The 133,846-nt window shown below is 39.2% G+C and overlaps 3 protein-coding genes across 4 annotated transcripts; 2 read left to right on the top strand and 1 right to left on the bottom strand.

The window, feature by feature from the left end:
* Positions 1-8,491: 8,491 nt before the first annotated feature.
* LOC137047044 (E3 ubiquitin-protein ligase TRIM35-like) lies at positions 8,492-13,325 on the top strand. The gene is made up of 5 exons (XM_067424576.1): positions 8,492-8,951; positions 10,529-10,624; positions 10,709-10,939; positions 12,483-12,505; positions 12,596-13,325. The coding sequence occupies exons 1-5, from the start codon at positions 8,550-8,552 to the stop codon at positions 13,323-13,325; spliced, it is 1,482 nt and encodes a 493-aa protein (XP_067280677.1). The 5' UTR covers positions 8,492-8,549.
* Positions 13,326-25,833: 12,508 nt separating this feature from the next.
* wdr91 (WD repeat domain 91) lies at positions 25,834-46,409 on the bottom strand. The gene is made up of 16 exons (XM_067423598.1): positions 46,287-46,409; positions 45,914-46,049; positions 44,408-44,587; positions 42,649-42,855; positions 41,687-41,770; positions 40,471-40,577; positions 39,793-39,955; positions 38,799-38,954; positions 36,120-36,298; positions 35,328-35,478; positions 34,446-34,540; positions 33,722-33,881; positions 33,528-33,636; positions 32,616-32,728; positions 31,527-31,724; positions 25,834-26,409 (listed from the first exon to the last, which is right to left on the bottom strand). The coding sequence occupies exons 2-16, from the start codon at positions 46,034-46,036 to the stop codon at positions 26,245-26,247; spliced, it is 2,190 nt and encodes a 729-aa protein (XP_067279699.1). The 5' UTR covers positions 46,037-46,049; positions 46,287-46,409; the 3' UTR covers positions 25,834-26,244.
* A 5,302-nt stretch (positions 46,410-51,711) lies between these two features.
* rab27b (RAB27B, member RAS oncogene family) lies at positions 51,712-129,930 on the top strand. Of its 2 annotated transcripts, none has more exons than XM_067423467.1 (6): positions 51,712-51,974; positions 114,559-114,730; positions 118,515-118,600; positions 121,079-121,182; positions 121,481-121,604; positions 125,363-129,930. In XM_067423467.1, coding segments are annotated over exons 1-6 (675 nt in total). In that variant the 5' UTR covers positions 51,712-51,972; the 3' UTR covers positions 125,550-129,930. The 2 variants fall into 2 exon arrangements, with proteins under 2 accessions (XP_067279568.1, XP_067279569.1); XM_067423468.1 differs by lacking the exon at positions 51,712-51,974 and adding an exon at positions 91,463-91,605.
* Positions 129,931-133,846: the final 3,916 nt, after the last annotated feature.

Raw genomic sequence — 133,846 nt, 5'->3', positions numbered from 1 at the left:
CGTGTAGTTAGGACACGGTGTGAGATCTAAAATGACAAATGGGAACTATATATATATATATATATATATGATAAGAAGGGTCTATGGGCCTAATGTTGTATAAGGCAAATCTGCAGGACTGGACCATTGTAGTAATATGGTCTGTGAAGCTTAACTGATCATGGATCACAACTCCAAGAGTCCAGGCTGTCCTGGAAGGAGTTATGGTGGATGAATCTAACTAAATGGAGAAGTTATGATGAAGGGCTGGGTTGGCCAAGACCAGAAGCAGTTCTGTCTGCACAGTTGAGTTGAAGGATGCATTTGTTCTTCCAGCAAGATATTTCTCGATTTTTTTTATAAGTGTGAACTCTTGAAACAAAGTTCCTCGCTTCCGGGTCATATTCTTACATATGCGTCGTGGTGCTTCGTGAGTTTACTTCAGAGGCCTAGATGGAAGACAAGGACTTGTCAAATAAAGATTTTTATTTTTATTTTGCGCTCAAGAACTCTTCTGGTGTCTTCATAAATGATTGTCGAGCCGCTGTAGTGAGATGGGCTTTGTAACGACGTCTTTAGTGCCTTTATGGGTCTTGAGAGAGGAAATGACACTGGTGTCAATGAAGGCCTTTCTGAGCCATCGGATTTCAACACTAATATCTTCATCTGTGTGTGAAGATGAACGGAGGTCTGACGGGTGAGGAATTAATGACTGAATTTTACTTTTGGGGTAAACTAACCCTTTAAAATACTTCTCTAAGCAAGCCATAGCAATATATACTTAGAATTTCAGAAATGTCCAATTATTGGTTCCACACCACCTTCCTTTTAACACTGTGAAGTTCTCTCCATTTATCCATTCACTTCTTTTGCCTTAATTGCACCGCAAATGCACGCATGGTGATGTACGTCATAGAGGAATAAGCAGATGATTTCTTGTAACTTGCTTTTGTTACATCAGTTTCATTTTCAAGGAAATTAGGAAATGTTGCTTTTGTTTTCAAAGTAAAAGAAAACTGGTTCAAATAAATTCTTACATGTCCGCAGTCCGGTTAATATGATATATTCTGTCATTCATTTGCATATTTATGAACTCATTTACTTATGTTTATCAGTGGTCAGTGAGCAGAGAATGAAAGATAAGCGATTGCATTGAACTTGGTTCTGATAGCACAATAATAAATAGCACTGACATTATTTATATTTCCGTTTTAGAAACTAAAATCCAACACCGATGTCATTCAAAAGAACTGAGTTGAGTTAATCAATTGAAAGTAACACAGAAACATTTAGGCACTGTTTGCAATGGACAAATGAGGATTGATTCATGTTTAAGGTCCTGATATAAACGATTTATTTTCATCCCACACCTATACCTGCCATGTCAAGAATGAGGAGAAACCAGCTTTCCACAGCTTTGATAGGATCATGCAGGCATGAATAAGTTCCCTGAATGATGAGCACTGAGGTTATGTAAGGCAGGGGTTTTCAAATCATTCCTGGAGCCTCCCCAGCACTGCACATTTCGGATATCTCCCTTATTAGACACACCCAGCTCAGGTCATGGAGTACTAAACTAATCAGCTGATGAGTTAATACAGCTGTGTTAAATAAGACACTCGTCCAACATATGCAGCCCCCTAAGAAATGCATCTCAATAGATGTTTACTTGCACTACTTTTCCAATCCGATTTCAGATTCTTAAAGGGTTAGGCTTCTGTATAGTAAAAGGTGCTGCATATGTTGGACGAGTGTCTTATTTAACACAGCTGTATTAACTCATCAGCTGATTAGTTTAGTACTCCATGACCTGAGTTGGGTGTGTCTAATAAGGGAGATATCCAAAATGTGCAGTGCTGGGGAGGCTCCAGGAATGATTTGAAAACCCCTGATGTAAGGGATTGTGCTGTTGTTCTTGGTAAAGTAATGTTGAAACTGCATATGAGCACCGAAACTGCCCTCCTTAAAGGACAAAGGACCTTTTGCTCATATAGAATACAGGGGAAGTCCACTATTTTTATTCTGCTCGATCTAAAAACTGTTTTTGATAAAATCCAAACCCAGTATTATTTTAGGCCCCATTTACACTGCATGGTGCAAGTGACCCAATTCTGATTTTTTTCCTCTCGTGTGGTTGAGATCGGATATGACGTGAACGTGTAAGCAGTAAAAAAAACCGCATTAATTCCGATAGCCTCAGATCGCATTCAGGCCTCATGTGGTAATAAATCCGGTGAAAAGAGGCAAAAGACATCAACTCAGGTGGACATGAACTCCGATCACATGACACAAGGGCTCTCCTCTTTTTTCTCCGCCTTACAAGAGCAATGTTTTGCTGACCTTTAAAGATGCGGAAAGCAAAGCATTGAATAATCTGCATCCATTGCATATCGCGCCACTTTACTTCCTTTTATGGGTCAGAGCGTCTTGGGCTGTTTCGCCAGTTTATAGTGTAAATGCACATATCGGAAACGAGTCGCTTTTAAAAGATGATGTAAGTGGCTCGTCAAAAAAATCAGATATAGTCACCAAATCAGAAATGTGCTTCAAGACCTGCAGTCTAAATGCGGCCATAGATCGTCTACAGGAGGTTGTGCTTAGCGTTATGGTCTTGGGCTGGTTCTATTTGTTTCCCTCCAGTTTCAGTTTTAAAAAATGGTAATCATTCATCACCTTCAGTTCCTCTGGGTCCATATTAAGTCCTATCTTTTTTTCTCTGTATATATTACCTTTGGGGTCTATTTTCGGGAAATATGAGATCACATGCCACTGTTATGCCGATGACATTCAATCGTTCCACTACATCCACTTGATATGTCCCGTTCAAACATTGCTAAGTGTCTGGATGAGGTAAAATTGTGGATGGTTAACAATTTCCTTTACTTAAATGAGAGCAAAACTGATGTCGTTTTTTGCCCTCTTCGCTCTTCACCGCTTATCTCTAGCTACCTTGGGCCACACTCTAGAAATGTTCACACATGCACAAAAAATCTGGGTGTGTTTCTTGACTCAAGAGCTGAATTGTGCCAAACAAGTTAGTGCAGTGGTGAAAACTAGTTTCTATTATTTAAGATAAAATGAAACCTATGCTCTCAGATCTAGAGACGATCATCAATGATCATCCTTTTATATCATCCAGACTGGACTATTGTAATGCTGTCTATTTAAGACTCTCTCAGTCATTGGTGAATCGATTGCAGCCAGTTTAAAATACCACTTCTAGACTATTACCTGGTTTAGGAAAGAGGGACAGAATCTCCCAGATCTCTTCAATGGTTCATATCAGATTTCAAACCAACTTCAAGGCCATGTTGATCATATCTAACATTTTAAATGGTCTTGCGCCCTCTTATTTGTCAGATCTTATTATTCCGCACCGGCCAGTAAAGAATCTGAGACTGATAAATTATTTCTCCATGTACCACGATCCCAACTCAAGTTAAAAGGCGATAGTCGGTCCTAGGTTATGGAATAACTTACCACTTGCCATCCAATCTATCCCTACTTTGAAAACTTTTAAAACCGCTTTGAAGAAGCACTTTTATAGCTTGGCGTTTAAGACTGACCCAAGAGAGAACTAAATATGAATTGTACGTTGTGGTGTTTTTCCTTTGTTTTATTGATTACTTTGTAGGCTACAGCCTTTTGGGCTGCATCTGAGGCGGTAGAAATGTGCTCTATAAAAAATAAAATAAAATAAACATCTAGAATAAAAAATGGGGTCTTATCGTCAATAAAGATTTTTTTGTTTTGTTATTATAATTAGTATTTATTTACTAAAGTCAGGTGGTCTCTAAAATATCCAACTGTGAATCTTGTTTTTGCTATATGTGTGTGTGTTTTAGATCATTGTCTTGTTGGAAGACAAATCTCTGTCCCAGTCTCAGGTCTTTTGCAGACTCCATCAGGTTTTCTTTCACAATGGTCCTGTATTTGGCTCCATCCATCTTCCCATCAATTTTAACCATCTTCCCTGTCCCTGCTGAAGAAAAGCAGGCTCACACCATGATGCTGCCGCCACCATGTTTGACAGTGGGGATGGTGTGTGCTCAGGGTGATGATCTGTATTGCTTTTACGCCAAACATAACGTTTTGAATTGTTGCCAAAAAGTTCAATTTTGGTTTCATCTGACCAGAGCACCTTCTTCCACATGTTTGGTGTGTCTCCCAGGTGGCTTGTGGCAAACTTTAAACTACACTTTTTATGGATATCTTTAAGAAAGGGCTTTCTTCTTGCCACTCTTCCAGAAAGGCCAGATTTGTGCAGTATACGACTGATTGTTGTCCTATGGACAGAGTCTCCCACCTCAGCTGTAGATCTCTGCAGTTCCTCCAGAGTGATCCTGAGCCTCTTGGCTGATCTCTGATCAGTCTTCTCCTTGTGTGAGCTGAAAGTTTAGAGGGACGGCCAGGTCTTGGTAGATTTGCAGTGGTCTGATACTCCTTCCATTTCAATATTATCGCTTGCACAGTGCTCCTTGGGATGTTTAAAGCTTGGGAAATCTTTTTGTATCCAAATCCGGCTTTAAACTTTAAACTGTATTTTGCGTACGTGAGTTTTTGTTGTAGATGGCTATTGCTGCGCGTTTAGCTAGAATGCCATACAAAACCAACCCATTGGGCCACTGAATCTGCATTAACGACAACAGTTGGGGCAACAGCCTTAGTCCTAATGGGTTATCATAGCTATCAAAATCCAGTGTTCTGTATTTTGCGTACGTGAGTTTTTGTTGTAGATGTCTATAAAAAAAAAAAATTGTGTACTGTGCTAATTAATTGAGATTTCTTAAAGCTCTTACAGGTTGTTGGCCTTGTCTGTTTCGTTGCTTCTATTGCTCTCCCCTTTTTTTGTAAGTCGCTTTGGATAAAAGCGTCTGCTAAATGATTAAATGTTAATGTAAACTTCTCCACAACAGTATCTTGGACCTGCCTGGTGTGTTCCTTGTTCTTCATGATGCTCTCTGCGCTTTAAACGGACCTCTGAGACTTTCACAGTGCAGGTGCATTTATACGGAGACTTGATTACACACAGGTGGATTCTATTGATCATCATTTGTCATTTAGGTCAACACTGGATCATTCAGAGATCCTCAGTGAACTTCTGGAGTTTTTGATTAGTTAAAAAAGTTTGAAATATCCAATAAATTTCGTTCCACTTCATGATTGTGTCCCACTGGTTGTTGATTCTTCACAAAAAAATTACTGTTTTATATCTATGTTTGAAGCCTGAAATGTGGCAAAAGGTTGCAAAGTTCAAGGGGGCCGAATAATTTCGCATGGCACTGTATATATATATAAAATAATGTGCATAAAAAAACGTATGCGCTTGTTTCAGTCGGAAAATGTTTCTATTCAATACGAAAACATGCGCATAAACTACTACGGAAAAGCATTTACTGAATAAATTCCCTGATGTGCATTAAAAAAAATCATGTGACTTTTTTTTGACGATGTAACAGCATAACTGTACTAACCAGCTGACAAATCTTGTTTACAAAGCATCTGAAATGCTGCTTTGGTCATTCAGAAGTCTGTTGTCAAAGATGCTGTGTATTTCCCTCCTAGAACGGTCTTACATCACTGCGTTCCCAAACAGCAGCATCTGCTCTGAAAGGAAGACAATTCGTTTATTGAGACGCAAATAATTTATTATATATGAAAATGAATATATATGGTGGCTTCTCGTATGTTTCTTAGTGATTTTTTTTTTTTTTAGCAGTAGTTTATCAGGAAGTGACGACTATGTTCTCTTCAGCTGACTGGATGGAGATAGTGCTTCATTTACAAATGTTTTAATATTGATAACAAACACATTGATGTCTTAAGACACGAAATGATCGGTTTTTTGTCAGCAACACAACATTATTTTAATTTGTTTTACCTCAAATACAACACTATGTCCAACAGCCGCAAACGGGGTGAGGTCAAATTACACGATATGGCGAAGAGATATGCACGAGACATCACTTCCACTGCTTGTATCCCATTGAGTTATGCCATATCGTGTAATTTGACCTCACCCAGCGGACGTGATGGCGCGGAGATGTTTCTAAGTAAAGCATACGCTTTAAAAGTGTGGTTTAATTCAATGTTCTATTTTTTGAGTAAAATGTATTGCAATGGAAACTTCAACTAAGTAGAAATTACTCAACCTCTTACTGGCCAAGTTAAAATTACTTGTTTTCTTAGTCAATTTTACTTAACTTAGTTAAGTAGAGTTTACTTAATTTTTATTTTGCAAGTTTTTGCACGCATATTTTTTTAAAGCTACACTGTGTAACTTTTTTTACTTTATTCTTAGCTAAAACACTTAGTTCTTTCAAAAATATATGTGCTCATTAATGTATATTTACTTCTTTCAAGTAATAAAGTATTCTCGTAAGTTTATAATATGCCATTGAAAATACATACGGGTGAGGGGTTCAAATCAAGCTGGTAATCTAGCGCTCGGAAAGCGCTCCACCCATAGGGGCGGCCAATGCTAACCAAGCCATCACCTGCTGTTAGCATCCCATTGACTCCCATTCATTTTTGAGTCACTTTGACAGTGAATAACTTTACATCTGAGGCGTTTAAAGACTCCATTTGTCCATTGTTTATTTCTATAGAAACACGACAATGCATAAAAGGCTCCATTTACCTTGTATCTTACACTATCGCCCCGTAGAAGCTGTTTTGGTAAAAATAGGCTAACGATTGCGTCATAACCAACGCGACTCGGTCGCACAGTTGAGAAATTACCGTATAGACCTGAGGAGACGCTCGCAGGCAATCTTTTACTGTCTATGAGACAGCCGGGGGGACGTGGAGACATAAAGTCTGATAAAGTCAAGGGGGAAGAATGGGGAGAAGCCCATAGTGAGCCAAAAGCAACGGGAGAACATATTTAAACAACGTGATTCAGCGTTCACTTTCCACAACTACTAGAAGACTTACAGCTGTCAGACAGGAGGCTCACGTCACATCTACGTCGTCAAGCTCAGTCTGAGCCGGCGCAGTTCGCTCAGCCATCAGGAAGTGAGCGCTCCTATACTGACCTCACATTCCGCCGCTGACGTCAATGGGAACGCTCTGTCCATTTCTTTTACTGTCTATGGTTCGAATTAGGGCTGCACGTTTTCAAGTTTTTCATTAACCGAGGCCCTTAGCGGTTAATACTCGGTTAACCATAGTGTGCGTCAGGGTTATTTTTAGTTTATTAATTTGACGACCGCCATCTCCGTAGTGAACACGCCTATAGAGAGAAATGCACATCATGGATTACATAATCAGAGAGTAGCCTATTTCTTTTTGTTTTAAATTGTTTAAAGACATTTCAAGCTTTCTTAAGATATATTTCATGTCTGTGAGGCGTACGGTGAGTTTCGTTAAATTAGGATGAGATGCGCTCCAGTTCACGAGCAATGCGAGTGGCCGCGAGGGCGCCGTCATGATTAGGGACTGTAGTAAAATATGCAGCCGAGAATGATTCACACAGCGTGTGAATTCATTGTGGACTCGTCCCTTCAGCTCTGGCCATCTTGCTTTCAGTCCGCGATTAGCTTTTTTGTTTTCTTCATTACAGTTAAAGTAACGTCTGCTTTTCTCTAGTCATTCACAAGTTTCTCAATTCAAACTTTCTTTCTTCTGATCCGTTATGCACAGAGCGCGCGGCTCCCGCTCTGCTTCTGCCCTAATGCGACTTTTAGTCCTGTGCGACTTGTTATTTTCCTCTTCATGACGCATTGTTTGACTGATGCGACACATACTCCGGAGCGACTTATAGCCTGAAATATGCGGTAAGCACTGCATTGCAATACTTGCATTTTGCCCCGTCACTCTCATTTTTAAAGTGCTCCCACGCTTTCTTTGCCCACTTCATTGCCCGCTTAGAAAGCTGGTCATGACTTCTTCTTGTGGATATTACAAATGCAAAGGAGCGCTCTGGCGGTCTCTAGGGGTGAAAAATATATTACAACTAAATTCAAAGCACGTTATTGACGCCACTTAACCGAGCAAAATGTTTCACTCGGTTAAGCAATTTTTAACGGTTAATCAGTTAATCGGTTAACCATGGACACCCCTAGTTCGAATGCCGGTCGCCATGTTGCCCCTCCATCTTGAAAGTACATTAGCCAAAGAGGGACATACCCGTAATATCAAGCTTTCGCGTTTTAACATTCGATGGCACCGTGTCAAATGTAAAGAGGGGGATTGCCATGTTAATCTTGGACTAAATCGGCCACCGTAGGAGTTAAAACGAAATCAGAATTGAGAGGAACAGAAACATATTATTCTCTGGATGGTCATACAGTCACACAGTGTAGCTTTAAGTATATTTCACATATGAATTTAAGTAAATCTTACTTATTGTTTTTTTTTTTCATTGTACCGAACCAAATGAACAAATCTGTTTGTAGAATGAAGTTCCTCCCACTTTATATAGAACAAGACACACCTGCTAATCTGCTATTCTAGTTCATATATTACCTGAAGCGCAGCTTTGTATGCTCACTTTCCCTGCTGTGGATGTGAAGCTTAACCTGGTTAACCTAAAGTTAAACTTTGGAGATTGCTTTTTGACCTGCAAAATGGCATCTGAAGGTATTTCTGAGGAGGACTTCACTTGTCCTGTGTGCTTGGACTTCTTTATAAATCCTGTTGTTCTGCCCTGTAGTCACAGCATCTGTTCAGAGTGCATTCAGACGTTTTGGGAAAGTAAAGGAACGAATGAATGCCCCATTTGCAGAGAAATATCTCGAATTAATGATCCTCCTGTAAACTTGGCTTTGAGGAACCTGTGCGAGACTTTCCAAGTAGAGAGAAAGCAGAGATCTTCATCTGAAGCTGAAACCGTCTGCAGTGTTCACAGAGAGAAGCTCAAACTCTTCTGTCTGGATGATCAACAGCCCGTGTGTGTGGTGTGTCGAGACTCCAAAACACACACCGACCACAGATTCTGTCCCCTAGAGGAAGCAGTGCACATCAATAAGGTCAGATAAATGATGTTCAAAACATTTTATTAATAATGTTCTCAATGACAGATTTAACATTTAAACTGTATTTTTTGAGGATTATATGTCCTGAAACCAAAGAGCAATACATTTGCTCATTGTCTTTAAATATTTCACTGCCTAAATCAGATCTATGAATATGATCAAAACATTATTTTACTGAATTGTGAAACTGATATTTCTGCTATTATCAGATTGTGTTCCAGGGAGTGTTTGCATGAAGTATTCAGTTTTGTTTTCCTGGACTATAAGTTTGTAGCTCATTGATTCCTTTCTGTATCTCATGGTTTCTTAGGATGTTTTCATTCATTGCCATAGAGTAACCATACGCTTCAGTCATTCTTGGTCCGTTCTTGTTGATGTTTACCTGGTTGTTTAACTCCTGTGGTTTCCTGTTCATGTTTGCCATTTTTGGCTTAAAGGATTAGTTCATTTCCAAATGAAAATGTCCTGATAATTTACTCACCCTCCATCTCATCCAAGATATTCATGTTTCTTTCTTTAGACAACAAGAAATGCAGAGGAAAACATTTCAGGGTTTTTCTCCACATAATGGACCTCAATGGTTCACATGCAGTTTCAGAGGAAGAGCTCCAGAGACTCAGAAGATCCCAGACGAGGAATAGGGTCTTATCTAGACAAACCATCGGCCATTATCCAAAAAAATATAAACATTTATATACTTTTTAACCACAAATTGCTTGACTTCGGTGTTGTGCTTTTGCATGACGTATGACACCATCACTTCGGAAAGGGTACGCCAGTGACGTAGGTGGATGATCCGACCCAGCGTTAAAACGAACACCCTTTAAAAATTAAAGGTAAAACAACAATGCCAGATCATTTTGAGACTGGAGGAGAACATGAGATGGAGTTTTTCGGCACTGGGGCGGTACTTCCACCTACATCACACGTGACCTTTCCGACATGATGACGGCATATATTGTGAAGAAGCACAACACCGAAGTCGCTCATTTTGTGGTTAAAAAGTATATAAATGTTTCTTTTTTGTTTTGTTTTAGAAAATGGCAAATGGTTTGTCTAGATAAGACCCCATTCCTCATCTGGGATCATGCAGAGCCTCTGAAGCCATTCCTTTTAAAACTGCCTTGATTTGGTCCTTCAACCGTTGGTCCCTATTGAAGTCCATTATGTGGAGAAAAATCCAGGAATGTTTTCTGTAAACTTAATTTCTTTTTGACTGAAGAAAGAAAGACATGAATATCTTGGATGAGATGGGGGTGAGATATCAGGAAATTTTCTGAAAATATCAGAATTTTAATTTTGAAGTGAACTGATCCTTTGAGTTGGGAATAAAAGTGACTGCAGTGATTATATCCTGCCTCAACTCTCGTCGCTGCAACCAGTTTACATGACATTAAAATTGCATGAGTCAATTAGGCATTGAACAGGTGTCACAGGTTTTAATTCATTTTGACCCCTCCCTCCAAAAATACTCCCTCAATGAGCTATGCTATCTTTAGTATGTCAGATGAAATAATCAAGCAATCAATAATACAGAAAAGTGAGACACTATTTTTGTTGTTCTTTTTCAGGAGAAACTGAGAGATTCACTGCAACGCTTAAAGGAGAAATTGGGAGCATTTGATAATTTCAAACTGACTTTGGACCAAACTGCTGATCTTATTAAGGTTTGAAATAAACATGATTTAGGCTCTAAATCTAGATTTTATATAGATCTAGTTTGGCCCTTATATCTTTCTGTTAATTTTCAGAATGAAACTCAAGATACAGAGGAGAAGATCAACAAGGAGGTCGAGGAACTTCACGAGATTCTGCGCAATGAAGAAGCGACCAGAATAACAGCGCTGAGAGAGGAAGAGAAGCAGAAGTGTCAGATGATAATGGAGAAGACTGTGAAGACAACCAAACAGATTGTATCTCTCACATGGAAAATCAGAGACATCGAGGTGCAGATGAAGGCTGAAGATGATTCATTCCTGAAGGTGTCAGTTTCAAGATTCATTATTCTTAAATGGAAACACAGGAATGTCCATATTAGAGATTAAAGGACAACTCCGGCGAATTTTTAAGTTTATCTTGATCGTTTTATCTTTATGAGTACAGTCTATAGAAGAAGAAAAAAAAACGAACCGTATTGGTGCTTGCAACACAGAGTTATTACAGTGAATGCCCAGAGCCGCCCTCAGCTAAAACGGCAGCTTTGGGGACATACACGTAAAGGGTGTCTTTGTGCCTCTTAACAGACACAAAATGCAATTTAAATGTCTGTCCAACATGAACAGATCCCTCACAACGAGATGCGTTTAGCCACTTAGCCATTGGTTAAATTCACCTGTTTTAGACGGCTAGCTGTGTCTCGCTGAAGTCCGGCAGTAGACGGAAAAACAGTCCAGTGGGGAAGAGCGTCGTGTGTATGAAGAGGATCTGCTCATCGGCTCAACGGTTCTCAGTATTGAACGTGTCTGAGAGTTTTCGATTCTGTCCTGCTGATCCGATGAGGACCGCTGCTCGTTCAGTTACTCGCACATGCTCAGTATCAGCGGCTCGTGAGTTCATCAGATCTCTCAGCAAAACATGACTCAGTTCAGTGAACGGTCGGAGTTACAACATATAATTCAAGACATCAGTTTATTTATATTCGGAGGGAACGTCACTCGTGTCAGAAAGTGAGTAACTAAAATAACGTGTGTGGTCAGCGGTGATTTGAGACGCGAACCGTTTAGAACGATTCAGTCTGATTTGGTGAACTGGTTCGCCCGGTTCACTAAAAAGAACCGGTTCAAAAGAACGATTCGTTTGTGACCGGACATCACTAGAGTGATGATCTCATCGGGCTCACGAGTGAAGAAGAAATGGTTCGCGTTTGTGCCTTTCCGAATTGTATAAATGTGCAGCGAACACTTGACTAACTTACCAAGACACAACACAGCCGGGCCGGTTGAAGAAAAATGCCATTCCGTGGTTAAAGACGGGTGCAGCCACTGTGGAGGTAATGTAAACTTTATTTATCCTTCCATTGGGGCACACCCGGCTTGAGGAAAGATGTGCAGTATTAAAAATCAATTTAAAATAATCTTGCTTTACACACACATCACGCTCTTCCCAACTGGACAAGAGGCATTTCCTCCTTTTTTCCGGCTACCGCTGCGTTCCCACGGGACTTCAGCGAGACACAGCTAGCCGTCTAAAACAGGTGAATTTAACCAATGGCTAAGTGGCTAAACGCATCTCGTTGTCATGTGAGGGACCTGTTCATGTTGGACAGACATTTTAATTGCATTTTTTTTGTCTGTTAAGAGGCACAAAGAAACCCGTTACGTCTCTGCCCCCAAAGCTGCCGTTTTAGCTGAGGGGGGCTCTGGGCATTAATAGCTCCGTGTTGCAAGCACCAATCCGGTTCGGTTTTTTTTCTATAGACTGTACTCACAAAGATATAACGATCAAGATAAACTTAAACATTCGCCGGAGTTGTCCTTTAAAACTACAATTGGTTTTGCTGAATAATGTTTTTTTCTGTATTTACAGAACTTCAAGACCACATTGCAAAGGTTTGTTGTCTTTTTCTTCTTAACTCTGGGGTTCTGAACGATCAGCATTTCTGACTTCTCAATGTTTTTTTGTTGTTGTTTTTTTTACAGTGCCGAAAATAGCCCACCGGATCCAGGGAATATTTCAGAATTGCTGATCGATGGCCCAAAACACATGAGGGACCTAAAGCTGACTGTGTTACAGAAGATTGAGAGTACCAGCGGGGACCTCAGTGTCAGGGGGGCCCTCGGCTCTAGAAGGGACCACAGGGGGGGGCATAATTACAGGGGGGGCCGTAATAATAGGGGGGGCCACAGTTCCAGAGGGGGGCAACAGTTCCAGGGGGGCCCCGAGTTCCAGGGTGGGCAAGAGTTTCAGGGGAACAGTCAAAGTTTTGAGGGATCATATAGGTCCAGGGGGACCCATAATCACAGGGGTGCCCAGAGATCCAGTGGGGGGCCGCAATTCCAGGGGGGCCCCGAGTTCCAGGGTGGGCAAGAGTTTCAGGGGAACAGTCAAAGTTTTGAGGGATCATATAGGTCCAGGGGGACCCATAATCACAGGGGTGCCCAGAGATCCAGAGGAGGCCCGCAATTCCAGGGGGGGCCCGAGTTCCAGGGTGGGCAAGAGTTTCAGGGGAACAGTCAAAGTTTTGAGGGATCATATAGGTCCAGGGGGACCCATAATCACAGGGGTGCCCAGAGATCCAGAGGAGGCCCGCAATTCCAGGGGGGGCCCGAGTTCCAGGGGGACGGCCAAAGTTTTGGGGGATCATATAGGTCCAGGGGGGGCTATAATTATAGGGGGGCCCAGAATCCCAGAGGGGGGTCACAAATCTAGGGGAGGCCAGTGTTCCAGTTCCAGACACAGTAGAGACCATAAACCCCTGAACCTTAAACAATTCATATAAGTACAAATATGTAACAGTAAAATATGTTCTAATAATAATAAATGGCCTACATTTAAATATTTTTTGAAACAATTTAAACTCAGATTTAACAAACAATTACCAAGAAACAATAAGTATTATTGACTTAAATGTGAAATTTTGATTAAAAACAAACAAACATGCAAAACATATTCAAATAAACTTCAAAAAAGCTTTAATTTATTTTGTACCTCATATACTGCATTTATTGACATTAATTTGTCAATAAATGTACTCAATCCCCCCAAACCTACAAATTTAAGAAATTCTATCTAGTCTAGTCCCAGATTAAACTGCACACGATATTTCAGATTTTTGGTGTAATGGCGCATCATTGCATTGCCTTTAAATGACCCGTCATACCCGGGTTACTCTCGATTTCCAGTTTTACTTCCATGGAAACACCAAAGATGCTTTAATACATTATGTGTTTTATTAGACAGGTGAGCAGTTTGGATACATTTATCAACAGAAAATCAAATGTTAAATATTGTTAAGTATCATGTAACATTTTAACAACTTTCAAAACACTCAAACGTATTTTAGTATGACTAGTTTGACCAAGTAAAGTGACCTGTATGAGTAGTAATTCAGCACTTTCAGTTGTTTCATTAGAATAAAATAATGTTAATTTAAGAGATCAAACGTAAACGTAGCAAAGGTCACGTTCAGGGAAGAAGGAGGCGAACATTAAACATAACTTTAATCATAAAATAAACATAATCAATGAAAGGAGCATTAACTGAAGGTCGCTTCAAAACAATGACAAAGGTGTAGCTTGATGAGGCCGTGAATGAGTGTGGAATCATGGGAGTTGTCATCTTCACCTCCACAGCCGATGGAAAGTAATCCGACATGACTCGGGCATGTATGAGCTAATGTATTAAAGATTAATAGCGTTACTATGGTATGAAGCCGAGAGCCTATAGGACATTTGGCATTTTATCCTTTTATTCTGCTTATATGCCGCAGTTGGTGAAACTTACATACTGTGCCTTAATATATACGTTTCATTTAAAAAAAGTTTTTTATCAACTTTGAATCAGTGATGGTTTGTTGTCTTATATGCCAACAGCTAAAACATATTTTGTATGTACTAGCAGTTTATACTATTTTATGAATTAACAAATCAAATAAGTAAAAATATGTAACATTACACATACAATATGTTATAAAAAATTTGGTGTAGAAAATATTTTTACTCAGAAATTGCTAGTAAATTTCACAAACAGAAAAAACAAAGTAGTAACATTGAATTAAATTAAATGTAATTTCTAAATTTTGTAGGTTTTTTATTTTTTACTTTGTACCTTATAGTATATTCTGCACTCATTGAAGTTTATTTTTTTTGATAAAAAAAAAACTACAAAATTTAGAAATTACATTTATTCAAGGCCACAGACATAAAATACGTTCCGATATTAAGCAAATACTGCTGAAGCTAGAAATAAGTTAGACTTTTTTTATTACCTTATCAGTTCTTTGAATCCTTGTTGTTTTTTAATAATAAATAATAATAATAATAATAATACATTTTATTTGTAGCACACTCTATATTAAACAAAATCTCAAAGTGCTAAAGTTTATATTATTTTTACAGCACTTACGTATTATTACATGGCTACTTGCCACAGAAGATAGTGAAGTGGAAATATTTTATTAGCTCAATAAACGCAACGCTTCCACAAAGAAAAACTGTTCAAGCCTAGTGGAACAGACAAGTTCAAACAAGATGGTCATATTAACTCAACATGAAACATCTTGTGACACATATAAGTAAAACGGCTTCACAAACAAGAACAAATGTAGGGCGGGGCTTGATTTTGTCAGTGGGGAATTGGGGAATGGTTTGCTATTGGTGGAACTCATGTGAGTGACAGGTTGCCCCGCCCTCCTCATCAGAGAAGAGAAATGATGTCACTGCAAGAGGGAGGGGAAGTTTGTACTGCAATATTCCATAAAAACATATTAAGAATAGTCTATTTTGATTTCATGGTGACTTTAAGTGATAATGCACATTTGTATCACTTTTACCACATAATTAATGATGGGGCATCAAATATTCTTTATTATTTTATAATCTGTTCTTATAATCTTATAAAGTGTTGTTCTAGCAACAAGATGAACAGTTTAACAATATTACGGTGTGACAGTCGAAAACGGAGGCACACAATTCATGTGGTATATTATGAATTATTATTTTTTTAAACTTATTCAATGTGACAATAATCAAGCTGATTTGGATGTTTTGTACAACATTGTTCTCTGTTATGAGAAGCATAATTAATTATAAATGAGATTGATATTTATCATCTTTTTGTCGTTTTTAATTATCTTGATCTGTTAAAATAATCAAGCTCATTGTAATTTGGGTATTGTGTATTATTTACAACATTGTTCTCTGTAACTTATGAAACAATAATCAAATAGGCTATTTTTATTATGAATGTAGGGTTAGGGTTCTGTCATAAATTATGTTTAATTTGGCTTTTATCCTTCATATTATATGTTAACAATAAAGAAACGACAAGCAAGTTCCTTTTTTCACACACTGGCTGTCTCTTTATTCTTCTTTTGAACAAGTTGCAAAAATATATAAATAATATAAGTAAACATCTAAATAGCAAATTTATAGACTATATTCTGATTTTAATGTATCAGTAAATGTGTACACAATCATCTTATTGTTTTTCACAGTAAAGTCATCATCCCTCTATTATTATATCTTGTACTGACAATCATTGGGTTTTTATGCGCATTAAAATAATGTCTGCTGCACATCTAAACCCTGTCATTCACCTCCGACAAGACCCGCCCACTGAGGCTAGTAGACCTGAGTGACAGGTAAACTGGCCAACCATCGATAAGAAGTCATATTTGAGCCAGCCAATGAGATTACATCTTCTGGATTTAATTATCTCGATTTCCTGAGTTCGTTGATTACTTGACTAGTTCCTTTGACAATTGAGATTAATTTAAATTCTTCAAGAAAAAGGAATTAAAACACCCTCAGTGATCACCTCAACAGCAAGGTATTGTAACTTGTTTGCATTCCACTCGCCATCTGTCAAATTAGATTATTTCTTACTGAACTGCCACTGTTAAACAACTTTATTTTTTTCAAAATGTTTAATTGATGTGTCTGATTTGCGTAATTGCTTAATTATTTGCTTTATTTTGCCAATGAAAATAGTTTTAAACAAGCCATGTTGTGTGTCTACAGCAACGCGTGTGTTTCTTTACTGAATGAATCAGCCGTTTTGGAAGAATGGATTGAATAAATGATTTACTCGTTAATAATTTGAACAGTGCTAGATAGATTACTTAAAAATTTGTAGTGGAAAAAAATTGTAGTTAATGTAGTCAATAGGTCTACATTGCAGATAATTTATTTAAATCTGCCAACAAACGCAACTGACTCTCACGCCACACATCTTTTTTTCTCACGCAGTGAAAAATCGCGAGCCAGGCGAAGTTTTCAATCCACTTTTTCCACTGTTTTCTCCATTTTACCGTATTTATTTTCACATAGCCTAGTTATAACAAACAGAATACAAAAAAAAAAAAAAAACACTTTGGGGAATATTATTTTTTATTATTTATTATTATTATCCAGAGAAAACATGTAACATACAACAAAGAAAAAAATAATAAACACATTCAAAAAGATAAAATAAAATGGACAAAAAATGTGTACAACCCTTTGATAAATTAATTTTAAAAAAGTATATTCATTATGAATATAATAAGTCTTTCTTGCTTTTTTTGATTCACAATGTTCTCCAAACTGGTGCAATAGTCCTTACTCTCCTGAAGAAAAATTGGCTTGAATCTTGACCATTTCTTCTTGTGTATATGACATTTTCCCCAAATAATAAAAAGTTGTACAATAAAGGTGAAATTATTATTATTATTATTATCATTATTATAACATTCATTGGAATAGCACATAGGCCAACATATATCAAATTTATTAAATTAAAAACTTTGGGGAATAATATCATTTATCATGAGAATTACATGACACTGAATAAAGGAAAATATCTGCAAACAGATAATGTTTTTATGACTTTTTTTGTTCTCAGATATTTTAATTTAAAAGAGGCATTTTTCAAGTTCTTTCACAAAAATAAGAAAGAGAGGTTTCGCATTTAGATTTATGAATGTAGAGTTTAGCGAGTAACAATATTTTTTTAGATTGATCATAATCAGCAAAGCCCTTCCAATACATCACACATTCTTTATACATTTCAATCCTAATAAATCCTAATACATCTGTCCAAAACATTTAAAGGGACAATGCCAAAAAAGTTGGCACAGAAAGAGCAACTGAAGGGAATATCCTTTTTGAACTTTTTAGGTAGTGATTTTTTGCAGCGTAACACTTATGAATTATTTTAAAAGAAATCTCTTTTACTTTATTGGTTACTAAATAGATGTGGAAGCATCCACACTTTTCCCCAACAGATATTGATCCTAAAATATTATGATCCCTGCATTATTCCAGGAAGTGTTCACACACAGATGGTAATGTAACAACATCCTGCTCGAATAGTGAACGGACTTCTCTATTATTATTTTAATATTGTGAAGCAAAACCCAGTTTGCCAACAGAAGTATTGACTAACTCAGAGAGACTGGAAGAAGAGAACCAAGTGACAATCGGTGGCATATTGGCGGCCGATGCTGATATACATCTGTGACAGGCATATCGATAAATATACTGATAGATCATTCGGGCTCTAGTCATTTTTCAATTTTGTTGTTACATAATGAACAGAAGAAAATCCAGACCACCAAACTGAGAAAAAACATAATTGGGAATAAAGTTCCATAAAGACCCTTGGTACTTTCTAAACTATTTCAACTAGTTAATTTTAAAGTACTAAAATCTAGAATATCAAGACCACCCTTTTGACTAATATTCATTATGACACATTTTCTAATATAATGAATTGAGTTTTGCCTCCAAAAAATGAAAGAGTATCTTTACAGAGCTTTGATTCCAGATGAACGGATTGAGCAGCATAAGTCTTGAGAAGCCTTCAGCCTTTTGTAAGATGTTTCCTGCCTCTCAAAGAAAGATCTATTTATAGCCACTGGTGGTTATATCTCTTCTCAATTTTATCCATAAGTGGTTAAAGAAAACAAACCAAAAAAAGTGAATACTATGGAAAAAACAAATGTAATTCCGTGTAGATGGTGATTTACAGCGATTTAATCTTTTTCAAGAATTGAGGAATTCTGTTCGCCTTTTTCGAACTAATTAACTCTCCATAGACAGTAAAAGAAATGGACAGAGCGTTCCCATTGACGTCAACGGCGGAAAGTGAGGTCAGTAAAGGAGCACTCACTTCCTGATGGCGGAGCGAACTGCGCCGGCTCAGACTGAGCTTGACGACGTAGATGTGACGTGAGCCTCCTGTCGGACAGCTGTAGGTCTTCTAGTAGTTGTGGAAAGTGAAATCTGAATCACGTTGTTTAATTTTTTTCCCCGTAGCTTTTGGCTCACTATGGGCTTCTCCCCATTCTTCCCCCTTGACTTTATCAGACTTTGTCTCCACGTCCCCCCGACTGTCTCATAGACAGTAAAGATTGCCTGCGAGCGTCTCCTCAGGTCTATACGGTAATTTCTCAACTGTGCGACAGTTGCGTTGGTTATGACGCAATCGTTAGCCTATTTTTACAAAAACAGCTTCTGCAGGGCGATAGTGTAAGATACAAGGTAACGGAGCCTTTTATGCATTGTCGTTGTAGCAAGTTCGATATAGTAAGGAAGGAAGAGGACACGGGGGTCGGCAGGACTGTTGATGCTCTTTATTTTCAAACTCAAATCACAACGTGCACACTTTAGCGTGTGTCTGTCTCTCATATGCTCAGTCTCAGTTTCACTTCCGGGTCACGCACTTCCGGGTTCCGGATAACTCAGTGGGTCGCATCAACAGTCCGACTCTCTCTCTCCCTGGTCTCCGGTTCCGCTGGTGTTTTATCCCGTCTCCGCGCTCATTACTAGAACAAGAGACAGGTGTTATTAATCTGCGTCCAACCCACTCACTTAGCGCTCGTCCCGCGGCCCTCTCTCCCGCTGCAGACCTCGCTGAACCACGCCCCCCTTGCCACATACCCCCACCGCCCGACTCAGGTCGGGGAGCCGTCCGGCCTGCAGCCCCCCCCCCCCATTTCTGGAGAGGAAATCGGCCACAGCCATCTGAGCACCCGGCCTGTGGACCACCTTGAACTTAAACGGCTGAAGAGCCAGATACCAACGGGTGATCCGCGCGTTGGTATCCTTCATGCGGTGGAGCCATTGGAGAGGAGCGTGGTCCGAACAGAGAGTGAACTCCCGCCCCAGGAGGTAATAGCGGAGAGTGAGAACGGCCCATCTGATGGCCAAACACTCCTTTTCTATGGTGCTGTACTTAGCTTCCCTCTTGGAGAGCTTACGGCTAATGTACAGCACCGGCCGCTCTCCCCCCTCCACCTCCTGGGCCAGGACTGCGCCCAGCCCCCTGTCTGACGCGTCAGTCTGCAACAAGAAAGGGAGAGAAAAGTCAGGGGAGTGTAAAAGCGGCCCGCCACATAGAGCAGCCTTTACTTGGGTAAAAGCCTGTTGACACGGCTCCGTCCACTGGACCGTATCTGGTAGCCCCTTTCTAGTAAGATCAGTCAAAGGGCTGGTGAGGTCCGAATAATTTGGTATAAACCGTCTATAATATCCCGCCAGCCCCAAGAACTGTCTTACCTCCTTTTTGGTCTTGGGCCTCGGACAGGTTGCAATTGCGGCAGTCTTATCAATTTGGGGACGCACCTGTCCATTACCCAAGTGGAAGCCCAGATACCTTACTTCCACCCGCCCAATCGCACACTTCTTCGGATTGGCCGTGAGCCCCGCTCTCCTCAGCGACCTCAGGACCGCCCTCACATGCTGCATATGCCGCTGCCAATCGTGACTATAAATCACTATGTCATCCAGGTACGCAGCAGCATATGCAGCATGGGGACGCAAAATCCTATCCATGAGCCGCTGGAAGGTTGCGGGCGCCCCGAACAAGCCGAAAGGAAGCGTGACAAATTGGTGTAATCCAAACGGCGTGGTGAAAGCTGTTTTTTCTTTGGACAATGGAGACAAGGGGATCTGCCAATAGCCCTTTGTTAAGTCCAGTGTCGAATAAAATCGAGCCGTGCCTAACCGATCAAGCAATTCGTCAACCCGTGGCATTGGATACGCGTCGAATTTCGACACAGCGTTCACCTTGCGGTAGTCCACACAGAACCTGACCGAGCCGTCTGTTTTGGGGACCAAAACTATCGGGCTCGCCCAGTCACTGTTGGACTCCTCGATTACTCCCATGTCGAGCATTGCGCCTAATTCATCCTGAACTACTTTTTTCTTGTGTTCAGGCAAGCGATACGGCCGGCTGCGAACTACCACGCCCGGCTCGGTCTCGATATGGTGCTGAATCAAGTCGGTATGTCCCGGTAGGGGCGAGAACACGTCAGCGAATTCCGCCTGCAATTTCGATAAATCAGCGAGTTGTAACGGTGAGAGGTGATCTCCCCCAGGGGCCAACGCGACTGATTGCGCTTTAATGCTCGCCTCTGGCCCGAGATCATCCTCTCCCCCGATCACCGTTGCCAACAACACCGATTCCACCTCATTCCATTTTTTTAGCAGATTGAGGTGGTATATTTGACGTGCCCCGTTCCTATCGGATCGTATCACTTCATAATCGAGCTCTCCAATCTGCCGTGCGACCTCAAACGGCCCCTGCCACTTTGACATTAATTTTGAGCTCGACGTTGGGAGTAGAACGAGCACTTTCTCTCCCGGTGTGAATTTGCGTAGTTTAGTACCCCTGTTATATGACTGGCTCTGGCGGTCCTGGGCTTGCAACAAATTCTCCCTAGATAGCCGCCCCAATGTGTGGAGTTTTGTTCGCAAGTCCATGACGTACTGGATTTCGTTTTTGGCCACCGAAGGCCCCTCCTCCCAAGTTTCTCGTAGGACGTCCAGCACCCCCCGTGGCTGTCGACCGTAGAGAAGCTCGAAGGGGGAAAACCCCGTGGAGGCTTGCGGGACCTCGCGCACAGCAAATAAGAGGGGTTCTAACCACCGATCCCAATTTTTGGCGTCTTCCTGTACGAATTTACGGATCATGGATTTAAGAGTGCGATTAAATCGCTCGACCAAGCCGTCTGTTTGTGGGTGATAGACGCTGGTTCGAATGGATTTAATGCCCAATAATCCGTACAATTCGCTTAACGTGCGTGACATAAACGCCGTGCCTTGATCAGTGAGGATTTCTTTCGGAATCCCCACCCGGGAGATTAAACGAAACAGTGCGTCCGCAACACTCTTCGCCGAGATGTTGCGGAGAGCCACTGCTTCCGGATATCGCGTTGCGTAGTCCACGATAACTAGCGCAAAACGATGTCCGTGTGCGGATCGCTCTAATGGCCCGATGAGGTCCATCGCAATTCTCTCGAAGGGGACCTGCATTAATGGAAGGGGGCGCAATGGCGCTTTTGGGGCGGCCAGTGGATTCACCAACTGACATTCCGGACAAGACGCGCACCACCTGCGCACATTGTCATGAATGCCTGGCCAAAAAAATCGGGTCATTAAGCGATTCAGCGTGGCCGCCTGTCCCAGGTGGCCCGCCATTGGGTTAGAATGAGCCGCCTGGAAAAGCATTTCCCGGCGGCTCTTTGGTACTAACAGCTGGGTTGTATCTAGCTTTGTCTGAGTGTCTTGGGTCACTCGATACAACCGATCCTTAATTATGGCAAAATATGGATACGAGACAGGCAAGGCAGGTTGGAGAGACTGGCCGTCAATTGATCGGACCTGTTGGAAGGCATTTTTGAGGGTCTCATCTTGTGACTGCTCCAGCGGAAAGTCATCGCGGTCCGAGAGAATCAGTCTCTCGATCCCGCTCGGTTCCGCTGCAGCTGTCCTCAAGGGTCCCGTCTCAGTCTCCCCAACCTGCACTCGCACCGCCCCCCTCCTCGCCTTCTTCTCCCAAGCGGCATCCGCGCATAACGACCCCAATAACGCCGAAAAGGCGGGCCAATTTGTCCCCAGAATTAGCGGATGCCGGAGGTGTGGACTAACCGCCACCTCTACACTATGCTTTTTCCCCCGAAATTGTATCGTGACCGGGACAACCGGGTATTCCACCACATCCCCGTGCACACACCGCACCTTAACCACGCGGCTTGTATCCAATGCCCCAGGCTGCATCAGGCTTTGATGGATCGAGGTTTGGTTACATCCTGAATCCACCAAGGCCTGATATGTACCCCCCTTGATACTCACAGGAATTTGGTACTCTCCTGCCTGATCGGGGGTGGTCCGCTGGACGTCCGGGATCCGGATCATTGTTCCGATGTCCATCATCGGACATCGGTCCACAAAATGATCCGGATCGCCGCACCGCCAGCAGGCCAGCCCAGGCCTACCCGCCGCCCCGGCGGCGGGGAGTGGGTTGGAGGATGAGCGCGGAAAGGGGGCGGAACCGGAGCCATTTTCACTACCAGCCCCCGGCGGCCCCGCCCCCCTGGGCGGGACCCGCGAACTCCCAGACGGTCCAAGGCCCATCCCACCCCGGCCTCTGGGGGGGACGCGAGGAGGGCCTGGAGGGCGGGACCTGGGGAGAGGGACAGGTCGAGAGAGAGAGAGAGAGAGGGGGGAGAGAGAGAGGGAGAAGTTAGTGGGGGTTCGCCGACCCCCGGGCACGCCACCAGGTGGTCCTCCGCCAAGTTGATGGCCGTCTCCAGCGACGTGGGCCGGTGGCACTGGACCCACTCGGCGGCCTTCCTGGGGAGCCGAGTGATAAACTGCTCCAGCACCACCAGATCGACAACATGGTCCACGTCGCTGCCGCCGGCCAGAAGCCATCTGCGGCACTCGTCCCGGAGCTGTTGGGCCAATGCGAAGGGTCGACCGGACTCACCCCACTCCAGGGAGCGGAAACGCTGGCGGTGTTGTTCTGGGGTCCGGCCGACCCGCTGAAGTATGGCCCTCTTCAGGTCGTCGTAGTCCAGGAGGTTCGCGACCGGTAGTTGTTGCGCGGCCGCCTGGGCTTCGCCGGATAGAAGGGGGATGAGGCGCACCGGCCACTATGCCCGGGGCCACCCGCAGGCCTCCGCGGCCTTCTGGAATAGATCCACGAAGGCCTCCGGGTCGTCTTCCGGCCCCATCTTCTGGAGGGGCACGTGAACCGGTGCGCTGGCCCGCCCAGCGGCCTCGGCGCGAACCTCCCGGTCCATCCAGCTCCGGAACCGCTCGCGGTCCTCTTGCTGGCCTTGGACGATTGCCTCGAAGCGGCGCTCCTGTTCGGTCCGCAGGTCCAGCAATGCTTTATGGTGTTCCTGGTGGAGGACCGCAAGGGAGTTGATGATATCCGCAAATGGCGAGGCGGAGGGCGTTGTCATGGCGGCGGCGCTGTCCTGCTTCCTTCCCGGGTTTCGGCACCAGTGTAGCAAGTTCGATATAGTAAGGAAGGAAGAGGACACGGGGGTCGGCAGGACTGTTGATGCTCTTTATTTTCAAACTCAAATCACAACGTGCACACTTCAGCGTGTGTCTGTCTCTCATATGCTCAGTCTCAGTTTCACTTCCGGGTCACGCACTTCCGGGTTCCGGATAACTCAGTGGGTCGCATCAACAGTCCGACTCTCTCTCTCCCTGGTCTCCGGTTCCGCTGGTGTTTTATCCCGTCTCCGCGCTCATTACTAGAACAAGAGACAGGTGTTATTAATCTGCGTCCAACCCACTCACTTACCGCTCGTCCCGCGGCCCTCTCTCCCGCTGCAGACCTCGCTGAACCACGCCCCCCTTGCCACAGTCGTGTTTCTTTATAAATAAACAATGGACAAATGGAGTCTTTAAACGCCTCAGATGTAAAGTTATTCACTGTTAAAGTGACTCAAAAATGAATGGGAGTCAATAAGAAGCTAACAGCAGGTGATGGCTTGGTTAGCAATGGCCGCCCCTAGGGGTGGAACGCTCTCCGAGTGCTAGATTACCAGCTTGTAACTCTCATCTAATTGATACGGTAGACCAGTCAATCGCAATCCTTCCCCGGGAGAGTCTGTCAGGAGCCTTCTCATCGGATGTTTCGTTGTGCCGATAACATCAGCATTAGAAGAAGCGGTCTTAACGGACTTCATTGTTTTCTTCTTCGATGCAGATGATTTATTCGGGGTCACCGGAAATTCCTCCACATCCAGAACCAGCTTTAACTGTAGTCGTGACCACTGCTGTGTTCATGGTGTTGCTAGCACCATGCTAGCCGCCCCCGAAATGTTGTTATTATTATTATTATAAAAAACGCATTATATTAATAATATAATAATAGAGTTGTTAATTTTAACCTTTAATAATAATAACCAGTTGTCAGGGTTCCCTGTATGTTTACAGCATGAGTTGAGAGCTTTATTTTTCCTTGAGAGAAATGAATATGTAGCTACTGTACCTGATATTTATCCAAATCAATCGACATTGGTCGGAATCAGATGGCAAGCTTATGAATAGTAATCATGAAATTTGTGTAAGCATTAATAAAACAGTAGCCTGTACCATGTAAACATTGCACTGTCACTAAACTTGATGAAGTTCTTTGTAGTTACCAAATATTTTGACCATCACAATACACAATTCCCCTTCCCTTCAATGATTCTCACTCCAGGCTAAACTCAAAGGTTTGCAGACATGAGTTAAGGAAATGTAATCCGACTACTTTTAGATTACTATTACATGTAATCAGTTACTATCCTGCTCTGTTTTTTAAGGCTTAGTTTCCCAGTATTACATTTTAACATATTTCTATATTCCAAATTGTAGTTAATACTTTAATCTCATAACTTTGTAAATGTATATACGCGTAGACAAAAGTATATATAAGAGAAATTGAGAGATTTTGACTGGTTATGCTGAACCTGTGCTGTTATACTTTACTTCATCTCACTTTGTGTGTGGTCATGCCTTTTTGTTGATGAATATGATAATCTATAGGCAGCTTCCAATCAATAACAGCTTGTGTGGCTCTATTGTAGATTTTAATGTGTTTCAATGGTCATTGAGTTGATTACATCTTATATTAGTGAGCGGTTTTAAGGATGATTGAATGTTTTCAGTTTTACTCAGTGTGACCTTTTATTTTAATAAGCACCAGTGAAAAATGTACCTCTTTCAAAATAAAAAGACACTCTTTGCTACATTAACATTTAAAGACATTTAAATATCTACCTCGTGCACCTGGATATCCACTGACCTGTAAAAATACAAATGCTACTTCGTTTTCCATTTATAATTCAACCGAGCTCCTCAAAACAACACTTTTAATGACATGATTTTGTTAATTGATCATATTTATTTGAAAGTACAGGATACAGATGCAAAAAAAAAAAAATGTATGAACGTCATTCAAATACTTTATTACTTGGTTAAGTTGCATTTTGAGGTCCCAGCAGTAAGAAACAAACAGCATCTTAGAAGAACAGAAACATGAATGTGAAGCTAATGCCCTTCCTCACTGACCTGACGGAGTCATATTTGTTCATTGTTTGTTTGTTCGTTCTCAAGTAACAACATTTCTCCGCATATGCTCAGACATCACTAACATCACAGAAACATAAATGCATAAATTCTCTGGATCTATAAGGGACTATTTAACGTCCATTCTGTGCAAGTGTAAATTCATCATTTTTGAATCAGTAACATAGCTCTGATGCTCTAGTGGTGACTGGCATCATGTAAGTAAAACTTTAGCTGAAGTTTTGCTTCATCCTCATCTTCCTCTGATCCGCTGTGCTTGATTCCTGCGGTCAGGGTTTCTGAGCGAGCAGCGTGCTGAGTTTGATCTTGCCGTCCATAGACGCGGTGAGACACGTGCCGCAATCCATCGCCGAGCACCAATCAACCGTCACGACCGGAGCCTTGTGACCGCCGAGAGACAAGACGCTCTCCAGACCCGCGTCTGCCTTGCTTAACTACACGAAGAGAAAAGATGGGTTACATTTACTAGATTTCATTACTTAAACTTTTAAGATAAAAACAAATGAAACAAACTAATTCAAAATATAATACTATATCAATGCGTCAGACTCATAATAGGCCTGGGTATCGGTACTGATGTGTTGATTTGATCAGATCTCAAAATGGATTCAATACGAACACCATGGTGCTCTCGTGAATGTGCTTTATACAACCCCAAATCAGAAAAAGTTGGGACAGTTTGGAAAACGCAAATAAAAAAAGAAAGTAGTGATTTCTAAATTTACTTTGACTTGCATTTCATTGCAGACAATATGAACACAAAATATTTCATGTTTTGTCTGGTCAACTTCATGTCATTTATAAATATGCATCCTTTCCTGTCATTCAGACCTGCAACACATTTCAAAAAAAGTTGGGACAGGAGCAATTTAGGGCTAGTAATGAGGTAAAAGGGTTAAATAATGATGTGATTTGAAACAGGTGATGTCAACAGGTGATTGAAATTATGATTTGGTACAAAAGCAGCATCCAAGAAAGATCTAATCCTTTAGGAGCAAAGATGGGCCGAGGATCGCCAGTTTGCCAACAAATACGTGAGAAAATTATTGAAATGTTTAAAAACAATGTTCCTCAAAGAAAGATAGGAAGAGATTTGGATATTTCACATTCAACAGTGCATAACATAATTACAAGATTCAAGGAATCTGGAGGAATTTCAGTGCGTAAAGGACAAGGCCGCAAGCCTAAGCTGAACAACCGTGATCTCCGATCCCTCAGGCGGCACTGCATCAAGAATCGTCATTCATCTATAAGCGATATCACCACATGGGCTCAGGACTACTTTGGCAAACCTTTGTCAAGTACCACAATATGTAGTTACATCCACAAATGCCAGTTAAAACTGTACTGTGCCAAAAGGAAGCCTTATGTTAACAGTGTCCAGAAGCGCCGTCGACTTCTCTGGGCTCGGAGGCATCTGGGATGGACCATCACACAGTGGAAATGTGTACTGTGGTCAGATGAATCAGTATTTCAGGTATTTTTTGGGAGGAATGGACGCCGTGTGCTCCGGACCAAAGAAGAAAAGGATCATCCAGACTGTTACCAGCAACAAGTCCAAAAGCCAGGGTCTGTCATGGTATGGGGTTGTGTCAGTGCCCTTGGCAAAGGTAACTTGCACTTCTGTGAAGGCACCATTAATGCTGAAAAGTACATAGAGATTTTGGAGCATAATATGCTGCCTTCAAGAAGATATCTTTTCCAGGGACGTCCATGCATATTTCAACAAGACAATGCAAAACCACATTCTGCACACATTACAAAGTCCTGGCTGCGGAGGAAGAGGGTACGGGTACTTGACTGGCCTGCCTGCAGTCCCGACCTGTCTCCAATAGAGAATGTGTGGAGCATTTTGAAGCGCAAAATGTGACAACGAAGACCCCGTGCTGTTGCCCACCTTAAGACTTGTTTGCAGGAAGAATGGGACAAAATTACACCTGAAACACTTCATCACTTGGTGTCTTCAGTCCCTAAACGTCTTTTAAGTGTTGTGAAAAGGAATGCCAACATTACAAAGTGGTAAATGCTTCACCGTCCCAACTTTTTTTGAAATGTGTTGCAGGTCTGAATGACAGGAAAGGATGCATATTTACAAATGACATGAAGTTGACCAGACAAAACATGAAATATTTTGTGTTCATATTGTCTGCAATGAAATACAAGTCAAAGTAATTTTAGAAATCACTTCTTTTGTATTTTATTTGCACAATCCATACTGTCCCAACTTTTTCTGATTTGGGGTTGTACAATGATGGACATATGATCAACAGTAACGTAATCCAAAGAGCGCTGGGGTTGAATTTGTTTACTAAATGGAGAGCTTGTTCGTCTATGCATTCACCTTCACTATTTCTCTCAAAATTGATGATCGTGTTGGTTAGTACTCCGTGTATCCTTAAATTATTTTTACAACACCGGCAAAGATTATTTACACTCATCATCTTCTACTTCTTCCAGCATGTGTTCAGTTGAGTTCTGTTGACAACTATGCGTCACTCAACATACGTCGTCACTCACTCTGTTGCTCAGATTGACTGTAGATTTATTAAATTGAGGTCTTTCCTGGTTCCGTTGAAACACGCCCCATGATCACAGCTCAATTGAGCAGTATCAGACTCAGAATCTCAGTATGACAACGTCAGACTATCATTTTCCAACACCCCTAGAGTTAAACAGTTGTTACAGTTTTCGAATCCATTCAGCCGATCTCTTGAGTCTGGCGGTAGCACTTCTAGCACAGATAACTGAATCTGATTAGACCGTTAGCATCTTGCTAAAAAAAAAATGACCAAAGAATGTCAATATTTTTTCTATTTAAAACTCAACTCTTCTGTAGTTACATATACCCCTTTTCAACCAAGGCAGTGCTGGTGCTGGTTCAGAGCCAGAGCCTAGTTTCAAATCGGTTCTTTGTCTCTCCACAGCGAAAGCTCCAGCTCCAAACCAAGAAAAGTTGTTCTCAGGTAGCACTAAAACATTTCTGGGCTAGAAGTAAGACCAACAAGAAAAACTTGAGATCTGCCATTTTTGAAATAGCAGCTAATGGAGCTAACAGCTGCTCGATTGTAATCTCCGTCTATACAAATCACGGCGAGCCACATGAATGCGTTGGATTCACAGTGTTTTGATGCCGATTTTGGTTCGTAAAGCCATGTCAATTAATGGTAATGCAACGTTTGTCATTGTTGATGGAAGGCTTGTTCCAGATGCTGTGCGAGAGCATACGACTCCTTATGGTTTTGAATCACTCATGCTGTATTTTGATATCATACGCAGATTGGTCTGCGCAGCACAGATGCATCTCGAACAAGCCTGGTGTGTTTGTGTTAGCGCTAGCGTTGCTGAGAAAGATGAAACCTATAGACCATTTCAGAATGTTTGTAAACAATCGCCTCAAGATACTTCCGGGTGGCAGAACGCGAGCGGCTTCTACTGACAAACTGAAGAGATCAGCCGGCTACTGTAAATAGTAACATAGTTAAGAACATTGCTGTTGTTTAAAGTTGAAACTATGACGAAAACGTGTTGTGTTTGGGGTTGCGCCATCAGATATACAGGAAAAGGTGTAGGATTTTATCGATTTCATTCAGAAAGAAGTAAATATATGCAGCAAAACCTGTGGGTGAGGAGGCTAAAGCGAGTGGACGTCGTCAAAAGTGGCGCTACAGAGAAGTATTCTCAAAATGGTCCATCTACAAAATCATAGCAGAGCATAATTATCTTCAGCTGGGGAATTTCGAGACTAATATTAGTAAACTTTAGATCTCTTTTAACCCCTTACGATTCAAAGATCATACGGCCTCAGATTACTATTGTTCAACATTCACTGCTCATCACACATTATCTGGACAAACTCAGTATCATCAGAAAGATTAAAGACTCCAGCTTTGATATTTGAACACTGTTTATGATAAAACTGGGTTGCAGTGACATTCAATTCTTAATTTATGTCAGGACTGCATTATTATCGACCCGTTATGAATGATATTTTGAATAGATTATCAGACGCACTTTATTCTCTCGTCTTCACTGGCTCATTTGTGTTCACAGAGATCGCAAAGAACAGCTTTCAGTTTAGCTCTTAGTTTAAAAGTCCTCATATTTGGAGAAATATTGACATATCACGTTTGCAAAATATTTCGTCATACAGAATACCATTTCTATTCATTTCTCACGGAATTATTCGATATAAAAGAGTTAAAACATGCGCAGACCTCTCTCCTACTGTCTCGGACATTTCCTCATTCTGGCTCGAACGGGCCTATTCTAAATTTCTACGCGTGAACTAAGAAGCTAATAAACACACGATAACTATGGAATAAGGTTTTTGTGTAATTGTTCATGTGATTTCGTCTATTTTATATCAATAATGGATGTTTACATGACTGCTAACAGGTGTAGTGATTAGTTCCATATAAAATTATAAATATAACATATTTTAACATCGGGAGTTTGTGAGATATTGCAGATGCCACGAGTCATTAAAGTGGATCATTGCATCAAATCAGCTGGGAAACAGCATGACTGCACCGCGAGCCGGCCGCAATCACACAAGGTTTCGTGTTAAACACAGACACCGGAACTTTCAATGTTGCTGCTATAGCTTCAGATACAAAAAATAAAGAAAAAATGTGTGCAAAGGATTTGTTGAAAAGCAGAGAACAGGGAAATAGACTATCTACGATGGCCTAACATATTGTAATTCAAACAGCAACAGTCACTAAAATAACTACTCAATGGTAGGCTGAAGCTCATTTAAAAATTGTGGTATTAGACTAGCACTACATCTACTAGACCAAGGTTAGGCATTTCATGTATTGCTATCTCCTGAATTAATTAATCGGTCCCTTAATAATCATGTTAACTATGTCTGAATACTAGCGTTGCCATAGGAACGCTTCGGCTTTTGCCACCCGGAAGAACGTTTATTACTGTTGTGACGTCATGGTGAATTGTCGTATACAGTGTTGTAAGACCTGGCTCTGTGGTGGCTCTAGCCATAGACCGTAAAAAAATATGTACGACTCGACATCATCCGTTTCCGCTTGGCAGATTTGAAGCTTTTAGGCGGCCTGCACGGCGCGGACATCTTGGGACCGAGTCTGCGCAGTAGAGCGCAGGAAGTAGAGCAGGAAGTACAGCTGCGATATCAAAAGCCCGCCCACACTCTGGCAGATGCAGAACAATTAATTATGTCATAGAGACTCGAGGGTGGGCTCTTTTGACTCGGCCTATCAAGCCGGTTCATTCTGGTGGAAAAGGGGTAATTGTGTACTAAGACCAACAGAAAATGAAAAGTTGCTGTTTTCTAGGCTGATATGGCTAGGAACTATACTCTCATTCCTTTGTAATAATCAGGAAACTTTGCTGCCGTACCATGGGTGCAGCGGCGTAATGATATTACACAGCGGCGGAAAAAATTCAGGTGCTGGAATTAAAAACAATGATTTGTAAAAATGTCCAGCCCTAATTGAAAATGACAGAGACGGCAAAAAAGAAATAACCTAATAACAAAACGGAGCCAATTCCTGGTTGGTAAATGTACGTTTACCTGGTAGATATTTCCTCCATTACTGGAGCAGGTGAGAACATGTTGGCCCTCAGAGTCGAAAGCGAAGAGACGGCCGCGGGGAACCTGAACCTGTTTATATCCGCTGTAACCCGACAGGACAAACGGCCCCACGGCTTCCTGGGATAGCGAGTACTCCGACTGTTTCACGCCACAGCGGTGGATATTCCACTGAACAAACTGACAACAAACACAACATGATGTGTAAATACAACAGTCTCAGATGGACAGTTTTTAATTGTTGAATTGAATCAGAGAACTGATTCACTGTAATTAATCGAACTCTAAAGGTGCGTCACATTTATCATTGCTTGTTGAATTTGCAGAAAGCTGACCTTAGAAAGCTGACAGAAAGCTGCTGACCTTAGACAATAGACCTTTTTTGCCCATAAAATGTCGCTAATGTGACTGAACCTGACCTCTAACACCATTTTTACTGCTGAAAGACGTTAAAACAGGGATCCCCAAACTTTTTTGTCAGCTAAATCCCTGAGACATAAAATATCAGGGGAAACTTAAATATTTTAAGTAAAGATGCATCAATCATTTACAGCCATCAGCATATCGGCTATAGCATGAAAAAGGCCGGTATAGCAAATCAATAGTTTAATAATATTTAATGCGTGAAGCCACTGAGTTGTATTATGTCTTTCTCTTTAATAAAGAAATATTAAAAGTTCTATAATGCATAAAATATGAGCAAGAATAGCCTCTGAATGTTAAATGAATCCAATCCATATTTAATTAAAATTATAAGATGATGCAGTAATAAACTAGCTAGTAATTTTTTTTGGACTTTGCTAATTTAAAACATGCTTATTTTTTTCTTAAATGACAAAAGTTCAAATACGAATATCGGTATCAGAATCAGCCAATAGTTGTTCGTTGGTAAGCTATATTGCATTTATCGTGCAGCCCCATTTAGCTTATTTATTTAAATTTGACAATAAATATAATTAGTTATTAGCTTTTTATCAGCTCGCAAACCCCCGTTTTGGAAACCCAGCATTAAACATCAGTGTGTGTGGCTCATTAGTGTTTGTGACATTGATCAGCGATTATTCCCGTCACCTTCCCGTCCTCTCCGATACTGAAGACCGTGTTCTCATCGTAGCTGAACTCCACGCTGTACACTTCTCCATCATGAGCCTTCCAGCTCAACGCGCTCTCATAGCGCTGCATGTCTGCAGAGAAACATTCAACATGCTAATTCATTAAATGAGAGCCACTCGGTGTTAAGAAGGTAATTAACATTCAGTAATATTGATTTAACGGCATCAGGAATGACACTATCAGATATGAACAGAAGCTGAATTGAGCTGATGACACTAACTTTGCAGCATCGCCAATGTTATTGAACTGCCTTTAAATCAACCTTGAGCTGAATTATGACTCTAAATGTCTTCTGTAGAGCAGTTTTACAGCAAAAATTAAATATGATTCATCATAATTAAACCCAATCATTCAGATCACAGAATTTGGCATTTCAGAGCAACCAAACCAACATTTGAGATGCTGCAATGTCATTGTTCCACTGGTTAGTCCAGCTAGCCAATCACAGCCTCAGCTGAGGCAAAGTCATGTGATTTTCTTGTTGCGCATCGAGGGATTTATTCAGTAAATTTGTTTCCATCATAGTTCATGTGCATGTTTTCTTATCGGATAAAGTATCTGCTTCACTTGAGAGCACAAATTTGTTTTATGCGCATTTTTAGAGTTTATCCGCATCTCGCCTTTTACATCCAGCATTTTTTTTAATGCAATATCCCAAATATATCCCATAACAGTAGGTGAATGGAAACATAACTACTGTTATTGATCTTAATTTAATCAATATTTAACTGATCTGGGCTGAATAATGCCACTATTGTCTTCTTTTCAGCTGAAATCACCTGTTCATCACTGTGAAGCTGCTTCTGTATTGTATAAAGCGCTATAGAAATAAACAGAGAAAATAAATTGTCACCATGGTAGCCTTCTTACCGAACAGTCGTATGATCCCGTCCGCCGCTCCGGTCACCAGCAGGTTTCCGTTGTGGTTAAACGCAGTGCAGTTTATGGCGACCGGTCCCGGCTCCAGCGAAAACTGCAGCTGAATGCAATAACCGCAAGATAAATGTCATTAAAACCAGTGTGCGGTCGTTAGATTTAGGTGTTGGTGATGTTTGGCTTCAGACCTGCTGTTTGACTGTTTTGGTGTCCCACAGCAGCAGATGTCCGGATACGGGAGCGGACCCTCGTGCATCGCCCTCCATCATGACCGCAGAATGAGCCGCCTGAGCCGCCGCGGAGCAAACGAACGACGTCCCGCTGGGACTGCAGGCCAGTGACAGGATCCTGAACACACACACATGGAATAAGAAATTAAGATTTAAATCCTGGTGCATTATGGGCAATCTTCTCAAATCTTCCTAAATCCCAAGATTCAATCTTTTAGACCATGTTGTTTTCAGTTGATGCATGAAGAAATCTACACTAAACATTGTTTGTCGCGCCTCCCATCCAATACATCGCAATAATTGATACTTTTTATTTATATCAAAGGATCAACTTTCAAATTCTGAAATTATATAACAAATAGCAAGTAATAAATTCAGTTTTTAAGTTCAAGCGGCTCGTGAACCGATCATTTCTTCCGCTTTACTACTAGTTATAGCACCAAATTAGCATGAATGAACATCAGAAGGAATACTGAAAGATAATGAACAACTTATTGAAATGAATCATATCTCATATAATCATGTGCCTTTGGCTTGGTTTGCTCAGTTGGGGAGTAATTTGTACAGTAATCTAATTACACTATTGAAGATGCAATTAGTAACTAGTAATTAATTACTTTTTTAGAGTAACTTACCCAACACTGGTGTCAATGCCCAGCACTAGTGATCTGTGTAGACTCACCGTGGGTGGACGGCGTCTATTGACATCTCGTACAAACTCTTCTTGGCGTCCGTGTCGTAAAGCCTCACCGTGCCCACGCCGCTCCCGAGCAACAGCTGCAGGAGTAAAACACCACATAAACCAAGAAAACCAACCAAATACTGTTTTTAGCAACATGTACAGCTTAAAAAAAACAAGCACTGTTAATGTATATGCCATAGGGCTGTCACTTTTTTTCAATATTCGAATATGCATTCGAACATGACGTGAAATATCCGTAATCAAACTATAAATAAACTATCCGGTTTTTAAAGAGCCCTGTAGCTCATTTTTACAGTCTATGATTAGACTGTTTGTTTTTTATTTTATTGTTTGCCATCTCATACAATAGAGGGCGCTCTATACGTATTGTAGCGTAGGCCCATGACCAAATCAAGTGAATAATAGCCAGTCTGTTTTGAAAATGGAAGATAACGGCCAGCCTGAGTGGACAATTATGACCCCAACCCATCTTAAAAGTAGTGTCTGGAAGCATTTGGGGTTCTACACCGTAGATGGTAAAGTAACCGTTAAAGATGTAGGGGGGAGGTAGTTTGCCAAATTTGCAACAAACGGTTTACTTACACGTACAAATACCTGTGTGTGCCAGGCACGTATGTGCACTCCGAATGAGTGTTCTCCACCGCGGGGAACATCATCAATAAAAAGAGCCGCAGATATTGTAGATATTTGAATATATTCAAATACATTGCTTGATATTTGATATCCATTCGATTTTTCTAAAAAATGACAGCCCAGTTAGCCTCATAGCATAATTGCCCAGATCATATTGAACAAAAAATTACTTAGGCAATTATGCTATGAGGCTAACTGGGCTTATTCGTGAACAGTGCTGTGATTTACCAGTCTGTCAGGTTTGGCCGCCCACTCCAGAGAGAGCAGTGGAGACTTGGACATGATCGTGGCTTTGGTTTGCATGATGGGATTGAAGGCCCAAACTTTCACCACACCGTCCACATCCAGACTGGCCACCTTTCTGCCCGAGCTGTCCACCCTAAAAAAGCGCAAACACAAATGATGATGCCAATAAGAGCTCATATGATGAAACCCAAAATTTACCATAAGCTTTTTAACATGTGACCACCTACATTTACGTATCAACACCGTAGAGAGATTAGCCAATCGCAACAGAGCTCATTTACATACAGTAATCCTACAGCCAGTGTAATAAGAGGATAATTATTATGAGAAAGTATATTATGACTGTTTTCAAACTCTTGATGTTGTGTTTGTTCTCTACTAGAGCAGCTTTTCCTGCTTGAATGTTGATTATTTCCTCATGTTCTCCATTGTTGCGGCTCCTCTCTTCCCAGTCTGTCAGTAACGCTCTGTTTAGTTCTGTCTCTATGAAGCCCCTCCTTTCTGAAACGCACACTGTGCTCTGATTGGTCGGCTGGAGCGGTGTGTTATGATTGTTCAAGTGTTTGGAAATGTCCCGCCCCTTACTAACTAACTCAACCAGGCCCGCCCCTTTATTATGCATATTAATTATATAAATGAGGACTATTGTGATGTGTCGGTTCCAACTCAAGACTACAATGGAGGCGTTTCAGGAGTTCAGAAACACTGACACTGATATAGAGAAGAACATGTATAAAAGCAGAATAGGTCTTCTTTAATGTTGATTGTCCACACCTGCAGTGCATGATGGACGAGTGATGTTCTCCATACTCTTCCTGACTCAGCTTGATAAAGGGCTGCTCCACTCCTGCTCCGCCCACTTCACAGACTCGCGTCTGATTGGTGGAGTCCGTTTGGTCAGGAAAAGCTTCGGTTTGAGTGTCTGGATCCGAATCGGATTTCTTCTCTGAACTCTGTGGAAATCAAAAATACACACGGAGAAACATGAGGGATAATGGATCATGCCGGGATTTTCGACTTGTTTTCCAAATTTAAATAATAGCACTTCAATAATAATAATAAAGTTTATTTTATATAGCGCCTTTAAATTCAACTTCTCAAAGCATTTTACAAGACACAATGTAAAAAAGATATAATAAAAAAATACAAAAAAGATATAATAAAAAAATACAAAACCCCAAAATGCTATGACTAAAAACCCCAAAATACTAAATTAGATGACAAAAATACAATATACACAAAACTATAAAATCACATATAAGCAAGTCTAAAAAAGTGAGTTTTAAAGGGTAAGCTCACCCAAAAAAGAAAATGATTTCATTAATGAGTAAATGCCCTAAGACCTCCGTTCATCTTCACACACAGTTTAAGATATTTTAGATTTAGTCTGAGAGCGTATGCAAGTGTATGCACACTATACTGTCCATGTCCAGAAAGGGAATAAAAACATCATCAGAGTAGTCCATATGAGACATCAGTGGGTTAATTAGAGTCTCTTGAAGCATCGGAAATACATTTGGGTCCAAAAAGATTCAAACGGTTAATGAATCAGTGAAACGTTCAATGCTTCGGGTCAGCAATGTCACATGATTTCAGCAGTTTGACGCGAACTGTCCGAACAGTCCGAACTGCTGAAATCACGTGACATTGGCGACCCGAATCATTGATCGATTCACTGATTCATTAACTGTTTGAATCTTTTTGGAGGAACGTGGAAGAGAAGACAATGCTGAATAAAGTCGTAGTTTTTGTTATTTTTGGACCCAAATGTATTTCCGATGCTTCAAGAGACTCTAATTAACCCACTGATGTCTCATATGGACTACTGTGATGATGTTTTTATTCCCTTTCTGGACATGGACAGTATAGTGTGCATACACTTGCATACGCTCTCGGACTAAATCTAAAATATCTTAAACTGTGTGTGAAGATGAACGGAGGTCTTACGGGTGTGGAACGACATTAGGGGGAGGAGTTAATGACAGACATTTCATTTTTGGGTAAACTAACCTTTTAGGAAAAGATTTAAAAACAACAACAGATTCTGCAAGTCTTATCTCATATGGAAGCGAGTTTCAGAGTTTTGGAGCAAGGGAAGAAAAAGCCCGGTCACCCAGAGAACGCAAGCGAGTCGAGGGAACAGTTAGAAGGCCAGAGTGGTTCCAACATTAGATGAACTTAAAATGAAAAATACTTCTAAAGCATTTATTAATCTTAGTTAAAGCAGCACTTGGCAACTTTTGCTCTCGGGGTCCCCCTACAATTGGGAAAAAATAATGTGCTCAACTACTGTCGTAAGATCTGTCATCCTACAGCAGGGGATGCCATCGCGCGTGCATTTGTTGACATGACAGCCCTGATAGCCCTGAGCTAATGCGCGGGTCGTCTCATAACCCGCGGATTCCGTATGTCTATTTAATGGTCGCCGGTGCGCGGCGGGTTGTAAAAATATATACAGTGGTGCGGGGCGGGCCAAATAACTTCATAAAAGCGTCCCGCGGGTTGGTGCAGCACTAACAGTTCCCCTGAACACTGCAGGAGGAGTTCACATGCAGGTGTTCTTCTGGCGGCGCGTGTGAAATGTCTTCATCCCAGGTGCAGTCAGTGGCACATGTTTCTGCATGTCATATGAATATAATTTCATGGGTTTTATTTTTTTCAAACGCCAAATAATCACGATGCTCACGTTTACAAGCCAGCGTCATTATAGTAGTCTATTGGTTAGCGTTTTACAGAATCTATATGATCCTTCAGTTCAATGTTTGAGTGGTCGGTAATCACCGTAACAAGCAGGACAGCATCGGTCGGGCACGCCTCCTTCAGCTCACGCCGACGAGCAAACGCTGGTCACATGTTGATCCTCGTCCTGCCTTTAATCACATCACTTTTTCCGTTTCCTCGTATTGCTTTCCTCCAACAAAACCTTTTCTTTCTTATTTGTCTCTGCTGCTTCGGACATGACTATATTATACGACGAACAAAGTTGGGCTCGCACGTCCGAATGTAAGGAAGTGTGTGTGTTGGTGGAAGTGACGTATATGCCGTAAAGCAGTCGAATTTTGCAGTTCTTTTTGTTCTCTGGTTACTACCCGAAACCCGAAGTTTAAAAGTACGATTAAAAACGATACAGACCCCGTCAGGCTATGGCAGACGTGTCATTCAACCTATTGTAAGTCGATGTATCATCACAAGAGTCTTGAAAATATATTATGTAGGTTGAAAAGTTACCTAATGCTGCTTTAATGTTAACAAATGGAACCAGAAATATGAACATTGGATATTGGTTCAAAAATCTTTTCTCCCCATTAGAATTAATTCAAGACACTACAGGCAAAAAAACCCCCACAAAATATGTCAAAGTCTTGAATTTTTGACCATGTGTCTGCAAAGGCAGAAAGCCATGAACACGAGAGCGAGAGACAGAACGATCTTTGTTCGGATGTTTTCTCGGACCTGCGCTGGGAGTTTGGAGAGCAGCTCTTTTCTCTCTTTCTCGTGGTCATGCACTCTTCTGTGTCGGGGATGACCCGTGGCCAAATCCACCGTCACGGCAGAAACCGTGGCCGTCTTCACGTCTTTCGCCGAAGGCGAATCTTTTGCTTTCGCGGACTGAAAAATCACAGACAGAAAGACCTTCAGATTAGCAGAAAGACAGAAAAATGTTTAGAGAAACTACAAAAAAAACGTAAGAATAAAGAAAAAAGTAAATAAACATAACAATAAGTAAATAAAACAAATAATAAATACATCTAGCTCCAATCTTCATTACTAGAAACCTGTTTTCCTTCATCTAAACGTGGATGTCCCAGAGTTATAGTTAAAACTGAAAACAGTATAAAAATGTATTTTATTTCCGCTAGTTACCAAAGAAACATTTGTAACACAACACAATAAGATCTCATTAATTAATGCATTAACTAACATACAGTAAACTAGCAATGCACAATACATTTGTTACAGTATTAATATTTGTGAATATTAGTTCATTATTAGTTTATAATAAAACTGTTCATTGCTAGTTCAGGTCCATTAAATAACATGAACAGATACTTTTGATTTCAATCATGTATTCGTAACATGTATCATGTTTACGAATGGAAACTTATTTTAAAGTGTTACTAAAATAACTAAAACTGTAATTTAAAGCACTGTGCTCTGATTGGTCGGCTGGAGCGGTGTGTTGTGATTGGTCAAGTGTTTGGAAATACCCCGCCCCTTACTAACTAACTCAACCAGGCCCACCCCTTTATTATGCATATTAATTATATAAATGAGGACTATTGTGATGTGTTGGTTCAAACTCAAGACTACAATGGAGGCGTTTCAGGAGTTCAGAAACACTGACACTGATATAGAGAAGAACTGTTGAGCATTACACGCTAAAGACAGATGAACATGTGAAGAGTTTAATAGTATCTCAATGATAGTACAATAACACTGGATGTACCTGTGTGACGGCGTCCTTCCGGCCCAGCGAGGCCTGTGTGGGCGAGGACTGTGACCCCGGGGCCGTTTTCCCAGGCGTCCGTCTGGCCTGAGGGAGGAAGGTGGAGAAGAAGTTTCTGGACGGGGTGGTCATGTTCACGTTCCTCTGACTGTACACGAGATCACTGAGAAAACAAATGAAACATCGCTCACGTGTCTGAAAACACACACACACACACACTACCTGATTTTCCCGCTCACTTCCCTTTCTCCGTTTTCCCCTTTTCCAGTTTGAACAGCTTTTTTACTTTAGAAAAAGAGGCTTTTTGTCAAGAATCGTAGTTTGAAATGATTTAATCTTCACAGAGAGCTCAAAGCGCATTCAGAAACAGGAACAGAAACTTTTACATTTGTGCAGATAGCTTTCGTGTGCTTCACATGTATGCTGGAGTAGCAAAAAAGTGTCTTTTACATGATTTTTCCTAAATCAGATGTACCGAACCCGTATCACAGTGATGCACAGAAATGATCACAGACACAATCAACACTATTGTGAGGAAGTAACATTTCAAGTGCATGTTTATTCACTAAGCAGACGCTCCTCAGTCTCATTATCTTCAGTTCGTACTGGTAAAATCTCTATAATGTGAAGCGGTTGGATAAAAACAAACGGACGGCTGCAGTCCTACAGTCTCCTCACAGCTCAGTGTCGCCCAGGCGGTCCATGTGCTGGACGTACGGCGGGAGTTTGTGATGCACCATCTCCTCGTCTTTCTTTAGTCGGGATTCTCCTTGAAGGGCAAATAACTGGAACGAAGGGAGATTTTTGATTACTGACAGCCAGACAGACGCACCTTAACAAAATCACTTCCCTTCTACGAGATTAAAGCAGTCACAGATCAAAAAATAAGCATGAATCAAAACTTTAAAGGGGGTAGTTCACCCTAAAATTAAAATAGTCCTCATTTACTCACCCTGGTGTTGTTCTAATGCCTTAAAAATATAATTTGTATATAGGCTCCGCCCTCTTCTGGAAAGGGGGCGGGGAGCAGAAGCTCATTTGCATTTAAAGACACATGCATGACATTTTATGTTTTTTCTTCCACTTTAAAAATGGGCCTTAATACATGCTATAATTAACAAAGCCAAACCAAAAACACTTAAGTCCTGGACTAAATTTGTTACAAAACAATCCCATATAATAACTCAATAGGCCACCTGTACTGATTTTATCTGAATAAAATCAAGGAGGAGCCGGGAGAGTCCTGGAGCTGTGCTGGTGGTGTTACTCCATCATTCTGTGTTACTTTTGCATCCTTTTTTAAAAGCTAGATGCTGGTTGCTGTTCATTGCCATTACATGGACAAATGGGAGTGGGACAAATTCTCCTTCCATTATCTGAAAAAGGGCCAACGGCATTCAAAGAATACCAGAGTAGGCAAATGAGGAGTTTGCTTTCATTTTAGGGTGATTTATCCCTCTTAACTGCCCTCTTTCATTGATTGGCTAGAGGAGCTGTCAATCTAGAACTAGTGGACCAATGGTGATGCTTAAGAACGTCCTCATTTACATACAATTTGGATAAGCAAGCAGAAATAAGCGAAAGGTAAAACGACATGAGAGAGAGCACAAAACTAAAGGAAAACATTATTTTGAAACATGTCAGTTTTGTGCAATATCATTTTAAATAAGTTTTGATGCATGCTTTTTTTTTTAAACAAGCTTTTACTTTTTTTTTTTGCAAAACAGCATGGCATACTGTGATACTTTTGGTGGAAAACTAATCCCATACCCTTCTGCTATTGTAAGTTCATCCCTGCACACGTTTGAGTGTTTTGTGTAGTATTGTACTGAAGTTTGCATATCTCACATGCATCAGGCATTACTGACAACCTCAGCTAGTAAAGAGATCTCACCATCTGTCTGAACTGCTCGTTCTCCTCCTGAAGACCCGTGATTTTCTGTACTTCACTGTCGAAGTTCAAGAGCGCAGGCAGAGGTGAAGCTGTTAAGGAGCACTATCATATATATCAATACACACTAAATAATAATTTTCTAAGCATCAAAGCCACATTAAAGGGTTAGTTCACCAAAAAATGTAAATTGTGTCATTAATTCCTCCTGTGGTTGGACAGCCGTCAGACCTCCGTTCATCTTCACACACAGATGAAGATATTAGTGTTGAAATCCGATGGCTCAGAAAGGCCTTCATTGACACCAATGTCATTTCCTCTCTCAAGACCCATAAAGCACTAAAGACGTTGATAGATCATTTTATGAAGACACATCAAGAGTTTGTGCACAAAAAAACCCCAAAACTAGATAACGACTTATATAGTAATGGGCCGATTCCAAAACTAATTAATCATAAATAATTCGTTTAATGATTCGGATCGCCAAAGTCACGTGATTTCGGCAGTTTGACCATGAATCATGAATCGATTCACTGATTCATAACGGTTCGAAACTTTGTTTTGAAACCGGCCCATCACTATATGTCATTATTTGATTTTTTTTTGTGCACAAAAACTCGTGTCTTCATAAAATGATTTTTATGTAGAGCCGCTGTAGTGAGATGGGCTTTGTAACGACGTCTTTAGTGCCTTTATGGGTCTTGAGAGAGGAAATGACATTGGTGTCAATGAAGAACTTTCTGAGCCATCGGATTTCAACACTAATATCTTCATCTGTGTGTGAAGATGAACGGAGGTCTGACGGCTGTCCAACCACAGGAGGAATTAATGACACATTTTTTGGGTGAACTAACTGTTTAAGGCCATTAACACAGCTGAAGGACAATAATAATGCCCCCATCCCATATTAAACGGTTGTTACAGTGACCGCATCGGTTGCCGGGCGACAGCAGTGTTTGGATATGCATGCACTGGAAGAGAACGCTGAGGAAGTTGTGCAGGGACACCAGGAAGGTGTCGGCCCACTGGCGGGAAAAATACGGAGAAAAGGTGGGATTCTGTTCCGGTGCGGGAATGAACGGCAGAGCGAACCATTCCCGCCACTCCGGCTGACCCTGCAGCTCCAGCGCCTGCCTCTGGAAAAACTCCTGCGTCTTCTCTGGGTTCCTCGACTGAGAATAAAAGAGACAAGATATGAGTGTCCCTAGGCCTGTCACGATAACTACTTTCTGTTTCGCGATATCGTCCCAGAAATAATTGCGATAAACGATATTATTGTCATTTTATGCCACGGAATATATAATCCTACTATAACAGCATAATAATGCAAGGAGACCTATACACTTTCAACTGACAACCTTTTAATTCTTAAGATCATAGAAATTAAGGGTAAAAATATATATCATCCTAAATTAAAAAATTGAATAAATAGTAAATAAACGTTTTCCCTTTAACACTCGTCATTCTGCGTTGACATGTATATGTGCTCCGGAACGGGGGATTGTGACTTTGAAATCGAGTCCTGTTGGGATTATTCTTCCAAACTGTCAGTAGTGTTCAGGAAAACACTTTAACGCCTTAAACTGCACCTTTTTTTCCACCTGTCGATAACCGCTCTGTGTGTGAAGGAACTGCCCGAGAAACACTTTTGGAAAACATACAAGATGACGCACAATCCAGTAAAATGTTGGTGACATTCATTATCATGTAAACATAACGGGCGATATATTGAAAAATAAAAAAATAATTGAGGTCATGTACATATATTGCGCGATATATCGATTATTGTGACAGGCCTAAGTGTCCCACCGTAAACTACAGACCGAACAAAACCTTTTTATTTATTCATTATGATTTATTATTAGTTATTGTTGAATATTATTATTATTATATATGTATTATTATTCATATTAAGTATATATTATTTAATTTTGTAATTATATTGTTTATATTAAGTATATATATTATATTTATAACATTTTTTATTACTTATCAGTACAAATACATCAGCAGCATAAATTACTACTTTGAAATAAGTTTATTTAATTTATATTACTAATCTTATTATTATTGAATTAGTAGCATTTAATTGTTTAACATTATTATTATTTATATTGAGTATATATTTATGAATATTATATCCAGATATATATTAATATTTTTATTACTGATCCGTACAAATTCATCATCAGCATAAATTAAATGTACTACCTTAAAATATAGCTTTTTATTATTAAACATTTAAATAATAGCAGTTTTATGATTATGTAACATTTAGTTATATTGGGTATATAATTATATATTAATGATATTTTTAATAATTAGCATAAACTACATTTTGTACAACATTGAAACATTCTTGAATATCTTAATGTAATTATTTATTATAATTATTATTTAATTTACTATTTATTTTAAGTACATATTTAATACCATTTCTTTTGTCATTGTTTTTATTAATTACTATTTATATAATGTTATATAATATATTATATTTATGGTCATTAATATGTCAATGATAATTTTAATTAAAGATCAGTATAAATTAATTATCAGCATAAATTAAATTGAATACTACCTTCAAGCTTATTACACTAAACAAAATTAGAGTAAATGTATGGAATTGTTATGAAAATGGCACAAAATGTATTCCCCCCTTTCATGCAAAATACATTTGATAATGTTGCTCTTTAGTTTTGTGGCTGAAGTGTGTTTGTGGCGCACCTGAACGCTGTGTATGACGTAGAAGCGGTAGAGGCTGGTCCTCAGTTTGCTGACGGTGGGTCTGTAGACGTCCTCCAGTCTGGAGAAGAGCCTGCGGTCCAGATACGCCCAATACTCCTTCAGACCCGTCAGGTCATAGTTCTGAATCAGAAGCTGGAACTGATCGATGATCTTATCAACCTGTGACACACACACACACACATCAACAGAGCCTCTGAACAACATGCACATCTGACTCGTGCATGTTCGTGCACACTCATATTTGCATGCACATGACCTTCAGATGTGATGAACCTTCAGATACACAAAGCCAGGCAATGGCCAACAATATGTTGTATGGGTCAAAATTATCATTTTTTTTCTTTTATGCCAAAATCATTAGGATATTAAGATGGATGTTCCATGAAGATATTTTGTAAATTTCCTACAGTAAATATATAAAATATGTATTATGAGTAGTAATATGCTTTTCTAAGGACTTCATTTGGGCAACTTTAAAGGAGATTCTCTCAATGTTTTTTTTTTTTTTTTGCACCCTCAGATTTCAATTTTAAAATAGTTGTATCTCCGCCAAATATTGTCCCATCATAACAAACCATCCATCAATGGAAAGCTTATCTATTCAACTTATGGAGGCGTGACGTACCATCACAGAGAGGCATGAAATCCTCTTTTTCATTCACCGTTCCCGGTTGGTGGAACGATCTTCCGTCCAAAAGACAGGTAAAAACTCATCTCTTCCATCAGCACTTAATCTTATCATTAAAAAAATCTTCCTCTTCCTCCTTTATTTTTCTCTTTTCCCTCCCTTTTCAGTTTTTTCTTCTCAGAGTAATCTAAATCTTTGTATTTAGGGCATTTTTTGCATTTCTTCGCCTCTTCATGACAGATCGCTTCCTGTACTCCTCAGTTGTAAGTCGCTGTGGATAAAAGCGTCTGCTAAATGCAAACATGTAAATGTAAACTTGATGGTGTCTAAATCTCCCCACATGACTGATTTTGTGGTCCAGGGTCACATATGATGTTTAGTAATAACCTGTTAAAGATATTATACTGCCCTCTATACAACACTTGTGCACATAAGATCAGGTTAATGCATGAGCCAGTATGCACGAGGAGATGAACACACACACACGTTTGTTTCACTATATTAGTGAGGACATTACATAGACTTCCATTGATTTTATATCAGGTTAGTGATATTTTCTATCCCCTGACCCTACCCCTAAACCTACCCATTCCAGAAACGTGCAAAAAATTTGATTTAAATAAAAACTTGTTTTGGCCGATTAATAAGCCTTTTTAACTAGTGAGGACCAGTCAAATGTCCTCACTAGTGAGTTGTTTTTAAATTGTACTATATAAGAGAGCAGAGGACATTTGTGCCCTCACAACAAGTATTGCCAAACAAGGAACACACACACACACACACACACACACACACACACACACACACACACACACACACACACACACACACACACACACACACACACACTCACTCACTCTAAAGCCTTTCTCCTTGTCTGCTTTGATCTCTGAGTCCAGATGTTTGAGTGTGCTGGTGAAACCTCGATAGATCAGATACTCTCGCACCAGATCATCTGTTCTCTCCACCGCTGCGGCCATTTCACATAGTACCCTATTCCCAAAGCATACAAACACACATCATGCATTTAATACATACATAGACAGCATTCTGCATCAAATATGTGTCAGAATAACGGTGATTCTTGAGTGCATATCAAAGTTGAGGGTGTTAGAGATGCATGACACGAACAGTTTACTTCATCAGTAGATATACAGTCATTTATGTACAAATAATTGCACCAAAAATGCTTTTAGTAGAAACGGCGACGAAAACAAATCAAGCTTCTACCTGATTAATATATGAGTTTGATGCGTTTCTTCCTGTTTTCAGCTTCTGCTCGTCATGTGATTGGGAGTGTCACGTGATGGCCCCGGATGACGTCATTTGCCAGGCGTGCAGTTCTTCACGCTCACCGCAGGAGGGCGCTGCCATTACATGCAGTAAGTAACAATAAAACAAACGAAAACTCTTTATTCAATCTACACATTAGTAAAGTCATTAGACATTTTGTTTGTAATTCCCATTGCCATTTTCTGAAATAAAAAAGTTATAGCCTGTAATACCTACGTAGTATCTTAGTTATTGCTCCTACAGACAGCAATGAGCTCCATTACATCTCGAGAAGTATTAAAAAGCAACAAACAAAACACTTTTCAACACTCCTGGAGGTGTTTAACTTAATGCAGATGGGCATCAGATCTGAGGCATGTTTGTTTGTATGAGGCTGATTTTTATGGTGCTCATTACACCGTTACGGTTGAATAATCGAACACAATTCCTGTGTAAGCGATGGGAAGAGGAGGTCCAGTGACAGACTATATTTACTCCTGAATTCAATTTAGGAGAATCTGGTTTCCTGTTCGCCATGCAATGACATTATTCTGATGAAAATGCTCATGGACATGCATCATACATTGGTAAACACTTCCAAGTTAACAATAGTTTAAGAATTAACTCTTAAAAGGTTCTTTATTTTAAGAGTTATGGGACCCTCTGTGGTCCCATGAAGAACCTTTAACATCCATGGAAACTTTCCATTGCACCCTTTTGTGCATGAATTATGACAACCTCAGTCAGAATTGTTCAATTATTGGAAATGCAATTAAGTGTGTTCCTGTTTGCCCAGCAAGTGTAGAAGAACTTCAAGTTGAACGTTGCGCATGTTTGATATGAGAGCATAAGGACGTGATTCCGTTAAAGATCTGGTGGAGGTACACATGCTCAAAAAAAGAGTACAAAATTGTACATTTTGAGGTACAATTGGCCGGTGGTACCCTTAAGGGTACATTTTTGTGGCTCTATGTGTCAGTGGTAAACAAGTTCGGTCCTAGAGAGCTGATGTCCCACAGAGCTAAGCTCCAACCCTACGAAACCACCACAGCATAAAACGCCCATGGCTCCCAGCATGCATTGCAGAATTAAGGATGTCACCATCGTATCTTGATATCTGAGTGCATCTAATCCCCCCAGAATACATTTTAAAAATCAGTATTCAGGTTATCTGATCAGTGGCAAGAAAGTATTGTTGGTGATTAGGTTAGTCAAACTTTTTTCTTCATGACAATTTTCGTTTATGGTTTCTTTTGATTAAGTGTTTCATTAATACTGTATCAAAAACAACTCACAAACTCACATAAAAAGCCAAGAGTCAAACTGCCCAACTAAATGAAACACTGATCACCATAATGGTGAGCAAACATTTTCAATAAAACATCAACATCTAAACCTCGCTGTTAATTCTCCATAAGAGCTTCCATAGATGTCTTTCAGGGTTGGTGCCAAACTCTGCAGGACAGCGACTCTGGTATAAAACAATGGTATAATTGTACCCTAAGGACCAATTGTGTACCTTTAAATGTACAGTTATACGTTTTTCTGAGAGTGCAGCTTTGTGGAAACCCAAATCAGAAAGCGCTCATGTTCGCGCCAGAGTATGTTGATTTGCCATTATCATCTGATAGTTCTGTTCAAAATGGACAATTTTCCTCCTCTCTGACAAAAACTGAGACTGAAATCTACCATTGATCTGTTAATGTTTTTAGACTATGGATAAACTAGCGATCAGGTGTTTTCAATCTCATCTGAAATGAGCAGTGTTGGGGATGATGTGCAGTATGTAATCAGATTACTTTTTGATGTAACGAGTAAAGCATTACAAGTTACGTTATTACAACCACCTGGCTCTAAGAGAAACAACATTACATAAAATAAACATTTAATCAGAGATCTAAATAATAATACAAACATTAACAAAAGAAAAAAAAATCCAGGACTGAAGAGAAAAAGGTGAACAGCATCGCTCCTTTCTCCATCTTCATCTCCATCTCCATCTCCATCTCCATCTCCTTCTCCTTCGTTTTTATCCCTCACTCAACCACACGAAACACTCCACACTGTTCGCTCTGGAAGAGACCAAAGCAACGCATTACATAGTCAGATTACCTTTGATTTTACAGGTAAAGCAACCATTAAGGTGCATTACTCGTAACATCAAAAGAGTAATCTGATTACACAATGCACATTACTTGTAATGCATTATTTTACTCGTAACATCAAAAAAATAATCATATTATGTAAAGTAATGCATTACAAGTAACTTGCATTATGTAATCAGATACATTTTTTATGTTGTGAGTCTTGAAATGGATTACAAGTAACATACATTACGGAATCAGATTACTGTTTATTGTTGTGAGTCTTATAATGGATTACAAGTAACTTGCTCTACGTAATCAGATTACTTTTTTATGTTGTGTCTTGTTATGGATTACAAGTAATTTACATTACGTAATCAGCTTACTTTTTTATGTTGTGAGTCTTGTTATGGATTACAAGTAATTTACAACATAAAAAAGTAATCTGATTACGTAATGTAAATTACTTGTAATCCATAACAAGACATAACATCAAAAATTAATCTGATTATGTAGAGCAAGTTACTTGTGATCCATAACAAGACTCACAACATAAAAAAGTAATCTGATTACATAATGTGAGTCTTGTTATGGATCACAAGTAACTTGCTCTACGTAATCAGATTAATTTTTGATGTTATGTCTTGTTATGGATTACAAGTAACTTTCATTATGTAATCAGATTACTTTTTGATGTTATGAGTTGTGTAATGAATTACAAGTAACTTTCATTATGTAATCAGATTACTTTTTGATGTTATGAGTTGTGTAATGAATTACAAGAAACGTTCATTATGTAATCAGATTACTTTTTTATGTTGTGAGTCTTGGAATGGATTGCAAGTAACTGTCGTTATGTAATCAGATTACTTTTTGATGTTATGTCTTGTTATGGATTACAAGTAACTTTCATTATGTAATCAGATTACTTTTTGATGTTATGAGTTGTGTAATGAATTACAAGAAACTTTCATTATGTAATCAGATTACTTTTTTATGTTGTGAGTCTTGGAATGGATTACAAGTAACTGTCGTTATGTAATCAGATTACTTTTTTATGTTGTGAGTCTTGGAATGGATTACAAGTAACTGTCGTTATGTAATCAGATTACTTTTTGATGTTATGAGTCTTGTAATGGATTACAAGTAACGTGCATTACTAACGTGCATTGGATAATCAGATCACAAGTAACTTGCTCTACGTAATCAGATTAATTTTTGATGTTAAGTTTTGTTATGGATTACAAGTAACTTTCATTATGTAATCAGATTACTTTTTGATGTTATGAGTCTTGTAATGGATTATAAGTAACTTGCATTATGTAATCAGATTACTTTGTGATGTTAGGAGTCTTGTAATGGATTACAAGTAACTTTCATTATGTAATCAGATTAATTTTTGATGTTATGTCTTGTTATGGATTACAACTAACTTTCATTATGTAATCAGATTACTTTTTGATGTTTGGAGTTTTGTTATGGATTACAAGTAACTTTCATTATGTAATCAGATTACTTTTTGATGTTATGAGTTGTGTAATGAATTACAAGAAACTTTCATTATGTAATCAGATTACTTTTTTATGTTGTGAGTCTTGGAATGGATTACAAGTAACTGTCGTTATGTAATCAGATTACTTTTTGATGTTATGAGTCTTGGAATGGATTACAAGTAACTTGCATTACTAACGTGCATTGGATAATCAGATTTTTTTCCTGATGTTCTGAGTAAAGCAACACATTAAAAGTAACCTCAAAATTACATTCTAATAACACATTTATGCACAGCCAAAAAAGTTAGTGCAGATGAAGTATTTTCAAGAACAACAGTCACAGAAATATAAATTGTAGTTGCAGTGTAGCTAGTGATGCATCATGTCTAATTTAATGGACAGATGATTATTTAAAATTTAACAACGATATGACTCCTTAGATGTTATTTGATGGTACACCTTTTTTTTTTTTTTTTCTTTTTTTACCTGCAAATGTCTCCAAGGATATAATGGATTGATGTTCTGGAGCAATTTGGCATTTCATGGCTATCGGCCAGTCAAAATCCCATATACAAAGGCTTGCCACTTGATGGCAGAGCATAGGATAATGCACTAGAGTCACTGTAGTAGTTAATATGTAACTGTGTCATCAAAACCCATGCATACGCAAGAAGATGCTTTATGAATAGCTCTCCACTTTAGTGACCTCTATGCGTGAAAGGGTTCAAATGTTTTTAGATATAGTTTTATAAATCATTTAATAATAGCAGACTCCACAACTATAATGATAACAGTACAGAGAAACAATTTCATTGGAATAATAAGTTGTATTATTTTTGTACTCTTTTGATCACACATATTCAAGCCAAGATCAGCACAAAGCCACCAGTGTTTCCCTTCTACTTTCATATTGAGTCTAATTGGCATTTGATAAACAATTAAAAGCTGTTGCCTCTCCACATTAGTGGTTCCCATGGAGACAGGAGTGCTGATGCCATCTGAACATGTTTTAGATGTGCGGCTCTTCACTATATCTAGATAAGAGAGTTGACTTCACATCGCAGTGAATAAATGAACGGTCACGCCGCCCTGTGCTATGTCCACACAGGAAACCGGCGTATCCATGACAACAGGTGGCACGGGTTCCTGTTTCAGTTTGACCTTACGCTCCTCTTTAATTGATCTGAACACGGATCGTGTCTAGCGCTAGATGACAGATTTGCCAAAGTGCGGAGGGATGCCAAATGTTAATAGTGCTCAAAAAGGATTCATTTTTTTCAGTCTGTTTGAATCTTCTGGAGTCAGTCGGTTTCCAAGTATCTATGTGAGGTTGAGCAGTTATGCAATCATTGGATTGGACTTATTTTTCCAATGTGATGCTTTTATTTTGGTCTCATTTGGATTGGCACGGTTGTCAAAGTGGATTTGTAAACTGGATCCGCACAAAGAGTTCATTGTTGTTTTTGCACAAAGAGCATATAAAGTGCAGGAAGGCCTTGTTATGAACCCGTGTCTTTAATACAGTCTTTTAAATTAATGAATAATGACACCAAAGTCACTTCCAAGTCACCGAAACATTATTCTATGAGATATATTGTCATATTTTCTGTTTTATTAAATTTTTTACTGTAATACATTTGTCAATGTATTGTTTACAGTCTACATATGTGAAGGCTAAGCATTGTGAATATTTATTACACTACTTGAATGGACGTTCCAGTAAATGTCAGTAGCTAATTAATATTCATGAGCGAATGTCCAATGAACGCGCTGCAACCTGTTGTTGGCGTACATAGCACCCGGCGCTAGGACCCGGATCAGAGCGTGCCTCCGCGGGGCTGGAAACTGTTCGGCTGCTACAGAAGATCCATCCGAGAGCGCACAAGAGCCTCATGCACGCTCATTACACTTGAGAAGATATGCTTTAGTGTTTGAGCATTTACCTGAGCAGATTGCCTTTCGAATGAGGCGCGGTTAGAGCGGAATAAACGGCGGTGGGGTTTGATGAGGATGAGGATGAAGAACGCGAGACACCTGTGATTACATTCGGCAGCATCAGTCACTGAGATGTGAGTAAATCATTAGTGTAAAGTCGTCTCATGGACGTGAATATAATGTCTGCTGCTGCTGCGAACCCGAGTGGTCGGTGTCGTGTGTATGTATGTATGTATGTATGTATGTATGTGTGTGTGTGTGTGTGTGTGTGTGTGTGTGTGGCGGAAGCCTGAGTCACCAGAAACACACACTGCGCAGTACCACAACTTGATCACAACAATTGTGTACATGAGTACATCATATAAGTCTGAATCATGTCTGATACTTCTCTTGACAGAAGTTCCCATGGTGCTATGATGGGTTTTAGAATGGTAATACCAGGTTTTGGGCATTTACCATGGTACTACCTTGTTTTTGTTTTGTTTTTTAGATGTGTACCATGGCATTACCATATTGTTAGGCCATTCACTATGATGGTAGCTCATGTCTGTAACGCCTTGATTTAGTTTACAAAAAAAATACTAAAATTGTGTTTTTAGAACGTAAAGTCCATGATATCACCATGGTAATAGCATCACTTTTGTTTTGCTCAAAAAAAGGTGACAATCTGGCAACTAAAATGTTGTACTAGGTTTTAACCCCACATGTATCGATCAAACACCAGTATTCTGTGACAAACCCAGTATCGATTTGGAAAAAAAAAAGCCATATAAATGTCTAATTGGTAAAGTTTTTGCCACAATTCTAGGATGTGGTGGGTGGTTGCCAGGGTGTTGCTAGGTGGATGCTTTTTTGTCAGGTGGTTTCTAGCTAGTATATACCTGGTTCAAGTCTGTAAACTGGTGCTGTAAAAGTGAATATCTGCATATATAATTTACCCATGCTTGCATGTGTAATTTTTTCGACCTCATAATGTTTAATTGAAATGTCATATCCGGATCTTCCAGTGCAAACGCTGACATGTGTAACAAGTCCTGCCCTACAATTTTTTTTTTTTTGGTCTTCTGCACTAAATTTATTTTTACGATCTCTTTATTTTTACTCTTTATACAATCTTATATTGTTCGAAGCATTAGGTTTTTGGCAGATGAACAAAAGTCTTACAGGTTTGGATCGACATGAGAGTATTTTTATTTTTGGGTGAACTATACCCTATAACAATCATATTGATCACATCGTTACACCAGTAGCTGGCGATAAGTTACTTAAATTAATTTGTTATTGAATCATTCATTCAAGAGATTTGTTCAAACACACGGATTCATCCAGTAATGAAACAAGTGAAGTCTTTATGAGTGAGTCATTGAATAATTCGTTCAAGAGATTCATAAAAAAAACCACTGATTCATCCAGTATTTAAACAAGTGAAGTTTTAATGAGTGAGTCATTGAATCATTCATTCAAGAGATTCATTCACAAACATTGATTCATCTAGTAATGAGACAAGTGAAGTCTTTATGAGCGAGTCATTGAATCATTCATTCAAGAGATCCATTCACAAACATTGATTCATCTAGTAATGAAACAAATTAAGTTTTAATGAGTGAGTCATTGAATCATTCATTCAAGAGATTTATTTAAAAGCTCTTATTCATCCAGTAATGAGACAAGTGAAGTTTTTGAGTGAGTCATTGAATCATTCACTCAAATCTTTTTCATTTTATTATTCATTTAGATCAATTCATCATTTGAAATAGACTGCAGCAATTAACATTTTAACATCAGAACCTCTAATAAATTACATGTTCTTGTAAAAAATCAGGATTCTCAATTATCCAGAATCATGCACCTCTATTTAATTTAATTTTTTTTGTCTATTAATGTTTCAATGAGCATTTTACAGTATACTTCAGGACCCCTGGATGTATTTTCAGATTAGTTTGCTCTGTGTCATTCCTCACACACAGTGCAGTGAGTCGAGCGGCGTGTGAAAATGTTCCAAACCAGAAAAATGTGCTTTTTACTGAGAATCCCATGTGTGATGCTCTGCACCTGAACAGAAGGGCAAGCTTGATGCTTGTATATTACTAACAAAACCTCTTATTGAGCATGTTGCACTGTTGTTATTGATCTAGTGAAGGGTTGTATAGTAGACACAACACGAGTGTCAAACGCTTATTGATTTCAGTCACTTCAGAGCTGTGGAAATAGAGCTCTGCAGTATAAAACCCTCTGTAAAACAGATATTCGTCTGCACCGCTGCCTTCATGATTATACTTATTGATAAGACGATAAAGTCAGTGATAATTCATAGAGACGAAGCTAAATTAATGTGGCTAAGTCTAATTAGGAGCGTCATCTATCACTGATACATTAGTGTTTTTAAAATAATTCTCATTAGAGAACTACTGATGAAAATGTGCAAACCTCACCACTCTCATGCTGTGTTTTTATATGGTTACTATGGTTTCTGTTTGTTTTTTAGGGTGCTATTGTGCAGTTGCTAGGGTGTTGTGTGTGCCAGGCTGTTGCTATATGGTTACTATGGTTACTGTTTGTTTATAAGGTGCTGTTATGGAGATGCTAGGATGTTGCTTGTGGTTGTCAGGGTGTTGCTATATGGTTGCTAGTTGTTTTTGGCATTCTGTTATTGGTTGCCAAGGCTTTGATGTATGGTTATTATGGTACGTGTTTGTTTATATGGCGCTGTTATGGAGTTGTGTGTGGCAGGGTATTGATAAATGCTTACTTATGGGTACTGCTTGTTTTTATGGGCTGTCATGGAGTTGCTAGGGAGGGTGTTGTTTGTGGTTGTCAGGGTGTTGCTATATGGTTGCTGGTTGTTGTTAGCGTGCTCTTAGGCAGAGGGTATTGTGGTTGGTTGCAAGGGTGTTTCTATATGGTTACTCTGGTTACTGGTTGTTTTTAGGGTACTGTTATGGAGTTGCTAGGGTGTTGTGTGTGTGTGTGTGTGGTTGTCAGGGTATCTGCTTATTGTGGTTACTGTTTGTTTTTACGGTTATGTTATTATGCAGTTGCTTAGGGTTTTGTGCGTGCATGCGCCAGGGCATTGCTAAATGGTTACTATGGGTACTACTGTTTGTTTTTATTTTGCTATTTTGGATTGGCTAGGATGTTGTGTGCTTGGTTGTCAGGGTGTTGCTATACAGTTGCAGGTTGTTTTTTTGCAAGCTGGTAATGGGTCACAGGGCGTTGTTATATGCTTACTGTGGTTACTGTTTGTTTTTAGTTGGTTGCCAGGGCATTGCTATGTGGTTACTGTTTGTTTTTAGGGTTCTGTTATGCAGTTGCTAGGGTGTTGTGTGGCAGGGCATTGCTATATGGTAACTATGGGTACTGTTTGTTTTTATGGTGCTGTTATGGAGTTGCTAGGGTGTTGTTTGTGGTTGTCAGGGTGTTGCTATATGGTTGCTGGTTGTTTTAAGCATTCTGTTATTGGTTCCCAGGGCCTTACTGTGGTTACTGGTTGTTGTTAGCATGCTGTTATGCAGAGGGTGTTGTGGTTGGTTGCCAGGGTGTTGCTATTCCCTTACTGTGGTTACTGGTTGTTTTTAGGATACTTTTATGGATTTGCTAGGGTGTTGTGTATGGTGTCGCTATATGCGTACTGTGGTTACTGGCTGTTTTTAGCATGCTGTTATGGAAAGAGTGTTGTGGTTGGTTGCCAGGGTGTTGCTATATGGTTAGTATGGTTACTTTTTGATTTTAGGATGCTGTTATGGAAAGAGTGTTGTGGTTGGTTGTCAGGGTGTTGCTATATGGTTAGTATGGTTACTGTTTGTTTTTAGGATGCTGTTATGGAAAGAGTGTTGTGGTTGGTTGCCAGGGTGTTGCTATATGATTAGTATGGTTACTGTTTGTTTTTAGGATGCTGTTATGGAAAGAGTGTTGTGGTTGGTTGCCAGGGTGTTGCTATATGGTTAGTATGGTTACTGTTTGTTTTTAGGATGCTGTTATGGAAAGAGTGTTGTGGTTGGTTGCCAGGGTGTTGTTATATGGTTAGTATGGTTACTGTTTGTTTTTAGGATGCTGTTATGGAAAGAGTGTTGTGGTTGGTTGTCAGGGTGTTGCTATATGGTTAGTATGGTTACTGTTTGTTTTTAGGATGCTGTTATGGAAAGAGTGTTGTGGTTGGTTGCCAGGGTGTTGCTATATGGTTAGTATGGTTACTGTTTGTTTTTAGGATGCTGTTATGGAAAGAGTGTTGTGGTTGGTTGCCAGGGTGTTGCTATATGGTTAGTATGGTTACTGTTTGTTTTTAGGATGCTGTTATGGAAAGGGTGTTGTGGTTGGTTGCCAGAATGTTGCTATATGGTTATTATGGTTACTGTTTGTTTTTAGGATGCTGTTATGGAAAGGGTGTTGTGGTTGGTTGCCAGAATGTTGCTATATGGTTATTATGGTTACTGTTTGTTTTTAGGATGCTGTTATGGAAAGGGTGTTGTGGTTGGTTGCCAGGGTGTTGCTATATGGTTAGTATGGTTACTGTGGTTTTTAGGATGCTGTTATGGAAAGAGTGTTGTGGTTGGTTGCCAGGGTGTTGCTATATGGTTAGTATGGTTACTGTTTGTTTTTAGGATGCTGTTATGGAAAGAGTGTTGTGGTTGGTTGCCAGGGTGTTGCTTTATGGTTACTATGGTTACTGTTTGTTTTTAGGATGCTGTTATGGAAAGAGTGTTGTGGTTGGTTGCCAGGGTGTTGCTATATGGTTAGTATGGTTACTGTTTGTTTTTAGGATGCTGTTATGGAAAGAGTGTTGTGGTTGGTTGCCAGGGTGTTGCTATATGGTTAGTATGGTTACTGTTTGTTTTTAGGATGCTGTTATGGAAAGAGTGTTGTGGTTGGTTGTCAGGGTGTTGCAAATGGTTAGTATGGTTACTGTTTGTTTTTAGGATGCTGTTATGGAAAGAGTGTTGTGGTTGGTTGCCAGGGTGTTGCTATATGGTTAGTATGGTTACTGTTTGTTTTTAGGATGCTGTTATGGAAAGAGTGTTGTGGTTGGTTGCCAGGGTGTTGCTATATGGTTAGTATGGTTACTGTTTGTTTTTAGGATGCTGTTATGGAAAGAGTGTTGTGGTTGGTTGCCAGGGTGTTGCTATATGGTTAGTATGGTTACTGTTTGTTTTTAGGATGCTGTTATGGAAAGAGTGTTGTGGTTGGTTGCCAGGGTGTTGCTATATGGTTAGTATGGTTACTGTTTGTTTTTAGGATGCTGTTATGGAAAGGGTGTTTTGTTTGGTTGCCAGAGTGTTGCTATATGGTTATTATGGTTACTGTTTGTTTTTAGGATGCTGTTATGGAAAGGGTGTTGTGGTTGGTTGCCAGGGTGTTGCTATATGGTTAGTATGGTTACTGTTTGTTTTTAGGATGCTGTTATGGAAAGAGTGTTGTGGTTGGTTGCCAGGGTGTTGCTATATGGTTAGTATGGTTACTGTTTGTTTTTAGGATGCTGTTATGGAAAGAGTGTTGTGGTTGGTTGCCAGGGTGTTGCTTTATGGTTACTATGGTTACTGTTTGTTTTTAGGATGCTGTTATGGAAAGAGTGTTGTGGTTGGTTGCCAGGGTGTTGCTATATGGTTAGTATGGTTACTGTTTGTTTTTAGGATGCTGTTATGGAAAGAGTGTTGTGGTTGGTTGCCAGGGTGTTGCTATATGGTTAGTATGGTTACTGTTTGTTTTTAGGATGCTGTTATGGAAAGGGTGTTGTGGTTGGTTGCCAGGGTGTTGCTATATGGTTAGTATGGTTACTGTTTGTTTTTAGGATGCTGTTATGGAAAGGGTGTTGTGGTTGGTTGCCAGAATGTTGCTATATGGTTATTATGGTTACTGTTTGTTTTTAGGATGCTGTTATGGAAAGGGTGTTGTGGTTGGTTGCCAGGGTGTTGCTATATGGTTAGTATGGTTACTGTTTGTTTTTAGGATGCTGTTATGGAAAGAGTGTTGTGGTTGGTTGCCAGGGTGTTGCTATATGGTTAGTATGGTTACTGTTTGTTTTTAGGATGCTGTTATGGAAAGAGTGTTGTGGTTGGTTGCCAGGGTGTTGCTTTATGGTTACTATGGTTACTGTTTCTTTTTAGGATGCTGTTATGGAAAGAGTGTTGTGGTTGGTTGCCAGGGTGTTGCTATATGGTTAGTATGGTTACTGTTTGTTTTTAGGATGCTGTTATGGAAAGAGTGTTGTGGTTGGTTGCCAGGGTGTTGCTATATGGTTAGTATGGTTACTGTTTGTTTTTAGGATGCTGTTATGGAAAGAGTGTTGTGGTTGGTTGCTAGGGTGTTGCTATATGGTTAGTACGGTTACTGTTTGTTTTTAGGATGCTGTTATGGAAAGAGTGTTGTGGTTGGTTGCCAGGGTGTTGCTATATGGTTATTATGGTTACTGTTTGTTTTTAGGATGCTGTTATGGAAAGAGTGTTGTGGTTGGTTGCCAGGGTGTTACTATATGGTTACTATGGTTTCTGTTTGTTTTTAGGATGCTGTCATGGAAAGAGTGTTGTGGTTGGTTGCCAGGATGTTGCTTTATGGTTACTATGGTTACTGTTTGTTTTTAGAATGCTGTTATGGAAAGAGTGTTGTGGTTGGTTGCCAGGGTATATGGATAGTATGGTTACTGTCTGTTTTTAGGATGCTGTTATGGAGTTGTGTATGGTTCTGAGGGCGATGCTGTATGCTTACTGTGGTTGCTAGTCTTTTTTAGCTTGCTTTTATTCAAAGGGTGTTGTGGGTGGTTGTCAGGGCGTTGTCAGGGCGTGTGGTTATTTGTTGGTTTTGTTGTGCTGTTATAGAGTTACTAATTTACTAGGGGTTTACTGGCCAATTTCCAGAGCATTGCTGTATGATTACTTTGGTTGCTATTTGTTTTTAGCTTGATGTTATGCAGTTGCTTCTTACCAACCACTCTGTCTTAGTCTAGTCAATTTAGTGGCTAAAATTAAATGCTGCCCATTATTTTTCTTATTGATCATCACCTGTCCCATTACTGAAGTAAATGCCTTTTCATGCAAAGTTTAAGGACATCTGCTGTTGCCCATATTACACTTGTTATATGTTTATTTTTAGTTCAGCGTCTCAGGATCTTCAGAGTTTGTTTGAAATCTAGAAAGTGTTTCAAAGCTATTTCTCTTTTTTTTATTTGTTTTTGATGTGCCATGCCGTTGTATATCATGACAGAAATCATCCGGCGCTGAATATGAATCAGCTGTCGGAGCGACTGTTTAATTAGGAACGCACACAGCAGTAAATCCTGAGGGCCGCTGCCTTTTATCACACAAATGTGTCAATAAAACATTCTGCTGTAAAATTAAGGAATCCGTAAGCATCTGAATTAAACGTGTTAATTAATTTGGACAGACTTCTGTTATTTATTTATTTTAGTTTTTTTATTGTGGATGACGTTTGGCTGGGTTTGACATTTTGAAATAGAATATGAATCGTCCTATTGCATTCATCATAATGTTAAACATGATTTCATTGCTCAGTTTGTTAACCAGCATGAATTGCAATTACAGTAATGCAGTAGTAATGTGAGAATAGTTTCACTAACCTTGTCTGGTCAAACTTAAATCCAATATTTTAACTACCAGTAATGACCATTTCTGATTAACACCAGTGTTAAATTAAAACTAAAACCATAAAACACATTTTTGTTACTTTAAATAAACATTAGCTAAAATAAAGTCATCTTTAACTTTAATTTCAGGTAGTTGCCAATTCAGCATTTCTCATTTTCATTTTTACTTGATGTACTAAAATAACTACATTTACATTTAATCATTTAGCAGATGCTTTTATCCAAAATTGACTTACAAATAAGGAGACCAACAGAAGCAATCACTTCAACAAAAGGGCAACAATATGTAAGTGCCAGTTAGTCTAGCACACTACATGTAGCACATTTAAAATATATATTATAAATAGAAACAAGTAGAATACAATAGTATATAGTAAAAGTTTATAAGTGACGAAGAAAAATGTGTCTACAGCGTTCAGCCATTTCTTCAAGATGGCTAAAGCCTAGGGATGCATGATATTATTTTTGCGGATATCCAATATGCCAATGTTTTTCATTTTGGCCGATACCGGTATACATTTTATGTACTAACATTTTAATTAATCATTTGATACAATGCACTTATTGTGTACATTCATGTTTTTACATTGTACTTACATTTTAAAAATACCAGCATGTAATTTCTGTAGTTACATTTGTAATTACACAATTCAACACTTCCCTTATACCTAACCCTACCCTTAAACTAACCCATATCACCACACCTGTCCATAACTCTACCTGTATCCCACCTCAATATTAGTAAAAGTGCCTTGCAATTTAATTTGAACACAGTAAGTACATTGTACTTATTTTTTGATGTAAGTACACAGTACTTAAGGCCACCTAATATAAAGTGGGGCCCATTTTATTTTTTCCCGCTGTTTGGAAACAACACCATTTTGAGCAAAACCTTTTTTCATTCTGGTTTCAGATTTCTGAGACTTCCTTACTAAAAGGATACTCGTTAAAGATAAATCAATGTTAATAAAGTTATTTTTATGATAAGGGTATAATAACAATAATAAAGGCAGTGATTTTTAACCCCAGATAGATGCAGCCTTAATATTTTATTTTTGGATTTAACGTTTGTGCACATGAGGTGGGGGTGGCATGACATCCGTTGATGCTGTCTTTAGCTTCAAATAAATTCTACAATTATTTTAGAGCTTTTCGGTTTTATTTTTCCTCATCCATTTTATACAATTTTATTACAGATTAATAAACTGTAGATAAAAGTATTTAATTTACAAGTGTCATGCTTGTGACTTCATCATTACTGATTTATTTTATCAGAAAAAGAAGTAACTTCAATTTATTTGTGTGTTCTACTTTTCATTTTATTACTGTAACAACAGCATTGTTCTTGTTCAATCGATAAGATTGTGGCCGTCCTCTAGAATGCTATATTTTATTTTATTTTATAAAATATAGCCTTAGAGGGCACTAGGACCTTGATGAGCTTCTGCTGCTGTGGAGGCTAGAGAGTAGGGGAGACGCGATTGGGCTAGTTTTGTTGTGAAAACCTTGCAACTCTGCTGTTGACAGTCACGTTTTTTTATGCGCATTCACAAATTCAAGACAGCATTTAAAAACTGTCAATATAAATCACCATACGTGCAGTGTATTTGCTTGTTTTCACTTCAAGAATGACCACAGTGCTGACATGGACTTATGGCTATAGCACTCCTTGCACACGTGAGTCAACATGTTATATTATCGGTAGGAGTTGAACAACTTCAATTTTTTTTAAAGTCGACATTTATGTGATGAAAGTCGAGTCGACGTCAACTAGTCGCTGATGATTTCATTTATGAACAAATAAACCTAAACCTTGAGCTAATACTCGAACTCCGGTCTTCTTGTGCCCAGGACAGCTATGGCATATCACAGCGCTGCCCATAAGGTTATTAATCCTACATAACAGCTTTCGTATCAGTTCTTTTGTCTTTGGGCTGTTATATTTCTCACAGATTTCTGCTCGTTCTGAATAAGATACAGATAAAGTAGCACAATAAAGATTACATGTATATGAATGCATTAGTAATTGTGTGTGAATTAATTCTACCTGGCAGCGTCTCTCTACTAATAGTGAAGCTGTAAGTTTTAGTTATCAAGATATAGGCTAGAACTTTTCAGTTTTTAAGCCATTTTATTGATAAATCCCAGAACTGTGTTGACAATACATTTCTGCTCTACTGAAAGGTCTTGTGTGAGGCGCGCGATCTCCGCGTGATCAGGCTGTGTGTGTGTTGCAATCGCATGCAGTTTAGTGTGATGATTAACTTGCGTGTACAATAAGCCTGCATTCTCCCGATCAATTTTGAGCATCCAGATGGTAATCAAACATGTCTTGTGGAGAGCTCTTGGGGTATGCATTTATTTGTCATTTTTAACTGTTCAAAACAGAGCCTGCGTTTTAGGAAATTGTCTATGCTGTTGCGCCCTTTATAGGCCAGCAAATAGTCGACGTCAAGCTTAAAGCGTCATGGCAGGGCATTAAGGTCGACTAGTCGATGAGTCAACTAGTCGGTGCAAACCCTAATTATGGGCATCATTTTTTCATATCGCCAATGCCGATTTTGATATTTTTAAAGGGTTACTTCAGCGATTAGCATATGGCTTTGTATCAGTAGAAACCCTGGAGTATATTCAAATTATTGTGCTTTTCCCCCTCATATCTCCCTGAGACAAGAGATTTATGCATTTTATTTCTGGAAAAATTCCTCCTATGATGCAAAATGACGATTTTTGCATCATAGGAGGAATGTTTGCCCAAAGTCTAAAGACTACAGCCAGCAGAGGGAGCCATTTCCGCATGTTTTGAACCCGCGCATGGGGGATGGGAGATAACACTCTGCTTGCAGGGAGAGCTCAGCTCAGCTACAGGCACTCATTTAAACGGACTATGGTACGCAATGTAAGTCTTTTAACTTCTCAAATTAATTTCTATGAAAGTTAAGCTTGTAAAGGCATGAACTGAAACGCGTGCCAGACTGAACTCCTGTGTGAATGTATGCCGCGAATGTAGTCGCGATTACCTCAGCTCTCATGTTCTCAACTCCTGCAGTTAGTGCTCAGTGCTGTGAGACTCGCGCGGTGACTCACTCATTATATTGAACACACACGTTCAGTTTTTAATTGTAGTGTCTCCTCTAACTCAGTCACTGTAATCAAGTTGGTGGCGTTGGGAATGGCACAGGGCAGCGAAGCATTCTGGGAATTGTAGTCTTTCATCCCCATGGGACAAGAATACATTTTCTGTCTTTTCTCAGTCTAGAAGACACCAAATTCAAAAATAATTTCACATTTCTACTGCATTGATGACCCAGTTTAAATACAGATTCATCTTCCCAGCGCTGAAGTACCCCTTTAAGTGTATCGGCCGATTCAGATGTCATGCCGATATTATTGTGCATCCCTACTAAAGACACAAAAACTTGGGTTTAGTTTAGCAGGTCATTCCACCAGCAGGGAACAGTCCAGGTAACGGTCTGCGATTTTGTGCCTCTGTGATTTAGCACCACAAGGCGTCGTTCACTTCACAGGCAGAACGCACGCTTCTGAAGGACACACACGTTTGAATTCGTGAGTGTAGGTTTAGAGGTGCAGAGCCAGCGGTTGTTCTGTAGGCAAACACCAGTGCCTTGAATTTGAAGAGACTGGCAATTAGCAACCAGTGCAAGTTTATGAAGAGGAGTGACGTACGCTCTCTTCCGCTCATTAAAGACCTGCTGTATTCTTGATCAGTTGCAGAGGTTTGACAGTACATGCTGGAAGGGCTGCCAAGAGAGCATTACAAGAGTCCAGTCTGGAGAGAACAAGAGCTCGGAGAAAGAGTTGTGATAGGAAGTGAAATCTTCCTAGTGTTGTATAAGGCAAGTCTGCTGGACCGTTTTAGCAATGTGGTCTGTGAAGTTTCAAGGATCATCCATCACAACGGCATTGTTCCTGGCAGTCCTGGGCGACGTTATAATTGATGAACCTAGATGAATGGGGAAGTTGTGAGGAAGTGACGTTGGCCCGAGACCACAAGACAAGCAGTTCTGTCCTTGCACAATTGTGTTGAAGGTGGTGGCCCTTGATCCAGCCAGAAATAACTGTCAGGCAGTGAATGAACAAGCCATGTTTCTGAATGAGAGATGTAAAGGATGACATGTGGATGGAGAATAGAAGCGGTTCGAGCACTGAGCCCTGGGGAACTAGCCTGAAACTCACCATTGACAGGGCTCAATCCGAGGGGTGGATAAATGGTTGTCTTTCAAACTCCCTCTGCACGCGATAGGATAGCGCTACAAGCAACCAGAGCAATGAAGGTGAAGCAAAGCTACTTAGACAGATTAAACTTTCGCCGTATCCGGTCGGCAAAACTCTTTGAATTCTAAGAATTACTTCAGTGCTGTTCTTTGTTTTTATTCTCAGAGAAAAGCTTAACTCCAAGTCTTCCAGAGTCGTGGTCAAAGCTGATTCGAAAGACCGCCGTTCTCCAGTTTCTGTGTTTACTAGAAGCACGCAAACGCAACTTGGCCGTCATTATGTTAAGCCCCGTCCACTGACTCTGTACACGATGTGATTGGCCCGACCAGAGCTTGGCATTTACAGCTCAAAAGTATATTGAGAGTTGCTAGACAACACTCGCGGCAGATAGGATTTGCTGGCGCTAGAGTGCGTCTAGATTTCTAGGCTACTGGGGAACCCCAGTAGCCAGAAGTTGTGACTTAGAAACCTCACACTGAAAGACCTACCTAAAAGAGGTAAGACTTGAACCACTGGAGTGCAGTTCCTAAGATGCCCTTTGTCAGGAGGAACCGGGGGTTAACTGTGTCTAAAGCAGCAGACAGATTCAGCAAGATGAGTACTGAGGATTTGGAAGCTGTACTGAGGTTCAATAACTGAGATCAGGGCAGTTTCAGTTGAGTGGCCACTTTTGAAGCCAAACTGGTTGTCTAGGAGGATGTTCTGTGTGAGACAGCAAGAGAGAAGGTTGAACACAACTGTCACATGTGTCTTTGCAATGAATGGAAGAAGGGATACTGGTCTGGAGTTTTCTAAAAGTCCTGTACTGGATTTCTTAAGCACCTAAGCACTTTCTTAAGTGGTTTTCTTAAGCCTTGGAGTTATCTAAGTCTGCTTAAATGCTGTGGAAAAGTTACCAGTATGAAGAGAAGTGTTGATTATCGGGACTTCCGCATCGGAGGAACCTTTTTATAGTTCCTAGAACTAATGGCAGAAGTACCTGCTTTTGGGTGTGTTTGCACAGCATGAACTGGGAATGATTTTAGTTCTAGGAACGCCTTTTGTGGGGACTAAATTAGCTCCTACTTCAGAGTAGCGTCTAACCCAGCACAAACTTGGAGGGGACCACGGTAAACATGATAATGTACTACTGCTCAGCTTGTGACATTGGGCATCAACAACACGGCAAATGCTAATACTTTTTCATATACAGTCTAATTTCTTTCTATAACAGATCTATCTAATAACAGAGTACATAGGACTGATCAACAGATCGTAAACTAATGAAGACGGAGAATGTGAGTGCTCTCAGTGCCATCAAAATAAATGTCAAAATAAGTCACAACAACAAGCGTGGCTTACGTCACTTTAGAGTTCCTACTAGCAGTGCAAATGCAACCAGGAAGATAACCAATGGGAACATTTAGTTCTCTGGAAACCTAATGTGAGTAAGTGCTGGTACAACTGAAAAAGAAATGGAGATGAGTGGGGATTGGCTGAAGCAGACAGGTAATAGGGTAAATTGGAAAGGATGAGTTTAGAGATTTTTGCCTCTGAGTGTGGCGAGAAAGGCAAGGGATGGTATGTGTGTCTGCTGTTGAGATGTGTTTTTCAGTTTGTGGTGTGGAGGATTGGCCAATGATGGTTGTTGTTTTATGTATGAAGAATGTGGCAAAGTCGTCAACTGTTAGAGTTGGGTGGGGAGGACAAAAAATAGAGGAAGATGTTTTGAAAAGCATGCCAGAGTCACAAGAACTGTTAATTTTGTTGTGGTAGGACGTTTTAGAAGTGGAGACATTTGCAGAGATGGAAGATAGGAGTGACTGATACAAAACTAAGGTCAGTGGGATCTTTAGCTTTGCATCAGTGGGCAGAGGGGTGGCGTGGGCTGGTCTCGATCTTAGTTACTATTAGGTCCACTATGATGTTACACTTCATATGCACTTTAATTCTTGTGGACTTACAATGGATGTTAGGGTCTGTAAAGTCCATGAGACTGTAGGCGTAGGGTATCCCATTTGTCATTTGAACTTTCAGAAGGGTGCTCGCGAACCCCCCGGGGTGCGGACTCGTAGGAAGACCGCAAGTCTTTTGGGTGTCATTTGGGACAGGGCCTTAATATTCAATGATGAGTGGATGAAACTATATATGGTAGGTGGGATGGTGACATCCTCCTAGAAAATGAACTTTTAAATTTGAGCATCTTTAAACCTGGTAGAAGAGTTATCAGTGTGAGATGAGCAGTTAAAGAAAGAGAGAAGAAAGATCAACAAGAACTTGTGCATCTTCTCCCTCCTCTGCAGCACAGCATGTCTCTTTGCTCGCTGGGTAATTATCTCAGGTCTGCCTGCTGCGCCCCACCGCAGGGGTCAGAGGTCACAGGGCTCTCCAGCTGCTGAGGAAGAGCCGCCCCGCTGGGCGCATTACCTGGCCCACCAGGAACCCCAAACACCCCTGGTTCTTAATAGACACACTGATCTCCATTTCAAACCCTTTCGGACTAAAGTCCTTGTGTAATACACTCTAAAAAATGCTGGGTTAAAAACAACCCAAGTTGGGTTGGAAATGGACAAACCCAGAAAATGGGTTGTTTGAATGGGTCCATTTACTGGGCTTAAACAACCCAATTTCTGGGGTTGTCAATTTTCAACCCAGCTTGGGTTGTTTTCTAACCCAGCATTTTTTAGAGTGTATAACAAACATATTGTTTTATCAGGTCGTAAATTTGGATGGAAAAACAGGAACTGCGGTACAGCCTAATGCGATTATTAATCATCAAAAGTCTTATGATTTCATTAAATAAATGCTTGTTTCAAAGTAAAAACGCTGCATTGTTGCATGTTCTTAAGTCTGTTGCTTTATAAGCAATCCACAATCAAAGAATACCATCCAATTATGATTGCTTGCGATCTACTGTTAATGAATTATGATGACAATGGTGAACTTTATGGTGTTTATATTGTAAATCTGCATATTTTATCCCCTGATCTTTTTGAATGAGCCAGCTATAGTAAAGCATAGACATTTTAAAATAAGAGTCCCGTTGCGTTTCTGGCTTGTTGCGTTTTTTACATGTATAACGTTTTTAGAGATCTTGATTTCTAGTACCGGGGTGGACGGTGCACAACTTCATTTGAGTAAAAGTAAAAGTACTGCTGGTCAAATATTACTCCATTACAAGTAGGGTTGGGAACCGAGAACCGGTTCTTATGCAGAACCGATACTGATTTTTGAAAAATACACACACACACACACACACACACACACACACTGTCTTAGCGCTGCCGCCTCCCTTCCCCTCACGTCACTTTTTTAAAATCCCCCACAGCGCGAGTCCCGCAAACGCGGCTCCAAAGAACTTGTTTGTAATCCGAGGACCATGGCTCATTAGTTTCGAAATGGTTTGGGTACAAGTTGATCGCGTTGAAAATAAAAGGCATTTGTCTAGCGTTATGAGCTCATTTGAAACATTGCCGCGGCTCATTTAAGAAAATGACAGCTCTGAAGAGACGCCGCTTTAGTTCGAGGTAAGTTAGTGCTAACAATAATAAAGAAAGACGATCAACACCTTATGTGTTACCACTGAAATGTACATATTATATTTCCAAATGTAAGCCCATCTTATGCGGAATGCACGCTTCATACTGTCGTCTGCTCTGGCTCTAGCCTCGAGTGTTTTAGCCTGTGTACTTTTTGCAAACCTTGTGAGTGCGCAAACGCTGCGACCTCGCCCCAAATGTTTTTATTGGTTTATTAAGTACAAACAGGAGAGTTATGAAAAATTGAGTGCGAGGGATTTGTTCACTTCACACAAAAAGATTTTGGAATGAGACGGCTAACTGTAGTAGCGTTTAGTCCACTGTCTATAATAGCCTAATTTAGAGATCACTTTTTTTTTTTTAACCGACAACTTTAATCAGTTAACGTTGATACGGTCAACCATGGGTCAAACGGTCATCGGTTAACATCCCTAAAACAGATAGAGAAAATGTAATAAGACAATTTCAGAGGTGTAAATTTGAACATGTTTATTTTAATTTCCATAAATTCCATATGGCTCGATTAATCATGTAATATATGTATAGTACAGGACTTTTGTTTTGACATTTCCAACCTGTAAATTCATTTGAGAGCAAGTAATAAACACAAAAAAGGATTGTTTAAAGTTGCATATTGTGCCTTTTTCCTTTACCCCTATTTGTTTAATAATTTTAATGGAACCGGAATCGGAACCGGAATCGTTAGGCGGAATCAGAACCGGAACCGGAAAATTTCTCACGATTCCCAACCCTAATTACAAGTGTCTTCTTCTTTGGGCTTTTCCCTTCAGGGGTCGCCACAGTAACTACATTACAAGTGTAAGTTGTAAAAACAGATTTTTAAAAGTAAAAGTACAGAAGTAATTTTTCCCCCCAAAGTACTTAAGTGTCAAAAGTAAATGTCCCTTTTTTATGTCAATGCATTAATTTACAGGGAGTGCAGAATTATTAGGCAAGTTGTATTTTTGAGGATTCATTTTATTATTGAACAACAACCATGTTCTCAATGAACACAAAAAACTAATTAATATCAAAGCTGAATATTTTTGGAAGTTTTAGTTTTAGCTATTTTAGGGGGATATCTGTGTGTGCAGGTGACTATTACTGTGCATTATTATTAGGCAACTTAACAAAAAACAAATTTATACCCATTTCAATTATTTATTTTTACCAGTAAAACCAATATAACATCTCAACATTCACAAATATACATTTCTGACATTCAAACAAAAACAAACAAACAAAAACAAATCAGTGACCAATATAGCCACCTTTCTTTGCAAGGACACTCAAAAGCCTGCCATCCATGGATTCTGTCAGTGTTTTGATCTGTTCACCATCAACATTGCGTGCAGCAGCAACCACAGCCTCCCAGACACTGTTCAGAGAGGTGTACTGTTTTCCCTCCTTGTAAATCGCACATTTGATGATGGACCACAGGTTCTCAATGGGGTTCAGATCAGGTGAACAAGGAGGCCATATCATTAGATTTTCTTCTTTTATACCCTTTCTTGCCAGCCACGCTGTGGAGTACTTGGACGCGTGTGATGGAGCATTGTCCTGCATGAAAATCATGTTTTTCTTGAAGGATGCAGACTTCTTCCTGTACCACTGCCTGAAGAAGGTGTCTTCCAGAAACTGGCAGTAGGACTGGGAGTTGAGCTTGACTCCATCCTCAACCCGAAAAGGCCCCACAAGCTCATCTTTGATGATACCAGCCCAAACCAGTACTCCACCTCCACCTTGCTGGCGTCTGAGTCGGACTGGAGCTCTCTGCCCTTTACCAATCCAGCCACGGGCCCATCCATCTGGCCCATCAAGACTCACTCTCATTTCATCAGTCCATAAAACCTTAGAAAAATCAGTCTTGAGATATTTCTTGGCCCAGTCTTGACGTTTCAGCTTGTGTGTCTTGTTCAGTGGTGGTCGACTTTCTGCCTTTCTTACCTTGGCCATGTCTCTGAGTATTGCACACCTTGTGCTTTTGGGCACTCCAGTGATGTTGCAGCTCTGAAATATGGCCAAACTGGTGGCAAGTGGCATCTTGGCAGCTGCACGCTTGACTTTTCTCAGTTCACGGGCAGTTATTTTGCGCCTTGGTTTTTCCACACGCTTCTTGCGACCCTGTTGACTATTTTGAATGAAACGCTTGATTGTTCGATGATCACGCTTCAGAAGCTTGGCTATTTTAAGACTGCTGCATCCCTCTGCAATATATCTCACTATTTTTGACTTTTCTGAGCCTGTCAAGTCCTTCTTTTGACCCATTTTGCCAAAGGAAAGGAAGTTGCCTAATAATTATGCACACCTGATATAGGGTGTTGTTGTCATTAGACCACACCCCTTCTCATTACAGAGATGCACATCACCTAATATGCTTAATTGGTAGAAGGCTTTCCAGCCTATACAGCTTGGAGTAAGACAACATGCATAACGAGGATGATGTGGTCAAAATACTCATTTGCCTAATAATTCTGCACTCCCTGTATTAGTGTTGTATAAATGCACACTGTCGTCATGGTTTAATCCAGTCAGTGATGCTCTATACGACATACTAGCATATGACTAACTTAAACTTATTTAAATACTACTATAAAAGTTACAAAGCTCTTTACAAAGCTGCTGTCACTTTAAGGCCGAATGCATGGATCTTATACTTATTACTTATAAAATGAATATTTTGACATCTGTCTTCCTCCATTTTGCTCTAAACTATAAATCAGTGTTTAATAAATGCTGTGAAATCATTGAACTTCACGAGACTCTACAAGAGTGATTCCTGAAAGGCTTTCTGCAGAAACCCAAACACCTTTTAAAGAAGAAAGAAATCATCCGCTGACTTTCAGAGCTGCGACAGAAACGACTTTCGACTTCGAGGAGCTTGATAGAAATGTAGTGGAGTAAAAAGGACGATATTTGTCTTTCAGATGTAGTGAAGTTAAAATCATAAGTTTTCAGAAAAAAATAATACTCAAGTAAAGTACAGATACTCAAAAAGTGTGCTTAAGTACAGTACTCATGTAAATGTACTTGTGTTACTGTCCACCTTTAAGTTTAAGTATGCTTTTAATTAATTTCATAATTAATCACATGTGCTCTTTGGAGAAGAAAGTAAGCGTCAAGCCCTGAGACTTTTGCATGGACAAGCACTCCAACTAAAATGTGCAGTTTTTTTCTGGAGTTTGTGATGTTAAAGTGCACCACGTTTTTTTGTTTTCAACTTTCCTTCAATGACTGGAAATGCAGGTAACGTGGAAGAAACACGTTTCAAACCAGGTTTCCCCAAAGCCATTAAGGGTATTTTAAATAGCAAGCCACAAAATGACTGACAGTGCTGATTGGTTTACGTTTGATGGTGATTGGCTTTACATACTTGCTGGAATTGTTTTTGCATGCTGCCAAGAACCTGAACGCGCTAATAGATGCTACAGCGACTGTAAAAGAGGGAAGGCCTTGGGGAGATGTTGTCTTTCACATCCTAACGCTCATAAACACATGCTCCAAGGACCTGGGCCATCTCTTATGTATTATTTCTGATTAATAATGCATGATGTTGCAATTATTAAAGTCCAAGCCTGTCACTTTTATCATTTAGGTTATGTTAGCATAATCATTTTAAATCACTTGTGATGGCGGATCGCACCGAGGTTTGGCATTTCAGTGTCTGAAATGTGGCGTCTGGGATTTTTCTTCTCCTTAAGGGCGCGTGGACTCGCGAGGGCTAATTGGCCAGCCTAAATAATTAATGCGGCTGAAGACGTTAAGAAATGCCAGAGAGCTTGTGAAGGAGCCGCAGTCTGTGTGGACTTGCGGTCTCTAATGGCCCTGCTCTTCTTTTTATTGTTTGTGTGTGTAGGTTTGAAACGAGTCTTCTGCTTCTATATTGCACGCTTGCACGGCACACTGAACGCGTGCTTCATTCATGATGGGAAAATCTTCTTTTAAAAGCTCTCCATACTCTTTGAGTACTTCTAAGACAGAGCCAGAGCTCTGTTGCTGTCATTTGCATGTGAGCATTTGCATCTGAATTCATCACCTCAAAACATGTTTACTTTTAGGCTTATTGTGTAAAAAAAAATCAAAGGAGCACTGTCTCAAACATCTCCTCTTCCATACCACAGGATTGTGGGTAATATTTGCATGCACATTATGACAGCCTGAGTCAGTTTTATTTGTTTAACTCTTTTCATAATGCGTCTTTATGGAAATTCATACTGTTTATAATGCCACTGGCCACTGGCCAGTTTCCATTTTATTTATTTGTATTCTGTAATGCATAATAAGGATAATTCAAAAGTTTAACAATGTAATTAATCCTTTTTTGTGTGTACTGCACAACAGGTTTTTGTATATTTTATTATAAATAATAATATATTTGTCATAATTTCAAGTTAAATGCAACTGTTATTTTGATGATTTTTAGTGAAGAGCTTTGAGTTTCTGTGTGTACACTCTTAAAAAATGCTGGGTTAAAAACAACCCAAGTTGGGTTGAAAATGGACAAACTCAGAAATTGGGTTGTTTGAACCCAGTAAATGGACCCATTCAAACAACCCTATTTCTGGGTTTGTCCATTTTCAACCCAACTTGGGTTGTTTTTAACCCAGCATTTTTTAAAAGTGTATTTATAGATAGTTTTTTCAAATGAGGATGAAAATGGTGAAGTTCATGTCCTCATGTAGTCAGATGCAAATCTGTGAATTAAAATGGGAATTAAATTAAATCCAGTTTATTCTGTGACCAAACCCGTTTATATAATGCATGACACTTAATTATAAACGAGCTGGAAATACACCGGGACTCTTATTTTGAAATGTTTTACTATTGCAGTTTAGATGAGGGAGATCAAATATGCATCGTTACAACAGTCTAACACATATCACTATATAAACATGGTAAAGTAAACATTGCCAAATCCTCAGCATTAGGTCATAAACATCACCTGTCATAAATGTGTTATTGATCGACTGAGCCGCTCTGAAGCGCTGTGGTGTGTGTCTGGAGAAGCTCATCAGCTCCGTGTTTTCCGTGTGCATGATCTACAGGACATCAGTTCTGACTGGATCTCTTCTCTAATTGTCCCTCACTAACATTTCCTTAAACTGTTCCATTTACACTCGGCCACATAAATGTGTTTCTGCCAAAGAAATATAAATAAATTCCTGCACTATACGCAATGTACAGGTCCTTCTCAAAAAATTAGCATATTGTGATAAAGTTCATTATTTTCCATAATGTAATGATAAAAATTAAACTTTCATATATTTTAGATTCATTGCACACCAACTGAAATATTTCAGGTCTTTTATTGTTTTAATACTGATGATTTTGGCACACAGCTCATGAAAACCCCTAATTTCTATCTAAAAAAATTAGCATATTTCATCCGACCAATAAGAGGAAAGTGTTTTTAATACAAAAAAAGTCAACCTTCAAATAATGATGTTCAGTTCTGCACTCAATACTTGGTGGGGAATCCTTTTGCAGAAATGACTGCTTCAGTGCGGCGTGGCATGGAGGCGATCAGCCTGGGGCACTGCTGAGGTGTTCTGGAGGCCCAGGATGCTTCGATAGCGGCCTTAAGCTCATCCAGAGTGTCGGGTCTCGCGACTCTCAACTTTCTCTTCACAATATCCCACAGATTCTCTCTGGGGTTCAGGTCAGGAGAGTTGGCAGGCCAATTGAGCACAGTAATACCATGGTCAGTAAACCATTTACCAGTGGTTTTGGCACTGTGAGCAGGTGTCAGGTCGTGCTGAAAAACCAAATCATCTTCTCCATAAAGCTTTTCAGCAGATGGAAGCATGAAGTGCTCCAAAATCTCCTGATAGCTAGCGGCATTGACCCGGCCCTTGATAAAACACAGTGGACCAACACCAGCAGCTGACATGGCACCCCAGACCATCACTGACTGTGGGGACTTGACACTGGACTTCATTTCCTTCTCCCCAGTCTTCCTCCAGACTCTGGCACCTTGATTTCTGAATGACATGCAAAATTAGCTTTCATCCGAAAAAAGTACTTTGGACCACTGAGCAACAGTCCAGTGCTGCTTCTCTGTAGCCCAAAAGTGTCTTGACCTGGGGAATGCGGCACCTGTAGCCCATTTCCTGCTCACGCCTGTGCACGGCGGCTCTGGATGTTTCTACTCCAGACTCAGTCCACTGCTTCCGCAGGTCCCCCAAGGTCTGGAATCGGTCCTTCTCCACAATCTTCCTCAGTGTTTTTTGCCACACTTTTTCCTTCCCACAGACTTCCCACTGAGGTGCCTTACAGCACTCTGGGAACAGCCTATTCGTTCAGAAATGTCTTTCTGTGTCTTCCCCTCTCGCTTGAGGGTGTCACTGATGGCCTTCTGGACAGCAGTCAGGTCGGCAGTCTTACCCATGATTGCGGTTTTGAGTAATGAACCAGGCTGGGAGTTTTTAAAAGCCTCAGGAATCTTTTGCAGGTGTTTAGAGTTCATTAGTTGATTCAGATGATTAGGTTAATCGCTCGCTTAGAGAACCTTTTCATGATATGCTAATTTTTTGAGATAGGAATTTTGGGTTTTCATGAGCTGTGCGCCAAAATCATCAGTATTAAAACAATAAAAGACCTGAAATATTTCAGTTGGAGTGCAATGAATCTAAAATATATGAAAGTTTATTTTTTATCTTTACATTATGGAAAATAATGAACTTTATCACAATATGCTAATTTTTTGAGAAGGACCTGTATAGTTCATGTCAAGAAACATTTTCGTTTTATTTACAATCAGTGTTGGGTAAGTTACTCTAAAAAGTAATTAATTACTAGTTAATAATTCTTCAATATTGTAATCAGATTACTGTACACTGTAAAAAAAAAGTTGGTTTTTGTTGGTTTAACTTAAGAAAAGTAAGTACCCTGGTTGTCTTAATTTTGAGTTTATTGAAATTAAAAATTTGAGTTGATACAATGAAGGAAATTAGTTTAACAAATAGAAACTCAAAATATTATTGTATCTGAACCACATAAAAAATGTGATAAATCATGAAAATAGCACAATTTGGCTCCGTCATCACAAATAAAACACACACAATTACCCAATATGCTTACACAATCTGATAATAATATTTTAATAAAGGTTGTCGAATCTCAAAAAAAAAATATTGTATTAACCTTAAAATTTTAATTTCAATGAACTCAAAATTTTAAGGCAACCAGGAAACTTTTTTTCGAAATAATTTTTTACAGTGTACAAATTATTCTCTTCAAAAAGTATTTAATTACTTTTTAATTTCTTTCTAAATCGAGTTAAGCGATTCAAGGTTAGACATGAAATGGCTCTTTTAATTCATTCAAATGAATAATATAAAACTACATAAATTATTCTTATTAACTGACCAAAGCATTACAAATGTGAGAGAGATACATAAAAACATGCATTTTAGAGTTAGACGTTAAATGTTGATGTTAATTCCACTTATTGAGCTTCAGGATGTGACGCCGCACTTTGTTTTATTTGTGTCAGTTTGCACAGCGGCTCGCAGAGGAATGCTCAGTAATCTGCGGCGGGTCATATCTGTGGCTAACGCGAGGCGTTACTGTATCAGTCATATCTGTGGCTAATGCGAGGCGTGCTACTGCTCGGTCATATCTGGCTTTCGGGAGTCAGGGGTTTTCCATATTTAGATGCCACAAACCCCCAAATATGATCATCTCTGTGTGAGGGACCCCTATATATATATATATATATACATACAGTATTGTTCAAAATAATAGCAGTACAACGTGACTAACCAGAATAATCAAGGTTTTTAGTATATTTTTTATTGCTACATGGCAAACAAGTTACCAGTAGGTTCAGTAGATTGTCAGAAAACAAACAAGACCCAGCATTCATGATATGCACGCTCTTAAGGCTGTGCAATTGGGCAATTAGTTGAAAGGGGTGTGTTCAAAAAAATAGCAGTGTCTACCTTTGACTGTACAAACTCAAAACTATTTTGTACAAACATTTTTTTTTTCTGGGATTTAGCAATCCTGTGAATCACTAAACTAATATTTAGTTGTATGACCACAGTTTTTTAAAACTGCTTGACATCTGTGTGGCATGGAGTCAACCAACTTGTGGCACCTCTCAGCTGTTATTCCACTCCATGATTCTTTAACAACATTCCACAATTCATTCACATTTCTTGGTTTTGCTTCAGAAACAGCATTTTTGATATCACCCCACAAGTTCTCATTTGGATTAAGGTCTGGAGATTGGGCTGGCCACTCCATAACATTAATTTTGTTGGTTTGGAACCAAGACTTTGCCCGTTTACTAGTGTGTTTTGGGTCATTGTCTTGTTGAAACAACCGTTTCAAGGGCATGTCCTCTTCAGCATAGGGCAACATGACCTCTTCAAGTATTTTAACATATGCAAACTGATCCAGGATCCCTGGTATGCGATAAATAGGCCCAACACCATAGTAGGAGAAACATGCCCATATCATGATGCTTGCACCTCCATGCTTCACTGTCTTCACTGTGTACTGTGGCTTGAATTCAGAGTTTGGGGGTCGTCTCACAAACTGCCTGTGGCCCTTGGACCCAAAAAGAACAATTTTACTCTCATCAGTCCACAAAATGTTCCTCCATTTCTCTTTAGGCCAGTTGATGTGTTCTTTGGCAAATTGTAACCTCTTCTGCACATGCCTTTTTTTTTAACAGAGGGACTTTGCGGGGGATTCTTGAAAATAGATTAGCTTCACACAGACGTCTTCTAACTGTCACAGTACTTACAGGTAACTCCAGACTGTCTTTGATCATCCTGGAGGTGATCATTGGCTGAGCCTTTGCCATTCTGGTTATTCTTCTATCCATTTTGATGGTTGTCTTCCGTTTTCTTCCACGTCTCTCTGGTTTTGCTCTCCATTTTAAGGCATTGGAGATCATTTTAGCTGAACAGCCTATCATTTTTTGCACCTCTTTATAGGTTTTCCCCTCTCTAATCAACTTTTTAATCAAAGTACGCTGTTCTTCTGAACAATGTCTTGAACGACCCATTTTCCTCAGCTTTCAAATGCATGTTCAACAAGTGTTGGCTTCATCCTTAAATAGGGGCCACCTGATTCACACCTGTTTCTTCACAAAATTGATGACCTCAGTGATTGAATGCCACACTGCTATTTTTTTGAACACACCCCTTTCAACTAATTGCCCAATTGCACAGCCTTAAGAGTGTGCATATCATGAATGCTGGGTCTCATTTGTTTTCTGAGAATCTACTGAACCTACTGGTAACTTGTTTGCCACGTAGCAATAAAAAAATATACGAAAAACCTTGATTATTCTGGTTAGTCACATTGTACTGCTATTATTTTGAACAATACTGTATATATATATAGGCTCATTGAAAGGACTAGATGATACAATCCCTAATATTTGCACCACTTCTAATTCGGGAATTCTTGAAAGATGGCTGCTATATGGCTACCAGGACACATCGTCAGTTGTGTACCTCAGCATCACAGGGTGTTTTGGCCAATTATCACAATACACCCTCTGCTGAGGCAGGCCCACCACAGGTTGATCAAGCCCTGGTGTGTGTCACACAGTTAGGTGTTTGGTTTAGCTGCCCAGGGGGTGTATATACTGCATATATATATAATTATAGATCTGGAATTAGTTTGTTACATTTTAATTAATTTTGTTCTACTCAATGTATTAATGTATATGTATGATTTCTTTATGCATGTTTAATTTTAAACAAATTTGTATTTATTTCTATTAATAATTTTGTATTTTATTTATTTTAAAGGTCCCGTTCTTCGCGATTCCATCTTTCAAACTTTAGTTAGTGTGAAATGTTGCTGTTAGAGCATAAATAATACCTGTAAAATGATAAAGCTCAAAGTTCAATGCCAAGCGAGATATTTTATTTAACAGAAGTTCCCTTTCAAAGCCTACAGCGAACGGCCGGTTTGGACTACACCGCTGCACTTCCTGCTGTGATGACGTCACTAGAACCGTTTGTTGACTAACGCTCCGCCCACAAGAACATGCAAAATAGGGGGCGTGGTCTCGTTGCTCTCCCACGTGGAGAAGAGCCGCATTCAGCGCTTGCATCTCCCCGTTATGGTAAGAGGCGGGACCTTTCCGGGTAAAGTGCGCTAAGCTGCTGTCCAATCACAACATGGGAAGCGCTGGCCCAATCAGAACTCGTTACGTGTTTCTGAAGGAGGGACTTCATAGAACAAGGAAATCATCAGGCCGTTTTTAGGACAGAGGAAACAGCGCTGTACAGATAAGTCAATTGTGTGAAAAATACTGTGTTTTTTTACACGCGAAACATGAACTCATGTTATATTGCAAACCTTAAACATAACCAAAGCTTCGAAAACACGCGAAGAACGGGAGCTTTAATATCATTTAATAGATTAATAACTAACGATTTTTTAAAATCATATTTTCTACTCATTTATTTTAATCTAATTATTATTATAATATGTGTTTTTCTACACTCTTCAATGGACCTCCTGTCACTCTCTTGCGGCCCCCCGGGGGCCCCCAACCCTTCTTACACATTTATTTATATATATTTTTTACTACTTTGGGAGGAGTAAAATTTACAAACATGGCTTCTATAGCCAGATGCATTTGCACTTGTCCAGTTTGACCTGGAATGGGTCTCAGATCACCGGATATCAATCCGTCTCGAACCCATTTCAGAGGGCATTTTACACCTCCTTTTTTTTTTTTACAACTGAATCGCTTTTGGATAAGAGAAATATGTAAACAGGCCCTTAAAGAAAAGTTCTAAATAGAACCTTAAAGGGTTCCGTCAGTCGTTTCATATATAGAACCTTTCAGGTGTTCCGTCATTTGATATTTTATGATCAATTTTAAATTTTATCTAAATGTTAGCAATTAAACAGCTCATAAACATATTCTTTATCAGGAGAAAAAAACTAAACATAAATTTAGGACGTGTAAGACATTTCTCCTTATATAGAACTTTTGGCTTTTTTTTTTTAATTGAGTCAAGAACACTGAAGTTCTATATTGGACCTTTTCTCTAAGAGTGTGACATTTTATTAGTGCAAACGTCATATAATTGATAGTCAGTGAATAAAGAGGCAGCTTGTCTTCCTAAAGCTCATGAATGTGTCTCTGTCAGGAAGTTTGTTTCTAGATAAGCCGTTTTACTGTTAATCAGCATTTCCTCTCTTAGCGTGATACTGTGCTTTGGTAAGTATTATCGCATGTGTGGTTGAATTTCTGACGTTATGTGACTCTTCTACATGCAACAAGTTCACACTGATCAAATCTGTCAAGCTCCAAAAGAACAAAATTAATCTTAAAGGGTTAGTTCACCCCAAAATAAAAATGATTTCATTAATTACTCACCATCATGTCGTTGGACACCCGTAAGACCTTCGTTCATCTTCAGAACACAAATAAAGATATTTTTGTTGAAAGCTGAGAAAGGCTCCAGATAGGCCTCCATTTCTCAGCTTTCAACAAAAATATCTTCATTTGTGTTCTGAAGATGAACGAAGGTCTTACGGGTGTCCAACGACATGAGGGTGAGTAATTAATGAAATCATTTTTATTTTGGGGTGAACTAACCCTTTAAGAACAATAAAATAGCATGCAAAAAAACGTATACTGTGAGGAACAGATCTGCATTTCTGCTCATTATTCAGTGAAGATCCTCCCCTGCAGCACCGCTCTCAAATCTCATTTACATTGAAAACATGAATGCATCAATATGTGGTTCTTCACTAAACACAGTCAGTTTGAGTACGTGGTCACGCTTTATTTCCAGGTGTCCGTGTTACATTGTCTTCATGCATTTGTTAAAGTGTGAATGAGATTTGATAGAATGATCGGTGAAGCAGCAACAGAAGAAACAGGGAGTGTGAGACATGTCTCCGTCCGCTCAGTGAATGTATGGCTGAATATGTGTTGCCATAGTGATTGTTGTGATGTCATTGTATTAAGTATAATGAGATGGAGGCATTCAGACAGGACACAATCGATGATTTAACAACCATAAACCCAAGGACCTTCAGGAGTCAAGAGATGAAGGCTTCCCTCCTCTTCCTCTTCAGCCAAACCGACGTCTCCTTGAATACTAGATTTGTACATTTTTCAGATGAAGACACGTGCTGCTTGCCCATGAAAAACTGATGGGGATTAATACCTAGTGTTAGTTTGTTCACTAACAGCCATAGTAAACTAATACGCAAGCTATTTAACTGAAATAAAATGTAGGGATGATATAAACCATGTTTATATCAGTCACCATATCGGGATACAGACAATATATATGTTAGTTCGTTATCGGCTACCATATCAGTATCGGGTGATATATGTTCATTTTTAATGTTATCGTTATCTGCCATCATATCGGTATTAGATGATATAATGTTTATTTTAATAATATCGGTATCGGCCAATACAAAGATTTGAACGGTTATGAATCAGTGAATTGATTCATGATTCGGATCGTGAGTCAAACTGCTGAATCACGTGACATTGGCGATCCGAATCATGAATCGATTCGCTGATTCATAACCGTTTGAATCTTTATTTGAGGATTGAAAACGCGGAAGAGAAGCCAATGCTGAATAAAGTCGTAGTTTTTGTTATTTTTGGACCCAAATGTATTTCCGATGCTTCAAGAGACTCTAATTGACCCACTGATGTCTCATATGGACTACTCTGATGATGTTTTTATTCCCTTTCTGGACATGGACAGTATAGTGTGCATACACTTGCATACGCTCTCAGACTAAATATAAAATATCTTAAACTTTGTGTGAAGATGAACGGAGGTCTTACGGGTGTTGAACGACATTAGGGTAATTCATTAAAGGTGCACTATGTAGTATTTTTGCAGTAAAATATCCAAACACCACTAGGCCAGTGTTATATATTTTGTTCAGTTGAGTACCTACAATATCCCAGATGTTTCCAACTATTTGTAAATTGTGAGAAAATTGCTATTTTAACTAAGGACAGGGACGTTTCAGCAAAGCGTTTGAGCGAGTCGCCTGTCAATCCCGTTATATCTGCGCTACCCTCGGTTTCGGCTTTTATTTGGCAGGAGCGCTTTACTCTTAGCAGTGTGGACAAGTGAACGCACGGAGTAACGTCATAACATCATTTTAAACACACTTAAATGTATCTGTGGTTCGGGTCAAGGATGTAAGGAAGAAGGCGGGGTCGGCGTTACTGGGACTCGTAGCTTTTATTGCTCTTTCACGTTCCAACAAAATACGTGCTCGAGGGCACATCAACTCATTAACTTCACACACACAGTTTCAACACGATCTGCTATCTCTCTCCAGGCAGGCTGCACTCCGAGTCCCAGTCCAAACTCTCTCTCTCTCGTCTCTCTCTGCTGTGGCTTTTAAGCCGTCTCTCCACGCCAACTACTGCAATCAGAGACAGGTGTTAGTCATTTGCACTTAACCCACTTACGCCCCGCTCGGCTCCGCCTCCTCTCTCCCTCTGCCGATCCCGCAAAACCACGCCTCCCCTGCCAAAGTATCTAATATGATAAACAGAGCTGCTTTACCTCATAATCATAACCAGAAGAGCGGATCAATGCAGGCGCTCGTGACTGTGTACCGTCATAATAAAAGTCCCGGTGCTCGCGAGCCGTGTGTTTGTATAACAATCGCTCCAGCGGCTGTGCTCAGCTCTACATCACTCTGTCCTGCTCTGCTTTAGACTACAGTAACGTTAATAACCGCATCCATGAACGTGATTTCTGCCTGAGTCCTATTTCCCACCGGCTGTTAGGTGAAGACCACATCTCCCAAGATACTGCGCTCACACTTGGCGTCATCAAACTACACCTTTGTTTTGAATAGGCGCCCTCCAGTGGACGGAAAGTTGTATAGTGCACCTTTAATGACATGCATTTCATTTTTGGGTGAACTAACCCTTTAATGTGCTTCTATTCATAGTAGAATACTGTGAATGAATGTACATACTCACTTTTTTTTTTTTTGCTGGCTTCCATGGCAGCAATATGCTTTGTTTTCGACAACTGGCAACCTGTGGTGTTGAAATATTATTGGGTAAACTGGCGGTGTGTGGTATCACACAGACCAAAACAAAAACAGACATTACGACATGGAGCACACATTTAGGATAACCGGCTATAGCATTGTTTGTCTGATACACGAGTATGTGAATTTAGCACGTTTCCTACATATATGCAAGCATTTTATGGGATTTTTATGATTTAGTACAGTCAACTTACATTAAAAAAAATCAGGGTTATTATTATCTTTAAAGTTTCCAAAGTACCATTTCTCATTTTCATTTAGTTTAACGTGATGTAATAAAATAACAAAGACTGAAATAAAAAACTATATAAACATATGAAAAAAAACTAATAAAAAGGACTAAAACACAACTAAATGACTAAAAAAAACCTACAGTTACAATGAAGCCATAAAATATAAAAACATTCAAAATATTAATAAACATGATTCTAGCTTCTCAAAGTAGTATATTAAAATAACACTGATGTGAGCACTGTTAATATAAATAATAAACCAGCTGTGACTTGAGGTGATTCCTGTTACATCGCCATCTTTATCTCCACCGGACAGATCGGCACCGCTGTCCGACATGAGAAACTGCTGTTTCCCAAAGTAGAAGCTCATGCATTTTTTAATTTTAGAAATATTACATCTCAGAAAGTCAGTTTGATTTATGAGCAGCAATATTTCATGCACATGCATTTTTCAAGGAACTATGCCCTGAATTCAGACTCAGATCAGAGAGGTTTCTCTATCCATTGGCAGATACTGTAGATATATATTTTGTATTTTCATATTTTTCAGCCTTTGGCTGTATTTGATCAAGATCTCCAGATTGTTCCCATCAGAGGAACTGCCTTTTTCACCAAAGAGCTGTTATAGCCTAATGTATGCAAAAAGTAAAAATCGTGCTCCAATATAACAACAAACAGCAATATTTACCTATGGCAGTGTGTTTTCACAGACATGCACAAGAAAATGTAATATTTAAGGAATAATTAAGATACATTTTAAATGTTGTTGTTTTTTTTAAAGCTACACTGTGTGATATTTTCCCCCATCTAGTGGTGTAAAGCTATATGACCATCCAGTGAATAATAGTTTCTGTTCCTCTCAATTCTGATTTCGTTTCAACTCCTACGGTGGCCGATTTAGTCATGGCTTCCAGTTCGACCTCTTCGGTGAGTGTTGCTTTAACTCAAGTGATGAGGTTACTTTTGAAAACTATTATAATTTGCAGTTATTTAATTTGCCAAATGATCTATGATCAAATTAATCTATGTAAAATGAATAATAGTTTTACGTTTTCGTTATTTTTTTACCATTTCATTGCTAACATCAGCTATCAGGTTCCCAGACGAATGCAAGCTAATCTTAGTAAAGTAACTTTTATCAGTACTATCGTTATTCTGTATATTGTACGACATCACTAGCGTAAGGCAAACAAATTATAATGCAATTAAAATATTAATCTCATGTTATCCGTCATAGAACAGGGATTTATGTTATAAGGTAAACAATACTTTTTCATCATTGACGCGAGGAAAACTATCCTAGACGTCGTTCTAGTGTTATGCACAGCACACCATGATATAATTAGCCAAGCAACAATAAAACTTCCAATATACACAAATAGGCTGAATTAATATTACCTGTCGAGAAGAAAGCAGGCAACGTCGGCGTTCTTTTTAAAATCGTTGCTCCTCATGAGCTCTTTCCATCTTGGAAAGGCCACTCCAATATTAACTTTTGTCTTGTTGATTTGCCCGTTGCGTTGCCGTCTTAATTCTCTTTTCCGCTTCCTTGGCGACTCTGATACATATCCCGCAATGTTACTAGGTCCCCGACCGGGGTCGAATTCGGTAATCAATGCCAGGACGTGGTTGCTTTCACACAGAAGGCGACCCGGCAATGTTCCGGGAATATTGCGGGTCCGACATGCAGTGTGAAAGGGGCTTAAGAGTGATCCTCCATCATCATATAGCAGCCTCAAGCAATCCTCCTCTTCACATTCGACACAGTGCCATCGAGTGTAAAAACGCGAAAAGCGAAGCTTGAATTTACGGGTATGTCCCTCTTTGGCAAATGTACTTTTCAAGATGCATTATTACTTGAAAGAAGTAAATATACATTAATGAGCACATCTGTTTTTAAAAGAACTAAGTGATTTTAGCTAAGAATAAACTAAAAAAGTCACACAGTGTAGCTTTAAATGTCTCTTCTGCTCACCCAGTCTGCGTTTATTTGATCAAAAATACAGTACAAATTCTTCCAGTGTAAATCACATGTTTTTCATGTGAATATACTGTAAAGTGTAATTTATTCCATTGATCAAAGCTTTATTTATCAGTCTTTAGAGTCACATGACCCTTCACAAATCATTCTGATGTGCTGAGAGCGTGTTTTCTCATGCTCCAGAATGGGATTGTTCTGCCTGTGTTTGTGAATTGTTGACTGAACACATGATCAGTAAACAGCAGCATCAGTCTTTATATTTTAAGAGGATTCACCTGTATTGAGTTAATGTCTGTAAACAGGCTGCTGTGCTGCTTCCTCTCACTACACAGATGGAAAATAACATTCCTCAGATACCTTAAACCGCTCCGTAATGCGCTCTGCGTGACTCTGCTGGCTGTTTGTGTCCTCCAGACGCCGCGGAGGTCATGTGAACCAGAGACCGGAGAACACGGCTCTATGAATCATGCGGATGAGAGGGACACGTCTCGCTTTAGGAATATCGTGTCTGTCGAAACCCGTATGACTTTCGTTTGGGGAACAGAATGTCTGAGTTTTTTCTAATTAAATGGGAAAAAATCATGAAAAGCACCACAAAAGCAACTAAATATGGGGCAAGAAAATCACTCACTTGTCCGAGTAAAAAATTTGCTTGTCTGGAAAAAAGTTTGATATTTGTGTGTGTGTGTGTGTGTGTGTGTGTTGTAACTATAATTTATTCTGAAGCAATATTCTCACCAGTGTTCAATCGGCTTTGACATATTTAAAGCAGCACTAGGTAACTTTTCAACCTTCATAATATATTTTTTAAGACTATGATACATCGACTTACAATAGGTTGAATGACACGTCTGCCATAGCCTGATGGGGTCTGTATCGTTTTTAATGGTACTTTTAAACTTCGGGTTTCGGGTCGTAACCCGAGAACAAAAAGAACTACAAAATTCGACTGCTTTACGGCATATACGTCACTTCCACCAACACACACACTTCCTTACATTCGGACGTGCGAGCCCAACTTTGTTCGTCGGATAATATAGTCATGTCCGAAGCAGCAGAGACAAATAAGAAAGAAAAGGTTTTGTTGGAGGAAAGCAATAAGAGGAAATGAAAAAATGATGGGATTAAAGACAGGACGAGGATCAACATGTGACCAGCGTTTGCTCGTCGGCGTGAGCTGAAGGAGGCGTGCCCGACCGATGCTGTCCTGCTTGTTACGGTGATTACCGACCACTCAAACATTGAACTGAAGTATCATATAGATTCTGTAAAACGCTAACCAATAGACTACTATAATGACGCTGGCTTGTAAACGTGAGCATCGAGATTATTTGGCGTTTGAAAAAAATAAAACCCATGAAATTATATTCATATGACATGCTGAAGCATCTGCCACTGACTGTAACGTTACCTGGGATGAAGACATTTCACACGCGCCGCCAGAAGAACTCCTCTTGCAGTGTTCAGGGGAACTATTAGTGCTGCACCGACCCGCGGGACACTTTTATGAAGTTATTTGGCCCGCCCCGCACCACTGTATATATTTTTACAACCCGCCGCGCACCCGCGACCATTAAATAGACATACGGGGTCCGCGGGTTATGAGACGACCCGCGCATCACTAGTTCAGGGCTATCAGGGCTGTCATGTCAACAAATGCACGCGCGATGGCATCCCCTGTTGTAGGATGACAGCTTACGACAGTAGTTGAGGACATTATTTTTTCCAAACTGTAGGGGGACCCCGAGAGCAAAAGTAGCCAAGTGCGGCTTTAAAGCTGCATATTTGTGAATATTTCTATTTTTATTGAATCATTTCAAATTTGTGATGTTTTTACCTTTTATAAAGGGCATTTCCCCCCTAATCTTATTAAATATAGGCTATGCTTCAGGTTTAATTTTATATTGTTAAATTTGATCAATAAATTAAATTAAGACACTATAAGGGCTGTTAACAATAAAATTAAATAATTTACACTGAAAAATTACAACTGCATTAAATAATGTTTTGAGATTTGTAGTTTTGAATAGACAAAAAAGAAATGTTGTAAAGTGTGTTTAAACATGAAACTAAACCTCCAGTAGGTGGCAGCAGGTGGCCGTCTTAATGAGTGAGTCATTGAGTCGTTCATTCAAACGATTCATTCAAACACTGAATCGTTCAGTAACACAGTTGTTGCTGTGAGACGCGTTACGGTTCTGCTGTGAATGATTTTCGCTGCTGAAATGGAACAAAAGCGCTCAATAAAGCATCTAAAATGTTAATGACGTTAAGTGAAGGTAAATGTCAGTGAATGTTAATTAATTGTTTCTGAAACTGTCATATGAAAGCAGTGTCATTTTCAGTGGTGATGGTATTCAGCAAACGGCTTAAACGCTCTAGTGTTGTAATTTCTCCTCGAGAGGCTGCACGAGCGTCAACAGCGAGACCTTGCTATCGTGAGTTTATCATATATTATTATCCCCCACTATCGATCGCCACTTACACTACATTAATGCACAATCATTTGTGCATTTTGAGGATTCGCTAGTTATTTTTTTGTCCGTCGGGCAAGTAAAATTATTTTTCACTTGTCCCTTCAAAAAATCCACTTGTCCCGGACAAGCGTTAATGTCGAGCCCTGAATAAAGCATCACATGATGTCAGAATATAATGCACAAGTCATACGGACAAATGTTATTGTGCATTTTGTATTTTTCTGAGCCTAACGGTTTCAGTAAATATCAATTTTTGATGTTTGATTTTTTTTTTTTTTTTTTCTGAATTCCATTTCATTTTTTTATTCAAATTCTTTGTTTTACATTTAAATTGATGGGGATTCCATTTCAATGTTTGCATTACATTTTAATAATCACAAGTAATGTCCAAATCAATTGAATACATAAAATAATGTAATACTTTTTTTTAAGTTTTATCAATAATAGTGCCATATGAAATATTTAATTTATTTATCTTTAGCATTTTTCTTTGAGTCAATACACATTTATTATAAAAATGGTGGTGATTAATTAAATGCAAAGCTTAACCATTTAAATATTTAAAAAAAAATTATCAAATGTTTTTTTGCAAGAAAATAAAGACCTTCGCAACAGAGGTTTACGGATTTAAACTGAAACAAATGGAGGACCAAATTACTCAAAATGAAATAATTCAATAAATAATGAATTCAATAAAACAACAATTAAATGTACCAGTTTATTCTGAAATAATTAAATAATTAATTTAATAATTAATTTAATTAAATATTAAATAATTAAATCAATAAATAAATATATCTATTTGTTTTGTAAAATTACATGAAATTGTTTCATATATTTCACAATTACCTCTTCCACACACACCATTGCTATGTTTAAAAATAATTTTTTTCATTATTTAATGTGCTTTTTCAAAAAGACGTTTTTCATAATATGCTGCATTTACGAATGATGCCTATTTGACGAATCATGCATTTCCAAAGCACCATTTTCCCAAAGATTTTTTTCATAATAATAGAGGACATTTCACAAATGCCAATCAACAGGCAGTGGGCGGAGCTTGGCGCTGATTGGTTAGAAGTTGAAGAGACAGATATGACAGATCCATCTGTGTGTGGTGTGGTGATGACATCACAGAACACCAAGGGTGCTTCTCATTTCTTATTTGTGACTGAAAATGTATTTTGACTATTTTAAAACTGAGAACTGTGGCTGTGTTTAAGGCAGTGGGTTTTTATCTTGATCAATTCCTACCTCCATATTAATTTCCAATCAATTCCCCTATTTCCCCTTGCTACTTGCCAGACCTAGCCTGATGTGGTCATACTCAATTCTAGTCAGAAACTGCCCGACCTAAAAAAATTCTTGCCGGGACTAAGTTCGGCTGGCATCCAGGCTATGCCAGATAAGACCCAGACAGAAAAAAGTAATTAATCTGAAAGGATTTTCCAATCAGCGCCAAGCTCCGCCCACTGCCTGTTGATTGGCATTTGTGAAATGTCTTCTATTATTATGAAAAAAAATCTTCTGGAAAATGGTGCTTTGGAAATGCATGATTCGTCAAATAGGCATCATTCGTAAATGCAGCATATTATGAAAAACGTCTTTTTGAAAAAGCACATTATATAATGAAAAAATAGATTTTTAAACATAGCAATGGTGTGTGTGGAAGAGGTAATTGTGAAATATATTAAACAATTTCATGTAATTTTACAAAATAAATAGATACATTTATTTAATTAATTAATTATTTAATATAATTCTTTAATTATTTATTTAATTATTTATTGCAGAATAAACTGGTACATTTAATTGTTGTTTCATTGAATTCATTATTTATTTAATTATTTCATTTTGAGTAATTTGGTCCTCCATAGAAACAAGAATGTACTAGAATTGTAATAGTCATATTAAACAAGGTTTGAAAACTGAAATGAACTATATAACATTACAAATGAAAACTAATAAAAAATGACAAACAACTAAATTACTAAAAACACCTAAAATTACAATGAAACCAGAAAAAAAAAATTATACTAGTGTCTCAGTAGATACTAAAATATCACTGATATGAGCAGTATTATATAAATAATAAACACAGTAAAGCCATGACAAGGTGATGAGCAAATAAACTGTGGTGATCTAATAAATGCAAACTTTAACAATTCAAATATAAAAAAAAAATGTAATGAAATAATTTTCTGTGGGCAAACAAAGATCTTCGTAACAGAGGTTTACTGGTTTAAATTAAAACCAGAATGCACAGTTGTAATGCTGTGTGATATTCCTTAAAAAACAATGTTTTAATAATCTATTACTGCTCAGAGAAGTAAATTCTATACAATAATATATTTCTGTCATAACTTAGTTAAACTGAACTTTAATTTTGGTGGGGTGTCGTGAACACCTTTAAGTGGATTCTGCGGTCCATGTTTTCCATTCAATTCCAGTCAAGGTTTCTTTCACCATAAACAACCGTAAGCATGTTTGCGTGTTTTACTTATGTATTCTCGCGTGATTATGGATCTGGCAAATCCGCACAAATGCTCACAGTTATTAAGTTCACACACAGGAATGAAAATGCCCTCTGAGACTCGTACATCTCATTACCCAGAATCCATCAGCTGTAGAGACAGGCCTGTGATCTGCAGACGCATTAACACACGCCTCAGTGCATTAGCCTAGTTCACACGTCACTACATCTACTGTACCAATCAGTCAGAGTCAATGAATCGTGTGTTCAGCCACGTTTGTTTCTTTAAAGCGATAGTTCACCCTGAAATTATTCATTCATGCCGTTCCAAACCTGTATGAGATTCTTTCTTCAGTGAAGACACAAAAGAAGATTTTTCTGTGCATACAATGAAAGTCAATGGGGTCCACATAAGAAGGCTATTGCAATCTATTTCACACACTTATTGGATGTTTTGCTGAGTTTATAATGGCTGTGTTTCAGTCGACTTGCACTTATTTTATGCAGGCCAATCTCCGGATGTAAGCTGAATCTGACCAAACCTCCCTTCGGTGATTTATATAAATAATTCATAAATATAGTAAAATATGTTTTTGATTGATTCAGATCGAGGTTAGTTTATTCCTCCTTCCTATCCGCAGGACTCACATTTGACATCTGAGAACCACGGTACGTTGACCTTATCAGATCTTCTTTACTTTCTTCTTTTAGTATTGAAGTATTTGTCCCTTTGGATCTACCACCAAATCTTTTCAGCTCTACTAATTGAATGCCGCAAACACAAGAAAAACACAAGTGTGTGTGTTATTTATAGTTGAGCAGCTGTTATAAATGCAAATCACCAGGTGTGCAAAATGCAAACTATGCATACTGGTTAATTTTTGAGTTATTATGAATTGCATATACAGTTATGAACCAAAGTTCATGAACCCCAAGGACTCTTAAAGGATTAGTTCACTTTTAAATAAACTTTTGCTGATAATTTATTCACCCACCCACCTACGTCTTCTAAGATGTCTGACTTTCTTTCTTCTTTTGTCGCAAAAGAAAGGATTTTTCTCCATATAATGGACTTTAATGGATCCCAAACGGTTCAAGTTTCAAATGACAGTTTCAGTGCAGCTTCGGAGGGCTTTAAATGACACCAGACGATGAATAAGTTATCCTGGAAATGTTTTCCTCAAAAACTTAATTTCTTTCCGACTGAAGAAAGAAAGACATGGACATCTTGGATGACATGGGGCTGAGGAAATGATCAGCAAAAGTTTATTTAAAAGTGAGCTAATCCTTTAAAGGACGTTTCTTCTACTTGAATTGTTTCAAAGCAGCTTTGAAAATCATGATGTTATTGTTTATAATATCCTTATATCTTCATGCCTTATAGTTGCAATTAGCAGATTTCAGCTGGGCGATAGGAATATTGCAATGATATAAACAATCAAGCAGTAGACATTTGCTATATATCATTTTATGTGAGCATACTGTATTAATGCAAATAAAGTTGGAAATCATATCACACTGATATAGCCATATCATAACTTAAAGGTCCCGTTCTTCGCGATTCCATCTTTCAAACTTTAGTTAGTGTGTAATGTTGCTGTTAGAGCATAAATAATACCTGTAAAATGATAAAGCTCAAAGTTCAATGCCAAGCGAGATATTTTATTTAACAGAAGTTCCCCTTCAAAGCCTACAGCGAGCGGCCGGTTTGGACTACACCACTGCGCTTCCTGCTGTGATGACGTCACTAGAACCGTTTGTTGACTAACCCTCCGCCCACAAGAACACGCAAAATAGGGGGCGTGGTCTCGTTGCTCTCTCACGTGGAAAATAAGTATTTGGTAACCTGGAAAAAAGCAAGATTTCTGGCTCTCACAGACCTGTAACTTCTTTAAGAGGCTCCTCTGTCCTCCACTCGTTGCCTGTATTAATGGCACCTGTTTGAACTCGTTATCAGTGTAAAAGACGCCTGTCCACAGCCGCAAACAGTCAGACTCCAAACTCCACTATGGCCAAGACCAAAGGGCTGTCAAAGGACACCAGAAACAAAATTGTAGACCTGCACCAGGTTGGGAAGACTGAATCTGCAATAGGTAAGCAGTTTGGTGTGAAGAAATCAACTGTGGGACCAATTATTAGAAAATGGAAGACATGCAAGACCACTGATAATCTCCCTCGATCTGGGGCTTCACGCAAGATCCCACCCTGTGGGGTCAAAATGATCACAAGAACGGTGAGGAAAAACCCCAGAACCGCACAGGGGGACCTTGTGAATGACCTGCAGAGAGCTGGGACCAAAGTAACAAAGGCTACCAACAGTAACGCACTACGCCGCCAGGGACTCAAATCCTGCAGTGCCAGACGTGTCCCCCTGCTTAAGCTAGTACATGTCCGGGCCTGTCTGAAGTTTGCTAGAGAGCATTTGGATGATCCAGAAGAGGATTGGGAGAATGTCATATGGTCACTTTTTGGCAAAAACTCAACTTGCCGTGTTTGGAGGAAAAAGAATGCTGAGTTTCACCATACCTACTTTGAAGCCTGGGGGTGGAAACATCAAGCTTTGGGGCTGTTTTTCTGCAAAGGGACCAGGAAGAATGATCTGTGTAAACGTTGTAGGCACATTTCCAACCCCTTGTGTTTATGTGGATAAAGTTGGATGGAATAAGCTCTAAGATATTACAGTTTACATTTTTGCAATGATATAAACAATAGCGCAGCCGAGATTTGCTATGAAGTGTATCTGTGTATGAAGAGAGAAAATCTGCCGTGCATCAGGAGGAAAAACATTTGAATTCACATCAAAAGCTCAATGCAAGGCAGTTTTAGTTTTTTAGGATTCGCTGTAGAGCAATACCAAAGTCCTGGTTTTGATTTCCAGGGAATGCATCTGACAAATGCATACATGCAAATGTGTGTCACTTTGAAGAAAATGTCAGATTCGTGGAACACAGATCTGTTCTGTGGATTTATCGGTGTTCTGTCACATGGCCGTCAGTCTTCCTGTGTGTGTGTGTGCGTGTGCGCGCGCGTGTGTGATCCTGCCCCAGGCCTTCAGTAGTAATAGTCCAAGCGTTCTCCTCCAGAGAGCAGAGAAAGCCGCAGTGATCTCGAGTCGAGCAGGACGGGGTGTGGTGGTGGTGGTGGTTTACTGTGTGTGACCAAACGCTTCAGCCCATCAGGAACTTTCCCCGCTGATAACAAGAGGAAAACACCAGGGTGAGATCTGAATTTAAATCAATAGCGTTTCAGTTTAGTTGTTGAACTGCCGTGTTTTGGGATGCTTATGAAGTGATTGTGCTGATGTAGTTTTATGTTCTTTACCATTTTATATTACCAACATTGTTTTAGTGTAGGTTAAAGTTGACATCTACTGTATAAAACGCCTTAATGGAGGTTCAGAATCATGAACAGCATCTATTTTCCTTTAAACTGCACATGATGCTTTGGCAGGTTTAACACTTATCGTTTATTTGACCCTTTTGCACCTTACTTTTTCCCTAAAGACATTTCCCCTGCATTTCCTTCATACAATGACAGAAAATGAAGACTATAACCGTCACGATAGTCTTTAGAAGGCACATGTTGCTTTTTATGAAGAACAGACCCAATTTCCATTTTAATAATATAATATAATCAGCTCTCAAATCTCATTCAAGCTCTGTATATTATATGAAGATGTGCACGTGTAGGAGATTGTGTTGTTAAACGCTTTTGGGTGTTTTAAAAGTGCAAGGAATGATTATTAGCCAACAACTTAAATGTGTATCCAATGATTTCATAAGACTCAAAATATATAAGTTGTACTACTTTTATGGTTCTGTTTGGAGCCTGAAAACTCCTGTATCCTCTCATTAGCTTTTGCATGGCTTCTCGTTTTTTTTTTTTTTTTAGAGTTTTGATTGGTTAACCTTCATATTATATTGGCATCGTTTGTATAAACTTGTCCATGATGCTCATTTAAGTGGCAGTGTAAGTTTCTGAGTGTCTCAGGGTTGAAGTACTCATGAAAATGATCAGAAGAGGGGGACAGAATTACACACAAGACAGATGAAAGTCATGCTGTAAATGATCATCGTCAGATTTTTTTACTGTGTTGAAACTTTTTTATATCTGTGTCTTTCTTTGTCTTCCTCTGTAAGTCTCACTATCACACACTGTTTCTTTTGTGTTCTCTGAGCATGTGATCGCTGATGCTCATGTGCTGTTGTCGTCTTCACTGTTAGTCAAGGGATCAGTTCTAGGATTTTAAAGCAACAGTTTATCTAAAAATGATCAATGTTCTATAAACTTTCACTGCCCTTTTTGCTCCAAAGGGTGTGTTGAACATAAAAGAGGAAGTTTAGCAGAATATTCTTGCTGTTCTGACAATGAAGACAGACAATCGCTGTGTCCCATACTTATAGAATGCATACTTCTATACTATAAAGTATGCGTGATAAATTAATCATCATAATTTTTTTGTTTTTTAAAATAGAGATGAGAGTCCATACCTGTCAACACTCCCGTTTTTGCCGGGAGTCTCCCGTATTTCACACCCCTCTCCCGCCCCCCTCCCGTTTTGTAATTTCTCCCGGAAATCTCCTGTAATTTGTATGGCCCAAACCTCGTTCTTTGAATAATCACAAATGTGTTATTCCAAGGTTGTTCAGTTGCCAGATCTTGAATGAAACGGCGACTCATACAATCGACACATTGCACAAATTTCAAACCCTTTGTGGCGTCGACCTGGCAACCTAGTTGCGTTGTTGATATCTGCGCAGGGCGCAGGAAGTTGAATCAAGCATCATTAGTAGAAACCATGGTAGAAACGAGAGAAGACTCCACTGGTAAATATTTATTTTCTGTAATCCCCTGATTGTTACATTATATGATCACGAGTTTATTCATGCAAATGCTTTTAAACCATTTAAGAGAGACAAGACAGAGAATGTGCTGTATGAAAAACTCACACAACGCCCAGATTCAAGTTCTATTTCGCGCTTTAACAAACAATAACACACACAATTATGCCAAAATACCAGTTTTGCTAAGTTTCTTCGTAAGAGCAGCCTTAAAAAGTTAAGTTGTGTTTTCGAGCAAATCCCTTGACTGAATGATTCACTCATAAAGACTTCACTTGTTTCATTACTGGATGAATCAGCATTTTTTTTTAACAAATCTCTTGAATTAATGATTCAATGACCTACATTTTAAGTCACTTGTCGCCACCTACTGCCACCTAACGATGCAGCCGTTTCTAGGCATAGGCAAACTAGGCGGTCGCCTAGGGCGCCAACAGCTGGGGGGCGCCAGTGACCCCCCGCCTCAACAAGATTTTTTAGTTATTTCATATATATTTTATTATTAATATTTCGTACTTTTGCTATTTCAAGGCATTATGATTAGTTGCGATTATTGGAGTGAAGTCGCCATGGTGATAGTGGCGATGCTGTAATGAAATGAGATCATGTAGAGGGCGGCAGGGAACGCCGTCATCCGTGGCGTTGTAACGCTTGTGTCCGAGTGAAAAATGCGGATAGCTCACTTAATGTAACTGGAGTGGATGCAAACACGGAGGCGATTAACATCAAACAGATCGCACTTTATTCCCCGCTGAACTCTCATCACAAACTCCCTTTCCGTTCACAGCATTACTTAATAAAACAAAATAACTGACTGTTAGCAACAGAAAACAGAAAATAATCCCCACACATGGGAGCTCAAGCCTCAGTGCGCACATACACAAAATGCAGACTTCGTTTGCAGGGAGCGCGCGCAACTCTTAAAGGGGCCACACTATATTTCTACTCGTTACAGCGTGCTTTAGTTTATCATCATGAAAAGGTCAAAGCCATCAGGTGCTCAGAATCGTAAAAAGAAAAAAGAGGAAATATAAAAAAATAAAGCGAAATATACAGGTATGTTAGCCTACTTATTGGTTACTTGTTCTCTACTAAGCTGGTTGCTAACGTTGAGCAAAACATTACACTGAATATTAGTACTGGATGGACCACACGCCATGCTCATTTATTACAGCTGCAGAACATTATAGCAGTTCATTTGAATATTATTTTTTTTTCATTAGAGATAGCTGTTTAGTGTAAATTGATCAAGTAGGCTAATACTGTCATAACCATGGGCCTCACTAGGCCCTTTTTTTATGAATTTATGCATCAGCCCCCCCCCCCCTTCTAAAAAATATGTGATTAACCTTTAAAACATATGAAACTGGCGTGAGGCTTCGGCTACGGCTTCGTCCCATCTTTTAGTCTTTGTGTCACTGTGTTCTTCAATCCGCAGCGGCGCCGAGTGACATGGTTTTCAAGCAATTGTTATCTAATTTTTTGGCCTTCAGAATATCTTAAAATACACATATGTAGATCATAGAAATCAAATTTTTCTCGGGGGAGCATGCCCCCGAACCCCCCAACATCTGTGATCTCAGTGATAATAAATCTAGCTACATTATTCGATTAATGCATGTATAATATGCCCATGAAATAAGGAAGTCATATTTACTTAATAAGTTGTAGTTTAAAAAAAAAAAGAGGGGGGGGGGGGGGGGGGTGCAACATATGAATCTCGCCTAGGGTGCCAGAAAGGCTAGAAACGGCCCTGAGCCTAATCATTACAATATTTGAAGTGTCAGGTTAATTTCGATAACTAGCATAGACATCAGTGTTTTGATATGAACTATAAGTACATTTTTAAACCAAATGTAGTACCTAGTATATACAGGTCCTTCTCAAAAAATTAGCATATTGTGATAAAGTTCATTATTTTCCATAATGTAATGATAAAAATTAAACTTTCATATATTTTAGATTCATTGCACACCAACTGAAATATTTCAGGTCTTTTATTGTTTTAATACTGATGATTTTGGCACACAGCTCATGAAAACCCACAATTCAAAAATCCAACCAATCTCAAAAAATTAGCATATTTCATCAGTCCAATAAAAGTAAAGTGTTTTTAATACAAAAAAAGTCAACCTTCAAATAATGATGTTCAGTTCTGCACTCAATACTTGGTGGGGAATCCTTTAGCAGAAATGACTGCTTCAGTGCGGCGTGGCGTGGAGGCGATCAGCCTGTGGCTCTGCGATCAGCCTGTGGCTCTGTGGCTCTGCTCTGCTTCAAATATTGCTTCCTGCTTCGCTACTGTTCGGACGCTCTTGCTTACTGCTCCGCGCTTTGCTCTATCGCTTCTATATTTTATCTCATAACTTCAACTTCAGCAAATCAACACAGCGCTCAAACAACAAAGCTTAACTTTTTTGATAAAACTTGAAACTCTAGAGACTGGATTACTACAAAAAAGCGAACACTTCATCTGACCAGCCTCTCCCTTCCATCAGCTTACATTCCGGAAGGGAAAACACAGCTGCCTACTATCGAAAGGATAAGAAAATGCCTCTTTTAGTTCAAGAATCTACTTGCTGCACAAACTGCCACAGACTTTCACAACGGATTGCAGTTCTTGAAACAAAGTTATTTGCGCAACTACCAAACCGGACGAATCACACAGCAGAGCTTCATCACGAACGTCCTCTGCACACAGCTGGTGAGTCCCGTAAATTTAGTGCTACTCAACAGACAGAGAAACAAGTAACTGATCAACACATTAATCGATGGCACAAACAGGGGGCAAGACCCAAACGCACTCGAGACGTCAGATTGTCACGAGCTTCATATATTGCTGCAGTAGCATGCTCTACCCCAGACACAAGGATTGCAAACAGTAGTTTCCGACCACCATCGATACATCTCGAAAACAGATTTGAAGTATTAATGAATGAGGGTGATAAATCCCTAAACGTGATGAATGTGATCGAACACGAATTGCATCAGCCCACAGCTAACACTAATGCTAACAGGCGCTCAAGGTCGAGCAGACAGCGGCCCTCAGCTCAGAGCGCATCCGAGCCAAGGACTCTGATAGTGGGTGACTGTACAGTCAGAAACATTAGTAGCAGAGATACAACTACATGCTGCCTTCCACAAGCAACCATTTCTGATGTAAACAGAGAAATTCAGAACATCCTGATAAAACATAAGACCGCAAATCGACTTATCATTCATGTAGGAAAGAACGATATTCAGAGAGAGCAGTCAGAACTCATTAAAAGGGATTTCAATGAACTTTTTGAAACACTTAGCAAACTGAAAGTTCAGCCGTTCATCAGTGGACCACTGCCAGCAAGAGGAACAAATAGATTCTCACGGTTGCTTGGGCTTAATACATGGCTGCAAAAAACCTGCATGATGAAGGGAGTGAATTTCATCGACAACTTTAATCTCTTCTGGAGCCAGAGACAATTGTTTACATCAAATGGCCACCACCCAAACAAACTTGGTGCAAGAGTGTTAAAGGACAATATTTATTTTTCCCTTCATCATCCTTCAGCTGTGTGTTCTAACCCACTCAACCTGATACAGAGTATGGACGACCACAGGACTTCTTTTCAGCAGCTGAATGGACATGTGGCTGACACATCCCACAAGGACAATGATAAGACCACGCCCCCACAACAACAATTGCTCACGGACACACTCCCAGCTGAGCCCTGCCCACAGAGCTCACCACACACTGACTGTGAAGGATTAGATCTGCTCCAAGATTCAGCACCCAAGGATGATTTTCTGGAAAATGGACAGGGAAGCCAGGACAACATATTTCAACTTCCGATAACACCAGAGAAACAGCCCCTCTCACCGGACATGTCATTCCTCTCTCCAGCATCCCCGCATCTGAGCTTCTCAGAGAAAATGGAGGACTTGGTTCATGCTGGAATCAGACTATCACACTCGATCGCTATGAGCCCCCAAATATCGACCAAAAATCGTGGAGCCCCACAAACACCAAAGCCTGTGGGCCCAGCTCGTCCTCGCCCTCCTCCTGTGAGATTTCTTCGGTCACAACGTCAGGGCCCACACCCGCCTCCATCTGTTGTAGGTGAACCAAAAACAACTGATTCCAGCTCTCAGTGATGTGTTTTGGGTCCCCGCTATGATAACAGTAACTTTATCAAATGTTTACAAAACAAGGGGGAACCCAGTGTGCCTGCCTCTTTCTCTATCTCTGTTCTGTTACGTGAAAGAAAGTCTAAGGCCTTGTCAGGCCGTTTTACAAACCAATATAATCTGCTGCCTGTTACCTGTCAAACTAAGACTAATGTGGAGAAAAAAATTATTACTGTTAAGTTAGCGCTTTTAAACATCCGTTCACTTAAGAACAAATCATTTCTAGTCAATGACTTAATAACCACTAACAACCTAGATTTTCTGCTTCTAAATGAAACGTGGCTAGAAGAAAACTGTAGTGCAACAGTCCTAAATGAAGCAGCCCCTCCTAACTTTACTTTTATGAGTGTTTGCAGATCTGTTAGGAGAGGTGGGGGTGTTGCTGCTCTTTTTAAAGATTTCTATCAATGTAAGCAAGTATCATTTGGTGACTATTTGTCTCTAGAATATCTGGGTATTGTGTTAAAAGGTTCTCCACGCATCCTGCTTATCATTATTTATAGGCCTCCGAAATACTCTGCAGGCTTCACTGAGGACTTTACAGAACTGTTATCAATAATTTCCTCAGAGTTTGACTGTTTTGCTATTGCTGGGGATTTTAACATTCACATAGACAATATTGAATCCAGTAAAACAAAAGAGCTCATGACTGTTCTTAACACTTTTGATTTGACACAGCATGTAAATGGACCCACACACAATCGTGGACACACCCTAGATTTACTTATCAGTAAGGGTCTAAACATTTCATCAATTGTTATTAAGGATGTGGCACTGTCTGATCATTTCTGTATTTTCTTTGATATATCAATCTCTCCTGCCATTGAAGCTAGATCTGTCTCTGTCAAAAAGAGATGCTTAAATGAGAACACTAATGTGCTGTTTATGAAGGCTTTATCTCTAACACCAAGCATATCTGCAGACTCTGTTGATTTTCTCCTTGACTCCTTTAACTCAAAAGTTAAGAGTGTAATTGATGATATTGCTCCTCTAAAAGTCAGGAAAAAGAGTACCAAACAAAAAGCACCTTGGAGAAACTCAACAGCAGTTCAAATAATGAAAAGACAATACAGAAAATCTGAACGCATGTGGCGGAAGACAAAACTTGTAGTCCATTATAACATCTATAAAGACACCCTTCATGCTTTCAATGTTGAACTAGGCAAAGCTAGACAGACCTTCTTCTCAAATATTATAAACAGAAACATAAACAACACGCGCACTCTTTTTGCTACTGTCGAGAGACTAACAAACCCCCCGAGTCAGACTCCTAGTGAAATGCTCTCAGACAGTAAGTGCACTGAGTTTGCTTCCTACTTCTCAGAGAAAATCAATAATATCAGAAAGGCGATCAGCACATCCTCTAGTTGCTCTGGGGTCAGTCAGATCATACCAAACCCTCGGAAAATTACCATGTCAGATTTCGACGCTATTGACTGCAAAATTTTAGAAGACACAGTACAGCATCTTAAAACATCAACCTGTGCCCTAGACACACTCCCCACTTCTTTCTTCAAAAGTGTGTTAAACTGTTTAGAAGCAGATCTCCTAGAAGTGGTAAACTCCTCACTTCTCTATGGGACTTTTCCAACCGCCCTTAAAACTGCAATAGTTAAGCCTCTTCTGAAAAAGAGAAATCTGGATAACTCCATACTGAGCAACTACAGACCAATCTCAAATCTCCCCTTCATAGGCAAAATCATTGAAAAAGTTGTTTTCAATCAGTTGAACAAATTCTTACGCTCAAATGGATACTTTGACAATTTTCAATCTGGTTTCCGTCCACATCACAGTACAGAGACAGCGCTCATAAAGATTATAAATGATATTCGCTTAAACACTGATACAGGCAAAACATCAATTCTGGTACAACTGGACCTCAGTGCTGCATTCGACACTGTTGACCACAACATACTTCTAGACAGGCTGGAAAACTGGGTTGGGCTTTCTGGAATGGTCCTCAAATGGTTCAGATCATACTTAGAAGGGAGAGGTTATTATGTGAGTATAGGAGACCATAAGTCTGAGTGGACATCCATGACATGCGGAGTCCCACAAGGGTCCATTCTTGCACCACTCCTGTTTAATCTGTATATGCTGCCACTGAGCCAAATAATGAAAAAGAACAATATTGCTTACCACAGCTATGCTGATGACACCCAGCTCTACTTAGCACTATCACCTAATGACTACAGCCCCATTGACTCCCTGTGCAAATGCATTGATGAAGTTAACAACTGGATGTGCCAAAACTATCTTCAGTTAAACAAAGACAAAACTGAAATCACTACATTTGGAAACAAAGATGAAATTCTCAAGGTGAACGCATATCTTGAGGCTAAAGGCCTGATAACAAAAAAATCAAGTCAGGAATCTTGGAGTGATTTTACAGTCCGACCTGAGTTTCAGTAGTCATGTCAAAGCAATAACTAAATCAGCTTACTATCATCTGAAAAATATTGCAAGGATTAGATGTTTTGTCTCCAGGCAAGACTTAGAGAAACTCGTTCATGCTTTCATCACCAGTAGGGTGGACTATTGTAATGGCCTTCTCACTGGCCTTCCTAAAAAGACCATTAGACAGCTGCAGCTCATACAGAACGCTGCTGCCAGGATTGTGAGCAGAACCAGAAAATATGACCATATCACACCAGTCCTCAGGTCTTTACACTGGCTTCCAGTTACATTTAGGATCGACTTTAAAGTACTATTACTTGTTTATAAATCACTCAATGAGCTAGGACCCCAATACATCGCAGATATGCTGATTAAATATAAACCCAACAGATCACTCAGATCAGCAGGATCAAGTCAGTTAGAAATACCAAGAGTTCACTCAAAGCAAGGAGAGTCTGCTTTTAGCTATTATGCCAGCCGTAGTTGGAACCAGCTTCCTGAACAGATCAGATGTGCTCCAACAGTAGCCGCATTCAAATCCAGACTCAAAACACATCTGTTCAGCTGTGCGTTTACTGAATGAGCTCCGAGCACTGTACGTCCGACTGATTGCACCCTATCTTATCTCTTTATTCTTTTTATAATTGTTTTAGTTTACCTTTGTTCTTATCTCTGGTTATTGTTTATTTTATATGTTCTTTTGAGTTGAATATGACGAGTGAAAACTGGGTTTGATGAAAATAGTAAGTTTGACAATAAGGTTTGAGTATGTGTAAATCTGTGGAGGGTATGATGAGTGAGTAAGGGTTTTAACAAGAAGGTTTCTGAGTAAAAATCAGGGAATAGTGATTAAAATGGATGTTATGAACGTGTTTGAGAAAGAAATGAATGAGAGGTGTTCTAATTAAGATGGTACATGTATGTAGGCAGTAAACTGAAGAATGTTTATTTTTATATCAGACCATTATTGTGGATCTGACCATTTTATTTTATTTTATCTTATTTTTCTTATTTTTATTTATTTATTTTTTGTATATATTTTTTATTTTTTTTTTAATTACTATATCTTTACGACTGTTTTAACTATGCTTGTTTTTAATTCTTTATTCGTCCATATGGTATTCTTTTTATCTCATGCATTTGTTACCACTGTTTTAATTAATTTCTATGTAAAGCACTTTGAATTGCCATTGGGTATGAAATGTGCTATACAAATAAACTTGCCTTGCCTTGCCTTGCCTTGCCTTGCTGAGGTGTTCTGGAGGCCCAGGATGCTTCGATAGCGGCCGCAAGCTCATCCAGAGTGTTGGGTCTCGCGTCTCTCAACTTTCTCTTCACAATATCCCACAGATTCTCTATGGGGTTCAGGTCAGGAGAGTTGGCAGGCCAATTGAGCACAGTAATACCATGGTCGGTAAACCATTTACCAGTGGTGTTGGCACTGTGAGCAGGTGCCAGGTCGTGCTGAAAAACCAAATCTTCATCTCCATAAAGCTTTTCAGCAGATGGAAGCATGAAGTGCTCCAAAATCTCCTGATAGCTCGCTGCATTGACCCTGCCCTTGATAAAACACAGCGGACCAACACCAGCAGCTGACATGGCACCCCAGACCATCACTGACTGTGGGGACTTGACACTGGACTTCAGGCATTTTGGCATTTCCTTCTCCCCAGTCTTCCTCCAGACTCTGGCACCTTGATTTCCGAATGACATGCAAAATTTGCTTTCATCCGGAAAAAGTACTTTGGACCGCTGAGCAACAGTCCAGTGCTGCTTCTCTGTAGCCCAAAAGTGTCTTGACCTGGGGAATGCGGCACCTGTAGCCCATTTCCTGCTCACGCCTGTGCACGGCGGCTCTGGATGTTTCTCCTCCAGACTCAGTCCACTGCTTCCGCAGGTCCCCCAAGGTCTGGAGTCGGTCCTTCTCCACAATCTTCCTCAGTGTTTTTTGCCACACTTTTTCCTTCCCACAGACTTCCCACTGAGGTGCCTTGATACAGCACTCTGGGAACAGCCTATTCATTCAGAAATGTCTTTCTGTGTCTTCCCCTCTCGCTTGAGGGTGTCACTGATGGCCTTCTGGACAGCAGTCAGGTCGGCAGTCTTACCCATGATTGCGGTTTCGAGTAATGAACCAGGCTGGGAGTTTTTAAAAGCCTCAGGAATCTTTTGCAGGTGTTTAGAGTTAATTAGTTGATTCAGATGATTAGGTTAATCGCTCGTTTAGAGAACCTTTTCATGATATGCTAATTTTTTGAGATAGGAATTGTGGGTTTTCATGAGCTGTGTGCCAAAATCATCAGTATTAAAACAATAAAAGACCTGAAATATTTCAGTTGGAGTGCAATGAGTTTAATTTTTTATCATTACATTATGGAAAATAATGAACTTTATCACAATATGCTAATTGTTTGAGAAGGACCTGTAGCATGCAATTTCGGTGCAGCACATGACTAGTTTTGCTTTCATTGTTTTTTACACAGAGACGCATGACTTCAGACTGGGAATATTTTGCACTCAAGTCATCACTAAAAATATTGAAACATTTTTTACACTAATAAATTTCACAAATAATTACCTTGCAAGCAAGTTAAACACTGAGTTAAACATGAACATTTGAAGTAGAAAGATGTTTTATTCTAACATCGTTTTACTGTAATGCTGTCATGGCGGGTTTTTTTTCCTTTTCTCATCCTCTTTTTCACTTTCAAAGAGCAACTTCTTTGAAAAGGTGCTTATCTATGTTTGCGTTTTGCAGAAAGATGACTGAATTGATATGTTTGAGTGGACTGTGCCTTTAATGTTTGTAAAACTATTTTAGGACATCACTTAAAGATCTGTTAGTGTGGTTTATTTCATCACTGTTTCTTGTCTACTTCTCTTTTACGGTGTTTCATGCTCAATATTATTCACTTGTAAATGGTGCAATTATTGATGTTGGGAAATCGAGGTCATGTTTTCCCACAGGCCTTTGCTCTCAATCCCTATTAGACTCTCTGACTCTGCTGGGTTTCTCAGCTCTTCTTACCGTTATTTTCATTTGAAATGCTCTAGAGCGTATTCTCTGAAGCGTTTGCTGTATGCCGCAGCTTTTTACTGTAACATTCGACAGGCATTTAATGCCTATAATGTGATTTTTATTTCAGAAGGAAATCATGTAGGATGGGAAGTGATGATGCATGATTCAGCCGATGACATCATCACTTCCAGTGATCCAATCAAAGAGCAGATTTCCCGGCACCACATGACTATCCCGTCTCTGTCCGTTAAGTTTTCTTTGTTGAACAAATGATTAGAAGTTTAAAAACAGCTTTCTTAAATATTATACTTCAGCAGGATTAAATTACAGACCAGATTATCGCAGAGATTTAGCAACACCCTAGCAACTGCATAGCGACACTAAATGTCTTTTGCATGGTCAAACATAACTAGTTTAATCAATCGCCTTGTGCAATGTCCCTGTATACTGCGTCTAATTCTCTAAATGTCAAAGTTTGTCTGATCAAATGTCATGCATTAGACTTGCTTTAACCCTGTAAAGCCTGATGCATAAAATAACAGTCAGTAAAAGCAGATTGCAGTTCACCATCATATTTTATGGCTCATATAGAGGAAGAAAACAATATTTTTCTGAGATATTAAGACATAACATGCCTATAAATATCAGTTGTCACTCTATATCTGCCAGTAGTAGATATATTATCTTAGTAAGGTAATATTAAATGTTGATCATTTAGAGGCCTTAGTCGAAAAGCGTCAGGCTTTATCAGGTTAAACAGAATCGTCCTGCACATCTGTCTAAATAACCCAATTTGCTAGACTAACTGCATGTAATCAGTTAATGAGCGAGAGACACATTGTGTCCTGAACAATACTAATGAAAGACGCCCCAAAGCAATCGAGTTACGTTTGACAGGGATGGATCTGTGTAAAGTGCATGCTCTGCTCAATCTTTTTAGTGTCCGTTTTAAAGGTCAAAGGCCTCTTCTGCGCTTTGTTCTGTTTATTGTGTTTATTTGTTCTGTTTATTGTTGTTGTGTTGACCCCTCATTCTGCTCATTTTCCCATTAACCAGGCGTCTTTGACATAAACCAGTGCTCTATTGTGTTTTTAACATTTTTCAATGGTTTTAAAAACAGCGCAGATGTACCCAAGAGTGTGTTCGGTGTGAATGACCCCTAGACTGATGGATGATTGAGGTGAGTTTGACCTAGTTGAAGACGGAGGGCGACGGGGAAGAACTAGTAAAGGCCTGGTTTAACTCTGAAAGAATTGGCATTGCCGCTATAGACATCAGTGTGCTTTTAAATGTGCATTTAAATGTCTGGAACCTAAAATAAACATCATGTGGTTAAAAACACGGAATAGTTGTGATATGTGACTAGCACTGAGCGTTTCGGTACCCAACTCTATTCCAAAACAGTTGTCAATATTAAAGAATAGCAGAGTTCACACCACAGGCATGTGGCCCAGAGAAACGATATCGCTGGATTCACTTTCAGAATTATTTTCTCCAGCTGATGAACAATTAAAACATTGACAGCCAATCAGAATCCATCATGCTGTAACAAGCTCAACTTGAACATTTAAAGCGACAAACGCACGCTTGGAATGTACAGAACAAAATCCTCCGCTGGTGTAAACACTAATATAGTTATCTGTAGTTATTACACTGCTCTGTGAAATACTTGATTCTGATTGGTCAATCGCGCACTCCAGCGGTATGTTATTTCCAGATAACAACTGCTCATCCGGGTACTACGAGTTATCTTGACCAGTTCTACTTGGCCATATCACCCTGTAGCCCAAGACTGGTTTCCCACTGAAGCTAAGCAGGGCTGAGCCTGGTCAGTACCTGGATGGGAGACCAAATGGGAAAACCAGGTAGCTGCTGGTAGAGGTGTTAGTGAGGCCAGCAGGGGGTGCTCACCCTGTGGTCTGTGTGGGTCCTAACACCCCAGTATAGTGATGGGGACACTGTACTGTCAAAGAGCACCGTCCTTCGGATGAGACGTTAAACCGAGGTCCTGACTCTCTGTGGTCGTTAAAAATCCCAGGATGTCCTTCGGAAAAAGAGTAGGGGTGTAACCCCGGCATCCTGGCCAAATTTGCCCATTGGCCTCTGTCCATCATGGCCTCCTAATCTTCCCCCTATCCTGATTGGCTTCATCACTCGGTCTCCTCTCCACCAATCAGCTGGTGTGTGTGGTGAGCGTTCTGGCGCAAAATGGCTGCCGTCGCATCATCCAGGTGGGTGCTGCACATTGGTGGTGGTTGAGGAGATTCCCCCCTTCTATATGTAAAGCGCTTTGGGTGTCTAGAAAAGCGCTATATAAATGTAATGAATTATTATTATTATTATTACTTCTGTGCTTAACGCTGGCGCCATCTTGTGGCTTAAACAGCCATGGCTACAATGGAAGACTTCAAGGCAGGTTTCTTTTATAACGTTTTAAATATGGATATTTTTCTTACACAAACGCATCGAGTCGAATCAGAAGGCTCTATTAACCCATCGGAGTCGTGTGGAGCACGTTATTTGACGGACAGCTGCATTTTTTATGGACTTCAAAAACAGCTCCAGCTACTGCTGGATTAACGTTAGCCTGGACTTTTTAAATATAACTCTGATTGTATTTGTCTGACAGAAGAATGTCATAAACACCTATAATGACTTGAGGGTGAGTAAATCATAGGCTTGGTTTCATTTTTGGGGTGAACTAACCCTTTCAGCATTCATTCTCAACATTTAGCAGCAATAGATAAAGGCTTAAAGCAGTTGGAACTGTTTTTCTTCGCGGAAGCTTTGCGTAAGAGCTAATAAAATATTTAATCTCGAGACAATATTTTGTGTCTAATTTATTTGAGACTAGTAGCCGTGTAATAAGCGGGATAATGTCCACCAGCCGGTTGTTATCGCAGAATAAACCCCTTCAGAGTGACGCTCCGCTTCGCCTCGGGGTCCTGATCACTCTGGAGGGGTTTATTCTGCGATAACATCCGGCTGGGTGGACATTATCCCTTACTTATCTTTCGTCGTGTGAACGGGCCTTTTAAGAGTATTTGTGAAACCTAGCTACTAGGGATGGCAATTTACATCAATTCCAGATGTTGTTTTAATTAACGATTAATCGTTAAACTTAACCTCTTAAATCCAAAGCAGAGGGTGCTACTAAGTTATTAGTAAGGAATGCACAATATATATCTGTAACCATATCGGAATCGGCCGATATATGTTCATGTTTTATGTTATCATTAACAATAGGGCTGAATGATTTTGGAAAATCTAATTTTTTATTTTTTTATTTTTTGCCAATATTGCGAATTATTATTATTATTATTATTATTATTAAAACAATTGTATTTTTTATTCTTTAAATGCAATTTTTATTTTCTAAAAATGACTAAAACTTTAAATAAAATGATAATGGAAATGACTGATATTAATAAATGCTGTATTAATGCTACTAAAGTAACATTGATATCCACATGCTGAAAGTCACGGTTGTGTCTGTTATTCAGGTGAACTTCTCTTCAGTTATTGTAGGAGTGTTTGGGGATCAGAGCTCATGGGCTCATGTTCCAGACCGGCTCAGACCGGCGCAGGGGGTTTTCTGACCCGGTTTGGTCCCTGTGTAACATCGACATCTGAGGGCGTTTCACAGCGCAGATAACCTTTCCACAGCTTCACTGCCAGCACAGATACAGATGTCACACAGAGACCCTACTGAGGGTGTGTGTGTGAGCGTGCGTTTATCTGTGTGAGCGTGTGTGCTTATCTGTGAGAGCGTGTGTGTGTGAGTTTATCTGTTAGTGTGTGTGTGTGTGTGTGTGTTTGTGAGATTCTGTGTGTGTGTGTGTGTGTGTGTGTGTGTGTGTGTGTGTGTGTGTGTGTGTGTGTGTGTGTGTGTGTGTGTGTGATGGGTTGGTTTAGGGGCAGTGTAGGGGGATAGAAAATACAGTTTGTACGGTATAATAACCATTACGCCTATGGAGAGTCCCCACAAGGATAGTGAACCAGATGTGTGTGTGTGAGTGTGTGTGTTTTATATTCTCTAATACACATGCAGTGCTTCAGGACAGAGTCACAGTCTTGTTGAATCTCCGTCAGTCTGGTTTCACTGAGCATGTGTGTTTAATCTAATGAACTCGAGCTTATTGTGTTTGCAGCCTGTTGGGAGTGAAAGAGCCTGAAGAGCACAGTGTGCCCGAGGTCAGACCCAAATCACATTAGATCGACTCTTTTGTTCAAACTTTAGTCAATATGTGATTGTTCAGTCTTCTACTGTCAGTGCAGCATTATTACATTAACAGAAAAATTGAACCTAAAAATGTTAGAATTTTTTGTTGAGCATCATATTTGAGCTAAATGGTAAATGGACTGCATTTATATAGAGCTTTTATCCAAAGCGCTTCACATATCGCCTCACATTCACCCATTCATACACCGACGGCGATGTCAGCCATGTAAGGCGCCATCCAGCTCGTCGGGAGCAGCTGGGGTTAGGTGTCTTGCTCATGGACACTTCGACACTTGGTCAAGTGGAACCGGGGATTGAACCACCAACCTTCTGGTTTGTAGACAACCTACATGAACCACTGAGCCACTGCCGCCCCATGCTTTCATGGCTTTTATGTTTTAAGTTTTACAGCATGTAATGCAATACAATGATGATTGCGAGACGAACAAATAATCCTTGCTCAAAAGCCTGATGATCATATTTGATAAAAAAAAGATGTATGAATAATCAAGTAAACCTCAGTCGCCCTGTCTATGCAAATGTGCATGACCTTTCACTGAAATCAATATCAGATTCTGTCTTCTGTAAACCCCTGAACAACAGACGTGTGTCGTTCCTCAGTTTGACGTAACCACACAGGACTAACCTTCGTTCAGATTGTGTTCCTGACATCACTGCATATAAAAGTGGCCTCTGAGGGTTGAGTGATCAGATTGTGATTTTGTGATTTTATTTACACTAATATTTACTTTTTATATCAAAATTGTTCCAAGGAAGGAACAGTGGTGAACCGGCCACAGGGTCATGGGCGGCCAAGGCTCATTGATGCACGTGGGGAGTGAAGGCTGGCCCGTGGGGTCCGATCAAACAGACGAGATACTGGAGCTCAAACTGCTCCAGAAGTTAATGCTGGTTCTGATAGAAAGCTGTCAGAATACACAGAGCAGCTCAGTTTGTTGTGTATGGGGCGGCATAGCCGCTGACCAGTCAGGTGCCCATGCTGACCCCTGACCCCGCCGAAAGCACCAACAGTGGCCCGTGTGATCAGAACTGGACCACTGTTCTCTGAGATCTTGTGTACTAGAAGTATAGGCATTGGATTTCAGCGAATTAGGATTAAACGCAGACAAGAAATTGCATGTTTTATTTATAGGAGACGGTGAGAAAGATTTGATGTTGTAATCACAGATGTGTGTGTGAGACTGATCTGCTGATCACATGAGGAAGCGTATCAGGGTCATGTGCACAGATGAATGAAGCTCTTTTCAACTTTCTCTCATGAACTCGAGTGAATCTGAGCGTTGGCTGCAGGCCGTGGTGTGTTTGCTGTTGCGTCTCACACAGACAGCTGTTGCCCACACGTATAAATGAGATTATATGAGCGCTGTAGAAACGGCCCCGGGGCCCACTGGACCCTGAGAGAGAGACGCACCTCTGAGATATTGTTCCATCTGTCTATTTCTTGTTTTGTTATGTTGTGTTTTATTTAGTGTTTTAATAGTGAGCAGTAATATCTAGAGGGCATATATTGTCAGTGTCAGGCGGAAACCTCTTATCTACATTTTTTTTTAAATAAATCCTTGCTATTAGTCACCTTTTATGTCTGTCTGAGGATTTTATAAATATGTAATCATCTGAAGCTTGTAACTCCATTGGCTCCTCAAACTGTCAGTCAAACCTCATAACTCCGCCCCCTCTATCAGGAATGAAGTGCTGGAGCGTCTCTGCCTGTTTGCAATGCAATGGTAAATAAAGAAGTGTTTGTTTGAGATATACAGTCTTGTTCAAAATAATAGCAGTACAATGTGACTAACCAGAATAATCAAGGTTTTTAGTATATTTTTTATTGCTACGTGGCAAACAAGTTACCAGTAGGTTCAGTAGATTCTCAGAAAACAAATGAGACCCAGCATTCATGATATGCACGCTCTTAAGGCTGTGCAATTGGGCAATTAGTTGAATTAGTTGAAAGGGGTGTGTTCAAAAAAATAGCAGTGTGGCATTCAATCACTGAGGTCATCAATTTTGTGAAGAAACAGGTGTGAATCAGGTGGCCCCTATTTAAAGGGGTACTTCACCGCTGGGAAGATGAATCTGTATTTAAACTGGGTCATTAATGTAGTAGAAATGTGAAATTATTTTTGAATTTGGTGCCTTCTAGACTGAGAAAAGACAGAAAATGTATTTTTGTCCCATGGGGATGAAAGACTACAATTCCCAGAATGCTTCGCTGCCCTGTGAGGCCATTCCCAACGCCACCAACTTGATTACAGTGACTGAGTTAGAGGAGACACTACAATTAAAAACTGAACGTGTGTGTTCAATATAATGAGTGAGTCACCGCGCGAGTCTCACAGCACTGAGCACTAACTGCAGGAGTGATGAGAGCTGAGGTAATCGCGACTACACTCGCGGCATACATTCACAACGTGAGTTCGGTCTGGCGCGTTTCAGTTCATGCCTTTACAAGCTTAACTTTCATAGAAATTAATTTGAGAAGTTAAAAGACTTACATTGTATGCACACCATAGCTCCGTTTAAATGAGTGCCTGTAGCTGAGCTGAGCTCTCCCTGCAAGCTGAGTGTAATCTCCCATCCCCCATGCGCAGATTCATGCAGAACATGCATGAACATGCATTCAAAACATGCGGAAATGGCTCCCTCTGCTGGCTGTAGTCTTTAGCCTTTAGGCAAACATTCCTCCTATGATGCAAAAATCGTCAATTTGCATCATAGGAGGAATTTTTCCAGAAATAAAATGCATAAATCTCTTGTCTTAGGGAGATATGAGGGGGGAAAGCACAATAATTTGAATATACTCCAGGGTTTCTACTGATACAAAGCCATATGCTAATCGCTGAAGTAACCCTTTAAGGATGAAGCCAACACTTGTTGAACATGCATTTGAAAGCTGAGGAAAATGGGTCGTTCAAGACATTGTTCAGAAGAACAGCGTACTTTGATTAAAAAGTTGATTAGAGAGGGGAAAACCTATAAAGAGGTGCAAAAAATGATAGGCTGTTCAGCTAAAATGATCTCCAATGCCTTAAAATGGAGAGCAAAACCAGAGAGACGTGGAAGAAAACGGAAGACAACCATCAAAATGGATAGAAGAATAACCAGAATGGCAACGGCTCAGCCAATGATCACCTCCAGGATGATCAAAGACAGTCTGGAGTTACCTGTAAGTACTGTGACAGTTAGAAGACGTCTGTGTGAAGCTAATCTATTTTCAAGAATCCCCCGCAAAGTCCCTCTGTTAAAAAAAAGGCATGTGCAGAAGAGGTTACAATTTGCCAAAGAACACATCAACTGGCCTAAAGAGAAATGGAGGAAGATTTTGTGGACTGATGAGAGTAAAATTGTTCTTTTTGGGTCCAAGGGCCACAGGCAGTTTGTGAGACGACCCCCAAACTCTGAATTCAAGCCACAGTACACAGTGAAGACAGTGAAGAATGGAGGTGCAAGCATCATGATATGGGCATGTTTCTCCTACTATGGTGTTGGACCTATTTATCGCATACCAGGGATCATGGATCAGTTTGCATATGTTAAAATACTTGAAGAGGTCATGTTGCCCTATGCTGAAGAGGACATGCCCTTGAAACGGTTGTTTCAACAAGACAATGACCCAAAACACACTAGTAAACGGGCAAAGTCTTGGTTCCAAACCAACAAAATTAATGTTATGGAGTGGCCAGCCCAATCTCCAGACCTTAATCCAATTGAGAACTTGTGGGGTGATATCAAAAATGCTGTTTCTGAAGCAAAACCAAGAAATGTGAATGAATTGTGGAATGTTGTTAAAGAATCATGGAGTGGAATAACAGCTGAGAGGTGCCACAAGTTGGTTGACTCCATGCCACACAGATGTCAAGCAGTTTTAAAAAACTGTGGTCATACAACTAAATATTAGTTTAGTGATTCACAGGATTGCTAAATCCCAGAAAAAAAATGTTTGTACAAAATAGTTTTGAGTTTGTACAGTCAAAGGTAGACACTGCTATTTTTTTGAACACACGCCTTTCAACTAATTGCCCAATTGCACAGCCTTAAGAGCGTGCATATCATGAATGCTGGGTCTTGTTTGTTTTCTGACAATCTACTGAACCTACTGGTAACTTGTTTGCCACGTAGCAATAAAAAAGATACTAAAAACCTTGATTATTCTGGTTAGTTACATTGTACTGCTATTATTTTGAACAAGACTGTATATATATGTTAATGTTTTATGCATCTGAGGATCGAAGAATAGCGTTATAATAATAATAATATAATAATAAATTTTATTTTATATAGCGCCTTTAAATGTTACATCTCAAAGCACTTTACATAACAATATGAATTGAAAATACACATAACATTACAGGCAGTTAAAAAAAAACAACAGCAACAAAGTAGACAAATGAATCACATAAAAGCTATCCTAAAATAATATGTTTTGAGTGATGATTTAAAAACACTAAGGGATTCTGCATTCCTAATCTCAGAGGGCAGGGAATTCCACAACTTAGGAGCCAAAGAAGAAAAAGCCCGATCACCCATAGTTTTCAACCGTGTTGTTTGGACAGTTAAAAGACCAGCTTCAGGGGAGCGTAGAGCACGTGTTGGTGTATAGAGGGTTAAAAGCTCACACAAATAATGAGGGGCCAAATTATTCAAGGCCTTATACGTGAGCATTAGAATTTTAAAATCAATATGAAAACTAACAGGAAGCCAGTGCAATTTTTCCAGGATTGGAGTGATGTGCTCCCTTGGACTGGTCCTAGTTAGAATTCTAGCAGCTGAATTTTGTACCAACTGTAATTTACTCCAGCCAGGCAGCAATGCATTACAGTAATCAATGCGTGAAAAAACAAAAGTGTTGATTAACTTTTCTGCCACAGAGAAAGTCAACATGGGACGTAATTTTGCAATGTTTTTTAGATGAAAAAATGATGTTTTGACTGTATTACGAACCTGATGGTCAAATGTTAAGTTGGCATCAAATATCACCCCCAGATTTTTCAGTTTAGTTTGAAATTGTAAAGCAGAGCCATTCACACTTAAGGTTATGGACTTTACGCAACTGATGAGGTGAACCAATAAGCATTACTTCAGTTTTGTCACTGTTTAGACAGAGAACATTTTCAGACATCCATTGTCTAATCTCAGTAAAACATTGAGAAAGAAAAGACACAGGCATATTGACATCAGGTTTTGAATAGGGCTGGGTATCAATTCAGATGTTCCAATTCGATTTGATTTCGATTCACAAGCCCTCAAATCGATTCGATTCTCGATTCTATTTTGGATTCTCGATTCTATTTTGGATTCTCGATTCAACTCAAATGAATATAGAATACAAATACTAAAGGTATTTATAAAAAAGAACAGTGAACATAAGTGGGTAATTAAAAAGAAATGAAGTGCCACAAACCTGTGTATTAAACTTTATTTTAGGTACACCTGAGTACATTAAAACAGAACGCATCTCTATATTTCAAATACATACAGCTGTTAAATACAATTTTGATGCAACTTTATTCTAAACATTTTTTATCTGAGAAGTATTTTATGGATGTTTTGATATATTTATTCTAAAACATAAAAAGGATATTGGATGATTTTTTTTAGCAATTTTCAGTACACGACAAGCTTTTCTTGCGATTTTGCCGCTCGTCATGTGTGCATTTACTTTTCATACATGAGAAACACTTTCATTATTTTTTTACAGTCTATGGTTAATTCCTGGAGTAGCTGCCGTGGTAACGGACAACAATACCTTCACGTGCTGACTTAAGTTGACTGTGGACTAACTATTATTTGAGGAAATCTGGTTATAATATAAGCTATTAGGGTTTGAATTATTGATCCAGCGCTGTATATGGACTATAATTTGAATATGTCTATAATGGCTAACGTACGTGCTTAAGTGACTGCTCAAGTTTGATCCTAATGCAAGGCATTATGTGATCTATTTTTAGCGGTTGTGTGCTCGGCTTTGTGTGTGTTTTCGGCAAATGGTTCCGCAGATTTTTAGTATTACTACAGCATTTCACCACAGCCTTATAAAGGCGACAACGCACTGGAAGCGGCCATTTAAACACTGAATGGATAAATGATGTGCGCCTCTTGCTCCTTTGGAAGATCACGCAAGGCAAATGGGTGACTTCTAGTGGAGAAGACTAGTAATTAGATTTACATTAATCTTGTGTTCAATGTTAGCGGAAATAAATATGGGGAAAAAATTGATTCGTGGCCTTTGATAATCAATTCTGAATCGATTAGATTTTAAAAAACAATTAATCGAAAAATCGATTTTTTTTGCCCAGCCCTAGTTTTGAATGTATATAAATCTGAGTGTCATCGGCATAAAAGTGAAAGTTAAGACCAAGAGTTCCTAAAAGTTGGCCAAGTGGAAAGATGTAAATATTAAAAAGTAAAGGGCCCAAAACTGATCCCTGGGGAACACCAGAGTGCACTACACCGACCTCAGACCTGCAATAACCCATCACAACAAACTGCCTGCGATCAGAAAGGTAGGACCTAAACCACTGTAATGCAGTTTCAGAAACTCCAGACAGTCTGTAAACGGGTGATTAAAATGGAATGATCTATAGTGTCAAAAGCGGCACTAAGATCAAGAAGAATCAGTAAAGACAGACGACCAGAATCAGAAGCCATTAACAAGTCATTAGTGACCTTAACTAACGCTGTTTCAGTACTGTGGAGTTTGCGGAATCCAGACTGTAGTGGCTCAAAAAGGTCATTGGAGGAAAGATGAGAAAGCAGTTGAGAAGCCACGGTTTGTTCTAAAATTTTGGCGAGGAATGGAAGATTTGAGATGGGACACAAATTATTCCGATTATCAGAATCCATGTTGTTTGTTTTTGGTATAGGGGTGACAGCAGCAGTTTTAAGTGCTGCTCGAACGACACCAGTACACAGAGAGTTATTAATGATTCTCAAAACAACAGGAGAGAGGGAATCAAAACATGATTTAAAAAGACAAGATGGTATAGGATCAACTCTGGAAGTTGAGGCTTTCAGTTTTGAGACCAAAGTAGAAAGAGACTGGGAGTCGTGAATAACAAAGTTATAAGGCACCATAGCTATACATTGACAAATAAATTCAGTTATTTTGAACTTTGTGTTAAAATAATGGTTTCCACAAAAAAGCAGCAAAAATATATAATAATGATGTATATATAAATACACACACATGCATGTATACATTTTAACAAAAATGTGTTTATATATATATATATATATATATACTGTATAATATTCTGTATATATAAACCATGCTGTTAAAATCGTAGAGCTCAAATGCATATTTTCATAATTGCTTTTCCTTAATGTATTTTTTTTAGTTAATTTAATATTTATTTTTTTAGATCAGTCTGTCTCTTATCTGAGCTTTTCTCTTTTTTTAATTGATTTATTTTGTCTAAACTCTTTGATGTGTTTGTGTTGCTGTGTGAAGTCAGATTTGATATGCTGAGAGTGTGTGTTTGCTGTAACATGGTGTTTTTTCCCCGCAGGTTCAGCTCCAGCAGCACTATGACCGATGGAGATTACGACTATCTGATCAAACTCCTGGCTCTGGGAGACTCCGGAGTGGGCAAGACCACCTTCCTCTACCGCTACACCGACAACAAGTTCAACCCCAAATTCATCACCACTGTGGGCATCGATTTCAGGGAAAAGAGAGTGGTTAGTGTCCGAACCGTTCCTCTGTGTCTTTAGAGCGGCTCTCGAGTTACGAGCTTTGATCTGTCCTGTGAGTTCGACCCTCCATCCTCGTGTAATTGGCTCATAAGTCAGTGTGTGTGTGTGTGAGGGTGATAAAGTTTATTGATGCAGATCATAAAGTGTGAAGAGCCGCACACAATGGACTCCACACACTCTTGAGCGTGGCGAGCGGATCTCTCTTTACTGGAGCCGGAGCTCAGTCTGTTTGCAGAGATGCTGACGCGGCTTATCAAGCTTTGCTCCGTTTTACAACAAATCTATGAAAACTACAGCTCGCTCGCTCTCTCACTCGCTCTATAAATACAGTTTTGTCTGAATTTTGGCTTAAAAGACAGAAGAGAAATTAGGTTGTCTATGTCATTTATTCATATATATACATTTTTCACACATTCAATTTCATATATTAGTTCTTTATTGCTTTAGTGTTTATATTTTATATATATATATATATATATATATATATATATATATATATATATATATATATATATATATATATATATATATATATATATATATATATATATATAAACACTTAATTTTCATTTATAAATTCATTATTAGAGCAATAAAGAATTAATATATGAAATTGAATGTGTGAAAAATGTAAAGGGTTTTGAATAGTGACTTGAATTAGTTGGTGAGTCAGTTTGAATCGATTCAGTGAAGTTTGAACCAATTCACATGTAAATCAAACTCTAACAGTGTTTTAGAAAAGCATCAAAAGAGCAATAAAAAGTAATAAATGAAATTATATGCATGAAAAATGCTTTATAAAGGATTTTGGGTAGTGATTTGAATGAGTCGGTGAGCCAATTTTGAATCGATTCAGTGAAGTTTGAACCAATTCACATGTAATTCGAACTCTAACAGTGTTTTTGCAATAGATCAAAAGAGCAATAAAAAGTAATAAATGAAAATGAATGGATGAAAAATGCTTTATAACGGATTTTAAGTTGTGATTCGAATGGGTTGGTGAGCCCGTTTTGAATCGATTCAGTGAAGTTTGAATCGATTCATAGATGTGAATCAAATTCTTAAGTGTTTTTGCAATAGATCAAAAGAGGAATAATTAATTTATAAAATGTAATGTATGACAAATGCTTTATGAATGATTTTGAGTTATTCAAATTATTTGGGGAGTCAGGTTTTTGAATCAATTCAGTGACATTTGAACTAATTCACAACAGCGTTTTTGCAATTGGTCAAAAGAACAATAATAAATAACATGAAATTGAATATATAAAAATGCTTTATGAAGTGCTCTGAGCAGTGATTTAAATGAACTGGCCAGTCAGCGTTTTCAATCGCAATTTTAGAACGCAACAATTCGACTTTGACAGAGTTTGAAGGGTTTCAGTGTTTTAGATTAAATTAATGTTCATGACTCACAAGACCACACACACACTCTTCCACCCACTGAACAAGCCTGAGCTGATCTGAAAAGATCGATAATGAGAATGAGGCCTGAACTTCTCAAACACACTCACAGTATGAATCATCAGGACACTCACACAAACACATTTACACACTCTCTCACGACACATATCACATATACACACTCAACACACATACACAGACTCACACACACACCCTCTATCGCTCCCTCTGTCAAACACACACACACTCACATATACACACTCAACACGCACCCACATGCAGATTTACACGCACGTACTCACATATACGCACACACACTCACACACTCACTCTCTCTCACACACTCGCACACTCTCTCACACACACTCGCACGCTCTCTCTCTCTCTCTCTCTCTCTAGGTGAAGTTTTATCTTATCAATTGTTTATTTTTGGGCCAAAATATTCTGTTAGTCAAAAAAAATTTTTTGTTTTATTGAATTTTTTGTTTGGAACTGCCAAACTTGCTATTTGGAAAACAAGAAAAAAAAAACAAGATTCTTGAAAAAGATGCTTTAGATCCTTTGATGATGTTCAAGGGTTGGGTAGCAGCAAGACTCAGGATAGAACATGCATATTATAAGTTGGTTGGGTGCTTGCCAATGTTTGTGACTACTTGGGCACACACACACTCGCGCACACACACTCACACATATATACACTCGACACACACACACTCACTCACTCAGGCCCCGTCCACACGAAGCCAGCGCTTTCCCAATCCGATCTTTTTTTCCCCTCGTTTCAAGAAATATCTGCGTCCACACGGGATTAAGAAAACGGACTAAAAACGATGTAGTTTGCATGCCAGGCCAGTGTGTGGCGCTGTAATTCTGCCACAGAAATACACTAAAAACGGAGAAGAAGAGTTGTGGCTAGAAGGGGTATAGCAGTGGTCGGAGGTGAGGCAAAATCTCACAATAAAATAACAATAAATACATTTGCTACTTAACAGATGTGTTTTATTAACGTCTACACCTACCCCAACCCAAAACATACCCTTACAGTAATGCAGATACGGTCATTAAATGACGTGATATTGATGTGCGCATGCACAGTGCCCGTAGTTGTATCCCTTTAACTCTTTCACCGTGCTGGACGTAGTGTGATGACATCGCCGTTTCAGAAAATATACGGATTCGCTGTACACACGAAGACGGAAGAAGATCGTTTTCAGATTTATCCGCTTTGGGACCCGGTTTCAGAAAATATCGGATTCATGCTTCTAAAACGCCGGATCCGTGTGGACGGGGCCTCACTCTTTCACACACACACACACACACACACACACACACACACACACACACACACACACACACACACACACACACACACACACACACACACACACACACACACATACACAAACTCCCTCTCTCTCTCTCTCTCTCTTTCTCACTCACACGCTCACACACACACACACACACACACACACACACACACGTTGGTCTATGTGGTTTACAGGGACTCTCCATAGGCGTAATGGTTTTTATACTGTACAAACCGTATTTTCTATCCCCTTACACTGCCCCTGCCCCTAAACCTACCCAACACACACACACACACACACACACACACACACTGCCCCTAAACCTTCCCATCACAGGAAACATTCTGCATTTTTACTTGTCAAAAAAACATCATTTAGTTTTTTTAAGGCAATTTGAATTATGAGGACATTTGATATGTCCTCATAAACCACATTTATAGTGTAATACCAGTGTAATACCCATGTAGTTATACAAATTTGTGTCCTCATAAACCACATAAACAGGCTCACACACATATACACACACTCTTTCTTTCTCTCTCTCTCTCTCTCTCTTTCTCTCTCTCTCTCTCTCTCTCTTTCAGACACACACACACACACACACACACATATACACACACTCTCTCTCTATCTCTCTCTCTCGCTCTCTCTCTCTCACACACACACACACTCTCTCTCTCTCTCTATCTCTCACACACACACGCTCACACTCACACATATACACACTCACCACACACACACACCCACCCACAAACACAGACTCGCACACACTCCCTCTCTCCAACACACACACTCTATATCTCTGTTTTTGGGTTGTTTTCTGATCTTTTTCTGTTCACAGAATCTTTCAGAGACTCTTTAAATGTCATAGATGAAGTGGGCAGGAAGACAGCGAGATGAAAGCATCCATCCCAGCATGCACTGCGGCTCAGCAGATCAATAAACCGAGCAGAAGTTCACCCGTATCCGAGCGTCTGAATCCTGTTGGAGACGTTTCTGTGCTGAGTGTTAGCCGTGAACACTACGCTGTGTGTGATTTTTCTTCTGTCTGTCTCCAGGTTTATACGACCAACAGCCCCAATGGGACGACGGGCAAGACGTTTAAGGTTCACCTGCAGCTTTGGGACACGGCGGGACAGGAGAGGTGTGTGTTCTTCTCCTCATATTCATTATCAGACAAAGCTTTCCCAGTGTCGCCTTCATACACACGATCCAATTCAGATTCATTTAACTATTAAGATACTTTACAGTTCTCACTATGGTACTGTACTATGTATTAAGGATTTGTTTATTTAAATGAGTTTATTTTTTATTTAATCTAACTTTAATGTTACTTATTTTATTTATTTAAATAAATTATTTATTTTTTGTTTTATATTATTTCAACATAATATGAATTATTTGATTATAATTTAATTAAAATCATATATCATTTTAAATCAAATTATTTATGTATTTTAATATATTTAAATTTGTGTAATTAATCTTATCTTTTTATAATATAGCATAATTTTTATGTAATAATTTTAAATAAATAAAATGAATATATTAATGTATGTATATAAATATTAAAATGAATATATTATTTATATATTAATATTATTTTTATCTAATATCTTACTTATGTATGTACCATTTTTTATTATTTACTGATTATTTTATGTATCTATATATTATTATTCTAATCTAATTGTTTGTGTATTTATTTTTATATATATTTTTTAATTATTGTTTTAATACCACATTTACACTGCAGGTCTTGATGCACAATTCCGATTTGGCGACTATATCCGATTTTATTTTTTTGACGACCCGCTTACATCATCTTTTAAAAGCGGCCCGTATCCGATATTTGCATTTACACTACACACGGGCGAAACAGCCCAAGACGCTCTTAACCGGAAAAGGAAGTAAAACGGCGCGATATGCCATACATGCAGACGAAATGATTATTCATTGTTTGGCATTAAATCGGTTTGAATCGGTTTCTCTCTTTGATTCGTTCACATTAGCTGCTGCACTTTTCATTTAGAGATTGTAAGACGTTCACGTCCTCAGAAGATTAAACCCATTCAGGAAAACTGAGTGTGTTTCCGTCCTCACGCCTGTGAAGGTGATGATTGAACCAGCAGAGACTGACGCTGGTCCTGAAATAGCAAATCCACGTCTATGTTGAGGATCTGTGTTTTAGTTTTACTAGTGATGCACAAAGTCTCTTATGCACATCACGGCTGCATTAGTTATTTTACCATACATTTATTATGCATTTCAGCAATCACAATTTTAGACCACTTAAACTACAGTTTTTTAGCCTGACAAGCCAGGCCCACATCAAGATGTTTGGTCTGGAAACTCACCATTGACAGCTCAATCCGAGGGGCGGATAAACGGTCGTCTTTAAACTCCCTCTGCACGCGATAGGATAGCGCTACACCAACCAGAGCAACGAAGGTGAAGCAGAGCTCGCTGACGGATTAAACATTCGCCGTATCCGGTCGGCTAAACTCCGAACACATCTTCCCTTTTTAAGAATGACTTCAGTGCCGCTCTTTGTTCTTTTCTCAGAGAAAAGCTTAACTCCAAGTCTTCCAGAGTCGCGGTCAAAGCTGATTCGAAAGACCGCCACCGTTCGCCAGTTTCTGTGTTTACTAGAAGCACGCAAACGCAGCTCGGCCATCGTCATTATGGCCCCGCCCGCCAACTCTATACACGATGTGATTGGCCCGTCAAGAGTTTGGTGTTTACAGTTCAGAAGGGTATTGAGAGTTGCTAGACGACACTCACGGCAGATTAGATTTGCTGCCGCTAGGGTGCGTCTAGATTTCTAGGCTACCAGTTTTTGGTTTTGGACGAAAAATTTTGGTTGTCGAAATGTATATTAAATTATATTTCAATGCTTTTGGGTTCCCATGAGGAATAAAATTTTTTGTCTGTACATAAGAGACGTCTTTCAAAAACTTTTAATAATCCCAAACTTTTGACCAGGGGTGTATGCACTGCATTTTACTTATCCTCTTAGTAATGAAAACTAATTTTTGTTACAATGACCATTTAAATGTTTATATTTCAACAATGAATTGGAGAAGAAATATAATTCTGTTATTAAAACGTGTGCAATATTATTTGAGTGTTGAGTAACTCAAAGAATTTTTTGAGTATTTTTTTGATAATTAGATAATTATCTGTATCTTTTTTGTCATTTATCATATTTATCTAATTCCTATATATATATATATATATATATATATATATATATATATATATATATATATATATATATATATATATATATATATATATATATATATACAGACACACACACACACACATATATATAATTATGTATTTTAATATATTTGTTATACATTTATTTTGTCTTTATGATTTATTTAGTTTTTTGTGTTTATATATTTAATTTAAATCCAATTATTTATGTATTTATTTTGATTACATTTTTTTGTTTTTAATCTTCATTATTGTTTATGTATTAATTCATTGTTTTTCTTTAAATATTAAAGGTACGCGTTTACACTATATTCCGAGATGACGTGTCTGTACTTCAGTTTTGTAGGGAGTTGAGTCAGTGTTTGATCCGGAGTGAATGTCCGTCTGTTCTCGGCAGGTTCCGGAGTTTAACCACAGCGTTTTTCAGGGATGCGATGGGCTTCCTGCTCATGTTCGACCTGACGAGCCAACAGAGTTTCCTCAACGTCAGGAACTGGATGAGTAAGTGCCTGAACTAACCGTCTCTGACAGGATTCATGCGGGTTCAGTAGTTATAGTGCTTGCAAGAGGGGAACTGTAACTCCTCCTCCTCTTTCTTCTTCTTCTTATTTTCCTTGTTCATATATTCCTGCTGTACATTCAGTCAGAACTGGTTATTGACTCTATCAAGAGTTTTGCTGATCATTTCAACTCTTTAGATCTGCTGTTGATTCTGACACTAAAACATGAAACTGTGACTAATACTGTGTGTGTGTGTGTGTGTGTGTGTGTGTGTGTGTGTGTGTGTGTGTGTGTGTAGGTCAGCTCCAGGCTAATGCGTATTGTGAGAATCCAGATATTGTCCTTGTGGGCAATAAAGCCGATCTGTCCGACCAGAGAGAAGTTCAGGAGAAACAAGCAAAAGAACTAGCGGACAAATACGGGTGAGTTCAGTGTCACTTCATCACAGCACTGATTTTTTGTGTGTGTAATTATTATTATGGTAGCTCATGGTGCTAATATAATGCCAAGCTCATAGGTTTGACTTCCAGGTATTGCATGAACTGATGAAATGTGTAATGTCTTTGGATGAAAGCGTCTGCAAAATGCATTTTATTTTCACCTGGCCATTCATCATAATGTTGTGAATATATTTATACTTCATACATTATATATTATATAAGTATAAATATTTCATACAGCCTTGTTTTTATAATACATATTACTGTACTATATTGTTAATAAATTTCCCACAGATTCAAAAGCAATTTTTTTATTTATTTCACATTTAAAGAAATCTAGTGTTTGACAATGTCTAATGTATTCAAATGCAAAACCTGAAAATAAGTAAGCAGTTATGATCTGCAATTATTTGAGCAAATAGACTATTATTTATTAAATGGCCATACAGGCACTTAGTGGGTAATGGCATTACAAATGACAATTATTATTTTTCCAGCCATAAAATGACTCTAATTTGCCTCTTTGCATTGGAATTCTCTATTTTAACCTTAATTACTACACAAATTTTAATAGAAATAGAAAATATTTTAAGTGGTCATTAATGGACCATAATTATTGCACAAATAGTATTTAGTGCCAAAAGATCTGAAAATATTCAATAAATATTATTAAACTAAAATATAGAACATTTATTTGATTGAAAAATAGTTAAGGTCACATGACTATGATAGTAAGGAATACCTCAGGGCTAAATGCAAGAAGAGCAGACATTAATGTTAATGATGTTGCATCTCCATCACTCTCCAAAATGACACTGTAAATGCGGTTGATGCCCAATATGCATTACTGATTACCAAAAATTGCTGCAAATACCTGTATAGTGAAGCTGTTGTCTGTCCGCTTAGGCCATTTGAATGTATTGAGAGCGCCATGATCCACGTGACCGCGTGATGAACGCATGTCGCAACTCAGTTAAAACCAGAGCCGTTGCTTAACAGTTATGCCACACTAAGTGCACCAAAACGCTATTTGTTGTTTTAATTTCATATTAAAACTTTTTTTTTAAGCGTAAAACTTAGACTTTGTTTCATATCAAAAACAGATTTGGCAAATTTGATTTTTCTTGGGCAGAGTGAGACAGAGCCTGAACGTGTGTGTCCCACAACAAGTGTAAGAGTTGGTGAGCGACCGAGTGAGCTGTTAGATCAGCATTAAAGAACGATCTCAACTGTTAAATAACAGATATATGTAGTGATGGGGAGTCGACTCCAGAAGAGTTGATTCCTCGACTCTGAATAGCCCCAGAGTCGGGGTCGACTCCAGTACAGGTATCGACTCTCGGTGTCGGCTTTGTTGCGGTGTCCGAAATCACTCGTTCACTGATTGTTTACTGAATCTCTCATCTAGAGTGCATGGCAGTTGCGTGCACTATAAGCAAGGAGAGAATGAAATGAAGCGAGCCGCAGCCCGCGACGTAATACTCTGCGTCAGAGAGATGTCGCAGAAACTTTGTCACACACATTTATTTGAGTGCTTACTTTAGAAATAGTAAACAATCACACAGACTTTAGTTTTTAATTATAGGCTTCCTCCATGCTAGCTTTAGTTCAATTGATGGTATATATTATTGCAATAAATATAGATTTGGTTTCCTATGGTTAACGTCATTAAACTAACCATAAATCATAACAATTCTGACATCAAGAAGAAACGCATAAATAGTGTGCATTATTGTATACAGGCTAGTATCTTTAACTCACCTTTTAAGACAATGATCATGTGCGTTTAGCGCCATCACTCGACAATCACATCTTCTTTCGTGACTTTTCCTATAGTAAAATTATTGCCAATAGATACAGAAACACGACAGCCACAAAAGTCATCGCTAAATTGGACTAATTTGGACGGCCACGCTAAAAGTGTACGGTTTTAATAAGAGGATTTTAGGACTTTGTGTCTGGGGGAAATAATTTAAATATGTAACAACAGCAATTTTTTCTGATTTCTTACCCTGAACTTAGTAAATGGAGTCGCGGAGTCGATTCCATAGACTCCCATAGTGGGAGTCGGGAATCGGAGTCGACTCCAAAAAACCTGGAATCGAACACCTCTAGATATAAGATTCAAATAATATCAGATTTGTCTTATTTTAAATAAACGCAAAAAACAGATGAAAAATAAACGTAAGTAAGAAATGTACTTTTGTTATGGTAAAAATAAATGTTCAGCGATATCTTCCAAAGATTTTTTTATTTTTGGCGCTATTCTTTCTCTATATAGTGTTGATATGGCAACTAGTAAATACAGTTTCGTCATCCTGGCATGTGTGGAAAGTGTCAAACCATGGGTGTAATAACTAACCCGCGTTAGGTTGTGCCCCGCACTCCCCTAAAAAGCACGCCAAATTCAGTAGCCCCGCCCATCGACTCATGGAGCTGATCGGATCACGCTAGCCTGCAGCAATAAACGTGAAAGAATATAGCAAGATATTGTGGAAGAACACAGTCGCTGCATAAGCTTCCTTCGGATCATAATATTAGGAATGTGTGGTACTTCATTTATTTTTAATGAAGTTCCAGCTGACGTGGGGAAGACAATGTACGCATGTTGGCTTCATTGCACTGTGGAATCATTTGTAAACAAGTGTCAGGTCGATGCTGGATTTGCTGACGAATTGAGATTAAAACACAATATTGTGCCTTCTATATTGGATCCGACTAGCCTGACAAGCTAGACCCACATCAAGATGTTTGGTCTGGAAACTCACCATTGACGGCTCAATCCGAGGGGCGGATAAACGGTTGTCTTTAAACTCCCTCTGCACGCGATAGGATAGCGCTACACCAACCAGAGCAACGAAGGTGAAGCAGAGCTCGCTGACAGATTAAACATTCGCCGTATCCGGTCGGCAAACTCCGAAACACATCTTCCCTTCTTAAGAATGACTTCAGTGCCGTTCTTTGTTCTTTTCTCAGAGAAAAGCTTAACTCCAAGTCTTCCAGAGTCGCGGTCAAAGCTGATTCGAAAGACCGCCGTCCGCCAGTTTCTGTGTTTACTAGAAGCACGCAAACGCAACTCGGCCATCGTCATTATGTTAAGCCCCGCCCACCGACTCTACACAATGTGATTGGCCCGGCAAGAGTTAGGCGTTTACAGCTCAGAAGGGTATTGAGAGCTGCTAGATGACACTTGCGGGCAGAGTGTGTGTGTGTGTGTGTGTGTGTGTGTGTGTGTGTGTGTGTGTGTGTGTGTGTGTGTGTGTGTGTGTGTGTGTGTGTGTGTGTGTGTTCACACTAATATACAGATCGTGCGGGCCAAGTAATACAAAAATAATATTCCAATCAATCGCAGGTGGATGAGAAATAAATCATTGTGTTTGTTTGATAAAGATGTTTACGAGCCCTGTGATCGAGAGAATCATTCCGGTTGCCTCTTTCAAAGCAATCCCTCCCTAATGTGAACTGACAGCGGAGCTAAAGCTCATTAAATATGCAAATCTTATCCAATCCTAGCCGTGGGCGTTTACTTCCAAGTCTCCAGTGCGGCACGCCCATCAAAACCCAGCGTTTTGGAGAGAGCCTCAAAACCAGTGTAGAAAATAGCCTATTACTGATTAGATTGTTTTTGAATGTAAAAACCACACAAATGTCATTAGTTTAAAGTTAAAAAATTAAAAAGCCAGTTCATGACACCTTTAATATGCATATGTAACCCATTCTGCATCCTCTCCTTCTCCCAGCATTCCCTACTTCGAGACGAGTGCAGCCACCGGTGCGGAGGTGGACAAGGCTGTGATCACACTACTGGACCTGGTGATGAAGAGGATGGAGCAGTGTGTGGACAAACCCGCAGCGGACGCAAACAACACGGACGGCACCAGCAAACTGGACGCTGCGCCAGCCAACGAGAAGAAATGTGCATGTTAAAGAGCCAGGAAGTGCCCTTCCTCTAGTGGACAGGTGCGGACGTGCCGCCCATCCCGCCGACCTCCGAGCCACAGCACTCGTCTAGATCTCGCACGTCCGTCCTGACCTACTGTATTACAGATATGTGTGGACATTTGTATTTTTCATTGGAGAGTTTGTGAGAGCTGCCGTACTGCCTCGTGATCTGTAACAAACCCTGACAAATTTATCCCAGATTATAAAAGTTTGCAAATTCATCTCAAGTATTCATACACTACCAGTCAAGAGTAGGGATGCACGATATTCATCGCCCAAAGTATCGGTATCGGCCGATGGTCATTTTTAATGTTATTGTTGTATTGATATATTAAAGCCGATAAATAATGTATTATTTCCTTTAGCTGAGACACTTGTCCACTGTTCCGCAGGATGGGAAATATGATTTATATCCCTTAAAAAAAAGAAAATACAGTTCAGAGCAACATGTGCAGCGCAAGCCTGTCTTATCGGCTACATAAAATTATAATGAGAACATCATAATTGTGTGCTTTGAACATGGCTTTTAATGGTGAGATTTTGTTTTTGTAATCAGGCTAATATTTTGATGAATCGGCCAATATATCGGTGATCCGCTTTCAAATATAAAGAATTATTGTTTATTGGTATCGACCAACGTTTCCATATCGGTGCATCCCTAGTCAAAAGTTTTGCATAATTAGGATTTTGTAGTGCTTTTAAGGGAAGTCTCACCAATAAGAAATACAGTAAAAATAGTGAAATATTATTCCAATGTAAATCATCTGTTTTTTGTGTGAATATATAGTAAAGTGTGATTTATTCCTGTGATCAAAGCTGAATTTCATTACTCCAGTCTTCAGTGTCACATGACCCTTCCCTAATCATTCTCATATGAGGATTTGAAACGTTTCTGATTATTATTAGTCATATTTTTGTTGAAAATGTGATGCATTTTAATTATCAGGATTCTCTGATGAAGAGAAAATTCAAAAGAACAGAATTTATTTAAAATAGAAATATTTTGTAACATTAAAATATATTTACTGTCAGTTTTGAGTCCTTGCTAAATAAAAGTATAACTTCTGAATGTATCACGATTTCCGCAGAAATATGAACTTTTTTCAACATTGATAATGATCATAAATGAGCATCAAATCCTCATATGAGAATAATTTGTGAAGGATCATGTGACACTGAAAACTGCAGTAATGGTAAATTCAGCTTTGATCACAGGAATAAATTACACTTTACTATATATTCACATTTTTAATTGTAATAAAATTTCACTGTATTTTTAATTTAGCCTTGGTGAGCAGAAGAGACTCTTTCAAAAACATAAAAGAGTCCAAACGTTTGACCAGTTGTGCATTTCAATCTCCTGTCAGACACACAACTTTCTCCACATCAGGATTGTGGATGTGGAATCTCAATTGGACGTCTAAATGAATGTACATACAATATATGTATCCGGTAAAACAATTTGGCATTCTGATCACGTCTGATCATACGGTCTAGAAACGGTTTGTGCCAAACACTATTCCACTGCCTGCCAGAGTCGCTCTTTGGTGAATGGAAACCTGTGCATGTCTACGGGCTGGAGACGCTTCAGCTTCTGAATGTCCTGGCCTTTATTCCCTCACGTTTGTTTTATTGATTATTTGAGACGCTCGTGTCTCGTGATGACGCCTGCGGATGCGTGTCGGTGCATGCGGCCAACAGTAGGTTCACTCGCGGCTTTAGACGCCTCTCACACATGAAGATGAATATCTGACTGGAGCTCGATCACGTACAGACCTCTGGAGGGCTCCGGATTGAATCTTTAGATTGTGTTCTGTTCACATAGAAGATCATAAACAGTAGAAAGTACAGATTGATGCAAAAAAAAATTATTGAATAATTATGTTTTTATGTATATGTGAGCGGCTCCAACACAAAAAAATAACAAGGTAATTGCAACTTTTTATCCCACAATTGCAAGTTTATATTACGCAATTCTGACTTTATATCTCACAAATGCAAGTGTATGTCTCCAGGGTTATTATTGTTAAATAAAACTATTAAAAACATGCCTGTTAACTGAAATAAAGCTAATAATGTGATACATTGTATTAAATATTAGATGAAAAGTTTAGAAATGTTGTCTTGGCAAAAAACTATGTTTAAGTTCAAGCACTAAAATTATTAGCTGGAAAAAAAAGTAATAATACAATTACAAAAGCACAATGAAATGACAAAAAAAGTACATGAAAAAAAAATATATAAACTAGCAATTGGGAGTTTATATCTCACATTTGTAAGAAATAAAGACATTAATGTGAGTTATAAATTGCTATTAAGTCCAAATTTCAAGAAATACACTTGCAAATCTGAGTGAGAAAAATTCTGAATGGTGAGATGTAAACTTGCAATTGAAAGTTCAGAAGAAAAAAAAAGTCTGATAAAGAATAGTGAGCTAAAAAGTTGAAATTACCTCATTTTTTTTATTCGGTGACGGAAACAAGCTTCTATACTTCTGACCTCTGAACAGTTAAAAGAAGTGAGATATTTTAATGCATAGCCAGAATGATCTAATGATTCCAATTGTAATGTCTGGCCAGATTAATACACATCTGCTTCTGCTCTGATGGAAACACATCCAGATCATATTTCATCATATTGCATTCAGACGGATTAGGATGTTTGCATTCAGACATTATATTCACACATTTCAACATCAAACTCTCATTACTGTAAGACTGTATGAATGCTTGACTTTATTTCTCATAATACAGTGTAAAAAAATTGTTTTACAGTAAAGCAGGAAAAAGGCAGTGCAACATACTCCACTGATGTACAATTAAATATGTATTATCTTTACTGTTGCAGTAATGAGAATTTGGAGGTATTTTTGGAATTGTGAAATTTTTGAAATCCGATAAAAAAAAAAAAAATCTTGGTACTAATATTATAACAGGCTTAGTTTTTTAATGCAAAATATGTCATAATTTTTGTCTTATGAATTTGGCATGAAATAATACTACTTAAATACAATGTTTTTTGGTTTGTTTGTTTGTTTGTTTGTGTGTGTGTGAATATCATAGGCCTTATTCTTATGTCCAGGTCATATTTCACCCTATATATTTAAAATCATTATATTACGGTGATATTATTTTAATGATAATTAAACACATTTGCCTAAATGTATTCTCTCTAATTATCCTCATTCTCAGTGGTTCTCGTCACAATGACAATTACTGATATACATATCTAAATGTTTGTTTGTTTTTTGTTTTTTTTGAGTGTGTGAAATTGATCCTAAAACAAGCTTAATTCTCCTAATGCGAATTATAATGTTTTTTTTATCTTATACATTCATGGTGAAATATGAACTGCGCATGTTTTGTGAGATTCGTATGGTTATGGTTATTTTTTGAGGTCTGTATTAGCACTCAAAATGATTGAAACGGTTTCTAGAGTTCTATGTTTGTTGGATGTTTGGATTCGTATGGACCGTTTACACCAAAAATGATAACTATAAAGATAAATAATTATTATATTGATAACTATATTAGCATTCACACCTGTTTATTTTGTCTGTAGCTTTAAATGTTCGCGCTCTTTATAGCAGGATGGATTCTGATTGGCTGTCGGCGTCTAACGTTAATCAACTGAAAAACAAACTTTTAAAATGGATTCTAACGGTTATTGTTATAGTTGTGGTGTGACTGCTGTTATTTTATATTTAGATAACTTGTTATAGTTATCGTTTTTGTGTGAACGGACCTTTAACACGGTTTTATTTTGTCCTCTGGTGCCAAATCATCCCGTGCCATAATAATCACCTCAGTCCCTCATGATTCACGCCATAAAGACGCTCACAGTGAGTATTTGATGAGTGTGTGTGAGAGTGAGTGAGTTGTGTGTGTGTGTGATCGCACATGCCTTTAAATGTGACAATCTCTGGACCAACACTTCTGTTTGATGAACATTCAGATTAGCTTTTGTGTTTCTACTGAACTTCCGCTTGGCCTTGAACAGAGCCGCGTCTCTTGAGCTTCTCGTGTGTTTTAACTGGTTTAGTACCTCATGTGGTTTAAGGAATGGCTTTATGACAAAGTGATGTTGTTCTCTTAAAAGTTTACATCGAAGGATTTTCTCTCCTTGTGCCTGTAAAGATCTACTGATCAACGACACGCTGCCCAGAGTCTTTTAATAGGGTCCTGAACTCCTCTAAGCTAGTTTAGTGCATTAAAAATAACTTATATTTGGCAAAATAAAGCAGAAAATAACACAAAGAACTGAATTGTAACTGTAAAAGCAAATTAAAAAAAATTAACTCTTCGGTTTTCTTTGAGAGCGTTTATTTTTTTGTTATGCGTGTAACATGTTAATAAAGAATAAAGAAGAAAAATGCTCTGGAGTTTTTATTTGTGTGTGTGAATAATGAATTGTGTGTGTGTGTGTGTTAAAGGTGACACAAATTTAGCAAATTCTCAGTGTATAATTTAAGGCCATAAATGTCCTTAAAGGGATATTTCACCCAAAAATAAAATGTGGAGCAGTTATATGATGGATAGATTCACTTATATGGACTTTAAAAATGACCCAACAATTCACTGCCATTATAAAGCTTGGAAGAGCCAGGACATTTTTAATATAACTGATTGGATTCTTCTTTCAGACGAATGCAAATGTCATATACACCTAGGATGACTTAAAGGTGCCATCTGTAAAAATTGAGGTAAAAATATATAAAAAAATGACCTACACGCATCAAAAGAATGAGAAGAAATAAGGCGATGATGTCATTAAAAAAATGTCAAGTTATAGTGCTGCAGAGATATCAACCTTAATTAGCAGTAGCATTACTAGCCCCGGCCCGACAGGTATCGTAATACCAGTCTCGGCAATGGGAGGCGATATGCGGGCAACATAACCACCAGCCAACCTGCCGTACTTGAACCTGATGTCAGTCGTGTGGAAAGTACAGCCCACTACTTCATTTCAGTTCAGGGAAGCGAGTGGACAGATGGCCGAAGCCCTTGGCCCCTTAAATGTATCTGTTATGATAAAAATAGCTGTTTTTACATGACCGGAAAAAGCGGAAATGCGGCCGCCCGGCGACTGTGTCCCGTCCCGTCATAATAAAAGTCCCAGTACTCGCTAGCCGTTTAGAATAGGTGCCCTCCAGTGGACGAAAAGTTGCATAGTGCACCTTTAAGGCTGAGTAAATCATGGGCTAATTTAAATTTTGGGTTAACCATCCCTTTAAAATAGGCCCATTCACATTAAGAACAATAACTATAATATTCTAGTTAATGGTATTAACTATAATTAATGATAATGGTCTGTTAATTCCAAGTTGGTGCGCTGCAGTTTCAAAATGTGTACAATGTCATTGAACATGTTTTTGCTGTTCTTAAATATTGAGAATGATTTTTGGAACTATATCTGAAGCTCTGGCTTCGTATGGATGTGACTTAAAGCTCCTGTTCTTCGCGATTCCATCTTTCAAACTTTAGTTAGTGTGAAATGTTCTGTTAGAGCATAAATAATACCTGTAAAATTATAAAGCTCAAACTTCAATGCCAAGCTAAATATTTTATTTAACAGAAATTCCCTTTCAAAGCCTACAACGAACGGCCGGTTTGGACTACACCACTGCACTTCCTGCTGTAATGACGGCACTAGAACCGTTTGTTGACTAACCCTCCGCCCACAAGAACACGCAAAATAGGGGGCGTGGTCTCGCTGCTCTTCCGCGGAGAAGAGCGCGCATTCAGCTCTTGCATTGCCCCGTTATGGTAAGAGGCGGGACTTTTCCGGGCAAAGTGCGCTAAGCTGCTGTCCAATCACAACACGGGAAGTGCTGGCCCAATCAGAACTCGTTACGTGTTTCTGAAGGAGGGACTTCATAGAACAAGGAAATCATCAGGCCGTTTTTAGGACAGAGGAAACAGCGCTGTACCGATAAGTAAATTGTGTGAAAAATACTGTGTTTTTTAACACGCGAAACATGTACTCATGTTATATTGCACACTGTAAACATAATCAAAGCTTCGGAAACACGCGAAGAACGGGACCTTTAACTGACAACATTGCGGAGAAGTCCAGAAAAATCCACCACTGTTATTTTAAATGTGCAAGCCCTTAAATTAGACTGAATTCAGATTGACTGACAGTTTTATCGCTCAACATAGCTGTGGTGGGAACTCTGCTATTCTTTAAAACTGAGAACAATTTTTAGAACTATATCGCTATAGCTATCTATCGTTCTTGGTGTGAAAGGGCCTAAAGTCAGCATTCAATCCACAAACGCCTTGGTTTCAAAGTTTTGTAACATGAATATTTTAAGGCTAGATGCTAAAGGTGAAAACGTTAAAATGTTTAACTAATACTTCAATCATGATTACATTTAAGAATTGCACACAAAAAAAAGATTTTTGTACTAAATGTGCTCTAAAAGGGTGTTTCTCTTTCTCCGCCAGTGACAGATTTTTTTCCTGATTTCCATGTGTTCACTGTTATACGGTAGGGGGCGCTATTACACATCTTCTGAAAGAGCATAGAATCTGATCAAAACACAGCAGCAGAAGAAGCAGAAGCGTGCGATAAAAGCATTGCTCTTGAACAGTGTTATATATTGTTGAATTGTGTTGCATTATCCCAGATGTTTCAAGGAATGTTTAAATCCAGAGAAATAAGCCATTTTAACCAGGATACAGACTGTGTCTGTGCATCTCCTATCAATGGCATCATACTTAGCATTATTTTGTGCATTTACATGCCTTTAACCAGCAGATTAGCATGCTGTTTTCAGCAAATCTAGCTAGTGTAATCATCTAATCTAATGGTGAATTTAGCTTACATTGTCAATATAGTGAAATTAAACCAACATCCGATTTTAACGATCTTTAGCTAGTTTAACAGCAGAAAATGTGTGGTCACGTATGCACTAAACCGTGTCAATTCAGGCTCATAGATAGTCTATAAGAATATAAATTTATTATCACATATTAATATCATAGACTGTAAAAAAAAATATGGACGTTGTGTCCGTGACATTACCCATATGATTCTGAAGAGCCGTTCTGAAGCGTAAAGTATAGACGAGCTGGCCGACGCCATCTTGGCAACGGCACCACGCCCAGATAACAGAAAATGGGCTATCCACCTGTCACTCTGTCTTCACGCCCCTAATTATGCAGAACTTTAAGACTTTATATAATTTAAATGAAAGAGTTATAAAAAATTCACCTCCCTCACAGTTGTCATGAAGGTCAAAATTAGCGGTATAGACCAGAACCACCATTTGTACCAGGCTGTAAACATGTTTAATTCTTGTGTAAAGTTGGGAATTTTAACATGAAGCTCAATGTGATTCTGCTCCTTCTGGAGCCCTAGTGGCCAGTCGCGGAATTGCAGTTTAAGTCACTTTAGTTTTGGCTTCAACAGAAACTGGGAGAGAAGCCGCTTGGTTAATATACTAATACTTCAATCATGATTACATTTAAGAATTGGAGGAAAAAATAGTGCTAAAAGTTCTCTAAAATGGTGTTTCTCTTTGACAGTATTGTCCTGATTTCTGTGTTCACTGTTATACGGTAACAGTGAACACAGCTTTGGATGCTTTGGATAAAAAGCGCTATATAAATGCAGTCCATACGGTAGGGGGCGCTATTATACATCTTCTGAAAGAGCACAGACTCTCCAGATCAGTCATTTACAGTGACGGCTGGTGAAAAATATCCTAGGTGGGGCTGTGCCATATTCAATCAGTTTCAATGTTTGTTTGTTTTTTAACTTTATGAATACACACAAAACAAAGTGAAAAACAAAAACACATGAACATTGTCCTGAGAGTGGTCTTCTTACATTATTACAATCAGAGACATATACATATTAAGGCATAGATTGTGTCCTGCTATGACCTGCAGTTGGGCTGTCAACCGATCCATTAAGTAAACTTGCTTTAACTTTTGTGTCCTTTGCTTAACAGTAGGTGGCTCAGGCTTTAGCTGGCAGATTGTTGTTATTTTCCTAGCCGTCATTAAAAAGAGACGGAGAAGAAATGCTTGATCGTTTGAAAGGTTGTCTGGAAAGATGTCCAATAAAAAAGTTTGGGAGTCAGAAGATATGTTCACTTTTAGTAGATTGTCCACAACGTCCTTAATGTCCTTTCAAAAGCAATGCATGATGGGGCAGTCCCAAAAAAGTTTGATCACTAAGTTTGATCACTGACCAATCCACATTTCCTCAAACATTTGTCACTCATACTATTCTTGGTGAGGAAAGATTTCAGCGGAGTCCTGAAAAATCAG

This window comes from Pseudorasbora parva, chromosome 18 (assembly GCF_024679245.1).
Source record: "Pseudorasbora parva isolate DD20220531a chromosome 18, ASM2467924v1, whole genome shotgun sequence".
NCBI classification, from domain to species: domain Eukaryota; kingdom Metazoa; phylum Chordata; class Actinopteri; order Cypriniformes; family Gobionidae; genus Pseudorasbora; species Pseudorasbora parva.
Note: the sequence above shows the minus strand (reverse complement) of the source record. Positions and strands in the feature narration are given on the sequence as shown.

Coding starts and splice junctions, on each gene's coding strand:
- wdr91 (XM_067423598.1), bottom strand. CDS start 46,036: ATGGCCGCAGCGGTGGAGAGAACAGATGATCTGGTGCGAGAGTATCTG. Junction 38,955..39,792: donor GGAAGGACGCCGTCACACAG/GTACATCCAGTG, acceptor GTGATTTTTCAG/TCCGCGAAAGCAAAAGATTC. Junction 34,541..35,327: donor CGGCCAAACCTGACAGACTG/GTAAATCACAGC, acceptor TTACTCCTGCAG/CTGTTGCTCGGGAGCGGCGT.
- rab27b (XM_067423467.1), top strand. Junction 114,731..118,514: donor ATTTCAGGGAAAAGAGAGTG/GTTAGTGTCCGA, acceptor GTCTGTCTCCAG/GTTTATACGACCAACAGCCC. Junction 121,605..125,362: donor GAACTAGCGGACAAATACGG/GTGAGTTCAGTG, acceptor TCCTTCTCCCAG/CATTCCCTACTTCGAGACGA.
- LOC137047044 (XM_067424576.1), top strand. CDS start 8,550: ATGGCATCTGAAGGTATTTCTGAGGAGGACTTCACTTGTCCTGTGTGC. Junction 10,940..12,482: donor AAGATGATTCATTCCTGAAG/GTGTCAGTTTCA, acceptor CTGTATTTACAG/AACTTCAAGACCACATTGCA. Junction 12,506..12,595: donor TTCAAGACCACATTGCAAAG/GTTTGTTGTCTT, acceptor TTTTTTTTACAG/TGCCGAAAATAGCCCACCGG.